The 126,805-nt window shown below is 45.5% G+C and overlaps 1 protein-coding gene and 1 long non-coding RNA gene across 4 annotated transcripts; both read right to left on the bottom strand.

The window, feature by feature from the left end:
• Window positions 1–13,227: 13,227 nt before the first annotated feature.
• On the bottom strand, window positions 13,228–119,822 carry LOC146185590 (aminopeptidase N-like). The gene is made up of 20 exons (XM_084606510.1): window positions 118,616–119,822; window positions 38,219–38,374; window positions 37,153–37,255; window positions 36,592–36,712; window positions 35,679–35,833; window positions 34,133–34,246; window positions 30,082–30,216; window positions 28,767–28,832; window positions 28,575–28,640; window positions 27,665–27,822; window positions 26,885–26,976; window positions 25,386–25,519; window positions 25,067–25,122; window positions 22,475–22,622; window positions 21,552–21,631; window positions 20,946–21,059; window positions 19,292–19,459; window positions 17,131–17,274; window positions 16,217–16,298; window positions 13,228–15,119 (listed from the first exon to the last, which is right to left on the bottom strand). Exons 1-20 carry the CDS (start codon window positions 119,800–119,802, stop codon window positions 14,970–14,972), a joined length of 3,429 nt encoding a protein of 1,142 aa, XP_084462636.1. The 5' UTR covers window positions 119,803–119,822; the 3' UTR covers window positions 13,228–14,969.
• Window positions 75,239–97,285, bottom strand: LOC146185591 (uncharacterized). Of its 3 annotated transcripts, none has more exons than XR_014708005.1 (5): window positions 96,999–97,285; window positions 96,550–96,650; window positions 87,440–87,551; window positions 78,181–78,409; window positions 75,239–75,979 (listed from the first exon to the last, which is right to left on the bottom strand). It is a non-coding gene; the product is annotated as an uncharacterized LOC146185591 (long non-coding RNA). The 3 variants fall into 3 exon arrangements; XR_014708006.1 differs by lacking the exon at window positions 78,181–78,409 and adding an exon at window positions 81,654–81,792 and having other exon boundaries at window positions 96,999–97,284; XR_014708004.1 differs by lacking the exon at window positions 78,181–78,409 and having other exon boundaries at window positions 96,999–97,283.
• Window positions 119,823–126,805: the final 6,983 nt, after the last annotated feature.

Raw genomic sequence — 126,805 nt, 5'->3', positions numbered from 1 at the left:
TTTTAAACAGTGATATCGACTGCATGTGTTGCAACCTAAACTACGCCTCTGCTCAGTCGGAAGCTCTGGTTTGAGAAAACGAAATAATGCGGCGTCGCGCACCTAGCCGCGATATTTTAGTTGCTGCGTATTTAGCATATTTAGAGCACAACAATTTTAGGACTTTGTAACGACAATACTCCCGACGCCCTGAGGTTGTCCACTTTTCCTCTTTGTCACGTCTTTGTGGCGCACTTAAATTACTGTCCGTCACGGTTCACCAACTCGCCCAATCAGCCGAGCAAGCATAATAAAATATGGTAGGATTTTAACGTAGTTAAACTAAGCTAGCATGGACGAAAGCTTTTCCGCAACGAGAGAGTTAAGTGAAGATGACGACGTGCAGTGAACAGCGCGAGATGTGTGTCACACTCTGCACTGCACACTGCTACAACTTTAGTTGGACCGCACCAGACTTGTGGCATAAAAGGCAGAAGTATAGCAACTAATGTCCATGTTGCTCGGAGTATTCTTGAGTGTTACGATGCATTTGGTGACCGCGTGGCTATGATGCAGCTCGACCTGGCGAAGGCGTTCGACCGTGTATCGCACGAGGTTCTACTATGCGTTTTGGAGCATTCGAACGTCGGTACTGTTATAACCGAGGGAGTGAGAATGGCCTACACGAACTGCTCAACGCGAGTCATAGTAAACAGAGAACTCACTGGCAGCCTGCCAGCTTTGTCGTCCGTGAGGCAAGGATGTCCGCTGTCACCCTTGCTGTTCGCTGTTTACCTCGAGCCACTCTGCTTGGCCATTGCAAATAGCCAACTTATAACAGGTTATAGACTGCAGGCGGCCCATGTTAAAATCTTGGCTTACGCCGATGATATCGCCATTTTTTGCTCCGACAGAGACAGTATTCAGCATGCCACAACTGTTGTACAACAATTTTGTGAGTGCACCGGGGCCCAGATAAACTGGGAAAAGAGTCATGGCTTTTGGCATGGAGACTGGGAAGCCACGTCGGACAATTTTTGTCGGCTCAATTGGGCATCTGTTCCAAAACGTTATCTTGGTGTACCGCTTGATGCCTATCGCGACCAAGAGCCATATTGGGCTAACCAAGCGTTGTCTGCAAAAGAAAAGGCTGACGCGTGGCAAGGAAGGCAATTGTCGATGTTTTCCCGAGCCACAATCTGCAATCTCTTCCTTGTATCTAAGATCTGGTATGTAATGAATGTGTTGGGTGCCATGAGGATCAGTGTACAAAAAATTCATCGTGTTTTTGTTGTGTTTATTTGGGCTTCGACATGGGAGAGAACAAGTCGAACTAATCTTTTCCTTCCTGCCAAGAAGGCAGGACTAGGGCTTGTGCATTTATTTATGCGCCAGGTTGTATCGCGCTTTATTTATCTATGGGACCAAAACAATCCATTTCTCCGGACAGTGATTCAAGTCAGGCTCAGCAGACTCCTTCCAGGGTTCGTGGTGTCGTCATGTCAAAATATGTGCGGTGCCGTGACTGGATATCTGCGTGAAGTTATGCTTGCTTATAGGTTGTTAAATGTGCGTTTCTCGCATGAATATCTGTGCAATGTCACCAAGAAGAAACTCTATAGAGACCTCACTGGCATCATGCTTCCCCAGCCATTGTACCGTTTGCCATACCGTGGGGGCCCCGGACAAGACGTCCTTAAAAGAGTTAAAAGAATGCCGGTAATATCTTCAGTCAAAACTTTTTTCTTTAAATTGCACACTAACACGCTACCCGTTAAGACATGGCTTCATAGCAAAGGCATCTTCGTACCCTGGACTACCAATTGTTTTTTATGCAAAAGACCTGAAACAATAGAGCATGTTTTTTTTGACTGCTGGGACCCAATATTTCACTGGGATGTTTTACAGCGCACGCTTAAGAAACAGTTACCACTCGATCCATATGGAATAAGGTTCTTGCCGATAGAAACATCACAGGATATACCATATGATTTGATTATGCTTCTGGGCCTGCACTCAATATGGAAAACGAGGATGCAATTTGAACATGCTGATCTTGTCGTGCGTCCTGTTCGCGAGCATTTTGTTGAAAGTATCGTTTCACCTAGAGAGTGTTACCGAGCACTCTCTGATCCACCAGAATGGATTACCTTGCTTGATGTTTTGGTGTCGCTGAGAGAATTTTAATCCGTGTTTGCCGAAGCCTGGCTTACGCGTTTTATGCACTGTATTTCTGATTTCACTTTCAAATGTCAAAGCCGGCAATAAAGAAAAAAAAAAAGCGACTGCTACAGGATTTCGTACCCGCTTCCCACGAACAATACCTGGGTTCGAATCCGCTCAGTGCGGACTGCTTTTGCACTGTGCACTGCAGAGGCTTTACGCTATATCCGTGGTTGTATTTTACCGGCGCAGCTGTTAATTTTCCTACTCATTCAAGACAGTATTTCGATCCCGAACCAGTCAAGTCTGCATGTTTATCCAAGTATAGAAAATATTCAACAAAAGAATCGTTGGACATAAAAAATAGCATGCAAATGGAGGAAGCAGTTGCTAATTATTACATTAATTAACATCTGGCTCAGGTGAAGTGAAATAATAATTTGGTGCCCCGCTGAACTAAGGCTGTAATAAGTTTATTTCCTTCGCACACTTGGTGCACCGAAGATATTTTCACCTTGGAGAAGACGGGCAATAATCCTTCGGGACGATATGTACACACAATCATTAATTAGAAATAAAATAGCTGTGCTCTTTCAAGAATATGTGCTCTTTCAAGCAAGGCGAAATAAACTGGAATATTGCGATAACCTTCGTAAATTATTTATTTTTTTGCAATTTCCCGGCACGCTCCAAAGTTTGTCAGCTGTTAATTTAGAGCACGTACGATGGGCTCAATAGCGTGGTTCACGTAATATCTGGTTCTGCAGAGCATATATTTGCTATCGAATGGGAACGAACTCGGCAGGTACCACAGACATACGTATTTGTGAGAATAGATGAAGAGCGAGGCAGAAATTCAGAACGATTTTTTTTCTTCTATAGAATTTTTTTTAATAAAATAGTGATCGTCTAGCAATTGATCCGAGTGTCGGCATTATAACACGTGGGATAGGCCCCTTCATTTGCTTTATCGCAACGAGGGGAAGATGCTTGCCACCTATTCTCGACTGACATTTATTCGGAGGAAATTTAGATCGATGCTGCATAGAACCTGCATTAATAGCCTACATCCCTCGGTAACCGACAAGCACGCTGTGTCCTGCCTGAGGTAACGTTCGCCGCGAGACAGCTAGCCGCAGTCAAGTGACTATATATACAGCTGTCAAAAAAAGTTCATGAAGAAATATATGTTCATGCGCGGAAGCGACAACGCTACGATTTATGTTAAAATCAGCTGTCTTTGCTAAATAAGAATGTAGCAGCATCTTCGCCACAGTCGTACTGCAGCCGTTTCCGCACGCGCGGCGATGAGCTTATCCAGACGCACGTGCGAGGAGCGCGCGAGCTTCCATCGCCGTGGTGCCTCCGTCGGCCAAGTTGTTGTTGTGGCTATAGGAAGAAAGAAAAGAAAATGCACGGGTCTGCTACTGGCTCTGTAGCTGAGCCACCTCCGCTGCCTCGTGCAGATAGAAGAGAATATAGAGAAGAAAGAAAAAAAGAAGAGAGAGAGAGACGCGCGCCGCAACAACGGCGCGTAATTCCGTCTCCTCAACGGTAGGGTCCCGCTACTTCTTTCTCCTCGCTGGTTGATGGCTGGTTGTCTCTTCATTTTCACTTTATTTCCGCTATCTGTCGCCAGGTGACGCTGCTCAGAGGGCTCAGAAAGCAAGATCGGATTCAAGATAACGAGGGAAATTGTTTAAAGGGAGACAACGCAGGGAACTACATTACATCAGTTATAGCCGAGTCATTTAAGAACGACGATAGGGTAATCTCCGCAAATCAGGAAGCAACACAAGGTAGCAGAATACAAAGCACCTTAGAACTGACCAATCTAAACTGGAAAAAGGCAGAAAAAAAATATTCCTAAAACACATCTACAGGAATAGATGGAATTCCGATCAAGCTGATTAATGAACTCGGTCCAAAAAGTAAGGAAAAGTTGTTGAAAGCTTTGGAAACAGTCATAGCGAATAAGCAAATTCCGGACAGCTGGCGGCAGAGTAAAATGAATTTGATTTATAAAGGGAAAGGAGAAAGGATGCACATAAAATCCTACAGGCCGATTACCATAACATCTGTAATGTACAGGTTAGCCATGCAGGCGGTGAAATTAAAGGTGCAAGCATGGGTTGAAAGTAACAAGATACTCGGAGAACTTCAGAACGGCTTTAGAAATGGTAGGCGCTTAGATGATTGCCTGTTCGTGCTTACCCAATGCATCGAAATATCTAGAGGGGAAAATAGACCTTTGTATTTGGCCTTCCTGGACATAAACGGGGCGTATCGTAAGCAGGGAACTCCTGTGGAACATATTAAAAGAAGAAGGTAGCGGTTAAGAGATAATAGAGTTCCTACAGGAAATATACCGGGATAACAAAGTAGAAATTACGTGGGAAGGGATAAGAAGTACGGAGGATGTCAAAGTATGCAAAGGATTAAGACAAGGCTGTCCTCTGTCACCGGTGCTGTTCATGCTTTATATGATAAACCTGGAACGGAGGATACAATACAGTAACCTAGGTTTTAACCTGTCATACAGATTGGGTGGAGAGGCGGTAGAGCACCGCCTCCCCGGTTTGATGTATGCAGACGATATTGTGCTGCTAGCTGAGAGTCTGGAAGAATTGCAAACTCTAGTTAAGTATTGCGGAGACGAAGGGGACGCTCTAGGCTTCAGTTTCAGCGCCGTTAAGTCGGGTCTGATGATTTTCAACGGCTCAACTGATCAGGGTCTTAAAATTCAAGGCCATGAAATACCTAGAGTAGCAGAATATAAATATTTGGGGGTATGGGTAAACGAAGGATTGGCATACATTGGAAAGCATGAGCAATCATTTAAGGCCAAAGGGCGAAGGAATGCCGGGATAATGAAGCATAAGGCATTGTGGGATACAATAGGTATGAGGTTTTGAGGGGTATTTGGAAAGGAATTATGGTGCCCGGACTTACTTTCGGAAATGCGGTTTTGTGCCTAAAATCAGAGGTACAGTCGACATTAGAAACAAATCAGAGATCCGTTGGACGATTAGCACTAGGTGCCCACGGCAAAACTACAAATGAGGCGGTACAGGGAGATATGGGCTGGGCATCTTTCGAAGTACGGGAAGCTCAGAGTAAAATATTATATGAGTAACGCCTGAGGAAATTGGACAGTAACAGATGGGCAGCTAAGGTATTTAAATACCTGTACCTAAAAAGCGTTGACTCACAATGGAGGAAAAGAACTAGGAAACTAACTAGTAAGTATGCTAGTAACAAGGACGGAGAAATAAAGAGCATTAAGCAACAGGTGAAAAACACAGAAGGTAAAAATTGGATAAATTCGATGGAAAAAAGAACAGAGTGTGGAATTATATCGAAAGTGGAAAATGCAGATCAGGAAGGAAGATTTCTTTGATAACTCAAGAGGCAGTGCCCTACTTTTTGAAGCTAGATCAGGGTGCCTTAGAACACGCAGCTACAAAAAGAAGTTTAACAATGGAGATGACGCATGTGCTGTATGTGGAAACTCCAGTGAAACAATTGACCATATTATACTCGAATGCAATGGTATCCATCAGGAAGTTGATGCAGGCGCAATCACTGTTCCTGAAGCTCTGGGGTTTAGAGATAACAGTGGCCGGGTGAATAAACCGGCGGTGGAAACTAGCAAAAAACGGCTGGAAGATTGGTGGCTTAAAAGCAGAGAAGTGACATAATGTTAGTAATGTAGGAGCAAAATTTAATAAATAGAATGATGGTTTAGTTAACCATTCTAAATCAATAATTAAGATATATGGAGAAAAATGAGCATGATAGCTACTGCTACCACCCCGTTTCAAAGGGGACGCTCCTATATTCCATCCATCCATCCACCGTTGAGTGAACGGAATGTCGCAACAATGTGTATATATTTCTTTTATTTTTACCTACCCTTTTCTTTCTTCCTATCACTCACCTCTTTGATTTCCTCTATCTTCTCCTCGCTATCCCTTTATTTCCGCCGCCCCAGTTCAGGTGCTTCAGATATCAGATAGCAGATACCGAGGCTGGCAAACATCTTTTCTTTCCTTTTGTGCATACAATAAATAACCACTACAACAACGGCCGTCGTCCACCATCACCGAAGCGGTGGCGGGTGCAATGACGGCCTACAACAGATAAAAATTCAGTGACAGGCCAGCCCCCGCCGCAAGCGGCGGTGACCTACCTGTCCCAACCCCATCAAGGGAAGTTGTGTTGTGTTGTTGTGGCTGTAGGAAGAAGGAAAAGAAAATGCACGGGCCTGCTACTGGCTCTGTAGCTGAGCCACCTCCGCTGCCTCGTGCGAACAGAAGAGAAAATAGAGAAGAAAACAGTAGATGGAGAGAAGGATGCGCGCCGCAACAACGGCCGTCGTCCACCACCACCGAAGCGGTGGCGGGTGCAATGACGGCCTACAACCGATAAAAATTCGGTGCCTGGCTAGCTCCCGCCGCAAGCGGCGCAAGAGCGACGTTGACCCGTCAGGGGAAGCGAAGCGAGCGCGCGGATAACGAGCATACAGTTAATACATATTAATTATCAGCGGACTGTTTATAAACATCGTTGTCTGTGACTTTCCGCAGAGCAAGTGGATAGACTCTCATCACGGATTGAAAGAACCTTCGAAATTACGAGACACAGGCAACGCCACGGCAACGCATCCCTCTCGAGAAGGCGCTCTAGTCGACATCCTCGGGCCCGCTTCGCTTCCCCCACGACCTACTGTATAATGGCTTCCCCTGATCGCGAGGATGTCGACTAGAGCGCCTTTTCGAGAGGGATGCGTTGCCATGGCGTTGCCTGTGTCTCTTCATTTCGAAGGTGGGCTATGTTACTTCAGGAAACGAACGCCTTGCCATCTATTCCGGGCTTCAGCGGCTACGTGTCTCCTTCAATGACTGACCGTCGCGTGCAGACTGCTTCTCCCCCGGAAAAGGCGGCGATATATGTTGAAACGCGTATTCCTCATGTACGCCTTTCTCTCGAAAACTGGTGCACATCATACCAAGAGGTAGTAGACGGTTGCTGCAAAATGTCTGAACGGAACCGTTGTTCTTGTTTCTGATTACGTTCGACCAGCTGGAGGCGCCTCTTCCCGTATTAATCTTGGCTGGTTATTAAGTGTTCGTCGGCAATACCCTGGGTGTCCAATTTTAGTCGGAGGCGACATTAACGCCCCTCACCCAGATTGGGGGTATCCGACTGCAAGCCCTCGTGGTAGGCGTGTGCGGGACGCCTTCACTGATGCCCTGTTTGTTCTGCTTAATCACCCTGGGACAGCAACACGGCCTGTGCGTCACATACGTAGTGCTGGCTATGCTCCAGACTTGACGTGGTGGTTGGGCGCAGGAACTCCCTCATGGCACATGGAGCCGGACTGCTGGGGAAGTGATCACCACCCTATCCTCATCAATCTCCATCCCTCCCATCTCCGCCCTTTACGCCGCAAATGTTTTGTTATAAACTGGGACAGCTTCCGCTCATGTCTCGACAGTATGTCTTCAGATTCGCCGTCACTCCTTGTTGACCGTATACAGAGAGCACTAAACAGCGCTACGACTACTATACCTGGATTGATGTAGGTCGACCGGCACCAGATCTCGGCCTGCTTAACTTGTGGGCAGCCCGCCGTCAAGCTGAGCTGGCTGCTACGCGAAACCCTAATTCGGGGCAGGCACGTACACGACTGAATTATCTTACCGCGAAGGCTCGGAGATATGAACGCGATCTCTCACGACGCCAGTGGCATGCATGGTGTGAACAATTTTCTGATAAATCATCGAATGCCTCACTCTGGCGAACGTTTTGTGCAATGGAACACGGTCGTCGTTCTACTGACGCAGCAGCAACAGCATGCTTTGCGGCTAATCTGTCGCCGGGCGATTTCGCCAAAGAAGCTGCTGGAAATTTTTTCCCAAAATACGATATACTGCCTCCTTCAGCTGTAAATCTTAATTTGGCAGGTATCCCTGCAGACGCATGGAAACTACCATCTGCTGCAGACGCAGATGGAATTGCGAACCCCTTTTCGATGTGCGAGCTTCTGGCTGCAATTGACGATGCGAAACGGAAAACAGCGCCCGGCCTGGACAAAATTCAGTATGAGGTTTACAAGAACCTCAGTACTTCTGCAATTCCTCAACTACTAGACACCATAAACAAAGTGTGGCTTGATGGTGTCGTACCCGAGAGCTGGAAAACCGCTGTCGTGATCCCTATTCCCAAACCTGGGAAGCCTTCAACGGACCTCGCCAACTTACGACCAATCTCCTTAACATCAACGCTTTGCAAGCTCGCAGAGAAAATGCTAGCCACACGACTTTCTTGGTGGCTTGAACAGCACGGTTTTTATCACCCTGCTCAAATTGGATTTCGTCCATACATAGGTACAGAGGACGGGTTGGCTGTCTTGGCATCAGCAGTTCTATCATCTACCCGCAGCCGCAATGTACGTACCATATTAGCAATGGACGTTGAAAAGGCATATGACAACATCAGTCATGCTGCAATCCTGAATGCCATTGACATGCTTCATCTCCCTCCGAGAGTACGCACTTTTGTCGCATCATTTTTGGACGGAAGAAAATTTGCAATACGCCTCAGCGGTGACACTGTTGGTTCATTCGTTTCACTACGTGGCGTGCCCCAGGGATCAATATTGTCTCCGACGTTGTTCAATATTACTTTCATCCCATTGGCGTGGCGCTTACATGATATCCTAAAATCAAGTTTTTGCAGTACGCAGATGATATCACGGTATGGTGCACTCACCATGATCTTCTCACTCAAGAGGCCGCCCTTCAGTCAGCATTAAACGTAACCTCTGATTACGCATCCTCCATTGGCCTTCAACTTTCTGCGTGTAAAACTTCATACACGTCAGTCGCCAACCGCTGGGGACGCCGTAAACTTGCCTTAAATCCAATTCGTCTCTCTCTATCAGGCACCCCAATAGAAGAAAGTTCGAGCCTGAAAATTCTGGGCTTAACAATTCCCCAATCAGGATCAGCGACTGCTTGGCTTTCTCAGGCAAAAAAGCAAGCACTTCAAACTATGAGTTTAATAAGAAGAATTGCACCTAAAACGGGTGGCGCTGGCTCGTCTGTTGCACGCCAGTAAGTGAGGGAGGTTCTGCAGCCCCGTATTGTTTATCAGACCCAGTTCCAGCATCTTACAAGGGCACAATGGGATCGCCTTGAAGCCGTAAATCGAGAAGCTATGAGGACCATAACACGCCTTCCACGAATCACACCGGTCGTAGCGTTACAGGAGAATGCGCAGCTCAACACCATCAATGAACTGGTGCAGCAGCGCCGTGATGCTCGCAGACTCAAGGCCACTTTGTCACATTCCACGCAAGCACTGAGGGCGTACGCAACGTCACACATTATTCTTCAGCCACCTGCGCCAGTTCTCCCTCCCTGGAAATTTATACAGTTAGGAGACAACAAGCCAACTGAAATCCGCAGACCGACGTCTGCCAACAATGCATCGTTGCTACGCCAGAAATTTGAAGAGCAAGATACTCACCTGCCTCAAGATTCCATAGTAGTTTACGTAGATGGAAGCCTGCAAGGCTGTGAAGCCAAAACGGCAATCTATTGTCCACGGAGACCTAGCCTGAATCAGACAACTACGTTTCAGCTTTCGGAACCACTTACATCTTTCTGCGCTGAGCTTGTGGCAGTTCAGGAGGCACTCTGCTCCGTGACTTCTATAACCATGCTGCCTACAGCCCACGTTGTCATCCGCACTGACGCACTTCAAGCAGTACGCCTGCTCCGACGTGTCAGCCGCTGCCCTAAAATTTGCCAGGACATCCACCAGCTTGCGGCGCGCATCCCACAATCAATACGCATTGAGTGGGTCCCACGGATCTGCTGCCTTCCCAAAGTCAAGCTGATTTTGCAACCCGCCTCGTGAACCAAGACGCATCAATCCCACGGCTTCTCGAAGTCGACGACGCTACCCTCCTTTTGTCAAGAAAGGAGCACCTCCGGCGCCGCACACGTGCACTTATCCCTCCGTGTGCGATATCCCTTCTCCGCGGTCTCACCCGTGCAGAGGAGGTTGCGCTTAGGAGGATCCGGGTCGGTGTTGCCCTTACACCAGCTGTAACTAGGACGTGGTCATACTTCCAACACTTATATCATCGCCCAGGATGCCCGATCTGTAACAACGAATATGTCGAGGCCGACAACCACCACTTGCTGTGGGACTGCCCAGCACTCAAGCCAACACGAATCTGGCACCTGAGCATAGCTGGCCTTTCAGCAACCAATCCTGCCTCATACGTCACTTGGACGCAGGGACCTCATCATCGCTCACTTCTGGACTTCATAAAATCAGCCAACCTTTTTCCATTCATTTAATCATTTATTCATCCTTCATCTCATAACCTACTGATGCCCTGAGGCAATAAATATCGACTTAAAAAAAAATCCGTGATGAGAGTCTATCCACTTGCTCTGCGGAAAGTCACAGACAACTATGTTTATAAACAGTCCGCTGATAATTGATATGTATTAACTGCATGCTCGTAATAGAGGAAGAAATGCTCGTAATGCCTGCGACGGTTGCGCTGCACACAGTCGGAGCGCGGTCGGCTGCCTCGCCGCCGTCGCATGAAAACCATGCGACGGCGCGAATGGAATGCTTTCCATGCTTGCTATGCGTTCATTTCTCTAGGTGCATTACGACAATTTCAATGTCGATTGCATAGCCCTTTCCGCGTCAGACCCTACAGAAAAAAATCCTGATCGTTCACGCACAACAGCAACGACTGCAGCGCATCGTATGCAGGTGCCTTGGAAGATTAAAAAATTCGAGGTCACTTTGGCGACTAAAGTGATGAAAGGCGAAAGCCAGAGTGCTGCATTCTGCTACGCGACTGTTGCGCATGTAGCGATGAATGCTGCTACGAGTAAAGCGTGTGACTATTCTTTCACATTCTGCGAGTGCATTTATTCAGTGAATTCCGCTTCGCAGCGACCGGAGCGCACTCCTTGTATCTTCGCAGTTGTTCTACGTGTACTGTTGTGTGGTTAATTTACCTGGTGCGTGGCATTAATTAGTAATTAACTGCACAACTGACACTAATTAGTAGTTAATTATAAGCCATAAATTAGTAATTAGTAATTGATTATTTGATTATTTAATAATTGATCAATGATTGGCATATGGCCATATAAGGCCCGCATTTGCGTATACGGTGGTGGTGCTCTGTGATTGGTCGAGACCTCCATGACGTCATCCTGTCTCGACCAATCAGAGCCGCCGCAAAAGCGTGACACTTTTGCTGACAACGATGAGGCAATAAAGGCTTTCGCCTTAAAACTTCTTACGACGTAGACCAAAAATGAATGAATTAAAAAATAAAAACAGTCGGCGCGTGTATGTGGCGGTGAAAACAGAAAGGTTAAGCAAGTGGTAGCTAGGCCTGGGACAGGGGAAGAAATCTGTCGCCTGGGGGCGACGCCAGGCCAAAATGCAGTCGCCGACTATCGGCCACTCATAACATCGACACTAAACTGCTGTGGCGGCATGTTGAGTTTGTTAATAAAGCTTGGTGAGAGGACAAGCGGTCTTCTCTTATGCTGTTCATGTCAAACAATTTGCCTCAAGGAACCACGACTGCCATCAATTTGCGCCATGGAACCTCCTCTCCCACCCTTATCGTCACAATAAAGCGATCCTGCATCTGCATGGATCTGCTCTCGTTTTTATCTGTCGTTTGTGCAGTTTTTATTTGCTTCCTTTTTTTCTTTTGGCTGTCAGCTCACTCACTCACGCTTAGACCTCTAAATTCAAAGCAAGAGAGTTGAATACTAGTCTCAAGGGTCATATGACCAACGTGGCTCAATCAGTTAGGCTGCGCACAGAATCACATGACGGCTCGCCCGGCTTTTATTGGCTATCTGTAGCTCTCTGCTCTGGCGGCGGCGTGAAAAGGGCGTATTTTTCTACTTCGGCGCAAATGGGCTCATCGGCGGCAGAGCTTCGCTTCGGCGCCGCCATCTTCGAAGCGCCCAAGGAGCATCCAGTGTGACGCGCATGCTTTTCTTTCTTGGTGGTACGTGCACGAAGTCATGCGCACAAGGGCACGATCCCCAACACAGGTCCCCTTGTGCACCATGCCCCGCTGCGAAATTCGCCGGGCGAGCAGGCGCCGCGCAGCATTTTCGCACAGTGCCAAAGTCTGTGCAAAAGACGGTACATACGCTGATGCTGCGGAGCTGATGAATGAGCAAATAATAAAAATGATAGCCGGCTCAGAAAGAGGCTAATGGTTCAAGTGTGGGCTTCGAACTTACAGGTGGTGCCGCCGTCGCTGTAAAGTTGGCCCTGATTCATTCATTCATTCAAAAAAACTTTATTCATGAGGATGACCCGAGGCCTAGAGGGGCTCTGATAGTGTAGATCGGCCAAGGTCAATGGATCGGCTGCCAGCGGCGCTCGCAGAAATACCTATGGCGTCGGTTTTATTGAGACAGCAATACTGCGCCAGGTTTCGAGTCGTCGTGTTGAGTTGGAACTTGCGCTGGAAGTAGCTCAGAGAGAAATTGGTGAGAGGGCAGGACCTTTGGCACGTTTTATTGTGGTAGGTACGGCATTCCGGGCAGCAGGGTAGTCAGGCCAGTTGAGAATGCAGTGGTCGCAAAGGTTACAAGGCAAATCAGGTTGCGCGTACTTTTGTAAGCACATTCGCGGTGAATGTGGAGCAGGTTATATGGGGTTGCAATCTTCAGGGCAAGAGGAAGGGCTGTCTGGGGAAGCATCGTGAGCGAGGAAATGAGCCTATTTGTCGTCTCCTAATCCTCGCTGACACCCAGATTGGAGTGATGGTGTTAGCTTGGTGACGGTAGTGAAGGATGGACTTCGGTCTCTGTAAGGAAACCCACACAACAATACCCCTACTCCACCTTTTCCACTAATAGCTTAAAGCCTTCCTTTTCGAAAATATATTCGTTCGTTTATATTTTATTTATATCTGGATAGTAAGTCTACTGAGCACTGGCCACTCAGATTCAACTAAGCAAAACCCAAACCGACAGTCTCTCCCAAGAAATTGAGCTGGTGTTTGTACCTGGAAGTCCTTTATTTACAGTAAGTTTACAGGACACCAACTGTCATGGAATGAAGCAGATTAAAAATATCTGCCAATGAGGAATACAGTCCATCGTATTGTTACTCCTTACAGTACTTGTGATACCAAGATATCACAGAACTGCAGGTAGACCACACAACTTTTAGTGACAACACTTGAACGAGCCTCACACGCGTTTAATAGTTTGTGAAAATTTGTAGTAGACCATAACGAGCAAAAGCGCTTGGGCAATCAGCAGACTGCCTCGCAGCATACAGATGTTGTTCATCGATAACTCTAGTGGTCATCACGTTACGACACATCAAAGACCAAGAACTTCGGTGTTGTTGCTAAGAGTTGTGGGATACATCTGTACATTGAGAGGCCAAGAAATGGCAAAGGTGCTCATTCGGAACGATGATTCTTGTGGTGAGAAGTATTGGTATTTCACAATTTGAGAAATTATACATATTATAAACTACAAGGATAAGTGGCGAAGTGCACATGCCAAATAGTTTAAACGGTAAAAACAAAATAATATCGCGTAAACTAAGAAATAAGCGTACGGAGTACTAGCACAGTATTGTGATGAAGACGCGGATTACACTGTGCTGAAATGCGCGAACCGGTCGAGCAAGACGCGAAGTCTTGCTTGTTCTATATTACACAAATTTGTACAAGGTCATCAGAATAAATGCAGATCATATGACAAACCGGTAGTAAGCATCGGGGTAAAAAGGGAGTCACTGGACATATGATTTTATTGACATTCACAATGGCAAACGCAAATATTAAAACTATGTCGATAAAGCAAGCAGGCTGGAAAAACTGCAAATGCCCGTTTAAAACTAAACTAATAAACGGGTTTCCTGCCAAAAGACCTCGTAAAAAAATTACACTAGCAAAGAATGCTTTAGGCCTGTGATTGCCGAGAAATATTTTTGTGTGGCAAATTATACTACGCTGAAGTAAACTTTATGAAAGCTGAAATCATTAAAGTCACATATGCAAGACACTGCAGAGGTATACAGTATGCGGTAAATGACTCTCATACACTGCTTGGCATCATCGATATTAGGATGAGATTTTATAAAACCGGCTTTAATGTTTAATGCTGAGTTTGCCACCAAGGCGGTGCTAATAAAAGATAAGTTGATAGTGTTGGCAAGGACTTGCGTTTAGACAAACTAGGCATTATCTAATACATGTAGGACCCCCACAGAAGGCTTTCTTGTGAGATGTAAACTATAAGATGACACCGCGCGCACAAAAGCGCACAAATAAAAAATAAAATGAAATGTCTGGAACGTACAAAATAGAAGAAAACTTTCTGCTAAGCATCAGCATTCCAGACCTTTTTGTGGACATGCAATGTGCTGAACTTCTAAATGCTTTGAGAACGCATATAAAGTTTCATGCAAAGACCAAAAGGATGATTTAGCAGAGCATGCGATACCACGTAAAGCACACTACTCTCCCCGTTTTGCTTATGCACATAGAATCATGCCTAAAATTCAAGCCAAACATTGCATTAAAACATTTCGCCCCTAATTCACTTAAGGAGGCATGTCTGTTAAAAAAAACAAAAGTGGCCTCCATCCATTTTTGAAGCATCAGCACAGATATTAAGGCCAGGGACACATCAAAAGAAGACAGGAGCGCGCACTTGTCTGCTTTTTTTTTTTTTTTTTTGTAATTTGGTAACCTAGGGTGCCTAAGCGCGCAGGCTGGGCGGCTACTTTATTTTCTCGTTGATCCAATCCCGTATCCGGGCGTAGTACTTCTCCTTCCAGCGGATGTTGGACTCGGCCTTCTCGACGGCTTGCTTGTAGGTGCGCCCCACCGCCGACACGGTGTCCTTGTGCTTCTCGTAGAACACACCGAGCTGCAAATAAGTGGGTGACGGAAAGGAAAGTACTTGATGAGTACGACGGGCGCATAAATCTATGGGCCATAAAGATGTGCGCTGTGCAATAACACAGCGAACTGAAGAGATGAAAAAGATCGTTACGAACCGGAGTATAGAGCGGACCTTTTTCCAGTAGCATCTTGCGCATGCGCGAAGCTTCTTCGGCCCCCATTTTTTCCGGGATAAACGGAGCGAAAATGGGGGGAGCAGTTCTCTCCGTGCTTTTCCACGAAACGGCTTCCCTCGCTTCATCGACGCGACGAACTGCTGCGCCATAATTAGGTGCAATACTGGCACCTTCTAGGTGTTTAGAAACGCACGCATTGTATTGTATCCGCTTGCCCTATCCTCAAGCGAAAAGGCACGGCCAGTTTCGTCAGCGTCCTTTTGCCTTGGTTAAAGTACAGCAAATGGAAAGTGTGTCATGGTGTGTCCACATATGCCTCACGCGTTTTATGGAAGAAATTGTGCAGAAAACATGCGAGGGAGCCTCGCTAACCCGTCCCGTCAAACGTACTTCGCTTGGCGGCCGCAAGAGGAGTGCTCTACTGGAAAAAGGTCCATTACAGACAGCACACAGACTAGAAAGGGCACGCATCCGGGCCTCTGTGGGCGCTGTAAGCAATCTTCAGAGGTTCACGCACCTGCCTAGAAAGCCATTAAACTTCGCAAGCACATGAACTGCGGTTTTGACAAATCGACTGCTATCTGGGCATTCGGTATGTGCACACCAGGTAAGATGTGCGTTAAACTAACCAAGAGCAAATAAATTAATAACAGTGTGACCGACAATTTCGGAAAACTGCATATTATCAACATCAGCACGCCAGCTTGCTACTCACTTCTCTGCGATGCAAGGCAAGGCTTAAATCCGACACTCGTAACCATCTGAACAGCATGGAGGTCACTACCACCAAATAAGACAAGATCGCTGAACAGTACTGGCGTGTGCTTGTAAATAAAAAAAAAAATGTCTCGAGCTTCGAGATCTTTATGCAAACTTTACTGGTGCGCAAAACAGCCTCAGATAATGTAACAGGGCTTCGATTGAAAAGGAGTAAGCCGCCGCTCACCATGTCAAGCTGGAAGCGGGAATGTATCGAGCCGCTGGCTGCGCTGAAGATCCGGGGAAGCGAGAACGCACCAGATGAATAACTGCAGAGAAAAAAATACGCCGACCACGTTGCAAACATCTACCAGACTTAATACTCAAAAGGCGCACTCAAAGAAAACAAAAAACGTCTACTACACCTCACTCCATCTGCCCCCCCCACCCCCCTACCCTCACTCCTTCCCATACAAAACGCACGCACAAGAACACACAGGTGCTTTCTGGCTGTTTAAATAGTACACAATATTTCATGAAGATCATTGTGAGAGGTTTTGCATATTTTAGCATCAAAAAGACTTATTCGAAAATGCATCAGTGTGAAAGATGATGTAGTTCACGAAAACAGCACGTCTATCTCTTTCTTAATCCGACTATCATGCCATAAGGACTTCGTCAATAAAGAACATTACCAAAGAAGGCTCTTGCCCTGCTACCACCGCAAGCATTATTTGAAGGCCTTTGAGCGGAAAACAAATTTAGGAGAACCCAGTCAGAAATGCCACCGCACAAAGTTGAAGTAAGAATTTTAATGCTTATAGACACCCTATTGTGCAACCGCGGGAAAACAATCATAAGCCATAGGATTTACTGGTGAGCCGTGCAGCCGGACATTTACGGGTGTCTTGAAACTATGCAAGTCTGAGAAGAAGCTCACCCTCAGACACCTGGAGACTCCTGATCACTTACAGCTAGTGCCGCATTACGTGGCCCAACAGCATACAGTGCGGTATAAGGAGTTTGAAGTTTGACTGTGCTTAAAGGTAATGAGTGACAGTGATCATTTATTGTGTCGACGTCGCCGCGTAATCCACGTAGAGCAGTCTTCTCTCCACTGGAGAGAATATCTTGGGACGCGGTACACCGTATGCTACTTACGTCTTGTATATTGTTTCCCAGTTCTCCAGAAGGAAGTTGAAGAGGAGGCTTCGGCCGAAGACAGTGGAAGCGACTGCGCCGATGACCGCCGCGCCGTCCTGCCGGCGAACGCCGGAGTCGGGCGTGATTGACTTCATCAGGAAACTGCGAGGCAAATAAGCCCCACTTGAAACTTAATGGAAGAAAGGCGCCAAAGCTTCTCGCAAAGCGCTGATCATAAAGAGCGTGAAAAATGCCCCGCAGTGTGTAACGGCAACATATAGGTCGCGAAAAAATCTTTTGGCTGGCGTTGTTAGGACAAGAAACGAGTGTTTCGCGTCCTCTACTCTAACATCATCACCTGAATCGTGCTCGCGCTTTAATTTTGCGTGTAAGAAACGCTCGTTCTCTAAGTTGCCGATTTCGACTGTGCACTTCTATTTCCTCCAGATAAGCGAAGTCAGAAGCAAACAGCCCCATCTCTGCCCTGTTGTGTTTCCCTTCTCGGCTGCAACTGTACCGCTCTTCTTAGGTTGCCTGGAAAACCGTGGTGGGGCAAGAACGGGGATGGCGGAGGGAACGTTGAGGAAGTCGTGCGATGAAGATTTTTGCATCATTGGCCCATGCAGCGCCATTTTCATTCCTGCTTTCACCATGCGAGGACCAGCAAATGAGCAAGACGGCGACTTCAAAGGAACGCTTTAAGTTTCCTCTGGAGGTGGGGTCACGGTTTCCGGCAACTGCCGTTGGTCGTAAGAGACACCTAACCGAGGACCAAGCAGGGGCATCAGGTACCTCTCCCTCCACCGTTAGCTGCTGCTATTTATGCCGCGATCCTCTGTGGCGCTATTTTGAACTGCGATGCTATCGAAACACAAAATGAGCTCGGCTTCACGAAGCGCGGGACCAGCGAAAGCCGACCGATTGCCCAGCTCCGCACGGTCGGAAAGGCAACAAAGCTGAGAATATAAATGAGAACCAACTAAAAAGAACGGTTTCACCATTTTCTCTTTCAATTAATGCAATACATTTCGCTGAGGCAATAAAAGAGCGTATACGTAAACAAAATGTAACTGCCGAGAAAACACTCTGAATCGTCTTTTTGTCGCGTGCTTCGGATGTCTGTTAAAATAAAAAAAAGCTTGATGAGATGAGCAGGGAGACCCTGCCTAAAAGGAACTAATATGTATAGATTGTAAGGATGGGGGGTTTATTCAGCAGATCAACAGGACTTGATCAGCAGGACTAGGCAGATCAGCGGCGAACACAGCGGCAGCGAACACAGTCAGGTCCAGCACGCGCAGCGATCACGATGCCACTGACTGGCATGTTCGTCGCGCACTTCTTTCTCTTCACAAGATTAGCAAGACGTCTTCCTTTATTTCTTACATGATTCCATTTTGCTGTCGCACCATTCGTGAAGCGTGGTGTTTCTTAACAAATCAGACTACGAAATGCCGTAGTTGTCGACGATGCTCGGAATCGTTCTCGTGTTTACTGCGATATGAAGCTGAACCTTAACCTTAAGAGAACGGAACACTTTCGTGGGATATTTTCGTCGGGTAAATTCTATCGGAAAACTGCGGGTGCATAGCCAAGATCAGGTACCACACTTGACAAAATCTTCTCAAGACGACATACTTGGAATGAAAGGAGCCCATAAACCTGCTTCAAAAGCAGAACAAAACAGCTTAACAAATGGGCTTTCGGACATTGTTGCCATGTCGATGCGCACGTAGAAATAGAAGGGAAGCCTCTGCAAAGCATGGTTGAAAAGAAAAGTCGTCGATTAAGGCGGCACGCATGACGCGGCGAAGACAATGGGATGAACTGTTTTACGTATTGCCTGTGTTGAGCCTGCCTGCTGGTGCTATTTTTGTCGCCATGTCAGGTACTGGATTCCTGGACCTGCACTTACACAATGCCCGAGTGTAGTCACAGGCTTCAAACTTATCCGGAATTCGAGAACTTTGCTTTTGCTGCCTTTGGCTGCATCTGCATTCAAATCTCGACATGTTTGTATAGCGCTGCTTTTGTGAAGGCAAGGTGCTTGCCACGAAGTTTTCGATCTCAAATCCGTTAGACGAGTGCAGCTTAGCGCATAAGCTAGCTGTACACATGGTAATCGACTTCGGGATGGAGTTAATGCAGTGCACCGTGAAGAATGAAAACATGAACGCACCTGTTGAGGACCCATGGTTCCCTGGAACAGGCCAAGCTTTGCAGGCGCCTCACTTTCTCCGAGGCCACGGTGGTCTTGTTGTACATGTCCCACATGAACTCCCAGTCGTCGTAGTTGCCGTGGGCGATGGCAGTGCAATAAACGAACGAACGGAAGTTGGGCTTGATCCTGCGAGAATAAAAAAGGAAGGTCCCTGGCTCAGTGGCAGGGAAGAAAAATACCCGCGAGAGCAACTCTGTGATGGTTAGCTACAGACCGGTCTATAACGCACATATCAATGTAATTTCGGTTCGTGCTTGTAATCCATGCATGCTAATTCCGTGAAACAGGAGGACTATACTTGGTGAATGTATGGGGAATTGGATAAAGTCACAGAAATAGCTCTACTGTAGTAGTAAATAAAAAAAAAACAGAAAAAGAAATAGCCTCGTCTAAAAGCCAATACAGGCTATGTGCATATATTCGTGAACGCCTTTTTGTGCCTCTTGTAAATCGTACTCTAGGTTCATTTGTATACATGACTACAAGCGCTACACTCTCGGCAGCGGCCACATAACCCTTCTACCGCCTGAATAGCATTCTTCGTGCATCATTTCTCCTCCCTCCTCCTACTGGTACACTATTTCGACACACACACACACACACACACACACACACACACACACACACACACACACACACACACACACACACACACACACACACACACACACACACACACACACACACACACACACACACACACACACACACACACACACACACACACACACACACACACACACACACACACACACACACACACACACACACACACACACACACACACACACACACACACACACACACACACACACACACACACACACACACACACACACACACACACACACACACACACACACACACACACACACACACACACACACACACACACACACACACACACACACACACACACACACACACACACACACACACACACACACACACACACACACACACACACACACACACACACACACACACACACACACACACACACACACACACACACACACACACACACACACACACACACACACACACACACACACACACACACACACACACACACACACACACACACACACACACACACACACACACACACACACACACACACACACGCACACACACGCACGCACGCACGCACGCGCGCACACACACACACGCACACACATACACAAACGCACGCATGCAAATGACCAGTTATTCCTAGTCCGCACCAGACGTGGCACTGAGACCAGATTTCCGGTCTTCGATAGGATTACACGACTCTTCTACGTTATCATAACCTTGACTGCTTTAAGCAAAAGTTGCCGACGAGGCACAGGCCACTTTTCGCACCCGAGGCTGCCAACCGTGAACGAAGAATATGCTTGGCGAACAGCTTTGCCTCAAGAGCACGTCCTTAACGTCAACCACTTCTTTTTTTTTCTGATAAAGATAATAAAATCTTTGTTGTGCAGCGATGTGCGCAAACGATTCATGGTGCTTTAAGTAACAGACGAAGCTTACTGCAAAATACCTCGGGAACAGGTGCCCCAGCACTTCGTAAAACTTATCACTTTCAAGTGAATCTTGAAGCGTTGAGTGAAAAAGGGCAACTTACGGACTTTTCTCTGCTTTGCTGTCTTTCCATGCGCGGAAGTAGTTGAGCGCCTGGTTGACGCAGCTCTCGTATCCCAAAGTGCAGGCAGTGGAGTACGTGTCAGTGCGGAGAAACCTGCGGCGACAGCGACATGATGCAGGCACTACTGGTATCGCACTGCTGACTGATCAATTTTAGCTATTTACTAAATGACTTTGGAAGCGAAGGAGTGCCAAAACTGCGGTGGTTAAGTGGCTTGTTGGAACTACAAAAGCGAAGGCACCTTTAAATTTCAGGAGTTTCTCTTGTTGCAAGCCTTCCATATACATGAATTCCCAAAACTTCGCGAGCATATATATAAAGGCATGCAAGCTCCTCGGACAGGAACGTGGGGTGCGGTCATAGAGTGCTTTCGATATGTTTCATAATATGAAGCTGCGCGTTTTATGTGATACATGATTGTTGATTATTGTGCATTCTTGTGCCGCTAAAACAGTTCGTTAGAACGGTATAAAATATGCACCAGAATAGTTATTTAGCCCGTCGCCTGTGCCACATTATCCATGCACATTTTTCTTGAAACAGAGAGGATGAAAATGATATTAGTGTTCAACTGTGAAAACTTACGTAGTCAAAATGGATTCCCCTTCTTCTTCGTGCCAAGTTAGACGCTCATAATTTGGCTTCACAAGGTTCATCAGATATTTCTGGAAAAGAAGGAATGCAAGACCATGTTCTTCCAGGATGCAGCGAACTCTGGCATTAGCCAGGCATAAGCCTGGTAATTCACTTGTAAAACATGCTTTGGAGAATCATTAAGTGTCGCGGGTTTATTCATCGCCAGCTGTAAATTAAGCCTAACTCAAACGTAAAGTGTTGTAAGCCAAATCGCATTAAATTGGCTTCTCGCACAACTACCCTCGTAGTTATTACGATGTCATGTACTAACATCGTGAACGACCACCCAATGTGACAAAGAAACGTAACTAGACGGTTAATTTAACTTCGCTATGTTCAGATTTTTGTCCGCAGACCGTGTCCGCAGGCCGTGTCCGCAGAACGTGTCCGCAAAATCGTGTCCGCAGCAGTTGTGAGTAGCTGAGAAGCGGTAGAGGTTAATGAGTGGTGTCAATCGATAGAGGGTGACATAATGTTGTGTCCAAAAAATAATTAGGCCAATAAATTAATTAGGTGATAAAGGACTATAACTGGCTCACAAAAAAAGGAAAGGCGCAGTATCTGCCACACTTGTTCTGTGGACACCTACCCCGCGCCGTAAGAGAAGGGAGGAAGGTGGGAGCGAAAGTGGAAAGAGAGGAAGGGATGCTGTAGTGAATATGCCGTCAAGGATGTGACGTCGCGCAACCGGAAGTAGAGCCGAAAAAGGACATAGGAAGGATTGGCGCGCAATTTGAAAGTACTAAAGACTTAAATGGGTAAACAAGAAGTGAATTAAGCAACTAGAAGCAACCAGAACCAACAACAGCAGCATCCGTGCTTTCGCATTACTCCAATGTAGATTCTACAGTGCTGTTTAATTTTTTACTAACCTTCCACTTTCCATACACCTCGGTAGTCTCCAGCATGCGGCTGATGAAGCCGAGGTTTGAGGCTGTGGGACTCCATGCGATGTAGGATTCTTCCTTGGAAAGGTACTGCGTCGCGTCCAGCGCCAGCCCGTAGTCCACGATACCGGCCCTGCGAAAGTACGAGACGGCTCGTAGCGACACGAGGAGGACGGCCGTGTTTGAAGTATGAGTTCTATTAAAATAGTACGCAGAAGACGCGTCCATTGGCCTCTTTTTAACTACTACAATGTGCAGGTCATCGCATGCATGTCAACTGGCAAGCATGTAGGGAACCAAGCCCATTGATAGGCGCATTCAAAAGGAGTCTGCAGTCGCAGACAGAGTAAAATGGACCACGAGTTCTGTTGAAACAGGCAGGTCAGCGCCATCTAGTGCCTGGTGTCGAGACCGTTTTGTGCCTTTCTAGATGGCAACTACTCCAAATCGTCGCTTCAGCTCGATGCGCCCTTTAATCTTTGCGAGTGGCGTGAGATAACGTCGCTGTAGCCGCTGCAGGTGTTATGCAGGATGATTTGCCACACGCACGAGCGCCTTTCGACAGCCTTGCACTTGGCATCTGGTGACTGCTGCCTTGACGGCGCCACTGCAGTTGCGACGGTTGGTGAAAATGACGGCGCGTGACATACTTGATACCTGCCGTAAACTGCCTTGTACTGATGCGTTCGGACTCTGATAAAGTAGCTTAAGGCGACTTTTAAATATGCAACTTCTATAGGCGGTTCTGCACATTTGTTTTCTTGTCTTGAAAAGTAGAGCGCTTGTCGACTTGCAATGCACTCGTGCGGCGGACGGCTTTTCCGCTGATGGCTAGGAATTATCGGACACTCCTAGCAAGGGCTGCTTGGCCGTGAGCTTGGATTCCGCTGCTGGGTCGCATGCTGGTTCGCTCCAGCACGTAACCACGTATACCAGACGACTATTGCTTGGAAGGGGGCGTGTTGAGGTGGCGCCCATCTTATGTTGAAATATATGTGCTTCAGCGCTAATTTAGAGTTTCTGGTGGAGGATATTTAATCAGATTGTGCTATGCAAATTATCTACGTGAGTTTTCACATGTCAGGTTTTTACTCCACGGCACATTTTCCTGACATTGATTACGTACGAACGCGTCCGCTGGTCGTCTTGCCACGTAGTTCGTTTCCAGATATTTAGCAAGGTTGCCAATGCGCTACGTCGAGTACAATCACCTAACAAACGAAAAGTTCCATGTGCGCTTTCACCGCCTGTATGTGGCTCAGTTTTGTTTAGCTCAGGCAGATTGTACAATAACACTGTTCACATTTTCCGTTTGAGCAAGCCGCGCTCCACTCACAGATCATCCATGCTTCTGATGTAAACTGAAGCATATACTTGGACGGAATAAACATGCGCGCGACTTAAGTTCTTAAACCTGCGGTGGGCCTAGCGTCTTTGTGGTAATGCATTCGAAAGCAGTTAAATAGTACGGCCCTGTTTTCTAGAGGCTTTACGGTCGAAAACGCTGAGTGCAGATAAACGAGATGAGATATGGTAGGCGGCGTAGATAAAAACAAGCTTTAGAGTGCCAGCTAACGAGCTCCATGGTTACAACCATGGAGCTCGCTGGAAAGTCTATTAATTCCTAGCTCTGAAAGGCCAAGCCTAAACCGCGTGATTGGTTTGCTGGGCGTCAGCGTTTCAGGGAAAAAAAAAAAGCCGCGGATCCGACTATGCGAGCTTACATTTAAATATAGTCCCAAACGTTTCATAATGCTGGCCTATATCACTGCAAGACAGCGTGCGGAAAGTATCAACAGCATGTCGGACGGCGGTGTCTTGAACCCGTCGTTCATTGTTAATTTCGAGCCAAGATGGTAAAACGTCGCACATTTCAACAACCTGCGCGGTAGGAAATATGATTGTGGCCTGCAGCGCTTTGCGGCAGTCCTGAGCTGTCGAGAGAAGAGGGCGCCGACGAAAGATCGCATGTGCTGGAAACCACTATGGTAGCCCATTAGTCGCATCTTCTGGCCATTCTCTGTGATTAAAAAATGCATAGGGCTAAAACGAACAAATTCGAGAGGCTAGAAGGGGCAGCCATGTGCATGAAGAGGTCCCGACATCAGGCAGATGTTCCACTAGGTGGCGCTAACTCGCGTTTTTCAACCAAAGCCGTGGTCTATTTTACCCTACCCGCGACTGCACGTTAAATGTTAAACATGGTAAAACTAAATGACACAACTCATTTTTTTTATATATTTTCTGCAAATTCTCTGACGGCATTCGGTGTGCGGCCTGGCATAATATTCCACCGAAAACTATGTAGGCGACGCCAGACTGCCCAAAATTGGAACAAGGTATCTGGACTAATAAATTTCAGGAAAGGTGCTATTACCAATGTGAGTTTGAAAGAAATAGAAAGCCGTCTTCATAATAAATGGAGGAAATTGTTTACACTCTAGTTTCAAAGCGATTGGGCTGCATGCCAAATGACACAATAATTTTCGATGAGCATGTATTATCGCAATGGAGCTTCATGCTATGAGCTACGACTGGCGAATAGCGATTATGCATAAGTCACAGAGAATAACAAACCTGGCCAAGTCCAATATGTCGTCAAGCAGCTGGGCTCTATTAATGACATGAATATCCTGGAATAAAAAAAAAAGAGATCGTTACCTGCATGTTCTAGCACCGAACTACAGTGTTCACGGTTGCTTTTATAGGATATCGATGCAATGTAAGTGTGATAAAGGTTGGAGAGCTTTACGATTAACAGCTAGCAGATAACAAAGGCAAAATACACAAAAAGATGGGAGGGAATGAACCAGCAGTTCCAAGACTCACTTGTGTTTTTTAGAACATACAATCGCCTTTTATATTAAACAATTAGCAAGGCCAGGATTGCACCTACCGTGTGCTTGTTCATGAGTTGATCAATGAGCAGTTTCCAATTTTGTTCATCGTAGTTGACCTTGTAAAAGCCAACCTGCTGAACGTTTGCGATAAACCACTCGGATTTTGATGTCGGTAGATCGGTAATAACACCTGCAGAATAGAAGAAAGGGCACAATTTGCAGCTGCCGACGAATGCACTAGCCAAAAAAGCAATCGGCCACAGATTACCGCTCAATTACTTTCGCCGAGATTGAGCTACATCAAGTACATTTTACATGGAGCGCCCTCTACGAGCTAAGATTGCGACGGCACAGCACTAACATATCCGGGTCAGTCAATCAGCACTGAGATTACGTCCGGCCCGAGAAGTAACCTTAGGATAACAATTATGGCTCATGTCGACAACCTAGCTGCGAGCAATTTCTCAGTCTTCCTTTCACATGGTGTAAATTCCTCGTAATGTTTCATGTACATTTGCTAAAAGAAAGTACACTTAACTCTATGGTGTGCATCTACCTGCTAATTGTGCTTCTGCGTGTACTACAATTGTATGACAATTTCTACTGGTCTCGCCGGAGAGGTTTCCTTGCTACGCGATGACGGGTTTGAACTCCACTTGTCGACCAAGGTAGGTCGCGCGTATTCGACTGGTCGTTGAAGCAAAAGCTCGATCTGCCGACCATAAGTTGGATGTCGCCGGACGTTCTATAGTCGACAATGTCGTGACCTACGGATGTTGCGGGATTTTTTCGGTTGTTTCTGGCTTCAGAATTATTGTCAGAGGATATTACATGGTTAACGCCGTTTTTTCGCAAGCGTATATTGATGTACGCCTATTGAAGACCCTCTACTTCGCTAACAGCGTGCGCAAATGCGTTGCAGAGTGCTGTGCCCCGCATATTTATCAATCGCAACACATTTTGGCGACAGGATGCGACTTCAAGTTCCGGAACCGGTTCAGCATTAGAGAGATTTTGCTTACCATGATCCGCGATCCGCTACCGTGATCCGCCACCGCGAGTTTCATTGCGCATGCCCAGATCCCCTTGACGCCGATAGATGGCGCCACATACTTGATGTCGGCACATCGACCTGCCGCGTCGGGACCAGTCAGCTTGTGCGCCCCGCCCCGCCCACGCGCAGTTGAGGGTCACGGTGGCAGATCACGGATCACGGTAAGCTAAACCTCTCTATTACTTCTGCCGTGCGCTCGGTATGTTCCGCTGGTGAACCATTCGCTCTGTACGAGTGCCGAGTCGGGCTGCTAGCTCCACGACCAGTGGAAATCACTAATTAGTAAACACGGGCGCTTTAGTGCTCACAGTTGCGCAGTTGTAAATTTTGGCAAGGCTTGTAGATCAGGATACCATGATGCTTCCTTCAGGAATTAGTACATAGCATGGCTGCTTGACCCGAGCCGAGAGCTACAAAAGTGCAGAGCGTTTTTATGCCTGTTGATTTCAAGTGCCGTCTCGTGTACCAGAAGTCACTATTATAGACTGAATGGACACTCACCGGATTCTTCTGAAAACCACATTTTGGGCTCCGTGGAGTTCCAATTGGGATCTCTGGCGTCCGTGTATGTCAATGGCACTTTCCACAGCGTCCTAGAACCAGGAAGAAAAGCATGGATGATTATGTTTTACTCAGCAGGCTGATTCCAGTTGTATATAAAGTTATCTCCACATCCAGTGGCTTTCAGTGTGCTAAAGCGTTTAAAGATTTCTTTTTTCGTGATCATAAATGGAGTAAATGCCACGGTAATACAGTCGAGAGCTCTGTACGCATGAAAACCTGCCTCATGCACTTTAAAGTGTGCAAAGAGAAGGTATAAAAAGAGAGAAGAGCAAGGAAGTATAACAGCTAAGGCGAAGACAGGAAATAATGTACATCAGCTACACTTTGTGACTGTAGTATTTAAGTGTTTATTGCTAACCTCATGCAAGCCCAGAGTACTATGAAACGTCATAATCTTGCACTCGTCTGCTCCAGCAAAGCGATGGTGTGCTGAAAAAGGTATTTAACAACTAATTATATTCTACGCTAGACACTATCATCAAAGCTCGTTCGACTCTGTGACAAGCCGAGAACTTTTCCTATGGCGATCGTCGATTCTGCTCTCGCATCAATTTGTCTTAAAATTTCGGCTTGAGGAGATGGTTTTTAGCGTTAAAAGAAACACACGTATAAGGCCCCCAAATGCCAGCGGATGCGGAGTAATAGCTAGAATCAGAAAAAGCGAAAGTGGTGCGTAAGTAGAAAGTGGCAGGCTGAATTCAGCGCTTTGTAACTCACTCGTTGTCCTTGCTGCCATCAATCAAGAAGCGCTTCTGGCTGATTTTCGCCGTGCCGGCTTCGTATGACCGGTTTACGGTGATGAGCGGGTAGCCCGTCTGGAGTGTCCAGGAGTCCATCACCACCTTCACGTCCACGCGGTTCTTTTCGTCTTGAGCCTGTATCCAATATGGACACTTTTAAACCTCCAATACACTGATTGTTACGATCAGCGGCGAGTTGCCGATAAGCAGTAAGCAGCTAGGGCAGATAGACTAGATAGCCCGAGTCTCTTTTAACTAACATTTCTAGATCACCTAAACACTTTTAATGAATAAGGCGTAAGCACGAAGCTCATTCCGAGAGCGGTATGTTATAATTTAGTTCTCAAGAGGCTCTATAGAAGCATGCGCCTAGATCTGCCCGCTAGCGAGAAGACAGCTGAGTGAAGTCAATCACTTCTGACAATGACGGGCATCAAGTAGGAAGCCCCCTCTGCCTGTTAAAATAATGGTAATTTCCCCATGGCAAGTGGGATCTGTTACAGTATGCGCTGCAGATGTCACAACAGCTCTACCGTCGACCAATGCTGTGTCCATTTTCTTCGTGAATATATGCACGCTGACTATAAGGCATAAGACTTTATGCTTGAATGGCAATGTGACCTTAGGGGGATATGCATTACCGTGCACTGCTAATCTTTATTTTATCACTTTCTTGCAAACAATCACCATCACAAGCCGCAAGGGCAAAAATGAGTACCGCAAAATGTTAAGCAAGAAATTCTCGTCGTTAGCAGTAAAAATGTCCAACCTGCCTATTAAACCGGCTGTCTTAACTCTGGTGCCCCGATATTGTGACTGTATTTGGAAATCACCAAGTATCTTTTCACAGTTTTGTGCGTTTGATCGTTACCTAACTTCAAGCTTACCATTGTTAGCTCCTTCCAAAGGTCGTCCTGACGAGCATTGGTGAAAGAACGCTTCTTCAGGTAGGTCTGCAAGAAAACCGTAAAGTTTATTAAACACAACTCTCTTGCATCAGCTATGCCTGTACTTGAAACCAGCACAAGGATTGCTTATTTTTATGCTATAGTTAAAATGTGAACTTCATCCATACTTACCGAGACACCTTTCCTGAAGACTGGTTCCGTGAGGAAGAAGTTCATCATACGAATTATAGATGCGCCCTGAAAGAAAAATAGACGAACATTAGTCTACTGTGATTTACCACATTCATTAAAGTGGCATTACGAAGGTAACAAAAGCTATTAAACTATACTTTGGTCAACCTTGCTTTCCCGTGTGATCTAAACACGTGAAGGTCTCATCGATAGCATTTTTTTTTTCTTTCTTCCTTTCGAGTGAAATTATTCGCTTTGGATTTTTTTTTAAGCAACAGAAGCACTCTGTTCTCGAACTTTGCCATGCATTTCGGTGCTCAGATTAGTCCAACGAACGAAAAATTTCATCAACATGGAGTAAAGGTCAAACGAGAACAATTATTATTAGCCTCCATCTGAGCGCACCCATGCGCCAAGATAAGAAAGCTACACAGCATCCTCAAGGCCTTGCAAGCAGCCCAATAAAAATTTCCTTCCGTTCTGAACCCATAGCAGGGACCCTTGTAATAATACAAGGACCGTATATCTATGTCGTCGCTGCGCCAAGTCCCCGAAAAGGTCAAACAGTTGCCAAGGCAGTTCTGAATCGATAAGCAGCTCAAAGCGGGCTGCGGAAGAAATGTTCATGCACTGCTTGAGGGTATATACACAGAGGTGGAGTGGAATGATAGCAAGCAAATAATTATTACCTTCATTACCCTTACAATATCACTATTTACTTCCGACCTTATATCGGTGCATCAATGCACACTTGCTATAGCTGCAGGCAGTCGAAATAAAGCGTTAGGTACCAGAAAGCCGAGAGCCGCGACAACGCCGGGAACACCCAGTGGCATTTTTTTTCTGTAGCGCACTACAATCCCTGAATCGCTGTGCGACGTCAAACCCCCCAAACCAAACCAAACCAAACCAAACCAAACCAAACCAAACCAAACCAAACCAAACCAAACTCCATTCATATTTGCTTTCTATAGACATGAATTGCATCTCAAGCTGCCTAGACTTACTGTGCTGCCTCAGCAAGCACTCCGGAACTGTCATTTCCCTAGTAGGACCTTGTCTGAGAGTACTATAAAAATAAAATAAAAAAAAACCATTTTAAAATTTTATTTCAAATATTTTCCTCCATTCCGAGACAATCGGATATGATAGCGCATTCGGGGAAAGATCGAAGTAAATAACGGTCGTGGTGCCTCGATTCGATATTGCTACAAGAGGTTTCATTTTCAAACTGGTGCTCTGGACGTTTCGATTTATGTTAATACTAAATATTTTTACCAGGCGAAGTGCGCTAACATAATTCTGTCAGGCTTACCTTTCCGTAAGAAATTTTGTCGAAGTTTTCAATAATTTCGTCAGGGTTGTAGACTGGAACCGACACTGGATGAGACGACTTGAGGGCATCGAGCTCCATGACCGGCTGGAGTTCATCGCCAATGAACTGTTGTGCCTGTCCCAGTGCGAAAAACATTCTTCTAACAACAGCACCGAAAGAAAAAGATCACTTAGAATACGAAATATCTGCATATGACTACATATCAGTAGTGAGCATGTGCATAGCGTTTCAATCTGTAGAGGCAAATTTCTGACTTATTTGCGTCATTTAGATACGACGCGAACCTATCGCAGTTAAATAGTACCAAGTACAGCAGCCTCAGTTCATCGTAGTTTTCTCGCTTATGGCACGAACTACTGTGCCTGCGAAGGATTTGCAAACCAAAGCACTCATTGTTGAAAACACAAAGCAAGACGGTGAGGTAGCAAAGCCTTGCCCAGGTCATTGCTCTTCTGCTGTTTATGCGAGGTTCGTGGGTGCTCCACTAGTTAGACCAAACCAAACATGCCTTAATGATTCGTCACTTTAACTCGTATGTACTGCTTTGTACTGATCACGAACCTCAATAGAGACCATAATACAAGCGAAGACATCCCATGACCTCAAATCAGCGCAGACTGAAAAACAGCCTTGTTTTAGCACATACTTGTACGAACAAAAAGAGACTAGAGAATAGAAGGAAACCGTGAAATTTAGCTGGTGCTTACTGCTTAAAAGATATGCCATGTGCGCAAGAACGAATATATACTAATAGGCAGAGGTGTGCGAAGAGAACATTTTCCATCCAGAATAGAAAATGTAATCTGGCTTTCTTCGCTACCAAGTCGAATACCAGCAGTGTAGCAAAAATCCGAATCGGATAAACAACTCAAATATTTGTAATACGCATTGATTGAGAGAATATTTGTTCAAAATGAGAAAGCGTGAGTGAGGCATTAAAGCGCCATCGGCGGCTCTGAGATGCTGTGTTGGAGTTATTGTTCGTAAAAGACGCCACATCAACCTTCATTAAAGAATCGCAACAAGAATGCATTATATGAAATCCTTAACCGTCAGTTTGTACGCATAGGGAAATTACCATTTCGTTCCAAAGGCGCTCGATGTAGTAGAGAATATAATTAGTTCCCATAGAATATTTTCGAACTTTCCAGATGCGATTCGTTCGAACAGTCAAATTAAAATAATACATCATTTGCTATTCAAAGCACTATAACCTCACAGAGCCGCGCTATTTGGTCGAACATTCATCGATACTGAGTTGGCGTGGCGCTTTTCAGAGTGTGAACTTGACAAAAGAACATATGATCCACCGGCGCAGTAAACTTGCTCAAAAGATGCACAAAACGCTTCCAAAGTTTCATTTTCCCGGTGGTTTCTATGTGAGTGCTCAATTGTCAGAGAAATCTCTGGTGTGCACATGTCTTCGTCAGTGTTCAGAAATGTGCCGGCCACCATTTGCGCCTTCGTAGCTGCACAGGTATCGCATGTATGATATAGGATTTACATGTGCAAGACAATTTTTGCGGGTCACGCGTGTAACAGAGTCTCGCACTATTTTAGAGTGCACACCCAGATCTGAAATCGTGATAAAAGAGCTGCCTTTTTTTCCCCAAAAATAGTCTAAGAATTCAGCTCGTCTTTGATTATCACATCTCTTGTCAAAATGTGCTTGTCAAAATGGGCAAAAGTAGACAACATGTACTGCCTGTCAAAAATTTCTGGGGAGCATTTAAGTCACCTTAAGTGTAGCAAGGCAAAAGCCTTCTGACCGCCTTGCCGCGATCCATGGAACGGGCTCCTCGAGAGAGAGAAAGAGCGAGAGAGCATCTTCCTCTCTCTTTCTTTCTCTCTGCATGTGACTTCGGGATTGTTCACCCTGCATGATATACCATCCAACATGCAATGTCGGGAGAAAACCGGGCAAGAGTATCCATCAGTGTGCGCCAGATTGAAGTCTGGTCACTTGCCTAGTACCTTGGAGTAGGGATGAACGGGAACGCGAAATCCACCTCTCTAGTACCTCAAGTAGATTCGTGGTGGGGGAAACGGGCTTGGGGGACGGGGAACCTCAAAAGCGGCTTCATGAAGGGAACCTGTCTCAGACGCCAGGAACATGAAAAACGCCTTGTGGTGGTGGAATGATCTTGGGGCCGAGGGCGGCACATTCGGCTAAGAGCGAGTGCTCGCCCTCTATGGAGGCCTGAAAAGGAGCTCGACTCAAAATGGATCAATCAAAATCCTACGCTGCCCACATTCCCCACCTAATTCACATATAACCCTATTTTCATTTCTACTTCCCCCTTCCCTATACTCTATCGCTTCCGCTACTACCCAGGGGAGATACATGCGGTCTCCCCGGCCTGCTTCCTCGGTTGTGGGTCGCCACAGTAGCAGTCCTCCATTTATTTAATAACTTCTAATCAAAACTCATTGTCCAAAGTACCTGTTCATTTATGCCGCCAATCGGCTGATCTTTCTCTACCCGCGATACATTAGTGGTGCGGGAGGAGTTTAACTTTAGACTCCATCTTACTATTTGTCTCTCTATATAGAGAGAACTGTCTCTCTATATCGAGAAAGAGAGAGACTATCACTATCATTATCTACCTATAACTATACCTATCGTTCACTACATACCAGCTCAATATTTACCAGAAGCTCTCCCTTTCTCTCTATAGAAAGTAGAGGGACACACACACTCTCTCTCTCATCAATGACTACCATTATCTATTACTAACTATCGATCCATCCCTATATATCAGAACCCCATCGGTATCCCGCAGAATCTCGGGGAAATATTTCGCGGAGAGATCTCGCCCATGCGATTTTCACCATGTGCCAAGTAAGGTTCTCTCCTAAAAAATGATGTACCATGAAGCAGGTGATTGTTGGTCTCAGCTACATGTGCGCTCTAGAAAACTCCGCTACCCACAGAGAAAAAAAAAAAAGAAGGTTTAAGGGGAGCATACAAGTCACTTTATGTGCAGAAAGGTGAAATAATTTTGCCTGCCCTGCTGCGATCCTTGAACGGTTCCCTCTGATTCCTCGAGAGAGAGAGAGAGAGAGAGAGAGAGAGAGAGAGGAATAGAGTCAGAGAAAGACGCTCTCACTCTCTACTCTTTCTACAGAGGGAGAGAGTACTCTACAAAGAGGAGGAGGGGAGGGTATAGAGACTTTTTTCACCACTGACTATCATTATCTATCACAGACTATAACTGTCGGTTACTATATAACAGAGAACCGGGTTGTGTGGAGAAATATGGGAGAGGCCTTCGCCCTGCAGTGGGTATAATCAGGCTGATGATGATGATATAACAGAACCACACCGAATCGACATGCCACCGAATCCTCGGAATCCCTCGGAATCTCCCGGACACATCTTGCGCACAGTTTCTGTGCACACTTTCTGCGGACGCTACTGATTAGCTGTTAAAGACTTTCGCCTTAATACCGCATTTGGTAGACATGCATTTCTCAATGTCAGATTGTTTTGGCACTGTGCAGTTATGAAGGCGAAATGGGCTGCGGTGCCGAATTAGAAGGAGAATTTGCAGACTTGCGGCTTCGCCAGGTTTCAAAGGAAACAGGAAATACTTTTTACAAAATAAGCCTTGTGCAACCTTTGCGCAGGTGGCTAACCTAAAAACTAACTAAAACTAACTAAAAAGGTGATGTGAATTATCGGCAAATTATTAGTTTTGTACAATGCACACGAATATTAAATGTTCTCCTTCTGTCTACAATCTCATTAGCATTATAGCGCTTGATAGCGAAAATCAGCGAACTCGGATTTTCATCGTTACTGCTTCCATTCAGACTACTGAAACGAATATATCAGCTGCGACAGTTATCAGCAAGAACTTTTTACATCACACTGCTTACGATACTAACATAACTATGCCATAACTAATGCCTGTTGTTTATCTATGAGACAGCAAGTTTCCCGACCTCAGCGTAAATCAGTGCAAACAGCAAGGATTTGCTACAGAAATGTATAAGCCATGCATGCTATAGGAAGGAAGTGGCTCACCATCTCCCAGTCCTTGTGCACAAAGTCGACACCCAGGTACTCGACGTAAGTGGCGAAGCCTTCATTGAGCCACAGGTCGTCCCACCACTCCATGGTGACCAGGTTACCAAACCACTGCAAAGCAACAAGTTCGATATTTGGAACTAGCAACTGCTCCGCAGGGTGAACGACGGAGTAAGGAAACCGAAAGAACGGAGCAGATCCGAACTCAGAAATTTCGCGCGTGAAGCGAGTATGAAATGTCGTATACGTAGTTATAAAGTGACTTGGACGTAGCCGATCACACCGCCTGTTAAACTGCAATTCAAACTCGCGCAGTGACGCAGTGCATTGCACGTCGTCGCGTTCATCAAATCCCACATGTGAGCGAAAGTTTTAGCACGCTTACCTCGGTTTAACGATGTTGAAACTTCCCATTTCTTTCTTAATCGTCAGTCGGTCGAATGTCGAATATCGAAAATGCGCATTTCAAAGCACGTTGAGTTCATTTTTTCTCATTGTGCAGTTATATAATTACGTCGTTGCATGTCGCCAAAATTGCGTTGACTTCTTCTACATCATCAAATACTCAAGCGGTCTTTGTATTCAATTGATGCATAAGAAATGTGATAAATGCAATTTCCAGAATGTGCAATGCCGCAAAGCCAACATAAAGAGTTCTCAAACGCACATTTTTGACGTTTGATACTTTGAACCACACTGCGCACAGGAATATTTAAATACAGGGTTCACCTTTCACGCTGACAGCCTTAAATTTCGCATTATGATGTCCTTAGAATAAAAAATAAACAGTTTATTGATTAATCATAGTTCATTAACCGTCTCACTACATGATGTCCGCTTTGTTTTAAAATCCACCTCGACAGAACACACAGACGCATCTCTCGTAGTTCTTGAAACACAAGTTTATAAACGGTTACAAAATTATCCTGGTATGTTAAAAAGTAGCTATCTGACTTTTACCCCCTTTTGACTGCAGAAACGAGATATCTACTAAACATTTACAGCTTAATAAATTCCTGCTGATTTGTTGTCAGGAGAAGAAAAATGTGATGAAGCCATAAAATGTAAGAGACACGAGAAATCTGTAAGCCTAATGAATACAAGATGGCGCTGCTAGCTGATTCGAGCTGACGTGTGCCTTCAGACATCCCTTGCTACAAGTAATGGCCTGCACAAACTGCACTGAGAAAAAAAGAGCAACGCCTGAAGTACATATGGCACCATGTCATCACTGAACCGAGGCGTCGCCTACTTTGGGGAGTATTGTCTGTTGAGACATTGTGCGTGCTTACGTGGCAAGTCGTCGGCGAAAAAATGTAACAGGTATGATTTGCACAAGAGGTGAGTTCACGATAGAAACACTGGCAAAATATTTAGAAAACTTATTTTGGCTTCAGTCCTACGAAGAATACTACAAATGAAAATGAACCCACCGCTTAGAGCGTCGCATATCGACTCACTTCCACTCAAAGTTAACATTTTGTTGTAGGTACACGGTGTAGGTACAAGTTCGCAGCTATTACCAAATCGCAAAAGCACGCACCTGATGCGCGAGCTCGTGCGAGACGACAACGGCGACACGCTGCTTGTTGCCGGCCGAAGAGTCGTCCTGGTTGAAGAGCAGCGCCGTTTCTCGGAACGTGACCAGTCCCCAATTCTCCATGGCACCCGCGTTGAAGTCTGGCAGAGCGACCATGTCTGCATGCGCCGGACAAGTAGTGCGTGTGAGATGAACGAACGGAATCAAAATATGGTTTGGTTTGGTTTGGTTTCTAGGGTTTAGCGTCCCAAAGCGAAAACAAGAAAACTAGACTCGTGGCAGTGACCAAGTGGTTCCGAGTCTCGCACAAGCAACGGCCCTGAAATGGTTCTTTCTGAAAAAAGCGTAAGGTATATTCTGCGGCGATGGAAGGTATCGCCACGACGAGCACCTTCGTTTAGCGCGAATTAGTCAATGCACCGCTTTCAAATATGCCTCACTATGCTGGGGATTAGGAGAAAACTAGGCTATCCACCAAAGTAGCCGAGTATCGAAAACATCCACTCGGAAGGCGATAAATTCTCCCATAAATGCCACAATTGTTATCAATATCGTCTCTGTTTTGAAAGGCATGCTTTCTTATGAACCGCCGGATGATACCTCGCGAACACTTGATGCAGTGGGGTCGCCAAAACTACTGTACTAATACCGAACGGCATCTATAGAAACCGTTCTAAATACAAGTAGCTGTTTGAAGTTCAGAAAATATTCCGTCACATTTTCATTTTTGTAAAATTTAGATCCGCTACTTTTCTACTCTGCATGATTGAAAAAAAGATAGATGATATCAGCAGTAAAGCATTATGTCGATGACCAGTATCAAGCCCACAAACAAAAATCACCCCTCCCCCCCTCCTCCTCCCGACACCATGGACAGCCTGATGGAATCCTTTATTTCTTACAACTTGCGACTTACCAGTCTTTGGAAGTGGATACTTTTCCGAGAAGTACTGCTCGTAAAACTCCAAGATCTTGGGGCCGATTGACAACGAGTAATCCACAGCTGAAATGGCGTTTGGCCGGGCCCACACCCTGAACTAGAGACGTGGAAAAAATAAGAATGAAGCGAAAAATGTGAACGTGAAAGAGCCAAATGGTGAAGAGGTCGGATAACAGCCACACAAAGATTATTCCTGGTAAAATTGTTTCGGCATATTTATTTTGTGCACTCAAAAGATAGAGGCACAGCACATGCGTTAAATTCCACGGCGAGCTCAGCGCAGATCTAGTTAATTGTCTAAGCTCTTTAACACGGTCACAAGTCGATCTCAGGCTTAAAACATTTCTCTGAATTAAGAATTCGCTAAAGCGGGAAACGTAAAGAAATAATAATATGTGAATTCTTAATCTCTCGTAGAATCAAATTTTTTTTTTCAAATTTAGAAAATCGTTTAACAAAATTCAATGATATATCGGGCTCGAACAGCAAATGCGCATCACGCCCGCCACGAACATACACATGTGACTAATGACTCACCTTGCTGTCCCCCCGTGATTCAAAGTCGCTTACGACGAAGGCCAGAAGATAAGTGGACATCCGCACTGTGGTCTGGAAGGTGTCCGCTTTTAGTCCGCCGGGCCTGAGAGCACAGGGCGGTCATGCGCGATTACTGCGCGCTCATTGGGCTCGACATGATCTTGGCGACGCCATCGACTCAGTTGGCGAAGCAAGCGCTGTGCACAACCGCCAGGATGTATCGTTTAGTGCTCAGTGTTTGTGCGTCACTCAAAAATTACAGGTGCACTGCGCCGCACCTAGGCCAAAAGATAAGCTAGAATAGCAGCTTGGGCATGTTGGTTATGCATCTTGAGGTAACAGCGCGGAACACAGGACGGGAGCACAAGACTAGAGGACGACACAACGAGCGACGACACAGCGCTCGTTGTGTCGTCCTCTAATCTTGTGCTCCCGTCCTGTGTTCCGCGCTGTTACCTCAAGATGCAAAAGACAAGGCCTCACATTCGAATTGAAAGGTACATCATAGGCACTTGGCCCAATAGTTATAATTTTGCTCAGTGATGTCATGGCTGCGCACGATTGTGTAATGACACCAAAACGCAGATTTAAACAGGGCAACACCCCGCTCTATCCAACAGTGAAGCCCTTAAAGCCTAAAACACTTAAATCATCTAAGGACCAACTGAAAATAACAATTTAAAAGCGTACAACACTAAAGCGACAATGAGTCATGCGGAACAACAGAAACGCTCCTAGAGGAATACTATACTTGCGTTACAAACTCCGATTATACGCTGGCTTCCAAAGTTAAAGTTTCAGTCATATATAGCATGCATGTTGCCTTTAATTCGCAAAATCCTATTTAATATACTTTTCTCTCCACTTTTATAGTGAGGGATAACTAGTCGTCTAAAGGTCGTCACCACAATGAAATCGCAATGATGCACAAAATCTCACAAGGGCCAACGTGTTTTTCACAGAACTTTAATTCACCGGTTGACGTTTTTCGCATCGTATAGACATGCACCAAGAAGGCCAGTGAGCGTATAGAGGATAACGTGGCGAAGAGAGACCGGAATCTGACCTGTCGGAGGTGGTTCTCACGGGCATGTTAGAGAGCGCCTTCATGTTGGCCGGCCGCACCATGGTGACGGTGAAGGTGGCCTTCATGTCCGGCTCATCGAAGCAGGGGAACGCCCGGCGAGCGTCCGTCGCCTGGAACTGCGTCGCTGCCAGCCACCTGTACGGAATATCGAGGAACAAAGCTTACAACTCTGGTTTCGCTCAAGAATGGTCATCATCAGCGTTCGGCACCACGCACGCTTTTCCTAAAATACGAACTGAAAACAAGGTTTTTCAAATAATACGATCGACTTCCATATTTGTTTACGCCACGTAAGGCAGACTCTCCCTTGCCGTGGGAAAGAAACTTCGACCCACGGTTGACGCACGATTTCAAATAAGTTGCGATTCTTCTCAGAGCAAGCGAAACGCTCCAGTTAGGGATGCCGACGAACTTAAGGCCACATTGTCGGAAGCCAGTACAAGCGTACTCTTTCAGTTCCAAGGAACGAACAGATTTTCAGCACCCACTATTTCTGCGAACTAGAAATACAGCACACACACTAAAATTAACCTCCCGTTTCTTCTTAACTGTCGCAATGACTGAGAATACCTCTAGTTCATCGAGGTGGCATGTCAACGTCGGAGGAGCCAACACGCGCACCCTCGCGACCTTGGAGTCGCGAGTGACGATGTGCACTTCTCATATTTTCTCGCATAATATAACTTAGATATTACCAATGAAGACGGTGGAAATAGCGCGCGCTAACTAATCGTGTGCCCTTCAATTTATGCGGCCTTTACCTAAAAATAAGAATAAAACGAAAGATACTACGTGGTCCGACAAGCTGCAGCCATGCGAAGCTGGCAGGTCGTTTCTCCCGACACACGGCTCTCGAGAAATTGAGCTACGATGACTGTCTAAGTTGTATTCGAATCGGTGGTCTCCATGAAGGAACAAAACACTCAAAGTATTCCAGTGCAATCTGAATTCAGTACCTAAATTCAAATCAACCACTCAAACATGCTGTTCGGTGTCGCAGAGCAAGAAAACTTGCTCCGGATATCCGTATAGAATACGCCCATAACAGCAGGAACCTGCGCAGATTGGCCTCACAACTGCCATGCATTTGAAACCTTCGGTCACACACATAATAGTCCATCATATGCTTTTTGTGTATAATACCCTCACCCCTGTGCAGGAAATGTGTCTTTCGTGACTGCAACCAGAGCTGCGCTGCACATCTATAGCTGAATGATGAATTATGATAGCTTGTCCACGCATATGCTGCCACAGTTGAGTACAATCATTTCACGCTCCTATCAACAGGCGTCAGCTTGCATAGTTTATCTACGTACAATAACTTTAGACTGGATGCGCCGATTCAAAGCAAGGGCATAAAATGTGCGCTCATGAGCTTGGCTTACGCGCTTGCTTATTGAGCTGCGTTGGATTGGCTGCCAAAAAATAAATAAAACAGCAGATATGACTAAAACGTACATGAACGTAAGGAATGAGAACACTGACTACAATATCGTCTATTACTCCAATGGCGCATTCTAATCGGCGACCCGGGGCGTTTTTATTTATTTATTTTGCTCAAAGTAAGTTTTTTTAATGCGCGTTTTAGATTTGGACCCAGAGTTTTGACTACACCACCACGATGCTGTCCCTGTAGCGCCCCAGACATATTGCTCCTTTCGCGGATTCGGAGAGCGCTCTGAATCGCCGAATGGAATTCGCCACAGGGTATCTGTCTAAATGCTTAAGGAAACTACGAAGTCACGACAATGAGCGGAACGCTCAACGCGTTCGGTGAACGACTTTGTCGCCTCGTTTGGCGGCAGTTCGCGGTGAAAGACCGGCGTCAGCCGACGACATATTCGCGCGCGGCACATCTCTCCCCCACCGATGGCGAAAGTGCTGTGTAAACAACGCTGGGAATTGGCCGATCTCTCCTCGCTGCGGCCGGCATCCGGTCATAAGATCTGTGGCAGAAAAAACGTCTGGCACGGGAAGGCCGACCTGGACCATGCGACAGTCACAGATTTGCATTGCGCCATTTCAAGTATTTGTTATGCCACCTTCTTCGTAGACGACATAGTGGTAGCGACAGAACGAGCTGGCGCCCATATCGGAATTTTCTACTGGTCAATATTATATTAATTTAGCGGATGCTTACGAACACATCACCAACTTGTTTATCTCAACGACTGAGTTTCGACACGAGTAAAAAAAAAAGCACTCAAAAGCTCTACTTGATTGGTTGCCGCGTGTTTACTTCCTGTAAATCTGCGTGGGCATTATGGTTCTCGGAAAACAACGATGCGTCTGATTAGAATGCATTAACTTAGCCACATTGCCACTGAGAGCACATACTCAGTGTCACGTCCCAATGGCTGCGTTAATGAGCATGTCGCCTTAAAACCCACATGTGCAGGCAGCCACTGATTCAAGAGCATGGCTTGGGGTGCTGCTTCAAGGACAGCTGGTTCCTGGACACAGAAGCACCATTCTAATTTCAGCGGCCGAGCTTGCAGAGGGCAGAGTTACATAGAAACACAGAAAACGACTTGCCGCTGCTGAAACGTGTGCCCAGAGCCGCTGAAGCAGAAGTTAGGTATATCTACGGAACGATGTAGTATTGCCGCCACAAGAAAGCTGAACCTCTCAGCGTTTGATTAAAAAAAAGGAAGAAAAAGATAATTTCATACTTTTCTAACGCGTTTTTTTCCCCCCTTTCATGAAGAACAAACAGGTGCCCCAAGGCCTAACCTTTGAAATGTTTCAGAGGCTCTCGTGGAATCGCACTTGAAAATGGACTGTCGCCTGGCAGCAAGCAATAAAGCTTAGAAAACCGCGCACTGTTTTATAATCGAGCTCGGAATAGGACATTCAATATTTTACGTTCAAGCACGATGGCCATCAAGCCGTCTCGTTAATTACGTGCTTGGAGCAGTCGCTGCTGTCGGAGATCGGTGCACACCTCGAAGGAGAAATGAGGTACACGGGCTTCTAACTGTGGACAATGCCGACGATAGACGAGGGTATGGTGAGTACCGATCCCCGTGTAACGCTTATCTTTAGTGAGAGCTGCAACAGTGGCTTTAGATTATATTACTGTTTTATGGTGACCCCGCAAAGATGCGGTCGCAGTAGAGATGCATACATGCAGCACAGCGTCCCACCCCGCTGGGTTCACGTCTCCCTGTATAATAGCGGTGGCTCAGTAAAGATAGAAGAGCATCGCAGCTGTTTACAACTCTGAGAGGGAAAAGAAGAGTGTACGTGTCGGCGCTTCTTGCAATGCGCATGCAGTCATGAAGGATTCACGAGGCTCGACCCTCTCACGTCACTCGGGTCAACCGAAAGGACCAGTGCAGAGCGCACGGGAGGAGGCCACGTTTGCTCATTCGGCGAGTGTGCAGATATGGTGCAGCATGCGACGATGCCAAGTTGGCGTTACCAGTAGCGATGGGCAGCAAACGGGCGTGGTCGGCACTTGTAGATATCAACCTCCCCGTGATACCACTGGCTGTTGTCTTATTCAAGCGGCCGCGCGAGCGCCAGGCGAATTCATGAGCGCACGCTATACGCAATGATCAAGCACCTAAGGGACAAAAACAGAGCCAATGCTCATTAAACATTTCATTGCTGTCATTTGATGTGGCAGAAAGTTAGGTGGGCGGATGAGATTAAGAAGTTCACAGGGGTCAAGTGGACGCAACTAGCACAGAACCGGGTTAAGTGGAGAAATATGGGAGAGGTCTTCACCCTGCAGTGGGTATAGTCAGGCTGATGATGATAATGATGATGATGATGATGTGGCATACTGCACTCCTTCCTTTGAGATAAACTAATTCTATCCACTTTGCTTTCTCTGTTATTTTGAGTAGGCCTGTGCCTCGTCATCACGCTCAGGAAGTAGTCTTTAAGCTCTTAAGCTGCCGACAGTGTAAATGCACACGAACTCGACATTCCGCTATTGAAGGTGGGGCTTCTCACAGTGTGCACAATTGCCACAAGTACATGAAGCTCCGATCTTCACTTTCTTGCATAGATAATACCATATGAAGCAACCAGACACAAATAGATCCGTTATATGCAGAGAAAGTATGGCCGTTATAGCCTAATAGTTATACACAGCGACCAATTAGACTATTCCAAAGAAAAGCTACAAGCTGCCAAAAATATTTTGTGCTTTATTTATTTTTTTTTTTTTCAGTCGAATAACTTTAAGCTTCTTTTGCAGCCCCGATTATAACTTTTTCATTTGTGTGGAAGAGACTGCACCAAATAAGAAGAACTTGGGCACGGCATGTAGTGCGAAGAGAGGATAACCGATTAAATTTAACAAATTGGAGTCAAAGGGAAGAAAAGCGCAGCAGTGGGCAACAGAAAATGAGGTGGGCGGATGTGGTTAAGAAGTTCTCAGGGGCTACAGGAGCGGGTTAGTTGCAGTAATTTGGGAGAGGACTTCGCCCTGCAGTGGGTATAATCAGGCTGCTGCTGCGGATGATGATAAATGTTTGTTATTAAACCGAATGCACGTCGAAGTTCCTGGTACTAAACGGCGCATCAAAGGGAATTTCGACCACCTGGCTATCTTTAAAGTGCATTGACATCGCACAGCGCATGAACGCCTTCTCCATTTTGCATCCATCAAAACGCAGCTGCTGCGGCGGTCGGGATCGAACCCAGGTACTCCGGCACACTAGTAGGGTAATTCGCAGTTATAAAAGTTCGGTTTGGCTAACATTCAAAAAGAATTATCAGAAAGCTAATGTAATCACTGGGAAATGTAATTCAGCTAAGGTCGCAATGATGTTAAAATTAAAAGCTTCTGACTCGCTTCTTATTCAGAAAAGGAAACCAATCACACTAAACAATTTTGTACTGGGGGACTGTGCGATGTCAGTGCACGTTAAAGATCCCCAGGTAGTTGAAATTACTATCAGTGCGCTATTTTCCGGTGCGTATTCTACACTGTTTGGCCGATAGTGCTCAGTAAGCTCTTTATAGCTTATTAGCCTGTCCCTGCTCAGTGTACACTAAGAGCCAGAGCCTACCCGGAAGGTGAGACCGTGGGCAAGCTTATGAGCTCCATAATTTCCCTGACGATGGGAGTGGGCGGGTGCTCATATTAGCCAGACTACTCTGTGATCTAGACATTTTTCCAATATCCTTTTTGCCTGCGGAGAGACCCTTCCCTTGAGAAAATTGCATATTGCTGTTTTCGAATCACTTACAATTCTCACTACTATCGCAACGGCAATGGCCACCTCTTCAGCCGTGTCAGCTATGCTCGTCCTGACCGAGCCGCTTATTCTTGGGTTTTGTTATCATTTCTTACTACCGCAGCCATAACATGCCTGTCCTCATACTCAGCGGCGTCGACATAATCCTTGATATATATTCTGCAGCTTTTCCGCTCTTTTCTTCCTATTTCCTGGTGATGCTATGAACGCATGATCTGTGGCAGTGGGGGAATTTCGAGTCACTTCCTGACTTCCATTGGGAGATCAGTCTTCTGGTTCTCTTGGTTTTCATATCGAATGCCTAGACTTAGCAGTATGCATCTCTCCGTCCGGGTTTTGCCAGTCTTTCATATTGGGAGGTGGTTGGTTATCACTTCTGCCAGCGTATTGTGCCCTCCAAGGTTCATTAGCAGGTCCACATACGTACTGATGGGGAGACCAAGGTCTGCTGTTATGCTCTTGATGATGATTTCTTCAATCTTGGTATTGTCGCAGTTGGCCAGGAGTAAATATGCGAGAGCGCAGCCGATCCTGCTGATGACAAAAACGTGTGCGAGTCTTAAAAGATTGGCTTCTTTCATCCCCGACTTGCTGTTAGGGATACGTCTAATTAGGTGTATAGTTTGCTGAGCACTGCTATTCGAGCTTACTTATAGCGTCTCTGTGACGCCCATTTTTCTGTAGCTACCTAACTAGGACCCTAATTTTGTCCTCTTTGGGGATGTGTACTTCGTCTGCCTTTAGTTCGATTCTCGGTTTTTTGTTCAATCTTCGGCGTGGTGGTAGACTTTTCTGAACAGCATTTGAGGCATCTAGGGGTTACATATTAATCAACCGTTTTCATGGCTGGCCGAAAGGTGCCTTCCATTTGCCCATCACTACTTCCCGCGATCCAGAATGTGATGTCGTCCGCGTACAGGCTGTGGTTTAGGCCCCACGTGCTTCGCTATCCAATAGACCGTACGACCACGTGATTGCGTCTGGTATTGTAACTGTACGATCTTGGACATTTTGCTTTAGTAGTGCTGCAACCTTGACCAGATACAGTTTTACTAACTGGAAAGTCCGACTGTATCAAAGAAAGTAAGACTTGATAAAATTAAGGCTGGTAACTGTGGCACGGACGCAACTCTACTTTGCTGAGCCAATACGCCTTCAGCTGGTTTCGTAACAAGCTCTTTTTTTCCCTGGCCGTACAGACCATCTATAAAACCCCCAAGGCCCGTGGTAATAGAATAGTTTCATTGCAATTGTACTGATGTTTCCTTGCTTTTATGATCGGCCGAAACGACCGTTCACTCCCGTTATATCACCTCGATCTGGCCGTCGACGTTGAAAACGATGAGTATGGTATTCAGTAGAGGACTGACAATCGTTATATTACATTGGCCTGGATATTTTCTCCGCACCATTCGTCTCCGGTGGCTAGCAGAGAAGAGCAGCATTCTGATCATCTCAGCTTACTTCCCTTCTGGATATCATCTTCTCGGCTGCGTTCCGGCTGCCTGTGGAATTCCCCCGCCTCCCGTTGCTCCATTGTTAGCCCGCGCTGGAATGTACATGCGCTATTCGACAATCCTGTGCAGCTCACGCTTTTGCCTTGCGTTTCGATAGTTCTCGGGACAGAGGAATGTACATCACATACTGAAATATATTCGATTATTACACGCAATAGCACCTCAGAAACCGAATTATCGACAGGAAAGTCACTACGGGCGTTCTCGTAGTTTATCGAGTGGGCACCATCAGTGCCTGTCGAAGGACGATGACTTAACGAGCTAAGGGATCAGTGTCATATGCGCAGCCAGCGAGGTGCGAAGGCAATGGAGTAGTCCCATCTCGCTCTCTGCTTTCCATTTACCTTGAAGTTAAACTAATTTGCAAGTTTACTTACAAAAGAAACAGCACAAATCAGCCCATCAGAGAACACAGACCACACGAAACTTCTCTGCGCTCGAGTTTTCTTGTTCCCCTGTTTACTTCTGGTTGTTCATACATGTTGAGAAGTCGCCAACTCACCCAACTTGAAATGTAGGTTTCATTCGAATTCGAATTTAAATTCATTTGCATTTCTGACGTTAAGGGCTTTTCAACTTTACGTGGAAACTGGAGGATAATTACCAAAGGGCCTATAGAAATTCATCAAGAACACAATGCAAGGCGTTGAATGTACATTGAGACGATGCCCGATTTACTTTGTTCTTGATGTGTTGGATAAAATCAAGCAAATCAAGCAGGAAAAAAAAACAGCATTTTCGGGCCTTCTGCAAAAAATCAGGATAGATGTGACTGCTTTGCCCCATCCACTACGGAGGTGAAGTCACCACTGAAAACACAGTAGTACTATAACGCTCACTCCACCGCTTAGAGTGCTGGGCCACACTCGTAGTCATAATGCACTGAGTGCACTACCGCTATATATTGAACCTACACAACAGATCATCAAAGTGGAAAAAATACTAATTCATATAGCAAGTGGATCCACGAACAATAAACCAGGGTTAGACGCATGTCGGAGCAACCATTTGTAAGGAGCACTTACGTAATGCAGCTCGCCCAATTCACCCCATTCTCGGCCAAGAATTCGCCAAGGTAACATTCTCATTGACCGGTACATGAATGCGTGCTTTCGGCAAAGATATACCACCGGGGCTATGATCGTGCGCCCTTTCTCCATAATGCAGCCTAGCTGTAAAATGGTCATACTTGTTTGCAGAAGTTAACCCGCACAAGCGAAACGCCAGTACGGTTTTGTACAAACCACCCCATGAGCACTAAACCACAGCATACAGCCGGGCGAGCAGCGCCACATGTTTTGCAGGAAAGCTCCCACAAAACAGGAAGAGTGCGTGGAGGCTGCAGCGGAAGGCGGATGCTGCAAGGACGTGTTTGACTTTGAAAATACTGCAATGGAAGAAGCGGCCGCGCGGACTCCCGCATCCTGCGCTGTTATAATTAGCAGCCATTGATTGGGCCGGAAAACCATCTCCCTCCACCATCCAGGCAACAGACCCCTTCCTACATATACGTCCATGCAGGAGTGGAAGAAATCACTCGGAGCGCAACATAAAAGAAGAGTGGTTATATCGTGTCGTGACTGTGGGACTCGTGGAAAATGGGGTCTTCTTTTCGTAGATGGCGAGGCTATGCGCCATAATTTGATTCGATTTGCACTTAAATAATCTGCAGTTGGGTGCTTGCTCACGCAAATCCTACCAATTTAGCCCCTGCCGATTTACTGTAGGATCTCCGTGAGGGTATTCTGAATGGGGCGATTGAATGTTTGTCTTTTATTTTATTTATTTTATTTAGAACATACTGCAGGCCTACAGTAGGCCCAAGCAGGAGGGGCGAATGCATAATATATGCAAAAAGAACAGGATTAGCAAAATTGAAACATGTTAAATACAAGCTGCAACACAAAATACAACAATAAATACAAGGCTCAGATGCAAAATACAAAAAGTAAACGTAGAAATAAATGGCTCTCAAATTAAATGCTGTGAAGAAAACATTGACTCAAAAGAATCAGCTCTAGTTAAAAGATCTGGCGGACACCTGTTCCACTCCTCAATGGTGCGTGGAAAAAATGAGTATTTAAAGGCGTTAATCCTAGCACTGTAAGGGGTTAATGATTGTGCATGATGATTTCAAGGGGCTCGGATAATATCCAAACTTCGGGAGTATTCCTATTTTGCATTTAGAAAATTATAGATCTTGAAGTAAATTTTGATATACTTCGAACTTTTCTTTCTAATGCAAAACTGAAATATGTCCTTGTAACATTTAGCCAGATACTAAAATCAGTGCATAACGAAATCATTTCTTTATATTTCTTTTTTCGTTACTGCGTGAGCGGGTTGACAAGCTGACATGCAATTTGTGCAAGCTGTTGTTCTTATACGCCTAAAATATAGAAGAAAAAAAAAGCGGTAAAGCAAGACGGTTCTCATTTTGCTGAAAAACATTTGCCGTCTCTCTGCCCTAGGTGATTCCCAAAATTAACACGCTGAACTGCACTACTGCTGGTATTCCAATTCGCCGTGCAATTGCAAAGCCTGTTTGCTCCGGAGCGCGACCATTACATTTCCGTCGTTTCCAGGAACCGCTTCGAGTTGGCTTTTACACTGTCGGTTTTCACAGTAGTGGACGTCCCAGTAGATTTGTTTTTCAGCGAAAGTTGCCCATTACGCACCTCCAATCATTTTCACAGTGCAAAGCGAGTCCGGTAGCGTTGGAATATCCCGTCGCAAAAGCTCGTAATCCTGATAGCTGCACGGTGCAAACAGTTTGGTCACGATCACCTCGGCTGCTTCTATCAGTACTGCTGGCCTTTGCTTCTGAGATAGCCCTCTGCTGGACACTGATGAAGAAACATACGCGTCCGTTCCCGGTACTTGCGCATGCTCAGTGTGGTGGGTAAGTAAAAGTCGCGGAGAGCGAAGAGAAGGTGCATGTAAACAGCAAAGAAACCCCTCAGAGGAGGGAGTGTTCGGATAAACGAACATACGGAGGAGGAAACTTCTTTCGAAGGCGCCAGAAAAACACCGTCAATCTTCATGAATCCGAGTCCGACTCTATTTCTCTCCTCTTCTCGCTTTCCTTTCTATGTTTGACTTCACCTCGCTTGGTCTGTTGGGTTCTTTTTATGTCTGCTTTTTCAAGTCTAATAAAACAGGCCTGGACTCAATTTGTTCCCGCGAGCTCTCCCCCTTTCCCACTTTCTCTATTGGGAAGACACGGTTCCCACTAAAAGGTGGTGTTAAGCCGAACACAGTAGGCATTTGGCGCGTTTTCTCCAAGGAGCTGGCAATACGCCGAGGTTGGGACTGCGAGGAAGCGGCAATTAGTTTGAATTATTCGTCGCAGCCCGCGCAGGTTCGAGGAGAGATACTCTGTCGCGCAGGTAGGAACCGTGCTGCGCGGAAGGCGCTTCGCTGCATACGAGCTTGATAATGAGGCTGGCTCGGCAAATTGTTTCTGCCCCCCAAACGGCGACCGTCATCCATATTAATGAACTCCGCAGTGAATAGCGCGCTTCTTAAGCTGAGCTAGTGTAAAATAATAGGAGCACTTTTCTAACGTGAGCGCTTCGTTAGCGAGTCAACGTATCTTCTTCACAGCGCAAAAATACCAGGTAAAACCGACACGTCGACACGCTTGCATTGAAATCCCGAGGCCAAGCGATGGAGCGAAAATTCTCTCATTTTGAAATTCTTCGCAGAAACATTAGCAGGCTGAATGGATTCTTTTCTGGAACCTATGTATGACAGCAAGCGTAATTAAGGCATTGCGAATTTGAAAGCGCGCCTCTTCAAAGGGGTAACATCCTTTCGCGTGATTGCGCCATGGATGAGTTCACATAACATCTCTCATCTCACTCGGTCTTGGTTCTATCGTCCGCCACACCGATAGGTAGCTAACGGGTGAAACGAAAGCATGGTCTCACAATTGACACAGCGATAAATGGCATAAAGAAAAAGATCTCGCATATAATCTTCGTATTATACTAACTCATGGTTGATTATGAGAAGATCATCGCCAATGTGAACATCTATTTTATTCGATAGCACCACAAAAGGAGACCCTAATTATTGCATTTCGAGGCCTTCATCTGTATCGTGTGTTCTATCATGTTTATAGGAGTTCTATAGGAGAGGCCCGCACTTACGTGAACGGCTTCTCAGGCATGTACGCCAAGATACCCGAGGAGCGCGCTATGAGCTGCAGCTGCTAAGGGTATAACAAACTTCACATCAGGTGAGTTTAAGCAGGGAATCATGGGTTGCACCTACAGGGATCACCTACAGCGATTAGCGAACGGTTGTAGCTATCTCAAATCGAATGCTCACATGAGTTGACCACAATGGTGGCACACTAATGACAAAACGGCTAACGTTTAATCTGCTAAACCCAGTCAGGTGAAGCGAAATCGTCGTTTTGCTTGGTTTTTCTTTGGGTAGGCTTAGGTTTAGATATGGTCAGACATGTTATTGCGAAGATTAAATTTCCTAGGCTATGGAATCGAAGACGCCGTCAACCAGAAGAGGGAACAGATGCAGAGGTAAAAGGTCAAGTGGTGCTTCACGATAGGTGTAATAGCCACACTGTAACCTCGGGTTTGTTTAAAATCAAATGGCGTCCCAGGTTGATCTTGGCTGATACGTGGCATAGCGAAGCTTTCGCTTCAACACGTTGAACCAAGATGTTGAACCAAGGGAGAGGGTGAGGGGGGGGGGGGGGGGGGGGCTGTCAACACTTTTGTGGCAACTAATTAGCTGATTGGCAAGCAGAAACGAATGGTCACGCACACACTCACGTTCATTGCAATCGGTAAACGAAGGTATGTCGCATATTCCTGTAACTAATGTTCTGCTGTGGATACCCACGTAAGGGCTACGGCGTGCTCAAATTTGTTAAAAGTTGGATCGTTGTAAAGCGCGACAACCACTTTCTGCCTATCTGCAGACACCAAAAATGCACTACCTTTGTAACATTTACCTGACGCCGCAGTGAATCCAGTTGAGATCACGGGAGGCACTTACAGCGCGTAACTATTATGCACTCTTCATAACCGGATGAGTGCAAAGCTTCACGGATGCTATAAGCGCTCGAATACTCATTCAAATCAAACTTCGCGGCCTATGAACTTATCAATTTTGCTGTGCGCTGCGCTAACTACATTTAAATGAAGGGTGTGCCTCTCTCACGCACTGTTTGCATACGATCAAGCAGGTGCATACTTAGTGGAACGATCCCAGCGCCGCCACAGTAACGAGCAGAGCGTTTCGTGTACTCCTAGCGAGACTTCCGGGTGTGACCTGCAGGCAGAGCACAACCATGTTTTCTCTGTCCATTCCCGGGAGGCGTTCGTGATCCGTGCATTTGCCGCCCTTCCTTTCCCTCATTCGAACTAATGCCACTGCCGCCCAAACGGGTTCGGTGGGTTTCGAGAGCTCCTCTTTGAATAAGTTTGTTTATTTCGCTACGCCGGTGAGGCAGGTATACAGTGCAGCAGTGCCCTGCCCTCGGAGAGGCTTCGGCTGCCGCCACGCTGTCTACGCAATTATAGCCTGGCCTGCGAAACATAACCTGGTCCCCGCACGGACAGAGCGCGAGGCAAGGCGAGGTTGCAGGGTACGTGATTGTATGCAAATGAACTCGCGATCACAGCCGCGCACTGCGGAAACGGTTTCTGTACTGGCCAAGTAGTCGAAACGTGCCGGGCGTGACGACGGTGTTTTGTTTCTCACCGAAAACGAAACAAAACGAAATGAGAGCACAGAGGAGGTGTGCAGTCCGCATCGTGATGTGCTTCTGCATTCCTCAAACCACTGCCGTTTGGTTTTCGTTGTGCGGTCTCTCATTGTGCGGAGCACAACAGGAAAAAGACGCAGGCACATGCTTGATCGTGCGCGCAAAGTGCGCTGATGACCCGGTGTACGTATGAGTCCAAACGCGGCAGGCGGAAAACAACGCTGCATGGGCGGATTGCCAAACGGTAACTGAAGGAGGAGCCATCGAACGCTGTCCCGTTTAATGAAACCGCGAATAGACGCTGCGAGAAGCAGATATCCAAGGTCTACCACGACAGCTGCATAGAAACGCGTACCCCATTGATATTCATTGTTGTGTGGCATCAGCATTCGTTGTCGGGAAGGAAGGAGCGTAGAACCGTGAGAAAATCTCGCACAATAAGCATTAAAAGGACGCTAGGCGTCAAGAATATCGAGCCTGGCGGCTGCAGTTCAGACTTGAGATAGCGATGCCCATATTTTCGCTTGCAACAAACGATTATTGCGGTGAGCAGAGTCCTACTTGCTGCTGCCGGATTATGCGCTCTCTAGCGCTTTAGTAAAGCGGAAGCGTCTAGGACTGCTTTCAGGGAAGAACCGTACGCAGGCGTTGTCGCTGTTGGTGTTTTGAACGAAAAGTCGCGAGTCCGCCCATGTAATGTGGTTGGTGGTGATACGTTCGTGCAGCTTGAATAAAGCGCGGCTTTATATGGTGAAATATTACATAGGCAGTGTGATATGGACGGAAAGATGACAAGGAAGAGACATGGATGACGGGACAGCCTGTTTTTGTCGCCTATGTTCTTGTAGTCTTCGTTCGTAGCGCAGCGTTCAACATACCGCGACTCGGCTTACCGGCTTGCAAACACAAAATCGGGTTTAATATTTATGTTAGGTAGCCTTTCATGCACTGCGGCAGCTTACTATTGCATGGTAACGAGTATGTATTAGAAATTAAGCGATTGCCTATGGATTACCCGAGTAGCGAAATGAATGTACACGAAGGAGGATCCGCAAGGCGAGCTGCAGACTTGGTCGCGTCGTATAACGTTAAGGCTGGGCTTAAATGTGCCACTGACATCTTTTGTTTTGTGTCGAGTTGAAGTAAAACACGACAGCAGATTTATTGTGATTAGGCTAAATGCCAATTAAGTGTTAAGTGACCTAGCACTTCGCTTTTCATTTCGGTTTCGGGTCGCAAGTACTCATTGCCACGCGCTCGTACTCTACCTTACGTTATATGAAAGACCACCGATCTGCGCTTTAACCAAGCCGTGAGAACATGCCTGCATGGCCTAGGAGTAGAGTGTTTGACTGGGGATCCAAAAGTTCCGGTGTGTTAGATTCCCATTTCGAAACGTTGCCCAAGTTGGCAAAGGTCACATAAAAAAAAGAAAAAGAAAACGTACACGCAGGTAGGCAGACATCGGCGAGATGGGTGAAGAATGCTCTAGTGGCGACGCGCACTCAAAAGGGGAAGCCGGGCAAGGCATTATGTTTGAAGTGTTTGTATTAGAGCCCCTTATGTGAGTTGACCTTCTCAGGAGCCAGAAAATTTATGCGAGAGTTTGCATTTTCCAGGTACGTACGTACTACGATTGCAATCAGTACGTTTCCCTTTTTTTATCATAGAGAAGCTCCAGCGACCCCCGTATTATAAGACCACATGTGATGCGGTGGAAATCTGTGCACCTGTCTTACATGCTTATCGCCCATTGCATTGCTGAAAGAGAAGTGGCAAACGGTTGGAAAGATACCGCCAGAGTTGCAGGAGCTTCCAACTCGGGCAGCTCTTTTACATCGGAGGGCGATATTGGAATCGAACCCTGCGGGATTCTTTATGGATCCTGGGTTAGACAAGCTGCACCTAGGACACGCGGGCACATTGTAATGGTATGGCTTGATTAAAGCGCGGCTGCGTACACTTGGTTGTTTTTCGCGTAATGGGACACTGGCTTTCTTTTTACTTTGTTTCTTTTTTTGAGAAAGTGGAAGGATATCGATACGCATGCTACGGTATTTGCGCTGACGACCGAAAATGATAGGATTTACTTTCGCGAAGATAAAAGTGGTCTCGGACAACAACGGATGTAGCGCATCAGCTTCGTTACACATTCTTCAAGGGGCCTTGGAACACCTTGCGAACATAGTATAGAAACCTGCTCAATCGGCAGAGTGTGCTGTCGTTAATATCTAAAATAAATAACACTACTGCACAGAGTAAGAAACCCGCAATCATGTTCGAAAATTGGTGAGCTTTTTCCGGCAAATTTTTAGAACTCGCGCCCTCCGTCGTGACACGTGTCCGCTTACGCCGGTTATGAAATAGTTATTGATCAGATTCTTTCGTCCGTCACATAGCTGACGTGGCCGCGGCCAGACAGCCACGTCCCTTGTCGCGTCAGCAAGCTTCGCTACACAGGGAATTCCTGAGGGCGTCAGCAGCGCATCCCTGAGGCCGAGTGAGCGGCACCGAAGTAGGAATGCCGACCTTTGAGAATGCAAAAAGTGACGTGAAAAAAAAAAAAAAAAAGCTGCGAATACGCTGAAATTTGAGACGCGAAAACGCTGAAGTTCGAATTTTTACTGCAGATAAGTCAGCTTCTATGTGACGAATTAAAAAGGAAATCTTGCTTCCTGTTGTTGAAAAAATCTGTAAAATCAAGATGTAGCTTTCATATCTGCATTTTCACCATTGCGTGAGATGTCTTAACATTTCACGCACAGGTGAAATCGTTTCTTGCACACGCTACACGTATTTAAGCAGCGTGACTTTTGCCAGACACCTCGATGAAAGGAAAAAATCGCGAAAACGGCAGGCTGGCGGGAGGTTCAGTCAATTTCAAGCAAAAATGAAGTTCTTAAGAAATGTCGTCATCGGTTAATATACCCCACTCTTAAAGGCAGCCGACAAATTAGCACTCAAACAAGGCCAAAGCCAGCCTTATGCACATTATGGCGCAGACATTTGTCCCCCACCTTGTCTTACACACCACATGGAGACGAACCAGAGTATAAGTATTTCATTATATAGTGTAATGCTTGACGTCCCAAAGCGATTCGGGCTATATGAGGGACGCTGCAGTGGGGGTCTCGTGAGAATTTCGCCCACGTGGGGTCGTTTGATGTGCACTAGCACCACAAAATGCACGGACGCCTTTGTGTTTCTCCTCCATCGCAAAACCACCGCCATGGCAGGAATTGAACCCATGAGCCACCGCTGTGGACAGTCAGAAAATATGGCCTACATATTCAGTAGTCGATTGACTACGTCCCGTCTATGCCGCACTAAGACTTGCTATTTCCTGAACAACCATAGTCATATTGGATTAGAATAGATTAGATAGATTAGATTAGATTAGATTAGATTAGATTAGATTAGATTAGAATTGATTAGATTAGATTAGATTAGATTAGATTAGATCAGATCAACGCAAAAATCCTAGGGTTGTCTCTGAAAACATGAAGCAAATTGCCCATCAGTTAAGCTTCTGCGCCCATGAAAAGCAGCAGTCTTCCGTTCAGCTTCTTTGAACAGTCCACGGCAGTGGCCGCAGTGGTTAGGGCACCAGACTGCTGTCCCTAAGAATGCTGGATCGAATTTCCGGCCGCGGCGGCCGCTTATCGAAAAGCCAGACGCCCGTGTGCTGTGCGATTTCAGTGCACCTTAAAGATACCCAGGTGGTCGAAATTTCCGGAACCCTCCACTACGGCATCTTTAATTGCCCGAGTCGCTTTATGACGTTAAAACCCACTAACCAAACCAAACCAAACCTTCCCTGAAAAAGCCAAGCTATGGCAATAATTTTATTCGCAATACGCGTTTAAAGCGCGTTATCTTCTTTGTACAAGTGCTTGGTAGGTGTAACCGATTTGGCTTAGTAACTATGAGAACAAAATTGACGTTTTCAAACACTTCGCGGCTATATTTAGTCAAAGAAGGAACTGTTCACTAACGCATACTTCAGCATCAAGAGTGCGGTAAGCAAAATTCCAGATGTACCATTAGACGACATCACAGTTTCAACACTTTTTCTGTCCTTTGGGGACGTGTCAATGGGAAGCCGAAATGATAATTGCTGGCACGCTTACACCTGGTGCTCATTACACGTTGCCTACGACGCCTACATTTGTTATGCAGCAGTCTCTCAAGGTGAGCGTCGTAACCTCGGATGAATTTTCTTCCTCTATCCTTCAGACACGGCGCCATTGGATAATGCATTCGGCTGGACGACGCACGTTCAAGCGACATACATTCCCATTTTACCTTTTAACTCTTTATTTCTTTCCTACGGGGCGCAATTCTTTTCTGTGCCAGGTGATATCAGATAGTCGCGGTATTAATTTTTAATGTTGCATAATTATTTTGAGTATAAGAATGCTTAAATACATCTGCCCATATAAATGTGGTGCTGCTAAATTATAAGACGCGCCCTTAAGCTCCAACCAGGGAGCAGCTCAAGATCAATTTGGTCAGGATGGAGCAGAAAGCAAATATGTCCTTCAACTCATCATAGTAAGAACAAAACCTCCTTCCGTTACATCATTTAGATGTGGATATCTGAGCCGAATGCTACGCCAGCGCACAAGCAGAAAAGAGCGTACTATCTGATATAAATGGGTGCCCTCACATTCCTGCTCCAGTTTTAAATTGTCATCAACCCTTCAAGCAAGACTTCGTCAACTGTACGTGCAGAACCGCTACTGGCCACCTTCATTCAAATGCCACATAAGCAGTCAGTGCCCGCTTTCAAACATTACGGACAGAATCAAGAGGATGCTAAGGGAATGGAAGTAAGGGTGCAACAAAAATGGAAAAAGCACAAACATTGGCCCAACGAAGTAAGCGTATGAGCGATGGCGTTATACATCACGAAAGTAAAAAGAAAAATATTTCCCCATGGAAAAGCAGTTTTGAGGTCATATAAACTCCGCCTTAAAAGTATGATGCGAGATCAGCCGCCTGTGGTATTCTCCATAACACACATCATTAGTATACAGCCGTAACATACCACTGTACATGAAAGACCGAACGACATATAGCGAGTGTTTCAGCGAAGGCGACATAGAAGATTAAAAAATAGGCTTTCTTGAGTTTGAGAAACCGAAGTCGATTCATACTGGCTTTGCAACACTAATATCGGCCGACATCAGGTGTTAGCTACTTAGCTGATCAAATAAATTCTAATTTATTTTTTAAATTACTGCACGTAATGCTTGACTGCAGTTGGATCTCTGCAGCCGGTCGTTAGTCATAGCCATATGACTTAAGAATTTCAAAATTGTGGCTACCTTCGGCGCTGTAGCTCAACAAATTTCGTACACAACGCGCCCTTTTCGAGAAGAACACCGCTTTCGAAGTGACGTCAGTCACTACAAGTCACTGCGTGGCGCCCTGAGCGGCAAACACTGCAGCGCGGGCAGAGCCCGGCACGTGTCAAATGGGCTCCGCAGTGACCTGCAGTGACTGACGATAACCTCCTTGGACTGACGTCGTTTTACAGTGCGCGCTTTTCGACAAGAGCGCGCGGGCGACGAAATTCGCTCACGCGCAGCGTCGACAGAAGTCGCGATTTCGAAATTTTAAAAAGCGATATGGCTATGACTAACGGCCAGCTACAGAACTCCAATTACATTTACCCACCTAAGTGTAATAGTTAAAGGGTAAGGTATTAGAACTTTGTTATTCAGCCTACTAGTTAGCATCAGTGATCTGTCTGCTGATGTGAGTCGATACTGGTACTGCAACGCCTCTGAAGGCACCTTGACATCTCAAAAAGACTATTTTCAAAAATTCTGATTCACCTCGCTGTTTCAATCAGCCAGTATATAAAACATCACTTGTTCCCCAGCCGCACAAGCGCGCTTTGCGTGGCCTAACCTGTCTTATTAGCAAACTAAGGGTCATGGGTTCGAATCCCGATAAATTCGCAAGTTAATAAAGGTTCCCGCTAAGTTCTCAAGTTATCAAATTTCAAAGCGATATTGATTTGTTTGGCTTATAAGGTTTAGCGTCCCGATGCGACTCGGGCTTCATTATGAAGGAGTCGTAGTAGAGGGCGTAGCGAGTTTTCGTACAAAATTTGATGACTGTGGATGCCGTTAAAGCCAATGTGAAAGGCATCTGTATATGTGCGTAATCACCTGCATGAAAGCAATGTTTCCGCCCTGTACAGCAGATCAGAAGGTGAAATTCCATTGATATTATTAATGCGCGGCGCCTTTGTAGGTCAGTCACCTGAGACGCATCGCGCCGTTGTGCATCAGGTGCCGTACTGATGCCAGCAGTGCGCCGACGCTTTCCGCCGGCAGCCTGAGACGCCTCGCCCCTCAACGACATAAGAACGCGGGATTTATATAGTCGCTGCCTGCAGCGTGCTGGTGTGTATTAACCTAGCACTTCACCATGAGGGGTGCGATAGTAGAGGGCTCGGCACATTTCGGCCATATTGGTTTCTTTAACGTGCGCCGACATCGCACAGCATACGTGCCCGATGTCAGTGCACGTTAAAGACATCGAGAGGAGGCCAGACATAACATATTGAAAGGATGTCGGCCAAAAACCGTTACGCCACACACTTCCAAAAAACACTGATATCGCACTGCCAACTTAAGATGCGTTGAGATGCGTTACGCGCGCTAAGAATTTAGATTACGCTGCAAGTAAGCTCCCCAGTCATCAATTTAGTCAATCTTTTCTCGAAGCTTGGCCATAAAACCTTATCCTCGAACCAAAAGCGAAATGAAACGGGACGTGCTAGAGCATAGTTCAAAATTGGTCAGCTTAGCTAAAACGGCTGAGAATTGTTTAATGTTTTGTTTCCCAATCTGGTCCCACCAATAAAAGGTCGCATTGCCCCTTCCGTATACCTGGGCGTCAGCTACAATGAGCCAACGTAGAATGTAAGATGCAACCGTCGTGAGGGTCTTCACCTTAACTACATTAGGCAATATCATGGCTTGATCAATAAATAGAGCGACAGGCATCCGATGTTCAAACCTGTCAAGGTCCACTAGATTCTAAGCTCTAATTAGATCGATAATAACTTCTTATCACTGCTGAGATTCCTACAAACCTTCTATCGGAGTTCTTGGAAGAGGAATATGCTCCATGAAATGCGAAATGAGCGCCTTCCCACGTCAGAGAGACTATTTCCAGCTCGGACGCGCTCCTCATGACAGCCACCGCGTGACTGTAATGTTTTCCACGTGTGGCGGAAACCAACTCAGAGTAGTGGTTAGCCCCATGAAGACGGGTGAGGGAAAAAAATGGGTGTGTGGCAGTAACCTACTACTCGTCTACGCGAAACATATTTGGAGATGCTTGAGACGACATCCCCGCCACGCGACGTGTTGCGACTGCCCATCACGCACGTGTCGCTCTGACGCAGTCGCCGTCGCCGATTAGAGTATAAACAGTGTCGCCCTCGCTCACCAGGCAAGTGTAAATGGACACCTAAGTTCGCTTGCGGAATGGCGCAAGAAATCGCCAAGAGCAATAGGCGGAAGGCTGGCTGAAAGGCAGCCACGATGAAGACTCGCCTTCAGTGGGACATGAGTCCTTCATGGCAACACACGGTGGCGCCGAACGGGGCGTCGGCGAACAGAAGCGATAAACGTCTTTTCTCAAGCTAATTTAAAAAAAAAATCACGTGAAAACAACAAAATCAGTTGGCGAACACAAGACACTCACCATAGCGGACACTATGTTGCGTGCAATTGGCCATATCTTCACACGTGCATTATACTTTACTTTTTACTCAATGTTTGCCTACTGGCTGAGATTTAAGCTTTTGAAAAAAAAAAAAAAAATAGACATTAGTAGCGCCCGCTGTTGGAGTGAGAATGTTATTCGTGCCCATCTTGAATTCGGTGCTCTCACAGCGTTTGGTGTGGTATACAACCTCGCTATTGCCTTCCTGCCTTAGACGGCGGGTACAACACCACAGACTTCTATTCGTTTTTATTGTGATTGTTGCTACGACTACTGCGGAGAAAAACGACAAGGGAAGGAGGTTGGGAATAGGGGGGACGGCGGCGTAAGGGGCTTTGTGTGTTGACGTTCAAATAACATAAGAAGAAACGTAGCAGTGAAATGAATGCTGAGATGGAGTCTCGTTCCCAACTGGTTTGAATGCTGCTGTTGCGGTTCAAAGCGGTTGGTAAGCTAAGTTAGCTTCATATTTTTCTTCGCTCCTTGCAACTCTAGACAATGCAGGGATTGTTCGACCAGATGTTCTATATCTAGTTTAACTGCGGTGAATTTGCTGTCGTGTAATAGTAAGAGCATACTCGTGCATCTGTTTCCTCGCGACGTGTGAGGTTAGCGATTCAATGTTCAACTCATAGCGATTATATTTCGCAAATAGTTAGCACTCTCCAAGGGAAAAAAGTGTATCACAAGGGGATTATTTTATGTGCGGTTTATCTAATTTATGCGCAAATACGCATGAGCCGCTTTAAGTGAAGTCGACCTTCGCAGCGGAGTGAGTGTTCAGCTTTTGTCGAATTAAATTTGCCCTTCGTACATCAAAATCGCGATAATGGGGAAAGGAAAGAGAGAGAAGCTTTGCTACTGGTACAATCGAAGTCTGAATTGATCAATTTTCGATTATGAATCACCACTCGACCAGCTTCCATTGTTACCTCTGTGTGTTAGCCGTAACTCGGGACAATTTAATATCATTCGTGCATGGGCAGCTTAACCACAAGAGTACCCTCGAATCGTCAGTGGTACAAAAACGACAATGCTGTCTTGGAAGATAATTTGTTGTACTAAGCCACAAAGGGTCTAAGACCTATTGTTCAGTCATGATAAAGCACACGCGGCGCCAGAACAACTCTCACTATCGCAGGTGCGAGCTATACTGAAAAAAAAAAAATAAAAAAAAGGGGGGGGGGGGGGGCGATGCGCCTCCCTGCTACCGCTAACGATCATGGCGCTTGTTTTGTTTCGTTTATTGAACGTTTTTTCAGAATTACGCACAAGCCTTGTAGTGTACGGGATGGAAGACTGGATAAAATACGTATCGTCAGATATATAGGTGTGATAACGTAAGCGCATAAAACCGTTTCTTACCTCAAACCTAGAGGATGAGATAAGAAAATGCTGGCCTCTTTTCTTCTGTGTTGGCTTTTTTTAGTAGCCTAACGTGACTGATATTCTAAATGGTACGACCATACCATGAGAAGGAAAGTGAGAAGTCTTAATGACAATGTTAGGAAACGAATTCAGCAAAGACGTTTCCTTATCACTGTACATCATAGGCGACACATTACTACAACAAAGACACGGTTTTTTTTGGCGCGAATTCACATTTTGGTATCAGATATGGTTTAGCGTATCTGCAGCAGCTACCTACTGTGTTCTCGCGCGATAGCTTCGAATTAATGAGCAATAGTTTAAATTAATTTGGCTAAATATGTTTCACGAGGAAGTTTTGGCCTGACATAGATCATGGTCTAATGTTCGACACGTACTGAAAAATGGTAAACACCAGTGGTTCAGGGAACGCTGTCATCGCATATATGCTAAGAACTTCTGGAAGTGTTTCGGGAAAACGTTTTTGAGAGCAATCTTTTTCTTCATTTTTTAGCTTCACAATAAGAATCAATATATCCGCATATCTTCACTCAGCAGGCTCCTGATTTTTTGCAACTAATTTGCTAGGAAGCTCCCCTAGGAAGCTTTCTATGACAGGATGACTTATTTGTTGTGCTCGCAGCACGAACTCCAGAGGCAAACTGCTGGCATGCATCAGAAACGGACCATTTCTATCAATATGTTTATAAAGATATTTACAATATTCCAGTCACCTCACAGCCATTTGGAAACGCGCCACATTGCTTTCCTATGAAAGTCTTAATTACTCATTCCGAGCGCAGGACAAATTTTAGAAACAAAACTTCCCTATGCATCGAACGATTAGATAATTTATATCAATATGTTCATAAAAAGTATCTCACAACGTTTTGCATTGTCTCACAACTGCTTTAAACATACAGCCCATTGGTTTTTAAGGGAGGTTTTAATAACTCGCTGCGAGCGAATGAAATAAAAATGAAATCAAAATTTTTACCACTCATCGAAGGCTCCCAATCAATTTGTGCATGACAGTATATTATAATATCCCAACGTTACTTTATAATTAAAAGGTGTAGCAGAAACTCGGGCCTGGATTTTCAGCTTAAATTCATATTGCGACGAACCTCGTTGACCCCAATTATTTAAAAAGCCATATTCATAGCAAAACGTTACCACATACATACACAAAGCTAGATATGACCATTCCAAACTTACTAGGGTTTGCTTTACATTAAACTAGAACAACCTAAACATTAGTATATATGTTAAGCTTGAAAGGAACGACGACGTTTGACACTCAGAATTTCCCCTGGACAGGTGGACTGATAGCGAAAATACCAGATGACGCCTGCGTCGATGTGCCACCTATTTTGCCGCATAAAAAAAAGCATCCCCGCGAAGTCAAACCGAAGCGTATGATCTAATGACCACCAGCACGGCTGTTTTGTCACTGTGCTGCTTATAATATCTAAGCTTAGCTTAGGCCCAGGCTTAACTGGAAGTCAAGAAGGTACTTAAAGTTTTAATATACCTCTAAGACCTATTCAATTTTATTTTGGAGGCAGCTTATTCTGCCAAAGTTCACCGTTACCACAAACAAGTAATTGTATACGTTGGGCGGCTATGCTGCTTAAGTCCGAGACTAAAATAAGAGCTAGAACCTATAGCCGACTCACATACGCAATGCAGGCGCAAAATCAGTGAATTCGACGTCTTTGGTGAGGGGATAAGCCGATATTATTTCACGCTGTACATGGGGCAGCGCAAATAGCGGCAGCTCTCAAAATGCAGATTTATACAACGGAGCGGTGGTATGACGCGATGTCTATCGACAGCCTGGAAGAGCAGTGAACGCTGATCGACTAGACCACGGTTGCCGCAATAGACGCAGGGACCCTGGACTAAGAGCTCCAACCAAGGGCAACCAAAACTTTTGAGTCGAAATAAAATTTTTCTCCCTGAGCTGCATTCTCCCATCGTTCTCCCTGAGCTGGTTTGTTGTAATATTCATGCAATAATATTTGCTTACAAAGTAAGATCATATTAAAAATCGCTTTTCACTAGAACCATCAAGAAAAAGGGATAAGCCTTATTCTACATAGTAAACGAAGAACTGAAGTTGCCATTCGTACATCAAAATCATGACAATGGGGACAGGAAAGTAGAGGGAGAAGGAGCTCGGCCGCTGGTACAATCAAAGCTGTTGCGCAAGTCCCTCTCACGGCCGTCTGGAAAGGCCTCGCGTACGATGCATGACCGACAGAAGGGTTCAGGGCTGCAACATTCGAAGAAGGCCCTGAATGCAGTCCTTGAATACAAGACTGCACGTTTAAACGACAGGGCGGTGCCCGCACTCAGTTGCACAACCTATGGCTCGGTGAAGACAGTAACGATTACAAGTAACTTTATTTGCTCTTAGCAGACGTCGCGGTATATCGGAATTTCTGTCCAGCAATAAATTGTTGCTCTGGCATGATTTGCTTGCTGTTATCACAGTGGTTTCCTATCTGATGCACATCCGGTCAAGGTCGCCGTTGAATACACAAAGGCATGCCAAGGAAGCATATTTCTGATTATGGGCAAATGCGTAACATGTTGCTGCTTGACTATGTATGAGCTACATAGGAAACATGAGCCAAATGAAACAAGAACCACGGCAGAGCAACTTCCTCACCGTTGCCGCGCCTGCCGTCAACACAATGAACTGAGTGACGTAACTGTGACGTCGGAAAGCCGCTTCCATCGTCTGATTCGAGCGACAACAAAATAAACGCGATGCAGTGCCCATTGCCTTTCTCCAAGGATAGCATAAGGCCCGCCGATCGGCCGAAGGCGACACGAACGTGTAAAGGGCAAAACCAGTTTGGAGAAGACAAGGAAAGAGCGATCGGCCCCCTCCTGATGGTAAGCGAGTTCCACGACGCCCCGACATAGCGTGCAATCGAAAGGCGCCGAACTGTTTCTTGGTGAGCAAGCACGGTCAGCCGTCACATGGAATACAGGTGGAGTAAGAAGGCATGGAAACAAGGAAGAGCCCGAAGAACGGCAGTCGAGGGAGCCCAAGATAAGCCAGTGCACATTGCACCGGTGTTGCACTAAGCCTGTTTGTTTTGTCATCTTCGCTATTTTGATTGTTTTCATTACACGTGCTCCTATCATGTCAGTGAACACCATTTTTCTACAGGCCACGTTGCGCTTAAGATGGGCATCATAATTTCCCTAGTGCCTCCTAGAAAGCATGGACAACAAGAAAACTGGTACAGTTGACCGTCCTTCGGTACAGCAGATCAGTTACAAACGTAGAAACTATATACAAGTGAACTGCTTGCAATTTTACGTCGTTATGAGACTACATAGATAGTGTTTTATTTGCATTATTTGAGATGAACAGCTCCACTTTAGCGAGGAAAAAAGGACGACACAAACTGCCCCTGCAAAATTCGCGCTATTCATCTCAAGGTCATATCAACTCGCCCAAGCATCTCCTCTACGTAGAAACTCAAAAACATGAGTGCCCTTAAGACAAGGACTCTCGCGAATTTTTCATGCCATCTCTCGATGCACTAGTTCCAAGCAACAGAACAGATAATTTTGTAAACCAACTGGTTTCCAGCAATTCAATTCAACTTCTGAAAAAAAAAATCTCTCTACAATTATAGTTTTGCGAGGCCGCTACATCTCTCAAAAGAACACCTAACGCGGCAATACGTACTCGAGCACGAGTGACTGCCCCTCTCTAAACGAGCGCACCAACCTAACATCCCACGGTCTCAACGTTCGAAGTCCGCAATGAAGATTTATATTAGACCGTCGAGAATGACAGAGCGCTTCAACGTTTAAATGCAACTCCGCCTAACGCGAAAACCACATGTCGGGTAAGTTTTCAACAAGCGGGCGAACACTTTCTAGCCAATATGTTATGAAGCTATGAAGAACAAGTTTGTGCAATGCTCTTTAAACCAAGAACAAATTGCTTCCGGCTTTTTAGCGGTTGCTTAAATGATTTACGACACTATCTTTACACACAGCGTTCAACAAAATTCCTTTGCAGGTTTTTCAGCCACTCAGCCATATACACCGCCGAAAGTTCAAATAACTTGTAGCTGCATCGAGGGTGCAGTCGTTTCTTTACAAAATGAGGACGCGAAATTGTTTGCCAGCGGTCTTTGCCGTAGGGAAGCTACACGTGGCAGACCTCGCTGCACCATCCTATGATCTCGTCTTCATTCTGTCACCTTGTCACCGGTAACAATAGTATTTCAAGTGGTACGCCCTTCGTTGGTGGTAGCAGGCCTACAGAAGAACACCCCGACGGAAATGTTATAGCGGAGTAACCAATTCTCACCCTTATCAGGGAAAAGAAGCCTAAATATATAAATTATTTATTTATTTCAAAAAATTACATACAAATACGAGCCTGCCCAAGCCAACAATGGGCTTGTGGGGCAGGCTCGGCAGAATGGAGCAAGCCCAGGGGCGGCACAGTAAGTCAATTGCACAAGACTCAAACTAAAAACTAAAGAAAGGCAGTAAGAAATGACAGACCGCTTGAACGCTGGAGGAAATGACGTCATGGGCTTGAGATTGTTTACTAAGTTGTGAATTCATATAGAAGAAGCAATAAAACACACAAACCGAGGAAAATAACGATGCGCTATGGCAGCTTTCCGGCGCGGTCATCCGCATATGCTTGAGAACAGGAACGCATGGCACAAATTTGTCCCTGCTGTCATCAAATGAATCTCCCGCGGCGAGAAGAAGTTGCCTGGCTTGTTTTACCTGAACACCAGCCTAGCATTAGCGACTCGACTTGAGGCGAGCAGACTGCGTTGCACTAGTTATAGTGACGAAAGACGAATGCAACACCAAGAAATTCTGTTCCAGCCTGTCTATGCATCCTGTACGAAGCTTGTATACGCTTCAGCATGGCAGGAAGTTACAGATCTAAAGATCTTGAGAAACATCGTTCGCAGTGTGGAAGCCTGGCCGAGTTTGTATGACATTGCATATATTTGAAAGAGTGAAATCTGAAAAAGAGACGTCAGTAAAACAAGAGAAAAGTGAATACTCGAAGGTCAGCGAAATTTAGCCATCATGTTTCTCCTGCTTTAGCACACCTTTGAATATAGTTGCCTTAGAATTTTGAGGTCTTTCACATTTTTTTTTTATGAAATGCCAGGAAACACGGCAAGAAAAAAGTATAACTGGACACTTGGCTAGAAAGTGACTCAGTAGGAGGCGTGAGAGCCACTAGTAAATGGGGATCACGTTTAGGTCTCAGTGATCAAATCTTAAGCCTTCCCTAGGGTGGGTAGATTAGTCAAGATTCTGGATGTCACCCGATTTTTATCCAGTGCGTATAGATTCTACACGCACTCGCCAGCAAAGGACCGTTATCTCCTTGCATTTGATTTCCATCCAAATGAATGACCAAACGAGAATGTCATAACGGTTTCAACTACTGATCGATTGAGACTGAACGTCAAGCGCTGTCGCATCTGATAAGCTTCTATGAGCCCGTGCTCTTTTCGAAGCTGCAGAGGGAAGGCTGCGACGCTTCGGCGCTATAGGCGCGGCAGGAAAAGAGAGGCAAGTGCAATAATATGGGATTTTTTTTTTTTCCCGGGTGTTTCTGGTATCGCACATTTTTTGCAAGCTTGCTTGGCAAGCGATTCCGGAGGGTGAGTAGGAAAGTCCCGACTGCTTTTCCGAACATCTGCTTCTTTTCTATTGACCTAGGAAATTTTTCCAAAGGAATGCGGCAGAGAGGATCAGCGGGGCGATATGGCTCGTGGCCGGAGTGTAAATCAACGCGCAATTTTTGCAACGGCGGCATAAATATGATCCCTTAGAAGTAGTTTCAGCCTGGCGCATAACGTGACTCATGCACTGCGACTACACCGTTTGCGAGTATTACAGCACTGACACTTTCTGAGCAGATAAATTTGTTTTGTTGTCTGGCAAGCCAGACAGACCATGTGTTGCTGTATAGCAGAAAGAGACTTTTGTTTTGTCTTTACAAAATATACTGTGTGATTACTTTGGTGTACGGGTAAACTTTAAGAGGCAGGTTCTGTCTTAAAGCACTGCACTATGCGTGCGGCCAGCAAGAAAAAAAGTTTTTGTTCGATGTGAACAATGAAACACCGTGCACCTAAGAAGCACCTACAAAAACGGCTCAACGAAGCACACACATGATGGCCGACAGCTCTTTCAGGCGTGAGGAACAAAAGCCAGTGTTGCAGCAAGCGAAACGCAGTGAGCGAGAGAAACGCAATATTTGCAACTCCTCGCTTCAACTGTCAGCCTCCACGGCCAGCACCCGATGCCAAAAGCGCTGTTTCGAACTTTGTCAGCGCAGACGAGAGTTATAGCGCCCCTATTCCACCAGGTTCAGCACAGCTGGAGCGCTGACAGAGCAGTCCGAAAACAGAACACTTTGGCAGCAGTACCCATAAACCGTTACTTACTCCCCCTCCCTCCCCTTTCCCCTTCACAAAGATTTATACAAAGTACTAAGGTGTCCACTGGAGCGGGAAGATCAGTCCTAAACAACCACTTCTGGGGAGTAAAAAAAAAATTACGCCACCCTGCATACTCAATTTAGAATCAATTACTCAAAAAATAACTAGACCGTGTAAAGCACCGTCTTGCAACGCTCATTTTTCAAAGTGAGCGAGAAATGCCTAACGCGAGGACACAAACCGTAAATGTTGTCACCGAGGATGTTGATGCAGCCCTCAGCTGTGAGAAGCTTGCAGATATAAAAAAGAAACAAACGACTACTGTCAAATACATGACGCCACTTTAGACTCGGTAGCTAGATTATTTATCTGGCGCCGTGTTCTCTACTTTCACCAAGGATAAGCTATGTTTTCTCTTGCTAACAGGCGCCAGGAAGGGTTCACAGATTCAGCACTGCGGTGACAAAAACACGGCTCCAGTAGCACCTGTGGATCTACGCAGCTGCTATTTACACCACGTGCGCCGGCGTTTCATGTATTGCCATCCTTAACGCGGAAAAAGAGCGTCCGAGTGCGCCCTCCGCACATCTGCTCATAGTAAATGGATTGGAGCGTATAGCGCAGAGCAACAACTGGTTTAAAGCCTAGTATCAGCTGATTCTCCCCATGGAAGTCCGCTTCCCCAAGCGTGCTAAGTTCAGCGCAATCCAGAGCCAAAAAGTAGGCATCTGACTAGAATATAGGATAACCTACATATTAGGAGTACAATAGAAGCAGCCTTACATATCGTGACAGTTTCACAACGGAACAGCGCCTTATAGAGGTTGCGAAAGACACCAGTTTGAATCCTGTTCATTCCTTTCGTTGACATTTTTTCAGTATTGAAAAAAAAAAAAAAATGTTTCGTACAGTCCGCAGTGTCGCCGCGAGAGTACGATCGTCACCCCTTTAGCTTAGCAGGCTACCCTTTTTCCGATGCCCTGACGATTTAGACATGTATGGAACTTGGTATATCAGTGTGTGCCACGATGAAACAACCAACGGTGTTGTCCACTCTTTAATTGACGGACGTGCGTCGTTTCGTCCAATTCGGCGTGGGTTTACCGAATTAGCGGAAGTACCATGAAGAAAGGGACTGCACAGCGTACTGTTCGTTTTGGGCAAGTGTTAGCCAATGAAGTAGGCGGAAAATTCGGCGAATGCCGAGGTGCACATGATCAGGTGTTATAAATATGCGAGCTACACCAACGCAAACGAGACTGCGCGGTCACCGAAATGCAATTAGGAGGTGCAGTCAGTCAGCAGCTGAGTACTTAAGTCCTGTTGGCAGATCGAATCGTAATTATGGTGTCCTACAAGCAGTAAGAGCTTCCGTGAAAAAAATGAGTCAGTCACCCCGCGCTCTCTCTAGGACGGGATCAAAGCATGTGAGCTTCGAGGAAGACGCGAACAATAAAAGCAGCCTACTATGTCTTAAAAAATAATAAACAGGCAAATCAAGAAACGCGATCTGCTTTTGAACCGTTGCATAAGTAATGACAGACGTCAACAACAAGAGGAAATGCATGATCGTGATGGCAGTGTTAGCTGAATCAGCAGCGCATGAATTTAAGGGCCATAAGATAGCCGCGCGCACACGTCAAGAACAGGCGAGCTGGTATAGAATAAGTATAAAGAAAGGTAAAAATGCCACGCGCGCGACTACAAGCGCGTAGAGAAAACACGCGCGTGAAAGGAGTCCCTTTGATGCGCAAGCTGACTGAGTGAGGAAGCGGGAGAGAAAAGGAGGTTCTTGGCATCGCTCGCGCCCGCACATGGCTGCGTTACGTCACGCGTGAATTGAAGCAGGCGTCCGTCCGTCGCGCTCTGTCGTCGCTCAAAGAGTGCGACGCCTTTGTGAAGGGGAGAAGTGCGGAGTGAGCGACGCCTGATCAGCCGCTTATTTCGGTGCATCGCGATTGGGCTTGCACAGCGGAGGAAAGCAAACACAGCATCCACAAGGGGAGGATGCCTCCCGAGACACGCAACACTCTGTGGGCTACTCCCATGTGCGAAAGGGACTGCGAGTTCGAATGAGGACTGAGCCGAATTAAAAGGTTTTACGAAAAGGTTTTAAGGATGCGATCAGCCGTAGGAATAGCGATAGTCGCTGATTCGGCTTTTTAGAATCAAAGTAGGCATCGTCGGCGCTTCCTCCTTATCGCGCGCGCGCGCGCGCGCGCGCGTGTGTGTGTGTGTGTGTGTGTGTGTGTGTGTGTGTGTGTGTGTGTGTGTGTGTGTGTGTGTGTGTGTGTGTGTGTGTGTGTGTGTGTGTGTGTGTGTGTGTGTGTGTGTGTGTGTGTGTGTGTGTGTGTGTGTGTGTGTGTGTGTGTGTGTGTGTGTGTGTGTGTGTGTGTGTGTGTGTGTGTGTGCGTGCGTGCGTGCGTGCGTGCGTGCGTGCGTGTGTGTGTGTGTGTGTGTGTGTGTGTGTGTGTGTGTGTGTGTGTGTGTGTGTGTGTGTGTGTGTGTGTGTGTGTGTGTGTGTGTGTGTGTGTGTGTGTGTGTGTGTGTGTGTGTGTGTGTGTGTGTGTGTGTGTGTGTGTGTGTGTGTGTGCGCGCGTGCGTGCGTGCGCGGGAGGGGGGGTGTCATCAGACTGATTTCTGCGTCAATGAAGATAATGAAACGGCTGCAGGTTTGTAAGCCACCGTGCCACTTCACAGCTTATGAGGACTCCAGTAGGAGACGCAGTTGCCGATTACATTTTCAGGAAGTTCGCGCATTGACTAACGTGGTTGTGTGCGACATTTGAAGTAACTGACCTGGTTTTTTTACACCATTTCAAAGATCAACATCGAAATTCTTTATCCCACCCTTTTTCTCAGACCGGCCACCGGTAACAAGCAAAAAAAAAAAAAAACGAAGTTGTGCGCCACGGTTGTTTGTCGCATGACTTAATTTTTTGCTCCAGGCAGACCCTATAGACTGCGTGCGTCTACTGGGTCATCCATGTCTTCTAGCAGTAACCGCATTGCAAATTGTCGGGGTCACGGCCAACGTTTCACTTTACTCCTCCAGGTAAACGAAGCATTGAGAACGGATCACACTAAACGTGACCTGTTACCGACACCGTTAAGGCTGTGAGGATGCCAAATTGCGCTTATAAAATCGCGACAAACAGCAACCAGCGCGGACTGGACACTACTATAACCGTCACATGCCATGCCTGTAGATATCAACGTCAACCTTATTTGGATATCTTGCGCCGCACCGTGGCCACGACTTCGCCCTGTCGTACCTCCTTGTGCTGAGAATTTAGCGAGGGTTTCAGGTAGTCAGTTCTAATCTGAAGCTTTTCACCATATTGCCCCTGTCTTTACACCGGTGTTTCTTATCATGAAAAAGCCCATTCACCTTGATTTACCTCGACAAAGTCTCGTCCCATCGGCACGCGCGAAAAAAAAAAAAAAACAAAACAAAAAACGATGCTACAGCTCGCATACTACAGCGTCGCTGCATGGGACCTATCAGAGTAGATCTCTTACCACCAAGCGCTTTTCAGGAAGAGACAGGGCTATCTAACACGTAGCATTGAATAGGAGGGAAATGCTTGAAGAGTTTAACACAACATGGCTTAATCCACTTCCTTTATCCACGAAGATGCCAGCACGGAAGTAGGTACTCAGCGAAAAGTAGGTACTTACAATTAAGACACAAAGCATGCTATCGGGCAGCATCGCTTACTATATCTATAGTTGCGTATTCGGCGTTTTACTGTTTTACTATTGTAGTGAGCATCTCTGACACATCCTTCTTCTAATTGAAGCCTGATGTTTTTCCTTACTTGTCAAGGTAAGTATTAAAGTGTGCCGATTAAGTCATCCCTCCCTCGAACTGGCAGCACCGTTTACACTTCGCAGTAGTCAAAAGAAGTCAGTGTGCATTTTTGAATAAGGGCTACTGTCTGCTAAATCTGGCTTGAAGGCGGCGCACCGCGGACGCGTGGATTCTGTAGAAAGCATCAGTGTAAGTTATGGTACAATATTTGACGAAACGCAGAAAACCACTGACAGTGAGAACTGGAAACGACTATAATTGCTCCACGAATGGCAATCTCTTTCTGCCAAGACATCGGATAACGCGCTATACGCTGCACTCAACTGGAAGCCCGTACGAGCAAAAGGAGGTGGCGATAAAGGAAGGAAAAGCGCGCTAAGTGAGCGGAAGGCCTGGAAGAGAAGGCTCGATGGTTCTGCAGTGCGCGATGAGTCGACGACGGCGCCTTCAAGAGGAGACCGGAACCCTCCCTTCCCGTCTCCGTGTCGACGACACCCGAGAGGCTCTTCGTGGGAGGAGCGCCGGGTCGCGGCAACACGGGGTCGGGAGCTCAACAAGGGCCCGCTTCTTTGGCCCCTCATCGAGTGACGCTGCTGGGGAGGAAGAGCGAACAGCACCGACATCGCGAGCCGGCTCTCGCTGCGAATTCTCAGCGTTGACTGCTCCCAGCTACAGCAGCAACAGCTCAAGCCGCTTCACCAGTTATATAACAGCAAGCAGTGCACGTTCACTGCTGACACCGTACGCGGCTCAGACTGCGAGTCGGAAGGGATGGAGACTGTCCGTAAAGGACCTCTCCGATTTATCTCCAGGCAAATATTTTGGGCGTTGAGCGTCATCCCCGCCTCCCTTTGGCGCCGCCACTGTTCACGTTCAGCGTGTGAAACTGTAACTGGTAATAGTACCTCATTTACATTTACACCTCTGTTTATTCATTTGTTCTCTAAGAAAATTAAAAAGACGGCGCAGAAAGCGCCTGAGTAGCTCCAGCCATGAACATTCTACTCAAGGCACGTAGCCGACATTTTCTGCGCTAATGCAAAAGGGACTCATCTTTGTTCGATATAATTCTTCCAGAAACTTGCAGTGCTGCTATCGGCATTCATATATTTGAAAACAGTTAGGAGTATTTTCGTTGCAAAATTAAGTGGGAACATCGGAATTAGTGTGAAAAGAGACTTTTGGGATACGCCATCAGTTCCTTTCCTACCAGGTCGTAGCCAGTGACAACACGCGGGTTAGGACGGAAAGGAACCTCCAGCTATCAGTCGATGGATGAAAAAGTGGATGACGCCTTAAAGAAGGTAAGACGGCAAGGCTTCATAAAGCGTGGAGCTTCGCTCACTTAGATTTCTTTCTGGAAGACTAGCAAGAAACAAAGCGCATGCAGTTCGGAACTGCGGCTATCAACGGAGGGGGACGCTTGAGATAAAAAGCACGGGTCTATAACGGTCAGACTCCGGCAGTCCCAGAATGCAACGAGGAACAATATCATTACGGTGCAGCATGGGCAATCCGTGAGTTGTGGGCCTTCCTAATGAAATTTTTGTCAGGAAGATTTTACATTAGCCGCCCTTTTTGTATTGTCTCCTTTGACCGAGAGACAAGGGCTAATAATGTCCGTTTCTCCGAAAACAATGCATTCTGGTTGAGTAAGAAATCGGGCTTGACGTAGTCTTTATGTTGGGCCAGTATCACGGCAGTGTTTATTGTCGATGCGAGAGAACAGAGTGCCACGAGAACTTTTGGTTGTCACTTGAGATCTATATTTCCGGTTGGCTCACAATGGCTGACACTCTGCTTCCCTACCGGGCCCCTCTTGTGGCGCATCTGTCATGGAGAATGAGAGCCAATCTTATCCGTGTTTCAACGAAGCGGACAAGTTTTCGCAACGATTGTTTCCAGTGACGCAGAACGACAAGGTAGACAATGTGTCGCTACGAGTCCGAAAAGTGGTTGGGCGTACATAGAGATACAATGCTACACTTTTGCAGTAAGACGAAATGGTGAACTAAGGCAAATCTTCCACACATTCAAGCTACCTGGACCAAGGCGCTCCAATATACGACTTCGAATGAAGGTAAGGCTAGCCTGCCAAAGTGATCGCTCTATATGTAGCCTCCGCCAAAGGCACAACCTAACGTAGATTCACCTCAGTGCGCAGACAGATCATAGAGTGACTACTTCGCGAGAGCGAATTTTGCTCTTTGAAAACAGTGCAGTAACAGTCATAACAATGTCGTTGTGCACAAGACATGTAGCTCTATACTCTGAAGTACGCGCACACTGGCCCGCGAATACTAAGTCTCCGTATACGGTAACGTACCAAGCTCAACGTTCCCAGTAAACGTTCTTGCCAGTATCCCAAGTCAACCTTATAAGACATATTCTGGCTCCAACATTTCCTACCTCCCTCCTGAGATAGTACTCATTATGCAACATGCGAAAATGAGCAAAATCGTCATTGTCATTGCTATCATCATCACTATTACTACTATCATTATCGACTAAATGCACTGTCATTGTCTTCGCTAATGCCTTCACTAACTACATCATCACTGTCACCTTTACTATGATTCTCACGCTAGACGAGGATAATTATTATCTGTTTCTCACGAGCCCGGTGTGGAGTAGTGGTCTGTGTGCTAGGCTGGGTTCGTAGGGATATTGTGGTCCGATTCCCGGTGGAGACAGATTTATTTAATTTTTTTTACGCGTCAGTGCGTGCGAACATTTCCTGTGAACATTTCTTGCGAACCCTTTCCTTGTGAACGTTTCCTCAGCCCATGAACAAATAAAGTAAAATAAGATTGTATAATTATTCGACAGAACACGTTTTTGGTACATCGCACGAAGACTGCGCATTCCACATGATAAAGTCCCCTCTACTGCGAGCAGTGTCCTATTTCAACTCAACCATGGCATGGAGTCCCTGCGCAGCACCGACCTGAGTCAATGCGCTTACAGCACCTTGGTCGAACGAGCCCGGCTGAGTCAGCACACCAGGCGCAAGAGAGTTTGCTCAGCCCGGCCCGATAGCGTTTGCACGAGCCAGACAAACGAATTTCAGCCCGACGAGCTGAGTCGACCTACTTTTTGTCAGCTTCGTGAAACGCCCTAACTTTAGATGTGTGCATCGAAATCAGAAGCACGAGAGAGAGGTAGAGAGTAGTGAAAGCTTATGTTTAGCGTTTTTTCGCGACCCCTGCAGACAAAGTGTGGGTTGCGGGCCACTGCTTCAGCTGCCCTTTTGGCCTTTTGTTTCCAGTACATCGAAACGCGTAGTGATAGTGGTAGTTGGGCTGCTGGCAGTGAAATTAAGACGAATAGCCTTTGTCAGAAATACATAGCCCAAAAGTTTGAATTTTAACCAAAGTTTAGTGGGGCCTTTGAAACGCTTATAGAGGGCCTAATTCAGATAGGTGACACTCGGGACGATGTCAATTGACACAATAAATTGCCCTGCAGTGGAACCCCTCGGGCTCTTTACTTTTGACACTGGCTGTACATATGCAAACAGAAGTAGGTAAAGGTAGCAACGTGTTTCCTTCACAAGCGGTGGTTGGCTAGAAAAAATTTGGACACGTGGCAGCTGTAGATTAGCAGTCATCGCTGGAGCGGCTTCCCTCGTACACACAACATTCTTCTACTGCTACAAGCGTGATTAAACTCAGAAACTAACAGCGCAATCAGTTTACTTATCTCCGCGTCTGTACACGAAGTAAGCCGTAAATAATTAATTAGATCGATAATTAATCTAGAAGTTCGTAATTATCTTGCAAAAGAACTGTATCTCATGCCATTGTCTCTAAAGGTCAGCGTACTGGCCTTGAGGTCTAGCGTGGTTATACCATGATTCTCTGAACTTATGATCTCTCAGGGAACGCAGCCTGAGCGCCCAGGTCCAACCATTCCAGGTTGCGCAGCATTGCTTGACGTTCATCAGAATGGCGTAGTACACGAGACAGAAATACTGCACATCATCTACGGCGTAAGACTTCCTCAAACAATGCCCATAATGCACCTTTACCGATGTGCCCCCGTTTCCCTGAATTATGACTGACAACCAAAGGTGCAAATGCTGCACACTTTAGATAGTAATCTCGCTGCTAGCGTAATGTATTTGTTCAGTCGTGAGCAAAAATGGTATACTACACTCAGCCAGTGAAAGAGCTCGGGAAAACTGCATCGAAATCGTCAGCGTAAGGGTCAGCGACATCGGCACATGCACGTGGATAAAATGAGACACCGCCACTATTGTCTTGATCTTAGATAGCTGTTGCAAGATAACGTTGGGATGCAGTTTTCTTAAGCTCCACCACCGGCTGAGTGTTGTATACCACTTTTGCTCACGACTATACATCTTACGCACAATACTAGCAGGTGTCACTATGTCAAGCGAGCCAGTGCATAAATGCACCACACGGTCGTTCTGCTTCATCGCCGTTGTACAAAAGTCTTTATCGGCGACACGCCTCAGTGGCTCAGCAGCTATCGGGTTCGGTCGCTGATACCAGTGCCGCCGAATTGAACCGTGGCTGCACAGTCAGCATTGCAATGAAGGCTAAATGCAAAAACGCCCGCGTCCTGGGCTAAGTCAGCACAAAATGCCACCTGAGTGTTTTTTGGAAAGTAACTCGCTGCCCTTCTCTATGACGCTCCTCATGGTGCAAGTGCAGCATTGGGATGTTAAACCCCGCTCTCACGCCATACCATAACGCAGAAATGGGAAATCCGCCACTGGTATATACGGCCACTGCAAAATGACACCAAACGTAAGACACATCTCAAGCATATACATGAGTATAGTATATTCCTAATTTAGACGATGCAATAAAGCCAGACCAAAACAAGTTAGGCAACAAAAGAGTGTTCGGCGGATCCTCGCCCTTTCCGTCGCGACAGAGGACAGCATGGGAGGCCGATCTGCGGGTTTCTCAAAAGTTTAGCCAAAAATGGCTTGTGGACAGAGTTCTCCGTGAAACTGAGACGCGTGGTCTCCAGGACAAGTATGAGCCCACCCTTTAGGACCTTTCCTTTCTTTGATATTGTTCCCTTTTAATTTCCTTTGTATCACAAATAAATGTGTACCATCACCACACTCTAAAAACAGAAGGAGTACTAGAACTCCATTTGGAGGAGTTTTCGCTTGTCCCATATACGACTCCTTTTTCCAGAGTAAAAGAACTCTCTCTAGCCATAGAGTAATCGGACTCCACTGATGGAGTACTGCGCTACTCCTGTGAATAGAGTAAAGGTACTCCTCCGAAAGGAGTAAAACTACACACTGTAGTAGCGTCCTACAACTCTTCCAGGAGGAGTTCAAGGACTCCACTGATAGGAGTGCCTGTACTCCTTCAAGGAGAGTTTTATTTTACTCCTCCTGATGGAATTTCATGGCGTTTTACATATCCTACCATTTTTTAAACCAGTTCCAGCCATATGTTTTGTAGGACTCACTTTGGCCATACCTTCCTCTGCAAAACGGTGCATAGTATTTCCACTACACACTGTTCAATGGTGAATGTACAAATTTTTTCCACACTTCTTGCACCATGCACACAACAGTCTGTGATGTGAAATCGGTGCTTCAATAAATAGGGATGCAAAAGCACGCTGATGACAGCTTTTATTTTCTCACAATCGCTGTGCATGCCAGCAATACATTTGGGATGTGCTCTGTGAGGTCTAGGCCCATCAGTGTTTTCGACACCACAGTCTAATTGGCATTAGATGCCCAGAACACTGCTACAAGCCAAGTGATCCTGTGAGCAAAGTTTTAACCAAGTGATCCTGCCGCTCGACCACATCGCAGCTTGCCGAGCCGAGTGAAGCCACTCAAGATATCCTTGCATTTTCCAGGTGCCTGCATATAGAATAAAAACAATGCAAGGGAGGTTAAAGCAAACCATTATAAGCAACTAAACATACTCCTAATCTCAAGTTTTCATTTTAACCTACAGCTAATGCAACAAAACAAAACTTGGTGTGAACGCCTGGGGTCGCCACCTAGGTATGCCCTAGCAGTGGCACATCATGACCAAGTGTAGACTTTTCATTCCAAATCATTAAACAAAGCTAGTGATCTAGAAATCCACATACTTCGTTTATTCTGACTGCCAATTTGCTATACCTCAAGTGGGAATACCACTATGCTAGTCCCTCAGAGGCTAAACACAAGCCTGGCCGGCACTGGACCGTTTGTTGCTCGAGAATTGGCTTTGGATGTAGAACACATGCAGCTGTACTGGCGAACCTCCACTCCCTCTGGAGTTTACTGAGGCCGCTTCTGCAGAGTGGCATCCATCTACAACTAAAAACAGCGCTGCAGAATCTGAATTGGAGTAATGCAAAAGCACGGAATCTGCTGTTGGTTGCTTAATTCACTTATTGTTTACCCATTTTCTTTGGTACTTTCAAATTGTGCACCAATCCCTTCCTATGCCCTTCTTCAGCTAGACTTCCGGTTGGTAGTGCGACGTCACAGCCTCTAGCTCACATTATCCACTTCTTGTTTATTCATTTTAGTCTTTGGTACTTTCAAATTGCACAATCCCTTCCTATGCCCTTTTTCAGCTCTATTTCCAGTTGTGTGACGTCACACCTTTGACGCCACTCTAATTGACTGCCTTAACTACTTTAGTCTTTGGTACTTTGAAATTGCATGCTAATCCCTTCATATGTCCTTTTTTAGCTCGACTTCAGGTTGTGTAATGTCACATACTTGAAGTCACCTTAATTCACTGGTTTAATTATTTTAGTATATGATACATTCAAATGTGGCACCAAGCCATTAGCTAATGAGACCATTTTTGCCTTTACTGTTTCATTTTTTGCCTCTTATTAATTACCTAATTACCTTAATGGCCTAATTCTTTGCACACATTACATCACCCTCTATCAATTAACACCACTCATTAACCTCTACGATTTCTCAATCACTCACAACTGCTACGGACATGATTTTGCATGTTTTGCCTCTAATTAATTACCTAATTACCTTATTGGCCTAATTATTATTTTGCACACAACACTACGTCACCCTCTATCAATTGGACTCATTAACCTCTACCACTTCTCAATTACTCACAACTGCTGCAGAGAACTTTTACATTTTTTGCCTGTAATTAATTACCTAACTATCTTACTGGCCTATTTTTCGGCAGCAACATTATGTCAGCCTCTATCGATTGACACCACTCATTAACCTCTCACGTTTCTTAATTACTCGCAACTGCTGCGGACACGATTTTGCGGGTGCGGTCTACGGACAGAAATCTGTGAACATAGCGAAGTAACGCTTTCGTGTTAATAACTTGAATGAATCCTTGAGTTTAGTTATATTTAGAATCCAGGAGAAGAAGGCTTATGTGTCAAATATCAAGAAGGTCATAAAGGCACGTTCGGTGTGATGACTGCTCCTGAACCAGGCTAGCTTCAGCGATATAGTGAATAAAATCATGAAGCAGATATTGCAGTTTCTTGTTTTTCATGCCTTCCATGACCTATACTGATTTCTGACACAGCCATTGCTATGGCATTGAAATTGAAACAGATGATGGGAGAGATTGTATTATTTAGCAGCCATAAACAAATACTATGTGGTAATCCATGTATAGTCATGCACACTGTTACAAAGACAACACGCAAAAAAATCGGGGGTCCTTTAAACTCTACCTTAAGTGTATGATGGAGCACATTGGGGCTTCCGTGTGGATTCTCATTCATGTACAGACACTTCACTACAGGGTAACTGAGTAACCCCACAATTTATTCTATTATGTTGTGCATACTCATTAACGCAGTTGTAAGCCATCACATTATGTTAGACCACATAAAGATAGAGACCTGCTTTAACCAAGAGATCTGAACCTACCTGAGTCACCTGGGGATGCCTGGTTGACTGGATCCAAAGAACCTTGGATCCAGACAAAGACATGCTACCCCTAGGTCACTCGGGCACATTTAATGGCTTGGTTAAAGCCAGAATTCCTATCTGCCAACTTAAGGTCTATTCACACTTGCGACTACCAGTCGCGCGACCAGAGGAGAGGAGCTCGCCACTACCAATGTTCACACTTGCGACAGTCGCCTTCTCGTTCTGTTCTCGTTCCGAACGAGTTGGGAGTAGGAGAGCTGCTGGGCGATGACAGTGAACGTCGGTAGCTGCCGCCTGCCAGACACTTCAGCTTTTTCAGGCGAGCCGGTACGCATGCCGCGCTCTCGTGTTTCCAGGAAAACGCCGACGACGAATAGACAATGTCAATCACCGTGGTGTCAATATAAAATGTTGCACCTGCGTGAAAAATCCATTTCTTAAAAGTTCATGGTATTTACCAGATAGTCCAAATATCTTTCCAATCTCCTCCCAGGCCATATCCTATCTCCCTGCCTTTGAATTCCGGGTGCCGTTTGTTGAAAAGGTAGGGGTATTCTTTAATTGCATTGAGAAGGTGCTCGATCAAGTACTCCGGGACCTCGCTGATTGGTGAAATGGTTTGCGACTAGTAGTCGCGCGACTGAAAATTCGAGCAGTGCCCGATCGGCCCGCGGCAGTCGCTTTTCGACCGATGCGACCATTTGCGACTGTCGCTTTTCGACCAAAACGGTCACGCGACCGCTGCTAGTCGCAAGTGTGAACGGGCCTTTAGCCGTGTCATGTAGACTCGTGACATGCACAACCACTGAGCAGTGTCCAGCCATGTCACTAGCCAACCACCACATGCTAGAGATATGCCCATGATTTTTGCTCAAAATGCCTATATCAGACTATATCCAGAATAAAGCCATGAATGCTGTGGCATTATTATGGTGTCTATACAATTTTAAGTTAATACTGCCACTCAGGCAAGACCATGACAATGTAAATTTTGAAGTGACGCTGCTTTTGTAGTAATGAAATCTATCAAATGACAAATTACATAGGGAAGCTAGCAGCCAGCGAAACTAGAGAAAGCATAAGCAACGTTTTCAATTTTTATTCATATTTGTCTTGTTTGTACCTACTGGCAGCCAGACATGGCAGGATTATTTTATGCTCGCTGCAGCCCTCCAACTAGCAGACAATGGAGAGGTGATATAGAAGTGAGAAATTTATGCACTATTTTTAAACTGACTAGAAGGACAGGAGTATCATGCGACATTTCTTTTATCCGAGGGCATCATAGGTGCTCTTAGCTGATCCATGGTGCCCACCTATGGTATCTTTTTCTTTGTCAGCTGTCGCTGCTTATATACGTATAATATGCATGCGGCACTCTTTCCCACCAGGCAACTGACAATTGCAGATTTCTATTTCATAATGAACTCACTGAACTCGGATTCTCTATATATCTTTCATCTGTCAAGTGCATAGCCTCAGCTTATTTTATGGTATCATTTAATGACCTTCTCGAGTGTGACATCGGATCATAGCCCTCAGTACATGCTCAGGCATGCGCATTCATGCAAGCATATCGCCAGTGTGTGAAACACAATCTGGGTGCATGGTATTTTATTTTTCAATGCAGTGGAAATGAGGACATGCTCTGGTAATAGCTCAGATATATTTGAGATGTACCACATGCATGCACTATCATGTTTCACTTCAGCCATCAAAAAGCAATGTTTCTCAAATGGGAGTCACGATTTTAGGAGTCCAAAAACATATGATAAAAAAAAATTGAAAGGTCATGCAATAGCTTTGACCCAGCTAGACACAGCTTTAAATGGCTAAAAGGGCACAGGTTTAAAGCTGATTTTAGTTTCTCAAAACTCAACATAAAGGAGTGCGGAAACAGGGAGCATGAGAGAGAGAGCATCAATGGGATTTGTCGATGCCAGCATCGGTGACGCTCGAACTTTGGCTCCATTGCTGGATGGGAATGCAGTGCAGTCTTAGGAATCTATCAGGGGAAAAGAGGACACTATGTGGTAGAGCTGACACGACAGTGTGTCTGTTGCATGCCGTCATCCATGCATAACGTCGATAAGAATGTTTTTAATATGCAAGCGCCTCTACCATAAATAAAAATTAAGCTGCACACCGCAGGTTTGAATTCTTTATGCAATTGGGGCTGGTACAAAAGCAGCCAATGGTGTGTGCTGTGCCGTCACTGTGGAGAAACCGCTAGCATGACCAACGTGACACTCCTTGCATGTTGGTGTCCATGCATGATGCATGACGCGGAAGATTGGGAACGAATAAAGTGATAGATAGTGCATGCATTGGTCATTTCTCACATATTTGAATGTTTTCCAAAACACGTCCTTTTTCCACTTCGCAGAAAAATGAAATGAAGATGTGAAAAATGAGTGCACTCATGATACTGATGTACAGGGTCCTTCAAAATATGTGCGAACACGGCGAAGCGTTCACACATATTCGCATATTCGCACATATTCGAAGCGTTCGCATCCACATTGTTTCGATGCGCGACCGCGCCGGATGCGCTGACGCTCACGGAGCGCGGGCACGCTTCGCCGTGTTCGCACATATTTTGAAGGTCCCTGTACATGTACGAATTAATGTGCCTTCCTGACTAAGCACAGGGAGCTGCAATCCGCGCTAATGCCCGAGAAAGCCCTCAAATAGCAAGCCATGTAAAGTAAACCGAGTATGAACTTGAGATGAAATGCATTTTACAAATCAATCGGCTTAATGCGCATAGTATGACGCAAACATCTGCACTTTTAAATGGTGAGAAGAGATATGTTGCCCCACATACACAAAATAAGTAAACAATGGCAATGGAAAGACACACATGATGTCCATCACGAGTGGCAGAAATAAGCACTATCCTTGAGATTGTACGATATGTCGTGTTCAATGAAGTACCGCACATGCTCACCACTTCCATATCACCTCTGTTGTCTGCTAGCTACCCAAGCGCAGCCCGCACTAAATCATCCTTGTGAAAGTCTGGCATCCAGCAGCATATCGTCGAGAAAAAATGAACGCATTCTGGAGCAACCAAAAGTAGCCCCCCTCCCCCCTACACACAGAAAAATGCAAGAGCTGGCTCCACGCTCGGGCGCCCCGTAGGCTAATGAGATAACTTAAGTGCACTCAAAAGGCAGCACGTATGCAGAAACTAAAATAAAAAAGAAGAGTAAGTGTGACAAATGTCTCAAACGTAATTTATATTCATTATTTTACCTGTTTTTGCTGTGCTTTTGGTCATTTATTTTTAATGTGACAGTATTGAAGGCCCCATTCTCCCCAAAATCTTGCATTATTGTTGACAATGTCTTGAGCAAATAGTCATAAGCAGGGTTCTAGCATTTGGTAATAAGCAGGTGACATTTTTGTGGGTCAGGCATTGAGTTTTGGTGTTAGTTTGTGTGGCATCATGAGGCCGCATGAGATGCCGAATTGCTAGGAGCTCCTTGTGATTGAAGAGTGAGATGGCAATCAAGCCCCTCCGAGTTGCACTTTTATACAATTGTTAAAGCAAGTATATATATGTCAGGTTGTCTTTCAGATAATGTGGTAGCTTATCACTGTATGTTAATAAATGTTTGAAATAAATGGATCAGTGACGAAGCAACTAGCAGCATACCCTTAAAGGCAGACTTTAGGTATCCCTGCAGGTTTTAAAGTTAGGTTTAATTTATTTTTCCGAGATTTTTAACACCTGCTTTCCTTCCGGACTTGGTTTCCATTTGTAGCACCGCGTCGATTTAAGGTGGTCTCTGTTCCTGCAAGGGTGGAAAAATGAGCTAGCTGGTAGTTCATCTCTGGGAAAAAAAAACAGCACTCTCTTGAGACAAGGACAAAGCGCTGTGTTGTCATCTCTTTCTTTTTCAATGTCTTAGGAGTGCGGTTTATTTTTTTCCCAAGCTCTCTATTCTTACTGAGTTTTTTCATTCCACCCCAGATGCATTACCTACAGCAATGAAGAAGATGAATTTGTTTACGCATTATCGCCTACTGTTGTTTTTATTTTTTTTTAACCTAATTTAACAGCTGCCACATGTGTGTGTATTTGATATGTCAGACTAAAGAGAAAATCCTCGACAGCTTGGTACCAGTGAGTACTTATGGAACTTGTTGGTACTGGTTTTACTACTTTTTTCTAGCTCTGAAGTAGAGCCCACCTATATTGGCCTCAGCTATCACAAATGCTTATTGTGAACGAGGGTGGAGCTACTGTCAAAATAACAGGTTCCTTCCAAATAACAGGTTCCAAATTTACAAGGAGTGGCTCATACATAAATGTAGCCCTTAGTCGAGTGTAAAAGGCACTCTATATTTCCTTGGTATGGATGATCAGGTCGTTTAGGCTTTTTGAGAAAATGTATTGCATAAAAGGGTTGCCCTTTCTCAGTATTATTTACACTTGGCAAAGTGCTAGACTGCATTATGCAAAGATAGTCTGCAGTCTACCTCTCCCTTCTTGCCACCCTGCTGAAAGATATCTGTTGTATGTCTGTAGCAATGCATCCGTCTGTTGTTTCAGGCTACTAGGAAAAGTGACACTATGCACAGGCAACCGTAATAAGCATACTTATTGCGTCCCCACTAGCAACGTAAAGCAATTTGCCTTTACAGTGGTCTTGTTTATGCTCTTTCAGCTAATTGCTTGCCTTTTCATGATGCTATTTCCTTACACCTTCAGTTAAGATCACTGCAAAATTGCCATATATGTGCCCTGGGGGTGAAACCGCAGCCATCTGCTGGGAAATAAATCACATGACTGCATTAATTTTGTAAGAACTGAATCTGCAGTTTTTACCACACATTAACGGTGCATTAGAAAGACACCAGTATCAGTTCTGAATGAAAAATGTAACCCTTACTAAATTTTATGGACATAAACACGTGAAAAAGTGCTGGCCTTTACACATTCTTTAAACTGACCACTGAAAGTCAGCAACAGAGCTATCTATAGATACATACACCTTCACATTGTCTTTTTGTTTACTGTTAAATACAAATAAAGTCAGATATCCAAGCATTCAGGCGCCTGATGCAGTCATTGGTTGTGGGTGTGCTGCTTTAGGAATGCAATAATAAAGCAGTTGAGGTGTTCACAACAGCTGGTGGTAGGTAGGCTGGCATTCTTGTCATCGATCCTGAATAGTCAAAGATACTGCGGCAATGCTACCAAGCACATGTGCATGCAGAACATACATTATACATGTAATATTTGTGTAATGCACTCCACCAGCCCAACAACCTTTAAGAAAGGTGATATCGGATCGCTGTTGCTTGGACCACAAAGCAACCTTTCCGCTCAATTACGTCTGCACAGACTAATAACACACTGCTACCTACACTCTGCAGTAGTGGAGAAGGCAGAGATCCAACTAAGAAGGTGATGCATTGCAATGTGACCAGTTGGACCAACACAGCATACTGCGTGACAAGTATTCAAACTAATTAAAACCCTGTCAGTGGTTCATTTCCTGGCAGTGTAGAGAAGCTGCTGCTACCCTAATTCTGCTAACACATCAGCCCTTACACACATACACACTGAGTGGCTGACCTCGTAGCCTGTGGGCATGTGGTCAGGCGGCAGTTAACTTCACTAGCAATGCCTACCGCCTTAGTGTTTCTGCATACTAGTCACTTTCTTTGAGAGTGATAACGGAAGGTAGGATATGCTCCGATGTTCATGCATGTTTTGACAGCGGGATGACTTTATGGTGCATTGTTGTTCAATATAACAAAGCAGGGCAACCTCGGTCGTTCTTTTTATCTAAAACACAGGGCTATAGACATAAGAAAAAAAATATAATACTACAACATTAAGTGATAAGACATAAACAAAGAGGCATGTCCTTCTTCATTACTGTAGGTCATGCATCTGAGGTGAAATGAAAAAGCTCAGTAAGAACAGAGAGCTTGAGAAAAAATAACAGCGCATTTTTGAGACATGAACAAAAAATGACAACACAGCACTTTGTCGAGTGTGCAATCATTTTTTCCTTTCCTAATATGAACCAGCAACTAGCCCGTTCTTCCACCCTTGCGAGAAATGAGACTACCTTAAATTCACACAATTATAAATGAAAACCAAATCCGGAAGGAAAACAGGTGCTAAAAACAGCCCTCGGATAAATAAATTAAAATTAAGACCTAGAGGGATACTTAAAGTTTGCCTTTAAGGGTATAATGTGGTAGTTTGACTGTCTTCAGTCTGCATTTCTACAAGGTGACCCACCTTTTCGTACTTGCATACTGCTATTCGCTTCGTCACTGATCCATTTATCTCAAACATTCATTAGCATACAGTGATAAGCTACCACATTATCTGAAAGACAACCTGACATAGATATATATATACCAGCTTTAGCAACATTGCACAAAAGTGCGACTCGGAAGGGCCCATCTCACCCTTCATTCGTAAGGAGCTCCAGGCAATTCGGCATCTCATGCGGCCTCATGATGCCACACAAACTAACACCAAAAATCAATGCCTGACTCACAAAAATGTCACCTGCTTATTACCAAATGCTAGAACCCTGCTCATGACTTTTTTGCTCACGACGTTGCCACCAACAATGCAAGATTTTGGGGAAACGGGGCCTTCAATACTGTCACATTAAAAATAAATGACCAAAAACACAGCAAACACAAGTAAAATAATGAACATAAATTACATTTAAGAGACATTTGTCACGCTTACTCTTTTTTATCGTTAGTTTCCGCATACGTGCCACCTTGTCACTGGGCTTAAGTTATTAGCCTAAGGGGCGCCCGAGCGTGGAGCCAGCTCTTACATTTTTCTGTGTGTATGGGGGGGGGGGGGGGGGGGGGTGTCATTTTTTTCTCTGATGATATGCCACTGAATGCCACACTCTCACAAGGATGATTTAGTGTGGGTTGCGCTTGGGCGGCTAGCAGACAACAGAGGTTATATGGAAGTGGTGAGCATGTGCGGTACTTTAGTGAACAAGACATTTCGTACAATCTCAAGGATAGCGCTTATTTCTGCCAGTCGTGGTGGACATCTTGTGTGTCTTTCCATTGCCATTGCTTACTTATTTTGTGTATGTGGGGCAACATATCTCTTCTCACCATTTACAAGTGCAGATGTTTGCATCATACTATGCTCATTAAATCGATTTATTTGCAAAATACGTTTCATCTCTCAAGTTCGTACTCAGCTTATTTTACTTGACTTGCTGTTTGAGGACCTTCTCGAGCATTGCCGTGGGTTGCAGCTCCCAGTACGTACTCGAGAAGGCACATTAATAAGTGCATGTACCATCTTTGCCAAAAGTAACCAGGCTGCATGTTTTGCTTCTTGCTTGTATTCTGAAGCTAACATGGATCCCCTGAGGATCATAACTTTTTGGCAAGTGAAGACAGGAGCTCTCATTTATGTTGCACCAATTTACAGCATCAGAAGTTTTATGAATTCTCTGCTAACCGACTGAGAAGCGGAACACGCAGCCTGGTTACTTCTGGCAAAGACAGTACATCAGTATCATGAGTGCATTAATTTTTCACGTCTTCATTTCATTTTTCTGCACAGTGAAAAAAGAATGTGTTTTCGGAAGCACTCAGAAATATTTGAGAAATGCCAAATGCATGCACTATCTATCGCCTTATTTTTTCCCAATCTTCCCCGTGTGAGCCATCATGCATGAAAAACAACATGCAAGGCCGTACTGCCACGCTGGTCATGCTAGCAGTTGTTCCCCACAGTGAAGGCACAGCACACACCATTGGCTGCTTTTGTACCAGCCCCAATTGCATAATGAATTCAAATCAGAGGTGTGCTGCTAAAGTTTTATTAAAGTAGAGGCGCTTTCATATTAAAAACATTCTTATCACTGCGGACAGGAGACTATGCACGGTGGAGCGTCGTCTGAAATGCAGGCTGCAATATCAAAGGACACTTTTTTTTTCTTTGCAGGGAGGGGGGAGGGAGTTGATTGACTCAGTGGCCGACCCTCAGACGAAAGCGCTTGATGAAGATGCTACTGCACAAAAGCAATATAGAATAAGGCATGTTTCCTTCAGCATAAGGCACGGTCAGTCAGCTTATCAGCTTTAGCTTATCGACGCATGATTTTTCGCATTACACTGGCGACGACGCCAGCACGACCAGCACCTATCACCGTAGTGTGAGGTTTTCGGCCCCGCGACACCGACGGAACTGATCAATGGAAGGTCGTCAAGAGGTACTGCTTTGTTTAAAAGTTTTGTCTGCTCCTTTAATGTTGCAAGGTATGCTCTCGCCTCAAGGTAATGCTTGCTTACTCTTAGTTTTTGGACCGAAAGAGCAACGGCAATACCTCAGCAATCAGGAACATAATGCTAACCCCTCCCCACTTTCGTGGCGCGGGTACACGGCGGGAAGAAACGGACAAGTACCTTTTTATATGCGTGAGTGCTTGTTGCTAAAACAAGCTAAATCTCATAGTGTAAGAATAAGATGCTTCTGACTGTATGCTGAATTATACAGCATGAACCCGTCCATTTCAGCCTCCTCGGCAATCTCTAGACGAAGCCCAAAACAAGTCCGAGGATCACTAAAGTCGCATATTATAGTAAAGGCTTTTCAAGGAAAAGAGAATATGCGAATAAAATATTTTTGCTGAAAAAAAAAAATCTGTGACCACCATCCAAGCATGAATGCAAAAGTGCAGCCTACATAGACTACATCGCGAATAGCAGACGACATGGGAATGATATCTCATGACGTCAGCGGCCAATGGTTGCCAGACCAGAAAGCCAATTTCAATAATAACAAAAATTATTTTTAAAACTATCTGCTGCACCGAATGAGCTCAAATTTCGAGGATTTATAATTTAACGTGTGAGGAGTGAAATGCAATAACTAGTTTATGCTCAGTTGTTAGCTGTCGTGACCACCTTAATGAATCAAGTGAAACGTGATAGTGCATGCATGCGTTACATCTTAAAATATTTCTGAGCAATTACCAAAGTATGTCCTTTCCACTGCGCTACAAAAGTAAATACCGAACACTCGGACCGTGTATCGCATGCTGACGATATACTTGCATGAATGTGCATGCCTGAGTGCACAGGGAATTGAGGTCTGCTCTCACGCTCGAGAAGGTTCTCGAACAATGCTGTAAAATAAGTTGATGCTAGAACTTGACAGATGAAATATAATTTGCAAATCCGAACTCATTAAGCTCAATATGGAACGAACATCTGATCTTGTAAATTATGTGATGGGAGACAATGTCACACACATACAAAATATGTATGCGGCGACAGTTAAAGATGTAATAAATGAGCACTGCAGATCAGCTGAAATGAGCACCTGCCTGCACATTATTAAAGACACCCTAAAAACAAAAGATAATTTCACCCGAAGCTCTGCGGTCCTAGTCAATAAAAACAGCCGCAGACATTCCTCACCTCCCCATCACCTCTCCGTTGTTTGCTAGTTGGATGCGAGTAGCCAACATAAAATCATCCTGGCAAGTCTAGCAGCCAGCAGGTAGCCCGGAACTGTCCACCTGGAGAAAGACTAACGCCAGAGCAACCCTAGTAAACAAATGGCTGGGCTGTACTCAGGCGACCTGCGGACAGTGGATAATCTAAGAGGCCCACTGATATACACAATGATAGTCAAGGAAAGAATACATATCATCAAATATAAAGCAAAGTCAACTAGTGTATTACAAAAAAAAACAGCATTGAAGAACTGTGATTGAGTCCCCTTGAGTACAATTACATGTTTGGGAACAGAACAGATACAGTGACTTATAAACAAGAATCACTGATTCTCATGTGCTGCCAAGCAGAAGCACACCTGCTGGAAGGGCACAAGATCAACCAGTTCACTAATTATTGCCATTACTTAACACAAGACAATGACAACAAAATTATTAAACCAAACATTGGCTGAAGGAAGTGCTTGAGAACAATACACTCAATCAGTGTCACATGCTGCATGGCAGCAATAGCAATAAATCAGTTGTCAAAATAAGGTAGTGATCCATTTTATGCAATTACCTACACAGATCATTCTCTTAAGATTAAATAAGGAGTGCAACAATTAACACACACATAGCATGGAAGGTAATAGTAGGCCTGTAGTAACTGCACTTAGCCACAAAGTGATTGGTCAAGAGGTTGTACATGGGTTGAATAGCATGCCCACATCTGCTATACTGTTCTTTAAGGATGTTACTCCACATTAGCACACTTCAGGTGAACAGGCAGCATGAGCAGACAAACGGCCTTGCTCATATTTATTGTTCTGAAGACTGTCCTATACAGCAAACAATTGAAGAAATGCAATTTAAACACTGGCCAAACACACCCATTTATGGATCGTTCATTTCTCACTTTCTGATGTGAACGCTTTTTCAATCTGTAAAATGGACAGTTATCAACATGCATTGCTTAGAGCTTCAGCATGGCTACGGACCTATAAGGCTGCCGCGATACCTCAAGCGAAAAGATTCTGAATTAGAGGGACATCACTGGACAGCGCACTACAGAAAAGCAACTGGAGTGGCTGAGGGTTCAGAGGGCATAATCATACATACTTACCGGGATGAAGACCAAATCAAAGATGCTTCCCACTATCTCACCAAAAAGCAACCAAAAAGAATTTACAAATTGTTGCCTCTGTTAGCGACAGCCTGTTCATAACGGGGGTGAGATAAGGGCTGCCCTGAGCCTTAATGTGTCAGATAAATTTATTAAGCAAAGGCGTGACAAAGCAGGATTCAGATAGGATGGCTACACAAAAGCTCTAACTTTAAGGCAGCACTGGGTGGGCCTGTACTGGGTGGGCCTAGAAACAAAAAGAGTGCTGCCTAGTTGCTAAAAAGTAAATGATTATACTTTTGTCTTTTGACCTGTGGCTTGCTTTCTTATATACCATGTTTGTTTTGCTGCCAAGGCTGTAACTTTCATTAAATACTGCTATTTTAAGGTATGATCCCCTTTATGTCAATGGCCTCAGGCCAAGCACTCAAAAATCCTTAAACATGTGAAGGGGGGGGGGGGGGGGGGGGGAGGTTGCCACAAAGACAGCCTCTCACCTCTTCCCTGCATTGATGGTCAGCTGAGCTCCCAAGCTTATTTTGTAATCATTGCCACCAGCTCCTTTCTCACCTGCTAAAAGGACCTTGCAAGGATAGAAAAAGTTGTCGGGCTAATGGTGTTGATTCATGGTTGACAGTGCTTAATTAACCACACGGACAGAGTAAACACATAAAAGACGAACACAGGCTCTGAACTTTAACCTTATTCTGGAACTACTGATACTCTGCTTATATACCCATAAAGGCACCGACTAGTGGTGATTTTCGACACTTGTGACAAATAAAAACAAAAAGAAGTACCGTAAGAGCAAACCCGAACAAGAGGAGAACAAAATAGGCAAATCATTTTTTAAGCCGCCAACACGTGGAACAACGGACTAATAACAGAAAAAAAAAATGCAATGGTAACAGAAAATGGGTAACAGACGTAAGCTAACAATTACACAGCAAAACGCACGAGATGAAGTACACTAAAACTGAAAGAAAAAGTGCATGACAAGAAAGATGAAGCCAACAATTGACTGCTAAATGCAGAAGATGAGCACTAAATAGCTAAAACAAAGCAAATGAAGGAAATGCTCATGAGCAACAAGGGTGAAGTCTACAATTACATTGCGAAAGGATGAAGATGAGGTGCATAAAACGAAACAATAAAGATAAAATGTCAAGAAATGAATTCAACAAATGTTATAAAGCTAAAACCAGGCTAGATTAGAGAAGTCCATAAAGAAAGGCAATCTTTTTTTCCAAGAGTGAAATGGAGGGGGTACTAACACAATCATCCTTGAGCCTGAAAATCTTGGCAGCTTTAACTATTTCATGTGTCAGCTTATAACGATGAGTTTTTAACACAGTTTTTTTTCGAAGATTGGGTGGCATGGCTTCTTTAAGTCGGTTCCTGCAGTGGACGGGCAGATTCCTGGGGGATATACCTGATAAGTCATTTTAATGCTCCATTAGCCTTCATCGGCCAGTTTGGTCCATGTATAGCTTACGGCAAGTGAAAGGATTAGAGTGAGCGCCTTCCGCATGTGCTGCTAAGGGTTTTCTGTGCTTCTTAGTGCGGCCTCTTTTTTATTTATTTATTTTTTTTTTTGCTTTTCTTCTTCATTAACGATTCATCAAAGCTGCAATAGTTGCTCGAGGGCAGAAAACAACGTCAACTCCTGCTTTCTTTTCACTCGTCGTAAAGTTGTGGGAAATTTGGTGCATGTAAGGAATCCCTGGAACATTATCGTGTTGCCTATGTGCTTCAGCACTTTTTCTGAGACAGTGGAAAGGACTTGTAACGGGTACCCTGATTGCGTGAGCCTGCATACCTTTTTCAAGAAGCTTTCTTGTAATTTGTGCTCGCATGACTTGTTCAGGGCATTGACAAGGGCAGACTGGATGATATTTCTTCTAACCAGCTTTGAACGAGCGGAGTCATATTATAGGAAGGGCTAGTTGCCCCTTGGTTCAAATGCCCAGCTCACGTGACTGGGTGTGAAGATGCTTAGTTCCAAGAAGCACATGGAATCATTGTCTGGCATTTCTTGCTTTAATTCAAGGGGAGCCAGGATACTCTTAAAGACACTCAAAACTTCAGGTACTTCATGAAAAAAGGTTTCTACGTCACGGTCTAAATTAACTAAGAAGTCGTCCCCAAAGTAGAAAATTTTTTGAATTCGTGAGTTTTCAAAGTGATTCCTGAGACTACTGTCATGCATAACTAAGAACAGATCACTGAGCAAGGGAGTAAGTAATACATGATATGATGCAGATCCCGTGCTTTTGGATAAGGTGTGAATCATTCCTTTCTGCAAATGTTTATTTTAGATACACAGAAAACAATTCTAAGAGACCATCTACAGAGACACCACACTCACTCTGGGAGGATATGGTTCCATGTTGGTCAATAGCTTTGCGAACGCATTTCATGAGGTCCATCTTGAGGTATAGAATAAAACAAGCCTTTTGCATTTATAGAAAAGGCATGATAGGCTTTGTTTCTTTTCCCGTTCAAAAACCTAATGACTACATCTGCATTCTTTACCAGAAAGGGATCATCGATAAAAAGTAATTTCAGGTTGCCATGCAAATACATAGTGACGTCTTTCTGCCAGATATACCTCTCGTGCCCTCTGTGCGTTATTGTTTCGGAGGATACCTGGCAGAAAGACGTCTCTATGTATTTGCAAGGCAACCAGAAATTGCTTTCTATCGATGATACCTTTCTGGTAAAGAATGCAGATGAAATCATTAGGTCTTTGAACTGGAATAGAAAGAAAGCCTACCATGTTTTTCTACAGATGTTAAAATTATTTTATTCTATACCTCAAGATGGGGGACCTCATGAAATGCGTTCGTGAAGCTATCGACAAACCTGGAGCAGTATCCTTCCAGAATGAGTGTGGTGTCTCTGTAGATGGTTTCTTGGTTATGCTTTCTGTGTACCTAAAATCAACATTTCTAGAATGGAATGGTTTACACTTTATCCAAAGTCACACGATCTGCATTGGATCATGTATTGCCCCGTTATCAGTGATCTGCTCTTAGCTATGCATGACAAAAGTCTCAGGAACCATTTCAAACACTAACAAGTTCAAAATATTTTCTGCTTTGTGGATGATTTCTTGGTTCTTTTCGACTGTGACAAGGAAGCCTTTTTTTTCATGAAGTACCTGAAATTTTTAGTGTCCTTAAGAGTGCCCTGGCTCCCCTTAAATTTATGCACGAAATGCCGGACAATGATTCCATGCACATCCTGGAACTAAGAATCTTCTTTACACCCAGTTATGTGTGCCGGGCAATCCGCCTTTTGCGCGAGGATGTGGCACCATCATGCGGGAGCGGGCGGGAAACACATTGAGCGGCAGTGTAGCAGACGACGCGAGAGCGCACCATACGAAATGGCCACGCCAACGCTGGCAGAAAGCGAAAGCTTCCCCCCTTTTTTGGCCTCGGAGTGGAAAGTAGTGACAGTGATTGCAGCATATCATGTTCACGCAGTATGGGGGAAGGTAGAGCGTTTTCACAATCCACTCATAACGCACGTACGCATATACTATCTTCGTATTGTAAGAGCGTGTAGCACGGGCCGTGTTCGACGCGTGCAGGTTTTCGGCAGACAGGAGAGCGTGGGGGCAGAGAGAGAGAGGGATCTCAAAGGGCAAAGCAGCCAGGGGTTTGTTGATGCTGCAGAGCTAGGTGGAATCGTATCCTGTGACTTTGAGCTGCGCATATGCGCGGGGTGTCTTGAGTTACCGAGCACAATGCGGTCACCGCGGCGCCGGCATGGTGCAATGGGCGTCGCTTCCTCCTCGCGTCATCTACAACCGTGCAGCTATAGGATTTCATACACGAAGATCGGCAGAGAGTCACATATACACACCCCGTGAAAAGGGCATTGTCCCGGCCGAAATGCACACCTGCAGGAAACGCGCTGCATTTTTCTGGCAATGGATGATTCAGAGCTGTAGCCGGTTTCTGGCCTCAGGAGTCGGAACGGATGTGGTCGCAGTGGTGAAAAGGTTCTCGGTGCGCAGAGAATGGTCATTCTGTTGTGAAAGGATCTCCAACGTTCATTTCTGCCTCCGCCGCGATTTCTGCGGAATCAACAACTTGGTGACACATATGTGAATCTCCTACATATCGGATGCGCATCTCGGTCAGGAACCAACCCTGTTTTACGTCCAGAGCGATCCACTCTGCAAGTGAACGAGCATGAACCCTCCAGGAGACTCATTTATTGTGCCGGGCGGTTTCCTTGCCGTTGCGAACGGTTGGACGAAGACGACGATTATCAAGCTCCCTAACGAAGTGCATCTGATTGCGTACATTAAAGGAACAAAGTCCGGATGCTTTGGCGTGCACGAAGGCGAGCCTTTAATTAAAAAAAAAAAAATACTGTGCGTCGTGCAAGTGCGTCATATGCTCCGAGCGGCAAAAACACAGATACTACAGGTATGTATGCATCTAAGCGAAATAGGCATGATGAAAAGTACCTACTGGTTTTCACCCAGGCTGTAGCGCACCAGTGATAGCTGCAATGAGGATTTCTTCGGTGCGTGATTGCTTCAGTTGCACCGGGGCCTGAAGGCGATGTATTTTGTCCCTTCTTATCTTTATGTGCGAAAGGGCTAGGTAGCTTAGATATCACAGGCGGCTGTGTGCGCTAGGCCGTAATATTTAGCATGTTTTATCGTGACTGCCGCCTCACTAACAAGAAAAAAATAATACGGCGTTTTAATGCACTGCCGTTCGCGAGCCTCATGACCAGCTCAACCACTCGGCTCGCTGACGGCGGTGCATCACAACACCTTTTTTTTTTCTTCTTTTTAGTCAGGCGGCAGTCGCAATAAAACATGCTAAATATTACGGTCTAGCGCACACAACCACCTTTGATATCTGCGCTACCCGGCCCCTTCGCAACAAACGACAAAATACATCGCCATCAGACGCGCCGAACAAATGCTCATTGCGGCTATCACTGGTGGGTTACAGGCTTGGTGCAAACTCCGGTAGATACTTTTCATCATGCACATTTCCTTTAGATGCATACATACCTGTAACGAAGTGTTTTTCGCACAGTCGAGAGCACGCAGTCGGCTGCCAAGGTCGCCCATTCACGTCTTGACGCTTGGTTGCCCTAATCCAAGCTTCACGCCGTTGCAGGTCGCGGCTTGCCGAAGGAAACCTAACAAAACGCGTCTTGCATCCCGGCACGCCTCGAGAGTGGCAGACGTAAGCGGCACAGGTGGTTGGCATCGTTTTACCGAGGCTGTGAACGTACCGCGCCTCCAACCCCCGTGCGTTGGCTATGAGTGCGGCGACGAGAAGCGCCGTCGACGCCTCTCAGTGTGTTTTCATCAGTCGCCGCTGGGGCTTCGCGCATGCGCACAGGTGGTTGGCATCGTTTTACCGAGGCTGTGAACGTACCGCGCCTCCAACCCCCGTGCGTTGGCTATGAGTGCGGCGACGAGAAGCGCCGTCGACGCCTCTCAGTGTGTTTTCATCAGTCGCCGCTGGGGCTTCGCGCATGCGCAGAAAACTCGCGCAAAAGGCGGATTGGACCAAGGGGAAACAATCCCTTCCTAACATGCAGCTCCGCTCGTTCCAAAGCTGGTCAAAAGAAATATCATCCAGTCTGCCCTTGTCAACGCCTTGAACAAGTCATGCGAGCACAAATTGCAAGAAAGCTTCTTGAAAAAGGTATGCAGGCTCACGCAATCAGGGTACCCATTACAAGTCCTCTCCACTGTCGCAGAAAAAGTGCTGAAAAACACCAAGTGCAAAAACACAACCACTGGCTGAAGTGCACAGGCCACGCAAAAAGGTTGCAGTGATTCGTTGCATGCACCAAATTTCCCACAACCTTACGATGAGTGAAAAGAAAGCAGGAGTTGACGTTCTTTTCTGCCCTTGAGCAACTATTGCAGCTTTCGTGGATCGTTAATGAAAAAGAAAAGATGCCGCACCAAGAAGCACAGAAAACCCTTAGGAGCAGTGTACAGAAGGCTCTCACTCTAAGCCTTTCACTTGCCGTAAGGTATACATGGACAAACAAGCCTTTTTGATGCATCAATGAAAGGCTAATGGAGCATTAAAATGACTTCTTAGGTAATCCCCCAGGAATCTGCCCGTCCACTGCAGGAACCGACTCAAAGAAGCCATGCCACCCAATCTTTGAAAAAAAAAAAAAACAGTGTTAAAAACACATTGGTAAAGCTGACACATGAAATAGTCGAAGCTGCCAAGATTTTGAGGCTCAAGGATGATTGTGTTAGCACCCCCTCCATTTCACTTTTGGAAAAAGAGATTGCCTTTCTTTATGGACTTTTCTAATCTAGCCTGGTTTTAGCTTTGCTACATTTGTTGAATTCATTTCTTGACATTTTATCTTTCTTGTTTGGTTTTATGCACCTCATCTTCATCCTTTCGCTATGTTAATGACTTCACCCTTGTTGATCATGCGCGTTTCGTTCATTTGCTTTGGTTTAGCTATTTAGTACTGCTTGTGTTCTGCATTTGGCAATGTCAATTGTTGGCTTCATTGTCGCTGTTCATGACGCTTTTTTTTTCAGTTTTAGTGCACTTCATCTCATGCATTTTGCTGTGCTAATTGTTACCTTTACCTCTGCTACCCATTTTCTGCTCTCCTTCCACATTTGTAATTTTTTTGTACTTATTAGTCCACTTTCCATGTGTTGGCGGCTTAAAAGATAACTTGCCTCTCTCGTTCTCTCCTCGTTCGGGTTTGCCCTTTCGGTACTTTTTTTGGTTTTTATTTGTCACATTAGTTTTTGTTGCCACAAGTGTCAAAAATCGCCACTTGTCTGTGCCTTTATGGGTATATAAGCAGAATATTAGTGGTTACAGAATAAAATTGAAGTTCAGCACCTGTGTTCGTCATTTATGTGCTCTTTACTCTGGCCGTGTGGTTAAGAGCTGTCAATCATGGCTTACAAGAATGGGCATTTTCTGCCGCAGCATTCTTTCCCTATCCTCATGGCGCACATTGTGAAAGTGCACCTTGAAAAGCTTTGTAGCCCATTACACTAGCTTGGCTTCCTAAGGTCGCTGATATGAAAGTCACTGAAAACATTTCAGGCATTAAAAGCCATTCTGCAAAAAAGGGTCCTGCACACTGCAAATTCTGATGAGTTATGGAAGGCCATCAAAAGTGCGTGGAAAGAGCTGAAGCCGATGCAACACTGTCGTGCCAGTGCTCTATGACTCCTTGCCATGCCAAGTCTGCTGTCATAGAGCTCGGTGATGACTTCCTCCGCTACTCAACTTCCTGTGTGCACTCAACATTGGTCCCCACCCTCATTTTCTTTTTTTTTGTGTGTGTGTGTTTCAGCAAGCACGCAGCAGGTCACTGAAATGTTTCCAGATTTTTTTTTTAGATGTAGGACATTTTGCATTATTTTGCACAGCAACAAAGAATATTCTTTATGACTCGACAATTAATTCGTGAGCCATTCTTAGCAGCTTCTCTTTCTTATGAGCATGACCTAAATAGCAACTTTACTTCTTTGAGGTTTCAAAGTGGCTTTATAACAGCATGTCCATGCTTCAGCTATAAAAAAAAGTATGCGTACTGTTTATAAGTGACTTTTCTACAGAAGAAAAAAAGTATGCCAGGAAGTGAAAAATGAACAATTCATTTTCTTCGGATTAACTCACGATTACTTCCTTGATTGGCTGCTACACACGACACTAATCTTCAGAACATAAAGTGCAAGCAAACACATTCGCATACTCAAGCTGCTTGCCCATCTGAAGTGCCCTAATATGCAATGACGTCCTCAGACAGAACAGCCTAGGAGACCATGGCAACAGCTGACCGCACTTTGTGGGCATGTGCTTAGCCTAAGGCCGCGGTTCCTCCACTTGTACAGCATAGGTAGGCAAATAAAGCATTTATCACCATTAATCATGGTAGTGCCTTTTGAGAATCATGTGACGGAAGAACACACTTACGAGCTTAATGCTGTTCACGGGACGCCTTTAGCAACCAAGCAAGCATCCACCCTGAGCAAGCAGCTGTCTTCCAGGAGAACATTTTCAAAAACAGTGTACACCTGGAAGTGCAAGGAACAAAATTGTAATGCCTCACCCAACCGGACGTAAACGTGATTGCCGATGCATATTTGTGATGATAAAAAATGGAAGTTATTAAAGTATGTATGCACAAGAACACATACTTCTGTGTCTACGGAAGAAAATTAGCGGTTACAGCACTGCCAAAACAAATAGCGCCTACGCGCCTCCCATGTTCGAACAAGCGACAATGCCACTGCTCCCAGTACAAGAAAATAGCGCTTGGTAAAACTGAGGCTTCAAAATATGTGCTAATGAACAGAAGTCTACACGCTTTTGCGCGTTTTAAACTTGCAGTTGCGGAAAAAAAAAATAGAAGCGAACCTTACCTGAATGACTCCATTATTATCCGGAGACCGTTGATGCCGTTGGCGAGCGAGCATTGAAAGCAAGTTGCAGGTCATATCCTGTGTGCGCGCTGCAAATGGTGAACACTGCGAAGGCTTGAGGCTTGCGATGCATTTCATAATGATATAACAGGGTAGTTTAAGAGGTCAAGCAAGGATTTCTAAGCGAAATACGATGTAACTGACAGGCCGCAAGAACAAACAACGCACAGCTAACGCAGCGCTTGAACTGAACAAGGAGAGCAACAGTTGCGCAACGCAAAAAAAAAAAAAAAAAGAAAGAAGAGGGAGCATGAGTTTGATAACTATCAAGTATTTGTGAATGCATAAATTATTTTCAAATAATAAAGTTCATTTGTGAAGTTAGATGGACGTAGGTTATTCATTTCTTCAGGTAAATTTGGTTTGAGCAGTTGACAGTTTCGTAGTTGAAAACAGTAGCAGACGACACGCCTGGAAGCCTTTACCCTTGATAGCTGATTACTACTATTTAATGCGGTATCAGGCAGACAGGAGGAAAAAATGAAAAAGAAGCCTGCTTCAATGTCCAATTCGGACACTTGTGCTGCCCGAGCAACAATCGAAACATGTGTGGTACGGAAAGTTATAATTTCTTTATCGCAGGAGTAAAACAACCTTTAACGCTATCTAAATCTGCAGGAGTAGAATGTTCACTTTACTCATTTTTTCTTGGAAGATTGAAAGGCCATTTCACTCTTCCTCGCATATGGCAGGAGTAAAGTGAGATCTGCAGGAGTAATTAGGCTGTTTGACTCTTGAAATAAGAGTTCCAGTTCTTAGAGTGCACCAGCATGCACTCAAAGCCAAGGTGATAACTTCTGCTCTGTAAAACCTAAAGCGCCAAGCTAGGTTATACAAGACGTACAAAAACGAAATCAAAATTAGATTGCAGGCGCTGTGGTGCCATGGGCTCCAGCCGGACTAATCATTTTCATGCCATGACTGTGGTGCGGCTAAGTAAATCGCGACTCCGCCTTAATTCCTTGCGTTCTTGCGCTTGGTTTGGTTCTTAAACAGCCGAACATGCCGGCCGGCTGGTTTATAGCAAAGATAATCAAAAGTCCCCGCGTCCACTTACATATGGGCTGCTCGATTCCACGTACTTCTTATAGTTATCATATATGTATTCCATGCACGTATGCTTCGGAATAAGCTACATGACTCTACCACCCAAACTGACTTTGGGTAAATTTTTTCAGATGCTGCCTACATAGATCTGGATTCGTCTCGTACGAAAACAACAAATATTCCAACTTAAAATGAAATTTTGAAAAGTAGTTTTTGACTGCCACGCACTTAGCCCTGCGGGGTGTCAGTTGTCGAGTGCACAGGGAAGCACCAAGTGCAACGTGCTAATTTCAATACGATAGTTGGAATTTACTGTTCGCAATAACTGTTAGTAACATCATGTTGAAATGAAAGGCCTAGAACACCCAGAGCAGATAATGACTGCAACCGAGGCAGAAGAAACAAAACATATTTCTTTCTTTTGGTGACGAGAACTACAGGCAAATTCAATGAGCGAGGTGAGCACATAACTCAGGCATAAATCCGCTAAAGATCTCATGTATAAAGCATTTATCTATAATGCTTCGATCAATATGCAACGTTTCCCCGACGAGGACTCCAAGGTACAAGGTGCAACCTTACACAACACGATTAAATTTATAGTATTCGGAGGTCGGCATTGCTCAAAAGACGTATACTGTGTTTTAGAGGGCCCTATACATTCGTTCGCCAGTTTTGGTGCTACACATACACACACACACACAAAAAAAAAACGTAGCCCGAAATGACACGCCATAACTTAGGCCGCGGAAATATGCATGGTCCACGCCAGTTGCACCAGTTCCATTGAGGAGTGAGAACAGAAGCAGGTCGATAAGAGGGAGCCTATTTCCGTTACGCTCTAGCGAACGCGTTTCGCTGCACGCTCACGCCAAACCGGGTGCACGCTGCGAGCTTTCAGCGCTAAATTCCACAGCAATGTCAGGTGATTTCGCTTTGTGGAAAGCAGTGTAGTTCCGTCGCGATTTTGCCTCACCGCTTGCCCGGCCCGAGCCGAACAGTGGAAACCTTACCAACCTCCCTCCTTGGCCGCATTTGTACGAGAACCAAAAGAGCAGTCAGACTTGCAGCTTATATGCACCTGTTACGTAAATATCGCCTCCACGCAGTGCTCGAGCGTGAGAAAGGAATCCCCGTTCTATCGCGTTGGTCAAGCGACCTTCGCTAAACGCTCGAACAAGGCAGCGGCCTGACTCAAAATTTGGTGTACTGTTGCTGACTTAAACAAATCGGTGACCATACGTTGTTGCGGCTCGAACATCGCCCTAATGTAGCGGACGCTTCAGAACGACGACAGCTCGACTGCTATGCCCAAGGTCTCGGGATCGAATCCTGGCCGCGGCGACTCCGATAGATGAAGGCTAAATGAAAAAGTGGCAGCATGTCGTAGGATGTCAGTGCACAGTAAGAGCTCTTGGTACTCGAAATTATCCCACTACAACCATCTCCTATTGCCGACATGCAGCTTTTGCCATGTTGAATACCACATCCAGCACTGTACACTAGTACGGTTTCTGCTTTGACCATACCTTTCAACATGACCAGTGCAGCAGGTTACCTTGATTTTAAAGCCTCGGTGGTAAACAAAAAGAGCAAGTATGGTGCCGAGGAAATGTTTTACTGTCTGCTTTTGTTGCAACAAAGCGAATTAAATATTTTTACAGTAATAGCGCAAACTGATTTACCTTTTACAGCGGCATAAGCGGGGCTGCTGTGAAAGGCTGAGAAGTCGGTCTTAGACGGCGTAGTAAAAAGTTGCGCAGATAGCACTGGAGTTATTGCTCCCAAATGTGCCCAACTTCTCTGAACTGCTAGGACATGGTGATGAAATTTCGTTTAATGCATCTATTCACTCTGCGATTATTTCATGCCCATAGTCAGCTTATCTACTAATGGCGTACGTTCGTTATTTCAGCCGATAAATGGTAAGACGATATGCTCCGCCATTCCTACCCATGTCTATAAAGGTACGGCATTCCAGTTTTTCTGAAATCATATCTTGCCTGCCCTTCGCCATCTTATGCACAATGATCGCAAGCAAGCGACTTCGAACCGAAAGGTAAAGAGGGAGCACTAGCTGCTTCCCTGTTCCAAGATAAGAGTCGGGACCAGGTGCACTGACGAGGACTGGAGTGGATCGATAGGGAGCATCCATTAGCATATTATGCATCGTACAAGTCCAAAGCAGACCACTGCTTTCCGAACGGCTCCCATGCGAACCATCCCCATGAAGGTTCTTCGCCTCGAGATATGAATTTCACGACATTCCACTTGCGCCCGCGCGCTCTCCGGGCCCCAAAACGCGCGGTCTTCACCAGGTCCGTCCCGGGTCAGAACAAGATTCCGTATGCGGACGAATACGATTAGAGCCTTCAACGAGTGCCGGCTTCCAGATTCGGAATGTTACGGTTGGACCAGGCCAGATATTGCAGCGCGTACGGCACAAGGCCGCGCTGCGCTCTTGTGGGTGCGAGCACCGATAAGGGGCCGAAGCCGAGAGCTGCTGGAGGGAAAAGCCAAACGAACACGCCTACTCGGCTAGGTGGTATGCCTAGTGAGCAATTTCAATCTCGGTGCAGCAGCGCATCTCAGTTTCGCTTCAAATGCCCCCCAGACAAAGCTCAATGCCGCTGCGTTATTCTACAACTTTGGAGCGTCAGTGCAGAAGTATGTGCACCCTTCCCAAAACTTCAGAGGTTATAGAGATTTCTCCGATGTGCAATGAGTATAGCGGCCCATCTGGTATTTCAAAATACTGCACAGAAAAGAACGAAGCTCCTTCCAATTTTCGAGATGTTTGGTGTTCTGTGAATGCTTCACAAGCCACGACTGGGCTCGAGCACACAATGGGACCCCGCAGTTTTCTAAAAGCACAGCACACGTTATGGAATCGAGAGCACAAGTAGCAGCTTCCCCAACGCGCAAGTGTTTTGAAGAGCACGTGGTCTGCAGCCGTGCAATACGTATGCATTGATTACGTTTCCACGCTCGCCTCAAAGCTGCTGGCACGAAAAAGTAAGGTTCAAAGCTATGGGTGAAGGAAACATGCACTCTTATGTAGGCAAACGAAGTTTCATAAAACGTGTGAGTCTTTCCGTCTTTCAATACACAGTTGCGGAGCAAAGCTGGCTTAGGAGCAACAGTTGTGCTTCACTGAATGTATGAGATATTTACGACACTATAAGTTATCGAGAAGAGAAAAACAAATATTACCCCCCTTCCCCCGTGTAGGGTGCACCCATACACACAGAGACTGACAGACAGAGAGAAGAAAAGTATACGAATCATCTGCGATAGACCAAGGGCTTTTATAAACTATATCTATACTGAAAATCACAACAGAATAGACAAAATCTAAATGGGTACAAAAGTAAAACAACTATCGTGGAAGCGTACAAGTACCCGGAGAGGGATATTTAGATATAAACATGCAACAAAGGCGCCCCCGTGTTCTTCCAAAGCAAAGAAAAAGTTCTATGACCAGACACAAGCTGCGTGTACATGACTAAAGACAACGCTTGCAGCTGCTTATGATTGCGAGGAGAAACATGACAGCACAAAATATTGAAACTATAGGTATTCAAGTGCTTGCCAACCAGTTACTCATTCTTTAGTGATTGCGTGCACGGTACTTCGAAAGGTTCGTAGAAGTGGTTGGGCGTGCTGGTATGGCCCGAGCTTAAAGTGATTACCTTATAATCCAAGGACGGGAAAACTGATCTCTTGCTTGATGTCTACATGAAAATTTTAAAGGCAGCTATATAAAAAGCAGTGCATTACTCTCACACTTTCACACGCTACGGCTCTGCTCAAGAAAAGGACAGCTGGAATCCATAAGCGATAATGATAAGCACAGTTCCGCCGGAATGGCCGAATGAATTTAGCTGATCGTCGGCAGTATCTCGTCCATTTCGCAACGTATGTTTTTCGTTCCAAATGTAAAACTGCCAAGAAGTAGATTCCTTTAATACAGACACAGTGTTTGAACCTGCTTCCGATGTGTCGAGGTCAGGTTCAGCATGTCCTATGGCTGTTGTATGAGTACAGATCACTGCGCTTATTTGTTCCCAGGAACAAATAATATGGCATGGTATATGGGGCTCAATGTGCCGCATCGAACTCGACTATATGCATGAGACGGAGTAGTAGAGTGCTCCAGTAATTTAGACCAACCTGAATTTAGCGAGCACTGATATCGCGAAGTACACGGGCGCCTTACGTTCCACCTTCACCAAAGGGCGACCGCCGCACCTGAATCACGCGTCCTAGGGCTTTAGCAATCTCCACATATCTACCACCGCGGTGCGGAGCGAATATTAGCAGTGCTTACTGGTAGGCGCAAAAGTGTGCATGTGTCATGCTAGTCTATCGGTTGACAGCGAAAATATTTTACGTTTGCCTGGGTATTACGATGTCTTGACAGTAAATGAAACGAAAATCGTGATATATCACGAGATTTTCACTCCACCTCACGTTAACATATAAACCAGCAATACACGTAATAAGGTTCGAAATCACGAACATCTCTTCGAACGCGATCTGAATGTGAACCTGAAAGTAGAAGCTTTAAGAATGGACCCCACGCAGTCATGTGGTTAAAGTGGGTGTGGCTGATGTGGACCTCGGAAACGCTGATCGTATGATAAAAAATCCAGGCATTTCGGCATCCACCGTTCCATAAAATATGATGTCGGCGTTGGGCGAAACATCACGAGTATGGCGCTGGACAGGCGGTAGCTGGCAGCTGACATGGCCGAGCACTTGCTGGATGAAGAGTAGCCTGACGTTACGTTTGGCTGAACTCTCCTTTCATACGAAAGGGTGATTTTACCCCTAGGCCACGCAGGCACGTTGCCGCTGTCATGTCGTTTCTGCAGTTTTATTTCTTACGACGATCACGCGGCTTGGCTGAAGCGGAGTTTTATATCTACAGCGTTAGACAGCGCTATTGCGTCACACCTTTAAAGGCGGAGCTTAAGGCTCCCCCATAATTTTTGCCTAGTTTTTGAAATGTGCGCGAACAAGGTCACAGGCGCATGAGACATATGTGAACGGGACCTCCAGTAAGTAGAAGTGCACATGAGCCACCGTTTCACTTCCCCTCCACTATGCCGAAGAGACTTCAGCAAGAGGCGGGAGCTATATAGGGTAAGACGCAAATGCTGCTGGCACGGATTGGTGTGGTGTTCGCCGAAGTGCCGCTTTTTCTGAGTTTTTGTGGAGAAAAAGATACAACGCTGCGAAGGCCACGAGTCAAGCGGCGCGAAGCACAGCTGACGGCGGCAATGAAGTCGTGCGCTTTTCTGTCCCGCTCGTCAGTCATCGATCACTCAGCAGACGTAGGCGGCAAACCGAAGGAAACGCGACCTTCGGCTTTCCTCCCTCGCCCGAGAAGCGTGTCTCGCACTCGGCGCCACGGGGGAGCCGACTTAGAGGAAAGACGAACATTCAACAGGTGCTTGAACGTCGAAAGGGAGACTACATACGCAACCACGGTGCCAGCAGCCGTGTATAGGGACTTGCATAACGAACGCTTTTTCTTCGCATTTATCTTCAGTTCTCTTGGATGTCATTTTGTTCTGGAGCTACGGTACAGGTGGATGCAAGCCTGCTACTTGATAGCGAATCGAATACCTGCCTATTTCTTAGCTGTATGCAAAACGCTTGCTGAAACATGCGAGACGAACGGACGGAAAGACAAGTTTATTGAAAACTGCATCATATTGCTGTCATTCCTCCTATAGAAGGAGGTGTATGTGATGGTGACTCGCCGTTATATTTCCGCCTTTTCGGATACATCAACGCGTTGTGATATCTGAACTGAATACTTGTAGCACTGCGTGCGCTGCGTGGTCTCAGTGATCGGTTGTTGCTATGTCACGGCGACTTTTGCTAACTACGCTACTGAATCGTGCAGTCGAGCGGCACGGTTTGCGGGAGACGATAGACTGAGCATTTGCGAAAGAGCAAAGATGGGCATTTGGGTTCGGAAGGTTATGCCAAGCATTAGAAGCCAGCCCTCAAGCTGTCGTCAACTGCGAGCACCGTTTCTGTGAAAAAGCAAGACATTATTATTATTTTTTAGAAGCAGCCTATTTTCCCTGCCCATCGTGACAAAACCATTTTTTGATGCGCTGTCTGTACAGATTTTAACCCCCATGCTTCGGATATGTTCAGTATGCGCGGTTGTTTAGGGCCAAGAGCTGAGCGCCAAGAGGCGCCGTTACCATGGGCAGCGAAACGCTTGCGCTCTCCAGTAAAATATACCTGGCATTTAACAGGTGGCTTAAGAGGAAACGTGCTCTAACGTCGAAACACGAAGATCAACGCAAATCATGGCATGGTTCCAACTTACGACCAAGCGCAGCGGAATTTAAACCTATCTCAAGCGAAGATGAGTGCACGCGCCTTGCTCGCCGGCTATGATCCGGAGAATTCGCTTACGTTTACCACGATTTACCATCGTGATGACGGCTTTGGATCTTCCAGTGTGTAAAAATATCACCATCTGATCGCCAGCTGGTACCGCATGGCGGGCTCGAATGTTTGCCGAAGTGAGGAAGCAGCTGACAAGGGGGCAAACAAGGAAATGACAGGCGAACAAGATTCCCCATTATGCATTCTGGTTCCGGAAGCTGTACACCTTACCGCAAGAAGCAATGCCGGCGCTTAGCGAGTGCACTAAATGGCTGCGATACTACCTCGTCTGCCAAACTGCGCTAAGAATGCGCAACATGAATACAGTATAATGTGCATTCCACTGCGGTGAGCAGGGTATTGGCTGGGATACGATTGGACAGGCAATTAACGCACCAGAAGGATTTTGAAGGATTCCAGTTTTAAGCTTTTACTGTCCAGTGTCACAGCCAGGAATGAGTGCCCGCATACGCCACGCGGAATATGTCAGCATATGTCGTGAAGAAGCTGCATAAAAAAAAAAAAAAAAAAAAAAAAAGGTGGCGCGAATATTGACAATTTACAGCTAGCCAGAGTTCAGAAAATTTCTCTTCTCTCGTTCCTCCTTTCTGCAACAAATGCTACGGAGGAAGTGTTTTTTGGGGTTAAAAAAAGTGTTTTCTGTCTTTGGCCTTTCGAATTTGCTCGCCCTTCGAGACCTCGTCATTTAAACTGGAGCTAGTGCACAAAGTGGACAGAATGTTATCGATGAATAGTTAACACCCAAATTTCTCAAGTTTTCCTGCGCTAATTAAATTTCACAATGGCTATTGGATATTGGTCTATTAGCTGAGATAATGTGGTGATTTTGACTTTTTACTTTGGTTAGTCTATTACTTGGTGATGAAAGGGTTGTTCATTTTCATTGTATGAAGCCGTCTCAATAAAGGCAAATGTGGAGGAGTGTGCTCATGGAGAACCTCAATATATCTGTGGTGCTACTGCCGCTTAATCGTGCGACGTTGTTTCTTTCCTCCAAAAGCAAAAGTGATCATCGAAATCATACGGCAGTGATGCCTCCTCTTCGATCTGTTGATAAATTGACCAGTTTCACTTCCGAAACCAGAAGACTTATTACGCTCAGCGGAAGAGGTAGTACGCACTGTATTTAAAATTGTAAGTGTTCATTGCAGGAACTCGCTCCTTTTCGCCCTTTTATTTCAATCAGATACAGCGACCTCTGCGTAATATACACACATAAGCTATGTACACGTATATGTATCGTACTGAATATCATATTCATACATGATATATAATAATAATATACGCGTATGAGATATACACAGCGATGTAAATATCACGAATATTTCTCCTCCACTGCCTTGCACGAAACTGTCGCCTCATTTTTTTCCTCACCTGCACTCTACTCGTTTAAATTTTAGCTGCAGACATTAATTCACCACGAGCCAGTAATTCAACCGACAACGCGCCGTCAAACCTGGAGGTAATTAGCGAGCGACACCGTTAAACCTGCGTCGCACAGAAGCATGCATCATGCTGCAAAAAGGCGCTCCGGAGATCCGCACAAAAGCATTTGATGACTCCCGTGGTTTTGTCCACAGCTTCCTCACTCTCCACAGCTGGCACTTAACCTCAAGGACTGAAACCATCAAGGCCCTGAGAGACGTAGCCTGGTTAGTTATTACGCTGTAGAAGGACGTGCATATGCACGCGGCTTTGAGACAATAGCCAGGAAGAGCTATAGAGGCCGTGCACAGTGACAGGAATAATAAGAAACAGCAGCTGAAACATTTTGATAAATATTATACTGTATGATATAGTTACATGCGCTTTACCAAAGTGCAAGCACTTACCTAAGTGTTTCAATTTTTGTAAAAAAGATCATGTGTTTAATCGCAGATATTTACTGTTAGGCTCTGCTAAGCAAAACGGCGTTGCTGTTTTTAAACGTGTTTTAAAGAAGGTCTAAAAATATATATTATAAAATAAAAAAATAAAAATAAAAATTTAAGGCTTTTTATAAGTAAGCAGTAGATATCGCTGCGATATTTTGTCCCTCTCTTAGAGTGGCTTAAGCCGAATTATTGTTACACGATAAGAAAGCACATTAAAATAATCCATTAACCACTTAATGGACCGTCTTCTAAGATTATGCTCAAATGATTTTTTCCTCTACTCATTCTTTACTCATTCCTGCTAGTTCACTCTTAGAGCATCAATAGCCCCATAAATTTTCCATGAATCAATTTTTATTTTTTATAACTTTCTTGGAAAAGCTGTTTATTGCAAAGTATAGCAACGAAACAGAAATGAAGCTCTTTATCCTGTTTGCACTGTGTCAGTGAGCATTGCACTGCACACCAGGTGTTCCAAGGAAGCGCGAAACCGAGGGTAAAACAGCTCCTTTTTATAGGTAAATCGGTTTGTTAAGGAGGCTTACTCCTTTTAAGAACTCTAAACAGGAGCAATTGCCACAATGGCGTTTTCTCATAGCAAGAGTTTAGGTCAAATGTGGTCTGTTCGTTGTATAGGCGTGGAAAATAGTTTTATCTCATTTCCTATAATTTCATGCATAATATTAAAATGTGGTTTATTGTAATTATTACTATTGTTTCAAGGAAGCGGGCAACTAATTCTTAAAAATTGGTATTTAAGGTATGAAGACAGCTTTTACAGAACCATCATGCCAATGTTGGCGGAAATCAGAAAAAAAGTCCATGATGTTTAGACTTCAAGTTAGCTAACGACCTACACTTACTTTTTTATCTGTTACAGTTATACGACTGGTTGCAATTAAATATCTGTGGGTGGCCGTTAGCAATGACAATGTCAGTCTTTAAAAAAAAAAAAAAAACGCTACCTTCCTCGGCGCTGTAGATAAAAAAAAAAGTAAAATATCGCTCTCTCGAGACAAAGCGAACAGCTTTCGAAAAACACGCGCTCTAAAATTAGCAACGCCCCGCCGCCGTCAGTCAATGGCAGAGCTGCCCATCTTTGTTCGACATAGGCTGGAGTGTCGAGCAGCGGCGATCATCGCCGCACAGGCAAACCAAAGAATGGTGGTGCGCCTAGTCTTGACAGCGATGGAGCATTGCATCTCGAGATGGAATTCTTCAAACGTGTGCTTCTCTGTCGTGATATAGCGAAATTTTGTTGAGTTTCAGCGCACAGGAGAATGGCAATTTCGAAATTTTAAATACAGTTACCGTCTTTGCAAGCGGCCGGCTACACGTATGTTATTGGAGTCAGGGGCCTTACTGTGATGAATAGAAATTAATTATGTAGAAATTAATGAATTAATATTTAACTAGTTCACTAGTTACGATCATTGCGTTTTTTGCTGATGTCCGCTAGCACTGCTGCAAAAGCGCTCTCATACCTAAATGGCCTTATTGTTTTCCCTGAAACACCTGGCATATACTCTCGTTTGTTACAAATGTGCCACCGCGCACAGGAGAAAAGTGAGCATAAGGCGTTTTCTACTCTACGCGCTTTTCATTACTATTAGTCTTCAGGCGGCCTACCACGCGAATCTGTGTCGAATTTCTCTCTGCTTTTCTGTATGTGGAATGTGTGACAAAAAGTGCTGCTCCGGGCCACAAGCCTTTTAACACCACCGCTGTCACTACAAGCTATGGCACCACCGTTTGTTTCTGCCATGTTATTTAGCTCACAGAAAAGTTTTTCTGTATGTGGAATGTGTGATAGCTCCACAAGCTATGGCGCCACCGTTTCTGCCATGTTATTTAGCTCACAGAAAAGTTCCGAACATTAGGGAGGGAGGGAGGGAGGGAGGGAGGGAGGGGGGGGGGGGAGGGGGGGGGGAGGGAATGCTGCCTTTACGTTTCTCTGTCGATATCTGTTGGAAAAGAAAAAAATTAAAGGCGATCAATTTTTCTGATGTGGAGGGAATGCAAAAGCGCGTGCCTTTCCGTCTCCGTTTACGCAGTATAATCAGAAGCACATTAAAGACACTTGGCAAGTTTACTTGACTACCTGATGTTGCTACCCGCATCAGTGTATGCATGAGGCGCCATCTACAGACAGTGTTTTCATCTAATGTACAGAGTGATTTTTAGCAATATTTAACTTTGCTGGGCCATTCTTAGTCATGTTTAATTTTGCCGAGTCATTCTTGATCACTGCTGCGAGTGCTCTATATTCGAGGCTTCTGCTTTACCCATGTTCTTTGTTATATGCAAGCTTTTCCTTATATACGAGCTTTTAATAATAAACAATAATTGGTTCACAGGAAGAGAAAGGAGCAATATCTGTCACAGTTGTATCCGTGGAAACTTGAACCGCGCCGTAAGGGAAGGGAAGGTGGGAGTGAAAGTGGAAAGAGGAGCCTTATAGTGGAGGGCTACGGAGTAATTTCGACCACCTGGGGATCTTTAACGTGCGCTGACATCGCATAGCACACGGACGCCACTTCGTTTCGCCTCCATCGAAACGCAGCCGCCGAGGTCGGGTTCGAACCCGGGTACACCGGCACAGAGCTGCTTTTGCCCTATATTTAAATTAGTCGTTATAATTTTCTCGGTTTATTTTGTTTTTTTGTTTTTCTTTATATTACAATGAGATTTACACACAACCCACAAGCTGCTTGAGCTGACGGGCTTCAGGCACATACAGAACGAATCATGCCTTCATGTCACTCGATTATTTCGCATTAAAAACAGAGCTGGACGAGCGCTATTTGTCTTCAACTAGACACAGAGTGCCAGAAAACACATGACGAGTTGCATTCGTCGCATAAATTAAGAATGACTGTCGGCATGTGACCAGCGCGGCACACAAAAAATTTTTAGTAGAGGGCTAAAAGAGTTGAATCTGGTCCAGCACGCGCACGCAGACACTCTGCGGTACTTACCAAAGCAAGCGAAAATATCTAAAATTTCAATATTACCAGCTCAATAGCTATGTGTGCTATCTCTAAGCCAGACAGACAAAACCGTTGCCTCACTTAGGTTAAAGTTTCACAAGATATTTTGGGGGAAGGGGGGGGGGGGGCGGCAGCCAAACTTTACGCACCTTCCGCAAACGGAAGCAAACGATGCTTGGCGACTTTAACGGCTTGTCGCAAACAATAAAAAGGGCAGGAACCGACGACAAGGCTGCACTCGCCAGAAACCGCTAAAGGGTTAAATGACGTGTTGACACCGGCCACGCACAAATTGGTCACGCGACAAGCAGCGTTGCCAACGTTGTACAGAATGCGAGCTCTTGCAGTAGTCCGCAAGCGACGAAGTGCACGATTCGCGTGACGACCTGGCTCTGCGGCCCGTGTACACAGCGTACACGACAGGAGCGAGTAGGCGTGCGATTATGAAGAGGAAGGACATGTCGTGATGTCTGCCCACGCACTGTTTTCGCAGAGTGCTGCTTATACTGCTATGTTGCTGGTGGCACCGGAAAAAACAGAAGCTTTTGTCGAGGTAGGCTGCGGAGATCTGGGTCGCGCCCACGTAAAAAGGTTTGGAACCGTACAAATTCACCGCAAGCGAGATCATTCTTTGCCGTAGACGCAAGGGCGAATGCGAACATTGCATGCGGAAGACAGGCCTGCGGCTAAAAAATTCGAAATGGTCTCGATGTTTCTCAAAAGCGAAAACTCAAAACTTATTTCAGTTTAAGCAGCGCACGCAAACGTCTTCTTCGGTTAATTACTTTACTGCTCTGCCGCACTGCTCGTTTAAACACCGCGCTTACAAAAGGCAGTAGGTGGTATCAAATGGCTTCCAGTATTAAAACCCACCACTAACGTGAGTGAGACATTAACATTTGTCCATCGGCTTTGCTGCGGTCCGAATTAAAGAACCACAAAATATGCGACGGCCCAAAGACCAAAATAAGCCGGCAATGTGACGATTCTTCGTAGCTATATACGTGTCTATAGCACTAATTCTGGTGCAATGTATTCGGCGGTAGAGCAGTCGTTATGCAGAGATATTTGATACTTAGAAGCAAAATATCGCTTGAACTGAAAAAAAAAATGGTAGTAATGTGCAGTTCAGTAGAGTGTCCGTAAAGTGAGAGTACCATTTACGAAAAAGCTGTTAACAAGGATAGGACTAACTGTAGTGGCACCCCTCTTGTCAGGTATGACTGCCACAAATAAATTTCTTAACAGTGCTTGCATGTAGACAGGTGAGAGTTTCTTCGGTTTTGACGAACAGCTGAAGTAAAACGAAGTAGCATATATGCAGGGGAAAGGCTTTATGACGACACCTGAGCTAGCACAAGTTGCACTCAAATTATTGCAGAGAGCAGCGGTTTCCTGCAGCTACGTTCGATAAATAATGAGCTTCAAATAGTAGTAGCTTTTATAAGATGAAGGGCTGAAATGATAAAAAAGATGTCTCATATAAATCTAGTGAATACTTCTTGGACGGTAAGGCGCTATTCCGCGCTAGTGACGTCGGTGATGCACCTGTACGCTGACGGTTACATACGCTGACAGATCATTCAGACATGTATGAAAGTCAGTTCTCTTGACAGAAAAGCTTGACAGGTACACGATGATCATTCAAGCTTCTTTTTACGTCATCCCACTCCACTTTGTCCTTCTCATTCGCTAATGATCTAGATATGTGGACCACGCTTCGCCGATCAGTGGCCTTCTAGAGAAATTCATCCCGACTGAGCCCTTCTAAATCCCTCTTAATCGCGAGCTTTTGCGAACGTAACGACACAAAGATAGTGAACTATCGTTTGCACGGGCAACGAGACAACACGAGTCATAAGTTGAAGCACGAGAGTTGAATGATCGGCTAGAAGCATAGTTGTATATGGTGTATATGTACTATACTGCTTCTTGGTTTTCAGATTAGAGGGGATGCGGGGCTAAAGGGTCAACTTTTGAACTGTTGCCCCAATTTCGATAAAATTTTCAGGCAAGGCATATCTTCCTTTTATTATATTGTAAGTTTTACCCCCTTCTCGAAAAAAGAGAGAAAAAAAAAAACGCTGGTAGCTGTCATAATGAGTAGCCAGACACGTATGTACAATTACAGACAACTTTTTTTTTTAATTTTTCACACGTATTCTTTCAAGAAACACTCCACTATTAAGTGTGTCAGCTTAGGAAACCTATCTTTTCAAAACCAATGAAGTTGCATTAACCGTTCGTGCTTAGATAACTTCTTGGTAGTAAATTGTGCGGGATAAGGCCTATTGCGGGATCTTCATGACACTTTTGTAAACCTCCGAGCACTTTCATAAGAAATTCATTTGTTCTGTTATCATGACAATAATGTCACATATTTAATATTTTGTTCATCATAGAGAATAATTAGAAATCTATAAAGTACCTTATATTGTTCCCAACAAAAGTTTATTACAGAATACATCTTGAAAAGCCTTTGACGAAAGATTTTGAAATGAAGTTTTCCCAACGGTTGTGCTTTTGCAAAAAGTGCGAACTGAGAAAAATTAGTTCAAAGATTTCAGGACATGCTATTCAAATTTACGGCCTAAACTAATAAATCAAAATAGCCTGGTGTATGCGTTGGGTCTTCCTTTTCAAACTGACACAGCTCTGCGGCGATTACTTCGAGTTGCCTCTTTCTTTTTTCAGTTTTACAGCTGTACAGTAACTTTTTGTATATCCAAGCTTCTATTTCGGTTTACCAGCCAATCCGCTATTGCTACGGCCAAAAATTCGGCTTTAATTTGTTTTGTGTTTCTTTTTTTTTTTTTAGTTGTCTGCTATACCCTCGATAGCAGGTCCTCTTTGGCTAGGGAGCGCGAAAAACGATACACTCCGCGTTCAGTTATCGCCCGCTATGCGACTGTGTCTTGAGATCATAGCTCGGTGGTGAGTGCATCCCATATCGCAAAAAAAAAGAAACAAATGAACAAGAAATATCTTTAATTTTTATATGACCCAGATGGCCACCAAGCTTGGTCAGAAGTTTCTTTAGTACATCCATAATCCAAAACCACAAAAATTTAAGGAAACGTTCTTTTCTTTTTTTTTTGAACATTGTAATTTTAGCCCCGCACCCCCCCTTAACATAGAGTAAATACCAAAAACAAAACGAAAAAAAAAATGATTTTGACAGATACCTATACATTCCATCTCTTTGCTGCGAGGCCTGTTTGAAGAGGAGTTGGGTAAGGTACTTTCTGATATAAGCGTTTACTTATAATGATGAGTTAATGATGATGTTGGGTGCCACATCTACCATTATCAATTCATTGTCAACATCAGGTGAAGCAAAATAGACCTTTACCGCCACGAAAGAAAGCGCAGGAAGTGTTTTTTGGGCACAAGGTGTCAATCTGTTGCTCCTTCGCGCTAAGCCTCAGTTATCCCATCAGCATTCTTACGGTTACGCATAATATAACATGCGTTCAAAAAGAAAGACAAGGACTTGCTCCACGTCATCATATTTTTTTTCTTACTTTTCGTTTCCTTGTCGCTGCGGCCACAACAACGAAGTGCTAATTCGAAGATGTACTTACAGCTAAATTTGGAGAATTAGTCTGTTATATATTAGCGAACGTGACATTCGGCATGGTTATTAAGCTGTCTCAGCGGATGAATTCGATGAAGAACAATTTCCCCACAGTGGCGACAGAAGGGCAGTTACATCAACGTTTTCTGCCGAAGTTCACGCGTTACGAATCGCTGAATCGTTCATTTTTACGCACAGCGGTGCATTACTTTCCGCATAATGCATTGTGGTTAAGCTCTTCAATGCACAAAGCGATGGCACAAAATGCATCCAAAGGATACTCACGCGTCAATGTCTTTATCCTATCTTTGGTAGGGCAACACCGATGCAACACAGCTTTTCTGAAGCACTTTACCGACATGCTTCGCGCCTGGCCACCCTTAATTCTTTGTTTCGATGAGTGGCTTGGGCTTCTATCCCAAAGAAGGATTTTTCTCTTTAAACCCTCCCTCCCTACATGTAATATACCACCTGATGGTGATAAACGTACTATTCCTCATACCCCCTCAAAGGGACAGCCCAGTGTAAAGTCCTCAGCGCCCTATATAGACTCGAATGGGAGGCACGAGTACACATGCTGTATTCCATAGTTTGAAGCTTAATCCACCTTCCTTTCACTGAAGCAGAGAAATTACTTTTCCTCTAAGCTGCGACAATGCGGAACAAAGGTGACCAGGAAAGATAGTAACAAAACCACAGCGCTGCTTCCGTCTCCGCTCCCGGTGTGGTCGCTGCGGCGAAGCGGAACCAAACACATTACACCAACTTTCCCCAAAATTGGTTTGTTGCCTGAATTATCAATGACCTCATTACTTTAAACTGACCCCAAGAATGCGTTCTCTGGTGCTATGAAATTCCGGCATCCGTAGTCACGCCTGTCAGGGTTGTTCACATATTCGCAGGTTTCCCTCGATTCTCACATGCTTTGTGTCCACACTATTTTCTTGATTGCGTTAAACAAAATTATACCGTTCACTAAGCTTGCGCAGCAGCACGCACAGCGGTTTAGAAATATCTCGCTGTTGAAACGGGCGTCGCAAACCAATCACTTCTTCCTGTGGCCTCGACACCGTGTACATTCTGGAGCTACTGGTTAATTTGTCATTACCTCCTGTCTTTAGTTTTCTCCATCAGAGAGATTTAATGCCCTGAAGGCGTTGGTGCATTGCACGAAGTAATGATGCATGACAGTAATAAATACGGCCTGGACCATCGGGCTCATGTCGTCGCGCCTACGCTACTCTCTATCTTTACCTGCCGTAAGGGATATACAGGTTTCGTGTATAGGGAATGTAGTGAACCACAGTCGGTCGGTGCGCAGCCCAATAACCTTTCTTTTGTTAAATCTTGGGATTAAACTCCTCCCGACGAGGCTAGGATTGTTTTTACAAATTTTTATGAAACTTTCTTTGTCTGCGTGCCTCAATATGTAACTGCACTTAAAGAAAAAAAATTGGACAGCATTGCAGAACCTGGACTGAAAACATGCGAAAGCGTGAGCGCTGTTGCTGCTGTCATTCCGACATAGGCTCGACATTTATTTCATTTTATTTTTTTTAACGTTTTCTACTTTCTGTAATTTTTGCTTTTCAAAATTTTTCTACTGTTCTTGTTAGTTTGTACTTAATTACGTTTTTATTTCCCTCGACGCCTTCCAGTGTCCCCATGATAGACAAAGGGAATTATGGACTCGTTCTCAGGAAGTCGGCTTTGAGTATTGTTTAGCACGGCGGGCTGGGGCGCGGAAGGATAGTGGTTCGAATGCTCGCGTGAACACGACTTTTTTTTCTGAAGTGTTAAGTCTAAGTTAAAGTTTATGATGATGTGCTGTGATGACGCCACTCAAGAGGCAAGGAATTATTTCGCATTAAAATCTGGCGCCGTAAAAACGCGACACAAAACTCTTGAGCTTCTCGGAACCTATTTGGGTACTCTGGTACTTAAGTGCATGTGGCAGTGCCCGAAGCACCTTCCCTGCAAAATATAAGGTACGACGTTGCATTGTGTGCACTTCACTCTACATGTACTTCGGCTATTGAGGGGTTTCGGCGCGTTTAACTTTGATCATGAAGTAGCCAGTCACGCCACATCGAGAATCACGTTTAAGTAGCGAAATTGCCTTGTCCCTCTTCCTAGCAGTTTTCTCGTAGTCGTTTTCCCTGTCTTCTCGACACCTCTTTGATATGGGTACCTCTGTTTACATAACAAGTTTAGCTTATATTTGCTTTAACGTTAACTATACCTAGGATGCCTTTTTCTTAGAGAGGGGGGGGGGGGGGGGGATCACAGAGCTGTTAAAAACACAGTATAGTAGCATGCCCTATCCGGACCTGTGCGAATATCATTATTCATCATTATTATTATTCGTATCATTATTTTGTTGTTCTCAACATAGCGGTTAGCAAGATGAACAGGTGTGGCAATTTTATCTGGCTACATTACCAGACTGCCCAACAACTTTTTAGTCATTTCGCCACCTTAGACCGTTAGCCTCCGGTTCAGTGTCAAATGTAGTTAACAGCCGCGCTAACTTGTGAGTTATCTACTGTACACAAAAGAAATTGTCCTCACTCCGCATTCTGAAGAACCATTCCTGGGCTTCGTTGACAAGGCATTCGCCGCGCTGGCTGCTTCATCACTTCAGTGATGTGGGGCAGAATTTACCGACGAAAAACAACAACAAAAATCTCGTTTTCAGTATAAGCACGAACAGCGTCACTCCGATTAATTATCTGCCAGTGAAGAGAATCCTGCTGACAGCTGGACGGCTGTCCCACAGCTGTCATCACAGCTGTCGATTTCTTGCTTTTATTAATGCAAACATTGAACACCGTTAACAAAACACCGTTCCATCACTGTCCTTCGTCATCGCTCGAATGTTTAATTTTACAATACCACTATTCAGTCGTAAAGGTAACCAGCTTGGAACCTGAAATTTGAAGCACTGCTAGCATAAAATATTTCGCGAAAATTATTTTAAACTTCCGTCAGTGAGAGTTATGCCTCCGTGGGTTTATTCTGCCGCTGCAAAATTCGCGCACGAGCTACAAAACGAAAACTAAGAAATATTTAGGCAGCATCTGGAAGCAAACGTAGGCGCTTTGTAGAGAACACTATCTTTAGCACAGCTTTAAGTAAGCACGTTATTAAAATAATGACACTCTAAACGCCATCAACATTATAGTGCTAACAACAGGACCTGCCGAATCGGATGATATGGAAGTTTCGAGGTTTATATCTAAAGGTACCTTAATGGGGTAAGCTGGCTCATGACCGGGCTAATTGAAGGGATATGTAAGAGGCCTTTTCTCTCCAGTCCATGGCTGCGGTCTAGCTGGTGGCGATGATGATCTTAACGGAGACAACGTTTCTTTAACAGGCGCTTACATCGAACAGTACACGCCTGTTTTTGTACATCGCTTCCGCATATATATATGGCCACCAGGGCCGGGATTGAACCCGCGTCCTAGGTATCAGGAGCTGAACGATAAAGGCTTCTTGAGCCGATAACGTCGCGTCCCCGATGTTAATGAAGCTGAAAATGACGTCATATATACAAGAAAGCCGAGCATGCAACATGAAGAATCCCTCCCGACTTGTAGGCTATTTCAGATTTGGGAGCATGCTAATTGAATGGCAAAATACAAAGCTGCAAATGTTTTAAAGCCATAACATGTCCATCCAGCGTACTACTCTTCGCTTATGATTTTGTAATTTATAGAAAGGTACTTGACCCTATGGAAGCAGTTATCCTACAGACGGACTTAATTTAATGCATCTAAATGAGTGGTGTCAGATATGGCAAATGGAAATTAATATAAAGAAAACTAGGCTGATGACTTTTCTACGTGCAATAATACGCCTTCTAATGTATACACGATTAATGGCAGCTTAGTTGAAAGAACAGATTGCTTCAAGTACCTTGGTGTTTTGTTCAGTGCTGATTTAAGCTGGAGCGCCCATATAGATCAAATCACAAATAAAGCATTTCAAAACTGGGACTAATTAAACGTCGTTTAAACCTTGCCAACTTCGAGACAAAACTTCACGCGTACAGTGCTCTCATAAGGTCAGCTGTAGAGTAATGCTCCATAATATAGAACCCAAGCAGCGTTTCGTTAAGTAACCGTCATGAGTCTGTCCAAAATAAAGCTGCCAGGTTCATCTTTCGTCATACTAACCGTATCACAGAGTGTCTGGTCTAAAACAATCACTCAATATCCCCGACATTATCACTCGACTCAAGTTCTCTCGTTTATAGTTCTTTTATTCCTTATATTACGGTGACTCCGCATTTGCAGCTGATCGTATTGCTCCTGCCCATCATTATTAATCTCGGACTGATCATCCCAACAAAGTGCAGCCAGTTATCGCACGAACGCTAAAATATCAAACCTCACCCCTAATGTTATTTATAGAAAACTGGAACTCATTACCGAGTGAGATAACTACTGAAACTACTTCATCACATTTTCAAATAAAACTTTCACGGCACCTTGATTGTCTATATTCACAGTAATATTGTTTTCACCATTGTCTTCTTAAGCGTTACGTGCTGTCCCCTGAACCTAGGTATCCATTAGTGAATGCAGTTCTCTGTACTTCGATCTGTATGTATAATTCTTAAGTGCATTTGTTAACTAATACATGTCACGGTTATGTATTGTGCTGTTTTATGCCCCCCCCCCCCCCCCCCAATGTAATGGCTACTTGGTATTTTAGCGTATTTAAATAAATAAATAAAATAAACAATCCCCGTATTGCGTGCAAAACTTACTCGTGCCAACAAGGCTAACGCTTGCGGGAATTCTCTCCCCAATAAACATTTAACTAGTTAATGCCAGAACGAGCATAACAAATGCGCAGTTATTAAGGAGTTGCGGAAGAAAGCGGCAAAGCGATTGACGTTTCAAGGAAAACGCGTGAACATTGTGCACTGACGAGCGACGACGACTCGGCGTTGCAGGCGCCGGGGCGTCGCGGGACGTTGCAAATGGATCCCGCCTGTGCGAACGGAAACCGGTCGCCGGAGACGTGAAATAAGCCTCGGTATCTGGCGCACGCCAGCCACTCTCACTACGCCCATCGACGGAGACGTGCCATGCTTCGAGGTCGAACTCTCGCCACGAAGAGAACCGAACGCGGCCACGCCGGCAGTGCCCAAACGCATTTATCAACCGGTTTTGCAGTTTCAAATTTCCCGCTCGCGCGGTACTTGGAGCGCGACGATTGAATGCGCGGAAGTCAAACCTGCAGCCCATCGTGCGTGCAGGTCCAGCATGAATTATCTGCATGTGAACGAGCTGCCTAAAAGAAGACCGAAGGAAATCGTGATAAATGTGAAGCAACGCCTACCTTTCGATGCACGCGTTGTACACAGTACAAAGACGCAACAGATCCGTAAGAAGGGAACGAACTTGAACAACGCGTGCTAACGTACCGCTGTAAGCTAATCACCGTCTGTATCGACACGACGCATAATGTCAGCATGCAATAAGTGTCAACTTGAGCGTGCGAAAATGAACAGCTGACAGGCCTCGAATTTGAGGAAACAACGGGGACATTTTGTTTTGGTGTAATGACAGGACACGACGTTGCTCTGCAAATATAGCCGCGCCAGGTACCGCTTACCTCTTGTGTCCCGAAGCGTCCACGTACGAGCTGCGGTAGAACCCTGCCAGATCGTCGTTTAAGGAGCCCACGAAGTTCATCCTGATCGTGTAGTTGGAGCCCGCGGCGAGCGATCGCTTCAGCGAGATGACGAGGAACTGTAGGCTTTTGTCCTCGTCGTATCTGTCGTGTTCCATGCGGGATCCAGCGGCCTCGCTCACCGACACGTCCGACACGTTAAGGTCCTTCACGTGCAGCGTGACTTTCGACGTCGCCGTTGCACAGTTCACGAGGATCGCAACCGATCCGGAGAACTTGAAGTCGCCTTCGAGCGTGGGCTTCAACTCGACGTCGTAGTGCACGGGCACCAGGGACCGCGGAAGTCGTACGTTCTTTGGCGGCGGCTTGGAAGGCGGCTTGTGTTCCGAGGACGGTGCCATCGCGGCCTGGTCCGCCCTCTCGGTAAGCAGCTTGGTCGAGATGCCGACCACGGCCAGCGCTGCCACGACCAGGACAACGCACACGGCGATGCATCTGTGCGACACGAACAGTCCGCGGTTCTTGTGTGAGACGCTGTCGTTCTTGTCCATGTCCAGGTACTCGGTGCTGGGACTCATGGACAGTGGCAGGCCCCCCGCGCGGCGCTGGCTGCGGCTGGGCTTCGGCTGCTGGCGGCGGTCCCCCCCTAGCGTGCCGTCGACGCCGGTGGTGGTGGCTGCGGACCCGTCGCGGCTGGCGGCCGCCGATCGATGGAACTGGCTGCCGTCGGCCGCTGCTTCCCGCGCTCCGTCGTACCCGCCGCCGCGTGCCACGTGCCCCGCGCCAGAAGCCAATCCGCGCCCGACCGGCTCGGGAACGTCACGCGGGAGCCGAAACAGCCGCTGCCAATGCTGCTGCTGCTGCTGCTGCTCGTGGCCCTGCTGCTTCCGCGCTCCTGGCACTCCCGGCGCCGAATAACCGCTCGCGAAAGAGGAGTCGCACTCGTCGCCGTCGCTCTCCTCCCAGCGGGCTTCCTCCTCGGTCAGCTGATCTGACGGTGAAAGGAGCGGCTCGCCCTCTACCACGGCGGAGCGCCCGTCGACGCCGAAGCCGCGCGAATGATGCCATTTCAACACTGGAGACGCTCGCTCGCGGCGCCGTCGTCGCCACAGCAACTGCGACATGTGCGACGACGTCCCCGAAAAAAGACGCATCTTGCGAAGCCGCATTTCGAACAATGGCCGACAAAAGTTGATCACAATAGGCTACGTTCAACAACTCACGTTCTGCAGCTTTTGGCCGTCGTGAAGGAAGATGACGTGTGCAGAAGAATTGATATGAGCAACCCAATTTTCAAACGGCAGTGCGTCGTGGCTCGTCTCCGCGTTCGTCTGACATCTGTGTAAGCGAGCCCTGGTCGTGAGGCCTGCGTCTTAGCATTTATATTTCTTTTTCGAGGAAGAGGCTTGAATGCGGGTCGTGAGTCGCGCACGCAGCAGCACCTGCCGCAAATGCCTCGAAGGCTGCGAGTGTCACCTCTTGACGGAGCTTGAAGGTTGCAGATGAGCGCGGTTCTTTAAGATCTTCGCGTAGAACTCGGCCCTTGGTAGTAAAGCTAACATTTTTCACTCTTCGACCTTTGAATCTGCGTGCGCGTGTTGCGCATGACGTAATATGCGCAATTGATGAACCCCTGAATATAAAAGTGGGGCCGGCTTTCAGGCTTACTACAGAGTTAGGGGTTGCCTGTTTCAGAGGTTTCTAAAGTAAGCATATATTAGTAGCTGCCTTTATTGGGCTTGTCCCAAGCATGCGCGTTTTTATAGGATGCGGTTCAATGTGTAGCTCCGGTGATTAATATAATAATGGTTGATGCATTCTTTCGTGCAAACGCAAATATATGCGCTGAGGCTCGCCCAGCTGGCGTCAGAGGGTTCAACCTTTAAAGTCCAATGTGGCGATTCGCAACGGACGATTCGTACGCCATGTCCTCATTACCAAATGGAGGAGGAGGAAATATTTCTTATAGCATTAGCGCAAGGAATGAGCGTTCATCCTAGATGGTTCCTCAGTCGAAGAGTCATCTGGCCGTGTCTTCCAGTACAGTATTCATGAATGGCTGCTCGGCAGGCCGTGTGAACAGGAAAGCAGCCTCGAGGAGAAATTATTCGCGGTATCTCTTGAGGTAAGTGGCAGAGTGAGGGAAACGTAGCTCCGAGATCGAATCCAAGGTTTGGTTTTAACATGCTCTCAGTAGCCGTTGTTTTTCGTCGATGCGAATATTTGATACGACCATGAGGAGGCCGTAGAAGAGGTGTAGAGCGAATGTGCGACTTGTATCCAGCGTCCACCAGTTCCTTATCTCTCATTTCATGGTAAATATCTCGGCAGAAATGCATCCTGTCTAGAGGTTGTTTAAAACTTTCGATTTGCTCTTTCCGCAGCTTAAATTGGCTGCGAAAAATGGACAAACTGTATTAAGGTGAAAATTGGCGATATATCAATGGTTTTATAAATTTTTGCGAAGCTGACAACATGTCGGCATTGGTTCTTAAATGTAACTGAGCTAACATAATACGAAGGTATTTATTTTGAACCACTTCATAATTTGGGAATTAGGGAGTCACCGTGCTCAACATTTTGGTATCCAGGCATTTTTCATTTTACCTTTGCAAATGCACCCGTGGTAGCACATCCACGAACTCGTCCTTCGTAGAACGTGCAAGCACGCTAAGATCCCCCTTTTTTTTTTTTTTTTTCTGAGACAGCACAAACGACGGAATTTGGCAAAAAATCCGGTGGTATCTGTGTGAAGCTTCGGTGAGTCAAGCCTGCACTCTCGACAAGCTTTTCCGCCCGGCCGCCATTCGCACCCCTTAATCTGTGGAGATTCAAACCCACCGAGCGACACCCTCTGTCCCCACCCCACACACTTTCATACTGCACAACCACCATGCATCACCCACCCAACTATACCCTCCAGAATCGTTAGCCACAGTCACCTGACCTACCTCCAACCACCGCAACGCAACGCCTCTATCCACTAGAAGTCGACGCGCGAAAGAAACGACGACATTGACTTCAAATATGTAGCAGGAAGAACAGCTCTGCTCCAGAACCAACCATACAATGTAACCTTCAACACTCTTTTACCCACCCAGTCAAAGCATCGAAGTAAATATTGACGGCAAACCTCAATCCATCGCAGACTTCTTGCATCATATTTTATGATCGTCTTGTTCATTTTCAGCAGTTACGTTAGAAGCCCAATATTTGAAAAATACTTTCGGCGTCGATGTTGCTTGTTCTCGTCGGAGAATGTTTAGCAACTCACCACTCTCCGTGGGGAGGTTACGGGCTCAAACCAACCTATGCGACATGTGTATTCACACTCCACTGTATACTATACATTTCGCCTTGTGTCACCTGCGTATGTTCATTAAAGTTGACATTCAGCGATGTGTTCTGTTTGTCTCCCTACATCCCCGCCTAATTATCGGGCTTGTTCGTCCAAAACAGAAGCCCCATTTCGGCAAACTCTGTGGTGTGCTCAAGCTCCTCCTCCAGATGGTACGACAAGACAGCGTTAATGGCTCCTGTCTGACGCACCAAGATGGATCCTCGTTTGCGTATCTCCACTTCGCGACTCAGACAATATTGTCTTAACTTTTGCATCTGTCATTGCAACCATACTTATTAGCATGCAGGCGTAAGATACGCCTTTTTGTGAGACTACCCAACAGAAATAAACTTTGTAACTAAGCCGTCCGAACGTGCATACGTGCGCCCTTTGAACAGCGTGGCTGACTCTACACAAGGGTTCTGGATGACTGGATTTGCTTCTCGGTGCGCGTACTGAATCCCCAAGTGAAAAGGTGCAACACGTTGTAGTAATCTATATGCACGGGGTACCGCACAAACTAAAAACAAAAAAAGCAAATACCAGCCATGGTTTATTCCGCCCCTCAAAACCTGATTTCAATATGCAGGAAAGTTATTGCACTGTAGCAATTAAGGAGCGAATCAGCATGCTGCGAGGACTTGGCTACCAGCACATGTTAATGAAATGGGGCAAATGTGCTGTGTAGAACATCCCTTTCTAATATCGCCAAAGGTACGTGGCCAGATCGAGAGATTCGTAAACACTCCGCCAAGAATAAGACAACTACACCAAGTTGGACTGTCGGCCAAAAAGGAGGAAGACCTACACTTGTGGCTAATAGACAACACTGAGCTGGAGCTTTCTCTGGTTTCTTGAAGAAAATAGACTCCTTGACTTACTTTAAGGTAAAAGACAGCCTCATTCTATGCCACATGGCAAGTCTTCGAAAAAAAAAAAACACCCGAATAGTGAAACAACGACGTAACTGCGGCCAGGCTCAGCGACCCTGGCAACATGGCTAGATGCACGTGTCTCATTGCGACGAATGGTAGTTGAAATTCGCAGAAACCACTAAAACGAGGTGTTTCATGTGTCGAACTGAAATGCTAATCTACGACACATATGCAATGCCACGAAGTAGACAGGAATTCGTGAGCGACCCATCGATAGCGTTAACACGTGGTGAGGTTGAATTGTTGACATACGATATAGGAAATGAAGTACAACTGGTTTCTGATTCCTTATTTTTTATACCTTATCTTGGTGCATTTTTGTGCATTCGTTTCTAGTACGTACATATATAAAATGAAGTAATACCATTAATAAACGGTTCAAGCTCTCGAACTTCATCTGTGTTATTTCTTTTTCATTCCTCTATCATATAGTGTTTATCTACAGCGCACCGATACTTGTACAGTGTAGGATTAGCTAGCTTCCATTTGTAGTCTTCTTTCCAATACTGTGAGTTCTTAACACGAAGATATCTTCCTATTTGACGCTTTCGAGTCTGGTATTCTGTCCTCTACTGATTGTCCAGGACCTCGGCCTTACTATCACTTTGACAGAAAGTTTCTTATAACTGCTAACGCTCTGGGTTCTAAGGAAGCCATGATAGGTTGCACGGCGCCGTAGGTGGAAGTAGGTTCGCAGATTTCGCTTGTACAATCTCAGGAGAGCGCTACGCTCTCTAGGCGAAACGCGCCAGAGTTGCGGCTTCATGGCTTTGCGAGCATACAGTGAAGATGCGTTTTATATACGCGGCTAGCATTAAGGTAGCACGGAGTTAAAGCTAACTCTGCTCTCTTCCACTGTCTTATGACGAATTCAAGTGGGAGAGTAGGCGCACTCGAGAGCGTGCTCTCAGACAAGCGGGCGCCCTCGAGTGGGAGAGCAGAAGTAGAATCATTGGCTTCCAATGGTAGAGGAGGAAGGCTTTTCCCCCGTTAAAGGCACCCGAGTGCACTCCCGGCTGCTCCCTCCTCTAAATCGAGTGTAGAGGAAGTCACATGGCATAAAGTGTCATATCCGCGCCATCTTTTTTTTTTTTTTTCTCTCTCTCTTGAGTTTCTAGAACACTGTACTTGAGTCGGCGACGCTCAAAATGGCGGCTGCATAGCGTCGGCGTTCGGCGAGCGGAAAGCATTGCTCAGGTGCTGTATGCATGCTTGAGAGTCGCTGCTGGCATCGAAAGGGCCAAAGGAGGCAGATCGCCGCGCTTCGGGCAGGCGGAGAATGCTGGGGAGAGAAGTGCAGTCAATGCGGTCACATGGTTGTGGCGCGCTGCTCTCGAAAAGCAGACAGCGTTCCCGTGGGAGGACAGGTATACCCTCGCTCGGTGTGCTCCTGTACTGCTCTGCACTGCTCTGGCCTCTGCTCTCGTCTCCCCAACCGAATGCGCCATTAGTGTTATTTTTACTGTTCTCGTTTCGACTCCATCGTGGCGGCTCTGTGGCCAGGGCGCTCGACTGCTGTGCCCAAGGACGCAGGTACACGAGCCCGACCACGCCGGCCGCGTTTCGATGGAGGTGTAACACAAGGCGCCACTTTACCATGCGATGTCAGTACACGGCTAAGGTGATGAATAGTTAGCGGACGTTTAACGGATTAAATTTATTTTAGCTAAAGTTAAGAAGGAGAAAAAAGCACGGACCGGAAATGCAATGCGGTAAAGTGATATCCGAATTAATAAGCATCATAGCGGAGCAGAATCTCGGGCATGAAAAGCATCGGAATGGGTAGCGCAAAATATAATATGCACTCTTAGCAGATGATGTCGCAGGAGAAGGCTAATTTGACAGCAGTGGGAGATACCTCTGTCCTGCTGTGAGCTTATTGGGCTGATGATGACGATGATGATAAAGCGCCTTTTTGTTGCTACTTCACGAATCTGACACACAAGCTGAGGATGGAACACCGTCTTCAGCGTTATATTGGGACGTAGACACGTTTTCTTTCGACTGTACCGGCCCAACAGAAGGCGAAATAATGTGTGCTATCTGTAGCCCCGCAAATGTGGAATTGATCCAGCCGCGCACTCAGTCTGAGCTATGTGAAAACGTTACCGGCACATTTTACTGCATAGCGCCCGCCGCAGTATATCAGCAGCGCGGTGTCGAGCCCGGGGCACGGAGCTCCACGTGCTTGCTCCGTGGCCCGGAGTCATCAGTTCGAACTCTGGCCACGGCGGAGTCGGAACCCTGCTTGCATTTCTTACTCGCACTCACTAGTCCGGACTTTCATAGAAAACTAGCGGTGTGCCTTTTGACAATAATTGTGAGCCGAACATGGAGCATTGTTAGAACGTTATGAACATATGGATGGAAATGTTTTAATCTTGCGATGCGTTGAAAAAAATATGCAAGTGGTTATGCAAACGCAAGCGTTGTTATGATTGGCTAGGTTGTGTTGCTAAGCCAAATTAGACTCATCTAGGTAACCTAGCGTACAGAACAGAATCTCGAATAAGCATGGTCAGACAGGGTTAGCTGAGTTATCTCATTCATGGCTGTCTTTGAACGTCAAGGAAATGCAGCTGAAGCACTGTTCTAGCGCGAAACTTTTCCATGACTGTCAGTGAATAGCAAGGACACCACAGGCGGGTTTAGACGTGACGAAGGTGTCGAGGGCATTTTGACGAGGGAGGTCCAAGAAGGCAAGAAAGAGAGGCACCTGTGGCAGTGGAGGAAAAGGGTATACGTAGGTGACTGGACGGCTCCGCGGCATTGTCAGGCAATGTTGTATACTTGTGGAGATATGCACGGATACGCATGAAGTTTTTCAGGTGAGCGAAAACGAAGAAGCAGCAGCAGGTATGCGAAGTAGAAGCGACGCAGCAGAGGAAGAAGCAAGCGCCGCTGGCTCCGTGCGCAGCACGTGCAAATGAGCAGCAGCGCAGGTGCGGCTGCGCCGTACATGAGGTCCAGGTCATTCGGTGTGCACACGGCGAAACTCGCTTGAGTAGGCAAGTGAAACTTTCGCTTCAAAATTTTCCGTTTAAAGTATGCCTTCCGCAAGCAATGAGTACTTAAAACAACTATAAAAAAATCCATGGGAACGTATTCGACAACAAATAGCAGAAAACTGCAAGCACCCCGAGGGAGGATCTTCGATGAAATAGATTGTTACAAAGCAGTCTAATGACATGTGTGTGCATTCTTAAGGTTTTGGGCGTCTCTACGCAGAACATCAACGCTCCATGTAGGGTGCTTCAATGCATTTCCAAATGAATGCTGCATCGAGGCGCACTATATGTGTGTGTGAAAAACTTTATTAAGTATATTTAAGGGAGGGGGATGTGTAGGTGGGGTCCCTAGTCCGGGACTCCAGCGGCTGCCGCTGCTACCCGCGCACGTGTCACGAGGGCCCGTTGGGCCTCTAGTCCAGAGCTGGATAGGGCAGCCTCCCACCCCTCAATTGTTGGCACTGCATTCGGATCATCTGGAGGATTGTGTGGGCAGGTCCACACCATGTGGTGCAGGCCTGCCTTTTCCCCGCAATATTTGCATTTGGGGTCGCAGAACCCGGGGTGTATTGTGTTTAAACGGGCTGGTGTGCTATATGTACCTGTCCGCAACCGTGCCGCAAGCTACCTGGCGGAGGTGAACTAGACCACTGCCACCGTTGCGTGCCATGAAAGGCGAGAAACGACTGAACGAGGAATCATCGCAATAAATAAAAGAAATGGTTAATGATATAATAGATATCCTTTGAGAGGGCAGGTAGTGGTGATCACAAATGTCTCACTTTGATGAAGAAGATCGGCTATCGACGCGTGTCAAACCACCGGCGTCGCTGTCTTTATTAACTGTTATCCGTACACTAGGCTCCAAATATGTCTGCGAATACTGCTA

Source organism: Amblyomma maculatum, chromosome 6, assembly GCF_055883805.1.
Source record: "Amblyomma maculatum isolate TAMU_Amacu chromosome 6, ASM5588380v1, whole genome shotgun sequence".
NCBI lineage: Eukaryota > Metazoa > Arthropoda > Arachnida > Ixodida > Ixodidae > Amblyomma > Amblyomma maculatum.
This window is presented reverse-complemented; position numbering and strand designations above follow the sequence as displayed.

Excerpts from the sequence above, each read along its gene's own strand:
- LOC146185590 (XM_084606510.1), bottom strand. The coding sequence starts at position 119,802 with ATGCGGCTTCGCAAGATGCGTCTTTTTTCGGGGACGTCGTCGCACATG. Across the intron at positions 27,823-28,574 it reads TTTGGAAGGAGCTAACAATG|GCTCAAGACGAAAAGAACCG; the intron begins GTAAGCTTGAAG and ends TATTGGATACAG. Across the intron at positions 22,623-25,066 it reads GACATATTGGACTTGGCCAG|GGCCGGTATCGTGGACTACG; the intron begins GTTTGTTATTCT and ends GTACTTTCGCAG.